The following is a 136,710-nucleotide window of genomic DNA, read 5'->3' on the forward strand; positions in this document are numbered from 1 at the left end:
AAGAAAAAAAATGATCTTGGGAAAAGTAGTCTCGCGGAGTGTAGGTGGTAGGAGAAGAACAATGAATGGAATGATAGAGAGTAAAGGGTGAAGTGGTAAAAAGGCTGGAGTTCTTCGTGCGTTAAGTGTGAATGAAGTTTGGTACGGATAAAACGACTCAAACGCAAAAATGACAAAACAAGTCAACGGCCCATTCTTAACTTCTCACAATGTACTCTTCAGTTCATTGAACCATAATTTAAATCCCAAATTGTAATTTCTCTCACTTAAGCCCGATATCAACCAAACCCACTCGTTAAATACTTTGGTAGAAAATCAGGCCATCACAGTTACATTCTCAACTTCCACAACATTACACATGTCCTTGGAAATCTTGGCCTGAAACAAATACAAGGAAGATTGCTTCATGCCTCTAGCCGGAACTAATGAGCCTCCGGTGAGTTTCCACTATCCATTATCAAAAGTACTACAAAATCCTGCATCATCGAGCTTGCCGGTTGAAATCAGATTCAAACGAATATCCAGAACATACCTAACATCTTTTAAAATTAATTTTGCTTCGTTATTAGTCTCCAAGCACATATCTCCTATACCCACAACTGTGGCCAAATCGTCATTCCCCGTCCTTAAGGTGCTAAAATTTCTTGACCTGTAGGATGTAAAGAACTCATTCTTGGAGGTGATATAAAGAGGAGCTCCACTATCAATAACCCAGTTTGAATCATCGCATGCAAAATTAACATTATTATCATAGCAAACCATAACAAGTTCATCAAGAGCATTTGCCATCCGATCATTACTACCGTTATCTTTTTGCTCGTTGTTCTCATTGCCATTTTTCTTCTCATTCGTCTTCTCTTTTTCAATTGAAAATAATTTTTCTTAATATGACCCACTCACCACAATGATGACACTCAACAGTCTTTTTCCATGATATTGACTTGCTTCGGCTCTTGTATCTACCTTTCGGACCTCTACTCTGACTTATGCCCCTGTTTTCAACAACTAAAGCTTCCGAATGAGATTAAGAACCATGCGTTTTTCTTCCGATCTCCTCATTTATAACACCACTTTTCACAAAATCCATGGTAACAATACCATCGGGTGTAGCATTAATCAAAGATATATGAAATATCTTCCATGATTCCAGTAAGGTACACATCAGCCAAAGTCCTTGTACTTCATCATCAAACTTAATATTCATGGCAGAAAGTTGATTTATCACTCCCTGAAACTGATTCAAAAGGTTTGATATAGATTGGCCATCTTTATAATGCAACTCCATAAATTGTTTAATTAAACATATTTTGTTGTTGCCGATCTTCCGTGGATATAATGACACCAATTTACTCAACAAAGTCATAGCATGTGATTCTTTGCTGATGTGATTCAAAACATTATCATGGACAAATTGCCGAATAAACCCACACACAATTTTGTGCTCAAGATTCCAATCAGCATTGGTCATATTATCAAATTTAGCATCGGTCATATTATCAAATTTAGCATCAGCAAAAATCGGTAAATGCTAGTGCTTCACACATAGAAGATCATCCATTTTTCATCTTCATATATGATAATTCTTTCCATTCAAACTAACCATCCTACTCATATTTGCTTCCATCGTTCGGTCAAAAAACCCGGGAAAAATAGCGGATAGATTTCCCTCTTTGACTAAACCTTTGAGAAAATGCATCGAGCACAACCAATGAAAATATACAAACCAAAAAAAAAATGACACCATAAATTTTTACGTGGAAAAATCCTTCAATACGAAGGATAAAAACCACGAGACCGTTCACGGAGTCCACCCGAATCTCCACTATTAATAGTTTAGGTACAAAACCTAACTGAATTCAACAATAATGAAATCCCAAAAACTATAAGTGAAGATCAAGCATCAACATCTCCGTTAACGAGAGAAACAGATGAAAAACACCCCAAAAAACGTAGTCCGAAGTCACCCATGAAAAGCTATAGTAGACACCTTCAAATCACGATCCAACCGTCTAGAATTAAGACCAATATATCCTGAATCCACTAACAAAATTTCAGCCCGATCAGACCACAGATGAACCTCCGATCATCAAGTTGATCGCTGCTGGACAGATTCATTTTCAGAAAATTATTGTTGTCTCACGTCTATTTTATGCTCTTTTTTACGTTCTTGTTGCTGCGTTTTCTCACCTTTTTTGCTGCTACCGTACCCTAGATGTAGCAGACCCATTCCAACAAAACAAATGAGCTGGACCAATTAATAGGAAAAAAAGAAAAAAGGCCCAACACTTCCAAGCCTTCCAGTGGAGCTTATGGGTCGTCATCGTCTGATCGCCATTATGCTTGTCCTTATGAGACGTGTGACAAGGATTAAATTCATAAGTACAAGCTCAAGCTTCACTTGAGAAGAGAGCATCCCGAGCACGTGGCTGATAAGAATGCTGAGATTGCCATACGCAATGCGAATCATGAAATGAACGAAGCTAGTGATCAAGATAATTATAGCGGAAAGTGCACCAACGGGAAAAGCCAGAAACAAATCAGATAGAAACAAAACTCGAAGGCGCCTCCAGCAACGTCCGCTAAGAGGAAACGTGCCACCAGCCTACTCGTCACTTTGAATGTGGTGAAGAAACCGTGGCTAGTTAAAGAAGACGTATACAAGGAAGACAGATAGTGTTGCGGAAAACGCCAAGAGATGCACAAATTCAAGAGCAAAATAGCTAAGGATGAAAGTAAAATAAGAACGCACGAGACACGATTTACGTGGAAAACCCAAAACGAGAAAAACCACGAGGAGAGAGAGGGGTTTCACTATCTTCAATAACATGTACAAGCGTACAATCAAAGATCCAAAGATCTGACAAGAAGAAGTGAAAAACAAAGGGTTTCGGGGTAGAAGTAAAAGCAAACGTTACAATATGCTATTCAAGATATCTTTTTTATAGCCCCTTCTAAGAAACCCTAAAACAAAGTGAATGGTCCAAAATAACTTTATCACTAATTTGAAAGTCAAAAATATAACAAATCTCCACCTTGACTTCAAATCTTCGGAAGTGCATTTTACCAAACGCCACAAGACTTCTCTCCCTCACCATCAAGAGTGACCACACAAGGCCACCCTCCAAACGATGGAATCGACAATGTACACCCCTAAGCCTACGTGAGCGTACTCGATGTAGGAAACAAGGGATGAAACGCCACCAACTCCGCCTAAGTAACTCAAACAGTAAGAACACCAACCAAGTCCAAACAATGCTTGAACTTAGTCAAAGGAATTGGGTTGGTCAACATATCTGTTGGATTATTTGCTGTAGGCACTTTCTTCATTGTAACTGTACCCTTAGCAACCTCATCGCGCACAAAGTGATAACGAATGTTGATGTGTTTCGTTCTCTCATGATACATCGTGTTCTTGGTCAACTGGATTGCACTTTAGTTGTCGCAAAAGATAATGGAGGCTCCCTCCTGCTTTACTCCAAGTTTTGTAACTAAACGCTTCAACTAAAGAGCTTCCTTTGCTGTTTCCGTTGCTGCCATGTACTCTGCTTCGGTAGTAGATAAAGCAATCGTGTCCCGCAAAGTTGCTCTCCAACTAACAGCAGAGCCACCAAGCGTAAAAACATAACCTGTCAAAGATCTCCTTTTATCGAGATCACCTGCATAGTCGGAATCAACGAAGCCAACAAGTGAATGCCCCGTATCACAATCTCTATCAAAGACCAAACCAACATCTGAGGTGCCCAAATATACCGAAGAATCCACTTCACTACTTGCCAGTGAACTTTACCCGGATGTGCCATAGACCTGCTCACAACACTAAGCGCTTAGGAAATATCCGGACGAGTGCAAACCATAGCGTACATAAGACTACCCATAGCACTAGAATATGGAACTCGAAATATCTCATCTTCCTCTTCTTTCGTTTTAGGTGACAAAGAAGCAGAAAGTCTAAAGTGAGACGCCAAAGGAGTACTTATCGGTTTAGCGTTCTTCATGCCAAAACGTTCAAGCACTTTCTCAATATACCCCTTCTGCGAAAGGTATAACTTCCCAACCTGTCTATCTCTGCAAATCTCCACACCTAGAATTTTCTTGGTTGCTCCAAGATCCTTCATCTCAAATTCCCCGCTAAGTTGCTTCTTTAACAATCGTATCTCCGACGTGTCCTTCGCTGCAATGAGCATGTCATCCACATACAATAGCAAATAAACAAAAGAACCATCATGCAATCTCTTATAGTACACACAATTGTCATGTGCACTTCACGAGTAGTTATGACTTAACATAAAGCTATCAAACCTCTTGTACCATTGTTGTGGAGATTGCTTGAGACCATACAAAGAGCGTTTCAATTTGCAAACCCGATCTTCTTTACCCTCAACAACGAATCCCTTGGGTTGAGACATATAGATTGTCTCCTCAAGCTCGCCATGCAGAAAAGCGGTCTTGACATCAAGTTGCTCAAGTTCTAGATCATAAAGGGCCACTAACGCGAGCAACACACGAATGGAACTATGTTTCACAACCGAAGAGAACACTTCATTGAAGTCTATCCCTTCCTTCTGACTAAAGCCCTTTGCTACCAAACGTGCTTTGAATCTTTCATCTTCAATCCCTGAAATTCCCTCCTTTTGTTTAAAGATCCACTTGCATCCAACAGCTCTTTTGCCCTTAGGTAATTTCACAAGATCCCAAGTATGGTTCTTATGAAGAGACTCTATCTCTTCATTCATTGCAACAAGTCACTTCTCGGATTTGGAACAAATAGTAGCTTCACGAAATGTAGAAGGTTCTTCAATACCAAGCTCTTCAAGAATCGTAAAAGCATATGCTACTAAATCAGCGAAACCATACCTTTGGGGAGGCTTAATTTGCCTTTTAGCTCTCCATACGGTGAAAGTCCGAGGTTGTTCAACTTCTTCTACTTCTTCTTTAGTCGAATCTGAGTTTTGTTGCTCATCGTCATTTTCTAACCGAATAGGAACATCTTCAAAAGTTCTCCTTGGATGCTCTACACTAAACTCCATCTCCTTTGCTATATTCTCTTCTTGAATATCTACAGACTCAACAACTTTTCTTTGATCAAGCATAGAGTTTTCATCAAAAGTAACATCCCTACCGACTATAAACTTTGGTGATCGAGGGTCAAAACACCACAACCTATATCCCTTAACTCCATCTGCATAACCAACGAAAATGCCTTTCTTGGCTCTAGGTTCAAGCTTACCATCTTTTACATGATAATAAGCGGGACATCTAAATATTTTCAAAATAGAATAATCGGAAGGTTTACCAGAGCATACCACGTTTGGAGTCTTATATTCAATTGCGGTAGAAGGGGATCGATTTACCAAATAACATGATGTGTTAACGACTTTAGCCCAGAAATCTTTATCAAGTTCAGCATTAGAAAGCATACATCTAGCTCTCTCTAAAAGTGTTCGGTTCATGCGCTTCGCCACCCCATTTTGTTGAGGTGTATACCTGATTGTTCGATGTTGAACAATCCCCGAATCTTCACAGTACTTGTTAAATTCACCTCCGCAAAACTCAAGACCATTGTCCGTTCTGAAACGCTTTATCTTCTTGCCAATTTGATTTTCAATCAACATCTTCCACTTCTTGAACGTATCAAAAACGTCACTTTTACACTTCAAGAAATAAATCTAGACTCTCCTAGAAAAGTCATCAATAAATGTCGGAAGATAAACCGCACCACCTTTAGATGTAACCGGTGCAGGTTCCCACAAATCGGAGTGAATGTAGTCAACTGTACCTCTCATCGAGTGCACCCGTGCATCGAAACTAACTCTGCATTTTTTCCCGTAAACACAATGCTCACAAAAGTCAAGTGGGACTATATGCTTCCCACAGAGTAAACCACGATTACTCAAGATTGTCATTCCTCTTTCACTCATGTGGCCCAACCGCATATGCTACAACCTTGATTTATCGGAATCTAAAGAGGATGATATATTTAAAGAACCAACAACGATACTTCCTTGCAGAACGTAAAGACCATTCTTCTTGTTACCTCTCATCACAATCAAAGAGCCCTTTGAAATTTTCAAAACTCCACCTCCACCAGTATACATGCAACCAGCGGAATCCAAACCGCTCAAAGAAATAAGGTTCTCCTTCAAATATGGGATGTGCCTAACATCCGTCAAAGTTTTTACTACATTGTCATGACATTTGATCCGCACTGTACCAATACCCACAATCCCGCAAACCGCATTGTTACCCATCAAAACCGAACCACCAGTTACTTTCTCATATGTGTGGAACCAATCACTATTTGGTCACATATGGTATGAACAAGCCGAATCCAAAATCCATTCATCGTCTACATGACAATCCGAAGACAAAACAGTAAGAATATTATCTACATTAGCAGACTCATTATCCTTAACCAAACTAGCCGAATCGGAACTCTTCATTGACCTTTTTCCCTTGGCTTTGAGCAAAGGACACTCGTTTTTATGTGTAGTTTTTAATGTGCCAAGAAAAATAACTAAGAATTACATTGACAATTTTGATTTATCAGTAATTTTTTTCATATTTATTTCGCTCTAAAAATAGGGCTAAAGCATTAGAGAATGGAATTGCTTGGGTCACATGATTAAAAGTCCGAGTTACACATATCATTTCACACTCGAAAGAGTTGGATATACTTAAGCCATCAAAATTTTCATTTACAATACATTATTTCCTTATTATTAATTCTTGAAGATTGGATAGTTAGATAGCAAATATCGCGCATATGTTTGACTATAGTAGATGTTTTCATTGATTATAAGCATCACTAAGTCGTTTTTAGTTTTGAAAAAAAAAAGCACAATAATTCCTGTTTCAATGTTGTATTTTTGTAGTTTTTTTTTTTTTTCTAGTGATTGGCTAGTAAACGACGGAATATCTACGAGCGCAAAGCTGTTGGCGAAGCTTGCGTAGTTTTGCAATTTCTCCATCTGGGAAATTATGTGAGATCACTTTCAACTGTTCTAAAAGAAGCATCTCATATGGTATAAGACAGGAGATCTTGTGTTCAAATCTTTATAGGCTCCTATTTGCCTCTCTAATGAAAAACATTTCACGATTAGTTCTAAGCATGGATGGAATTTTTTCGTTTTTTGGTCGGATGAGTGGAATGTTTGAATAATTAAATATTTCATCTTAATCTTTTAGAAAAGTTCGAGTTTTTAAGCACGATACCGAATAATTAGCTGGAGCCAAGTGGACTGTAGATTGCCGGACCAATTATTTAAGATGGGCTTAATTAATCGTAATCGGATTAAATAATTTTAGTCGGCCTAATTAACCGTGATCGGGATAATTAATTAATTATTGTTGGGTGATTGTTGAGTGATTGTCTAATGGTTGCTGGTGCCTTGATCAATAGGAATTTTATAATTAAGACGAATAATCACCTTGTTTAAGATGCAAAGTCTGGTGGATAAAACATATTCATGTGATCACATGTGAAAGTTCAATTGCATATTTGGGCATGAAATGGCCTTAGATCGAGTTTTTAAGCACGACCGTATAAGCATTGGATTAAATGCAAAGATAAGAACTAGCTTGATTGTCAGGCGTGCTTGTGTGACCACATGATGAATGTATGATATGATTGTGCTGGTGGGAGTTTGAAATCACACAACTTGATGAGTGCCCGATATAATCGTACTAACGGGAGTTCGGAATCACACGACTTATTGGATGTCCGATATGATTGTGCCGGCGGGAGTTCGGGATCACACGACTTACCAGTAGCACGACAGTCCATGCCGGCGGGAGTTCGAAGTGACATGGTAGGTCAAATGCTGGTCGCGGCAATTTGCGGACCGCCGCTCCCTATAGGAATGCTTGATATGTCCATGCAGATAGGTGTTCGGAGCTACATGGTTTATTGATCGTTGTCGCCATAGGAATGGAACGAAGTCAGGTCATGTTAGAAGAGCATCAACTACCTAGTATATTGCGGCCGAATGACCGTTAATAATCGGAACTCATTTGATGCATTTTGCTTGCGAGACTGTGATGGGTGTGTCGGTTATGTGCCTTGGTTTGATTGATTATTTAAATGTCATGTGGGATGCCATGTAGTGTGTGGACTAAGGTGGGGCAATTGTGTCTGTGGTTGATGACACACTGTCGAGATGTGTGCCTAGTCATGTGTAGTTAGAGCGTGACGCTAGTCGCACGCTATTGATCTGTCGTCGATAGTTGTTTGATTGTATAGGCCACATTGAGTCAACCATCGGCCTAGTTAGACTTAGGTATTGACTTACGGAAATTTATATCTCATCTTGTCTTGTTAACTATTTTTCAAATCCTTAGTCGTGGAGAACTGGAAGTGGATGTAGGTCTTATTGGAGTAATTTTGGGAGTAGTGTTAACCCCGACCTGGTTTTTTTGAGAGCCATAGGAAGTAGCCCTAAAGTGGGGCTTGTGTGTATAAACGTACTTTCTAGAGTTAATGAATATCTATTAATGAAATTGGTAGTCTTTTGCTAGCTGGCTAATGTTGATTGATGTAATGTCTTGCTTATCCATCGTTGTTGATTGAACTGTTGTCTAGAAGTTACACGTTCCACATGTGTTTAATAAAAAGATTAAAAAAATGGGTCGATGACGTGCCTAGAACGTTGTCTTTTATGACCTAAGGCGAATTGGTAGGGTTGTTGCGCACCCGGGGATCGGGGTATGACAACCACTTCCAATTTTTCGCAATTTAGGTGCGACAAAATTCACGGACATGAAATTCCTTTGAAGAATTCTTGTTCAATAGTCGAATGCAGAGTGAAATTGCTGACTCTTAAAATGGACCCCCCACCCAAAAAACAACAAAAATTACATTAGCAAGAATTTATTCTCTTCTATGGATCCAGGATCAATTTATATAGAATTTGTCTGCTCATATTCTTAAACTGGATAATTCCTACTCGGCGAGCAAACTTTTGTGGTCAAACCTCCGGAATTCGAAAATCATAAACGAGCAAGCAATTTGATAGTTGTGGACTTTGGCAAATTGGAGAGTAAAATTCAATGCCAATATGCTTATGCGATGAATAGATGATCAACTAAACTGTGCAGACTTTCAACGAGTCATACGGAAACTAAGATGGAGGTGCACAATTGCATGAAACTGACATACAAACAAGACAATGGAAAGTGTGCGAGTGTGATAGCCAAGAAAAAGAAAGAAGGATGTAGATTGGAAAATTCAGAATAGAATGCCCCTCATAGGCCTTATTGCAGGCAGATCAGTTGACATGCTTGATCAGTTGCAACTTTGAATCAAAGAGATATGAGCGCTTCCTTCCTGTTTAGCCAAACTTCATCCACCGGTGGCTCTCTTGCTTCTGTCTGCCGCCTTGTTAAGGTCTCTGACTCATCGTTGGCACGCCGACGTGATGTCTGTCAGCTGGGAACTGTGTCCTCATCTCAAATCTGTTGAGCTGATGCTGTATTCTTTTAGTAGTTCCAGTTATCGAGATGCGAACATTGTCATCTAGTTTGAGGTTTTGGGGATTACGGTATTGACGATCTGTCACAATCAGCTGAGAAATATCAGTATATACTAGAAATAATACCCTCAAAGAGAATAATCCCGTAATGTCGCATTCCCCAGTCAAACATCTGCAGCCCGAGAAATCTATCTCTTCTAAACTCTCTACATTCATAATGCCCCCAGGAAATTCTCTTATAAAAGTGCGCGGCATCTTTAGTACTCTCAAGTTTCTCAAGTACTTGACAGATGAAGGTAGTTCATCAACTATCGCATCAGAAAGATCCATGACTTGCAGCTCCTCGAGGCTTCCAATGGAATCTGGCAGTTTCCACAAGCGCCTGCAGTTTCTCAGCGATAGAGTCCGTAGATTTTTCAGCAATCCGATAGAACACGGGAGCTCACTCAGTTTAGTGTCATCCAATGCTAGGTACGAGAGAGATTTCAAGTTACCAATTGAATTGGATAGAGACAAGGATTTACAGTTGCAAGCACTCAGAATTTCAAGCTTCACATATGAACCCTCGGGGAAATCGATGGTTCTAATGGAAGTTCCATCTATGTAAAGCTCTTTCAAAGCTGCTAAGGCAGCCATATCTTCTGGCAACTCTTGCACGAAGCTGCAGAACTTGATATTCAAAGAAACTAAGTTCGTTAGCTTGCTAATGGATCTGCCAACACCCGGTAATGTAGAACAATGTTCCAGGTTTAGTCTCTCTAAGTTCACAGGTGCATAGGAAACTGGACAGTCAACTAGCCAAGCACAATCTTTTAGGATCAAAACTTTCAAGTTCTTGGCCTTCTGCAAAACAAGAGAATGCTTAAGTATTGTCAAACATGAAGCAAAAAAAAGTGCACGACTGCCATGATACCTTCATTATTCGCCTCCGGCACCGCCAAATTCTAGAGGTACTCCTAGACAGATCAAGAACGACCAAGTCAGATAGATCTAAAGCAAGTAGACTGGAGATATTGTGGCACCATTGCCATTCAAGCCACTTTAATCGTGGAAGAAAAAGATTCTTCTTGGGGTTCTTTGCAATCTGCTTATTTCCTTTAGTAATAGCGTGGTTCATTCTAAGAAACCTGAGATTTGAGAAACTGCGAAAAAATCTTCGTTCAGAAAATGAATGGGAGTTGTCCAATGTGGCACTAAGGGCTTCAACTGCATCGACCTGCCAATCGTGGAAAAATGGTAAAAGCGAGAAAGGGAAATAGAAGTGCATTCATAATCTATCTCTAAAAACACAATTCCTACAAAATCAAAAGAAGTACTCTAATTCAAACTTAAAAAGAGACTTTCTTGTCTTAAAAATTTACCTTCCTTTTGTTCAAGGCTGGTTCAATATCCTCCTGATTCCATAGCCTGCTTCGCTTGAAAGGTTTACGTGGATTTTCCTCCTTCACAATCTCCCTCCCAAGGACTTTTAGTTGATTGTGCATCCACAATTCATTATTTTCTCTGGTTTTTGCCAAAGACATATTATGAAGCTGGTCGAGTCCTCTGTAAGGATCATATTTGCAAGCTTTCCACATATAAGAGGGTATTGTCTTGTCCTCTCCCTCAAAAAAACATGCTATATCGAGAAATATCTCTTGGGCATATTTATCTAAATCTTCATATCTTCTCTTCAGAATTCGTTTTACTTCCTCAGCATATGGCTCTCGGTTCAATCTATCCAATGCCTCCTCCCAAAATTCTGTGGGCTTTCCAAATAGAGATGAGCCAACAACCTGAATAACATGGGGAAGCCCTCCAATAGCCGAAGTAATGTCCTGTGCCAAACGGGAGAGTTCCCCTTGAAGAGGGTTTCCTCCAAGAGCATATTTACAGAATAGCTGTAAAGCATGGTCATGATTCATTTGATTCAGCTCATATTTTTCAACGATGATGCCGTCGCAAATGTTAACAGTGCTGCTGTTTGTAGAGGTCACAGGCACCTGACTATACTTGTCAACAAGATCGCTTGTTGTAGAGATCACGATGATCCTGCTTCCTGGGCCGAACCAAATTGGATCTCCAGCTAGTGAATTGATCAGTTTAAAATCACTGACGTCATCGAGAACAATGAGAACTCTCAGATCTCTAAATTTGTATTTGATAAATTCGGTGCCTTGAGCAGAAGATCTGAGGGTACATCTCCTTTTTTGGAGGCTACTAATTAAATCTTCTTGGAGAGACAGGAGCCTCCCTTGCTCAACCTCTCCGTGGATATCTTTAAGGAAGCTCTTACCTTCAAACAGATGATGGATTTTGTTGTAGACAACCGTGGCAAGAGTCGACTTACCAATTCCTGGAAGGCCCGATATCACAACCACACGTTTTTCTGTCAGCATTTGCCCTTCAAAAACTTCTCCGTTTTCATAGCGGACATCAAGTGTTTTCATCACCTCTTGCACAGGGTGATCCATCCCCACTAAATGTGCTGTCACATCTAAGTCATCCTTGCTCAACAGCCGGCGGACCGTGGAAACAACATCTGTGATTAGTTCATGCTCCCTGCCGATAGGAAAAGAAGGAAAGAATGAGATGTGAGAAGCAACAACTGGTCAGATAATACACCAGGCAAAAGAAAAGATCACTGGAGTTGGACAAGTCGAAAGAAGCATAATTGCGTTTTACCCGTGCTGGAATTTCTCCAATTCCCATCCTCGTTTTTCTGAAACACTCCGCAGAGCCTCCTTCCACTTGTTTATAGTTGCTGGCTCCACCCCCTCGTCCGCATGGTTGAAGAAGGACTGCTGGTAACTCTCCTGCTGGTGGCCAACCACGGAAGGGCTGGCATCATAGAAAATGGGCATGATCGTCTTGTGACAGTCCACCATTTTCTCCAACTCTTTCAGACAGCTCTTGCTGGAAGCGAAATCTTTGGAGAAGACGGGAATGCATATATCGGAGTGCCCTATCACTTGGAAGATCTTATCCATGATCTCTTCTCCGATCCCAATCCCATCATAATCAATGAACGTAGTAGAGATCCCCGAATCGATGAGGCCGTGGTAGAGAAATTCAATGAAGCTCTTCCGAACATCTTCTCCTCTGAAACTGAGAAAAACTTCATGGCGGCAAACATTCGGCCATCTAGTAGATGGAAGTCTTGGGTGATCATTGCAGACGTCCATGAGTGAGAATCGCAAGAAAAACCAGAAAGACAACGAACTTTACATACTTGCTTCGATCTAGAAAGCTTATCGAGCCAAAGCTGTGGAACTTTGACCGCTAGTTGGTATTCCAATGATCTATGGACGAGTGGCAACAGTTTCGTTCTTTTTTTTTTTTTAATCCTTAGTTATTTTTCGCTTTTTTATGGTCAACCAGTTCTCATTGTCAATTCATAAAACGATACTGCTTTTGGTCATTTTAAATATTTTTTCTTTGTTAATGATGATTTTTCTTTAATTCTCATGCTCGCACGTCATAGATTTTTTGCAAATCTGAATTTTTTGTCCAAATAGTTTTTTTTTTTTTTGTCGGAGTCCAAATAGTTAAGAGTACTAAGAACTAGAAAAAGCCAAATATATAATGCATATGATTCGGCAATAAAAGCACCAACTACCAAGTGTTGATAGGTTGTTTGTAAAATAAATGAAGAAACCTTATCCCATACTAGAAAAACATTTGAGTTAAAGTGAAGTAGACCTGCCGTGTCCGAGTGCAAATTCAACGGATCAAGAGCCCGTGGAGCCCCGAGGAGGACGAGGCGTTGCGGGGCCTGGTCCAGACCCACGGCCGTGGGAAGTGGTCCCAGATCAGCAAGTCGATCCCGGGCAGGTCCGGCGAGTCGTGCCGCCTTCAGTGGTGCAACCAGCTCTCGCTGCAGGTGGACCACCGCCCCTTCACCCCGGAGGAGGACGAGATCATCGTGAGCGCCCACGCCGGGTTCGGCAACCATTGGTCCGCTATTGCCCGCCTCCTCAACGGCCGTACCGACAACATCGTTAAGAGCCCCTGGAACTCCACGCTCAAGATTTAGTGCCTCTCCTTGTCTTCCTCCATCGCCGCCCGCAACGCCTCTGATAATGCACTTATCATTGAATGGATAACGTTGCTGTATTGAGAAATTTGTCTACGCAATAAAACCAAAACAAGACGACACGCCAGATTAGAAACTCTCTCTGCAGGACAGGAAACTTGCAAACAAGCATTTTTGAGTTGTAACTTCCGATCAACTGTGGTGATTGATAGCTTGCACTTTGAAAAGGAAGTCTGCCATATCCACGTCTATTTTCACAGAAACGTTAACGATCCCTCTTAACTTCTGAAAACTGCCTTTTAAGTGGTTTTTGCATTTTACTGCTTTTACTATTAGGATAGGCCTGTCATCGATGGTAAAAAGATGTTGACTTTATGGATGGCTGATGATTCTCTGTGCTGGTGTGGACAAACTTTTGTTTATTATAGTCTTTCATCTTTTTAACCAAGATTTAAAGGGAAACTCTTGATTTATTGTTGCAGGCAACCAGGAGATGGTCCCAGATAAGGTCGGTAGATACCTTTCTGGGCCCCCTTTCCAGAAATCGAAGGATAAACAGGGTATGCTAGTACGCATTTCTGTGGCACAATCTTTTGTTTATTATAGTGAGAAACAGGGTATGCTAGTCCGTTTATGCTTTTTGATGATTACTAAGCCAAATTAGTTGAAAGTAGAGGCAAGCAGAGTCAAAGGCCAAGCCTCAACCAGCAAAGGGGTGGAGACAGGGGACCGGAGGAAGTTCACCAGAGGTTATCTTCATCTACCTATCCACTCTATCAGCTAATGATTAGTTGCAACATCTCCCCTGACAAGGCGTATAATTGATTGGCAGGCACATTCAGAGCTCACGTTTGACAGAATGAGGGTTATCTTCATCTACCAATCTACTCTATCGGCTAGACATTCATTGCAACATCTCCACTAACAAGGCGTATAATTGATTGGCAGGCACCACCAGACCACATGTTTGACAGAACGTAGTTATCGTTATCATCTGGAAGCTACAGTGCATCTGTACGTTTCTTCACTACTCTTCCCCTCTCCACCAAAAATACAAAGTTAGGAGCTGGAAGAGAATCAATTATTCCAAATAATTAGCTTATTGGACGGGGAAGTAAGCGACTTGATAATGCACCGTGAGCATTTGTTTCTCTCCTTCTCCTTCATTGCCTAGAGGGTTTGAGACTTTGGAATACTACTTTATGGCTCTTGCACATTGGTGGGTTGCAGCAGGGTTTGTTGGAGAGGAACTCTTAGCTCGGTCTAGGCTAAAATGCTGTGTCGATAGGAAAAGCGTTTTGCTCCGTTACCATTTTCTGGGTTATTCTGAAAAGAAAGATTGGTGGGTTTTAAGAACGAGGAAAGTTCTACAGGTGCTCGGTCTAGGCTAAAGTTTTGCTCCGTTACCATTTTTGGCGTTGAGGTGGCAGTTTTAAGATGCCGAGTCTTTCTTGAAGTGCTTAGATATTTCCTAATGCCTAGAGTGTAAATGCGAGGCCCACTTGGTCCTCTTGAATATAAATACTCACATTAATTTGAATGTTTACGTCAATATGATTTAAGATAGGTCTTGAATACTAAATAATAATCACATTTTAGTTACCAAAGGTGTTACGCGGAACAAGCGATCGAACAATAAAATAGATAGAATAAGAAAACAAATCGGACACCGGAATTCTACTATAGAACGAGCGATACACGGAGATTACAAATCATACTCGAGTCACTCAAACACTCTCGGTGTTTCTCAAGCTCCAATTACTTCTAATAACGTACACGGTGTTTAGCCTCAAATTCCTAGCGAAATAATCTTTCAATCTCGTAAAAGAATTTCACAAATCTAACCTCAAGATTCAATTAGCTTCGACACTTGAATTCGTCTTCGATTTCACACACGAAGAAGAACACTGGATGTAACCACGCATGAATTTCCTCTGCCCACGTTTTTCAACCAACCCACCAAGAAAACCAAAGGCAGGATAAATATATGTCCCCATGAGTTGACTTAATTTGGATGAAACTAAGTCCACATTGGACTCTCCTATTTTGTCGTTTTCCTGCCAACTTCACACGGAACCGATTTCCATATATTTCAAATAAAGAGATCACGTCTTCAAGATATGCTGCATATATCCTTTTTCTTCGGTTGACTAAGTCCAACTGGGTTTTTCTATTTCTTGAGCAAAGATGCAACGCACAATCAACTTTAACATAAGTCGATTTCGTATATATTTCCCTTTACTCGATTTTTTTTACTTTTCTTTAATAAATCTCATATCATTCACAGGCTAAAATTCGAGACATATTTCAACAATTTCCGCCTTTGCACAACATTTGAGCCTAGTCACAATCCGTCATTTGGAACTTCGAACTTCACTACTACTCTCCCACAGTCCTAATGGGCTCAACCGCCACAAATATCATCCAAGTCCAAGCTACGCTTGAACTTCGCTATAACCGTGGACCTCATCAGAATATCAACTCTACATGCACTTTTAACTACTATACCAAAACTTTTTGATACGAGCTTCTTAATCACGGATAAAGCAAAACCACCGTTGCATCCATATCCGTCGGGAAATCGAACACGTACCTTGTCAATATCGGCAATAACAGCAACTATTAGATCTACGGGCTCCACCTCGCTACAAGCACCATTTATATAGATTACCGCGCTAATATCCACTACCTCGGGAGTTTCCGGTTGCAACTCCACCTCAAGCCGAACACCGTCCGGATCCGTATTTATACGACCACAAACACTCCTACCCTAAAGTATTGGAGACTCATCAAAGGTAACTTTTCTGCTGCGAACAGGTGAATTTATATTCGGGCACCTCAACCGATAACCCCACTTACCTCGTGCATAGCCATGGAATATGCATCTTGCTCTCATATCGAGCTTACCATCACTTACTTGGTAATAACACGTGCAACCAAGCATTTCAAAAATAGAATAATCGGCGACGTTATCCGACTACACTTCTTCGGGAGTCCGAAATCCCATCGCAATCGATGGAGATATATTCATCGGTTAGCTCGCCATACCAAGCACATCCATTAGAATTCTTCTAGCTATACCTGCACTAAAGATCATTTTATAAGCCGTCTCTAGTAATGTTCTGCTTATCAATTCTGCAAATTGTTGTGGTCTTTTGGCACTAGTGCGGTGTTTTACTATGCCATTTGTTATGTATAATTTATTTACCAACTTCGAGCGTAACACCATGCTACTGTCGGTTCACACATGCTTGATCGACTTACCGGTCTCCGTCTCGATCAAAGCTCTTGATTGCGTATTCCTAACAACAACATCAAACTTATGCTTCGGCACAAACACACAGGTCTTCCTCGAGCATTCGTTACACTCTCGAATAGATGTCGACGTCTTCGGAGTGAAACTTGCCAATGTCTCACATTGAAGTTCATATAGGCCACCATGCTTAATTCCTTTCATTATCACCGGAGCACCTCGAACAACATTCAGAACTCCACCTTGTGAAGAATACCTACATCCAGCTGAATTTAGGGCACTCAAGGAAATTAAGTTCTTTTTCAATTCTGGAACGTGTCTTACTCCGGTCAATGTCCTCACAATACCATCATGCCTCCCGATTTTAACATCACCAACACCTACAACATCGCATTCAACGTTGTTCCCCAACCGCACTTTACTACTATCCGTGCACCGATAAGTAGCAAACCAGTTCCTATTTGGTGTAGCATGAAAAGAACGACCAGAATCCATAATCCATCCGTCAAATGACGAATTCTCAATGAGAGACAAGACACTATCATCACCATCAGAATTTTTCGCTACAACTGCAATATCATTAGCATATTCAACTCTAATTTCCATACCTTTCTCATTTTTCAACTTTAAGCAATCCCTTCTAAGATGCCCTCTCTTGCCACGGTTCCAATAGACAAGACCGCCGGTCTTATCTTGACAACGTCTATTCGAGTTCATTCTATTTTCGCTAACACGAATACCAGTTCTTCCTCTATTTTCACCTGCTAAAGCGGTATATATAGATTCACCAGATTCTCTTCTACGGATGTCCTCGCTCATAATTAAATCTTGAATCCCATTAAAAGTTAAACTTGTTGATCCAAAGGAATTACTAACAGTAGTAATAGTAATATTCCAACTATCAAGCAATAAGGATAATAGAATCAAAGCACGTATCTCATCTTCAAAGTCAATATCAACTAAACTCAATTGATTAACGATCACATTGAATTCATTGATATGATTAGTAACTGATGCACCTTCGCTCATCTTCAAATTAAACAAATGTCGCATTAGATAGACCATGTTGATTGCAGAGGGCTTCTCGTACATGTCCGACTGGGCTTTCATCAAACCCGCAGTAGTCTTCTCTTTGACGATATTAAACGCGACGTTACGGGCCAACGTCGCCCGAATAACACCTATTGCTCGTCTATCCAGCAATTCCCAATCATCTTGCTTCATTGTTTCTGGTTTCTCCCTAAACGGGGGCAAGTGTAGCTTCATCCGATATAGATAGTCTTTAATCTGCATCTTCCGAAAACCAAAGTCCTTCCCCTCAAATCTATCGATTTTCACTTTTACTTCTTCCGTCGTCATCAATTCGCTTCAACTCGACAAGTCTAGCTTTGATACCAATTGTAATGCGGAACAAGCGATCGAACAATAAAATAGACAGAACAAGAAAATAAATCGGACACCGGATGTACATGGTTCGGTCATAGAGATCTACGTCTACCGGGAGAGCAGCAACGAATTCTACTATAGAACGAGCTATACATGGAGATTACAGACCATACTCGAGTCACTCAAACACTCTTAGTGTTTCCCAAGCCCCAATTACATTCAATAACGTACACGGTGTTTAGCCCCAAATTTCTAACGAGATAATCTCTCAATCTCGCAAAAAAATTTCACAAATCTAACCTCAATATTCAATTAGCTTCAACACTTGAATTCGTCTTCGATTTCACGCACGAACAAGAACACTGGATGTAACCACGTACGAATTTCCTCTGCCCACGTTTTTCAACCAACCCATCAAGAAAACCAAATGCAGGATAAATATATGTCCCCATGAGTTGACATAATTTGGACGAAACCAAGTCCACATTGGACTGTCCTATTTTGTCGTTTTCCTGCCGACTTCACACGAAACCGATTTCCATATATTTCAAATAAAGAGATCACGTCTTCAAGATATGCTGCATATATCCTTTTTCTTCGGTTGATTGAGTCCAGCTGGGCTTTTCTATTTCTTGAGCAAAGACACCACGCACAATCAACTTTAACATAAGTCGATTTCGTATATATTTCCCTTTGCTCGATTTTTTTTTTTACTTTTCTTTAATAAATCTCAGATCGTTCACGGGCTGAAATTCAAGACATATTTCAACAAAAGGAAAATAAAATTGTTAATGCTGAAAGTAAAAAGTAGAAGTCCAATTAAGTAAAAATCACCCCATATAGACATTAAGATTGTCTTTTTGATTGCTAGGACGTGTCATTAAAATCTTTCTAAGGATTTAGTTTGATCACAGGAAACAAATTTGAAGAGTTGTTGGCTAATATTCTAGAAGGAATGCTGGGTGCCAAAAGTCAGATCAGAGGACGAAGTTAAAAAGTTGTGCTATACCCTAGCTTAGAAGTGGTAAAGTATTTTCATGAAATATCAGAGATTATGGTCCAAATTTAATTGGTTTCTGTTATATGAGGCTTTCTTGAAATATCAGAGATTATGGTACAAATTTAATTGGTTTCTGTTATATGAAGCTTACTTTTGGCAGTTAATATGATAGTTGTGAATTGCATTTTACTTATTTCACACTAGGGAGTTTGATAATGCATGTAGCATTAAATAGATAAGGTTTCTTGTAATCGTTGAAAACAACGATTACTATTGTTCATAATTCTTTGGATTTTCAAACTAGAAGGACTATGTGAAAATGAAAGGGTGACTAGATTTATAAATTAAAGAGAAAAAAACTAAAATTTAATTGGGATTTACATTTGTTTGGTGATTGTTATCAACATTGCGAAAGCACCGTATTCTTATCAGTCTTTTCTATAATGCAAAGACTGTATAATTGCTTTCTAGTAAAATTCTATATGTGCGAACACATGATAAAGTCTACATAATTGTGAAATGAACAATTTGCAACTATATATGACTACTAAATGGAAAAACCAAAGAAAAATTCAATGGGCAGATTTAGCTTGTGTGTACTATTATTTACTATTTGAAATTATTACCCTAGATGAATAAGTGTATAAATATTGTCCAGGGCAACGCAAGTGGGAGTATTGATCGTCTTCTTTTTCTACAGTAGTAGCTCGAGCGATAGGAGTTTTTGTATGAAACGACGGGAAAGCTCCATTCTATTTACTTCCTACGTGTATCTCATCGAATATCGTATCCAGCATAGCTCATTGGAGTATAAATAGCTTGCTGTTGGTGATTGTGGATTTAAACCACCACAATGCAGATCTAATAGTGATCTGTTCTTTTGATTATGCAAGCTAATGTCAGGTAATTATAAGTCTCCTGATGTTAGCGATCGCGAGTGTCTATAGCTTTATGTCGAGTGGAGCACCAATGCATCAAACTTGTCTTTTTGATACAGCACCTACCTCTAGATATATTTGCTCATTATCACTGCCTACTCTGTATTGACCTGCCAAATGACCATCTTGGTCAATCGCAAAAGCATCCCTTGAAATGCAACTACACTTGAATAGCCTGAAGCCCATCATTTTATCCGGAAACAACTAAGTCATTGTTTTGCATCCCCATCACCATAGCCTTATGCAGGTGTCACCTTCAACTTGTGCCTTATCAGCTTCTTTGCCACTTCTGATAGTTCAGTAGATTAGAGGACTTGAAAACTTCTTATGGTTCGTCACTCCCTCTTTTTTTTTTGTGGGGGTGGGTGGGCAGTTGGACTCTGATGTTGAGCTGATTATACAGAATTGTGGATCTAGTGGTGAATTCTTATAATGGTCTTAATTCATTGCTTGCAAGACACTTTAATAGTTGTGGTGCATGAATCATATTATCCAGTGAAGAATGCAACGGGTCTTAATGCTGTGCACCGTTTGAGGAAGGATTGTTGGTATTAAAACTAAACTAATCAGAGTGAAAACCTCCAACGAATTATTATAGACGAATATAGAATAGCGGGGGGTTGGAGAATCGATGGAGAAATGTTGTTTAAGCAATAAAACCACAAAGAGATGACATACCATATTAGAAACTCTTTCTGCAGGAAAGGAAACTTGCAAAAGAGCATTTATAAGTTGTAACTTATGGAGAGTATTGTAGCTCTCATGGTTCCTGGAAAATGAAAATCTCCTAATCAACTTTCGTGATCGATAGTTTGCATTTTTAGAAGTTTGACATATTACTTCTATTTTCACATGAAACCTAAAGCGTCCCTCTTAACGTCTAGATACTATATTAAGTGGTTTTTGCATTTGCTGCTTTTACCATTTATGACAGGCCTATTATCGATGTGTTCAAAATATTTTCTTGATGGCTGATGATTTTCTGTGCTGGTGGCAACCGTGCGACCTGGGACTATTCGAATTATGTTTGTGTTTTCTTGATAACGAATTTAGATGGGTAGATTTCAGAGATTAATCCTGAAATCACTCATCCTTAAGTGGCCATCAATACTAATTTCGACATGAACGACATTTGTGTGTGTGTGTGTGTGCGTGGGTGGGTGGGGTTGTTGGGGTGTTGGGGGGGTGGTTCCGTTTTCCCTGTTTCGGTTTCGAAACTCTCTGGCACCTCCTCCTCTTTACCTAAGATTAACTCTCATTAAAACAGCCAAAATAACAAAGGAAAAAAAAAAGTAAGAAAAACATTTAATTCGTGCTAAATCTTTAGTGCTTTTTAGTTTTTAGCCCTTCCCTATTAATATTTCGAGCTTGATTTTATCATACGTTTACGGACCGCGGTTAGAAAATTTTCACTTCGGACATCGTAGTTGTCGATAATTTTCTTTTTGGCCGAAACTCCGTTGAGATAACTTTTTTTTTTTTGGTCCAACCGTTGAGATAACTTGAGACCCCCATAATTTCGAGGTGTCTCTAATTTTACGGTATGGTTAAAAAAAAAAAACCCGTAATCTTGAAAGTCGCGTTTAAATATCATAAGCAGGCGATATTTCCACGGAGGTGAGGCGCACGCGCCGCGCCTCGCCGACTCCGAGGACGCTGCTCCTTGCTTTCCTACATCTACCCACGATGATGTCCCAGTTTCCCAAAACCCACGGCTCCCCAATCTCACTCGCCCCTAAACAAAAAATAAAATAAAAGAAAAACAAAAATAAAACTGTGCCCCCCACCTAGACATGATCAAAATGAACCAGGACCAGGACCGGCCCATTAACCGGGCCCACGGTTCCAACTCGGAACCGGAACCGGGCCTTAAGAGTCGGTTCCGATTTCATAATTGTCGGAACCGGACCGATTTAAAAAAAAAAAAAAAGGGAGGAGGCCTGCTCAAAAAGAACTGTTAGGCTTAGGAATCGGCGGTTCCGAAACCGGAACTGGAACCGGCCCGCAACCGGCGATTCCAAACCCGGAACCGGAACTGGCCCTTCAAGGGCCGATTCCGATTCCACCTTTTTTAGGAATCGGAACCGGAATCGGCAGTTCCGTGAAACCGGCCACGTCTACCCCCACCCCCTTCCCCAAAACCAAACCAAACCAAACCAAACCCCAGCCCACCCCAGCCCACCCCACGCCACCCCCTGGTTCACGTCGCTCCCCTCGCTTTTCCAACCGGGATTCCTTTGTCGTTTTCCTCGCTCTTCCCCCTAGGCCCCCTCGTTCAACTTGTCGTCGGGGCCCACTCGCAATCAAACCCATCGACGCTCTCGGGCCCACCCGGACGCGCCCCCCCCCCAAAACCAAACCAAACCAAACCAAACCAAACCCCACCCCACCCCACGCCCGGGTTCACGTCACTAGACCATCATTCAGTGTGCGACACATGGTGCATAGGGCCCACCACTCAGAAAAAAGGAAAATTTTCTCTCTCCTCTCTCTGTCTTGCCCCTCTCTCGTTCGCCTGACCTCTCCGACCTCCTAGCCACTCTCTCCTCCGGCCAATTTCTTTTCCCTTCTCCGACCTCGAGCCGAGCCACCGCCATTACGGACCGCGTCGAAGAGCACCCTCGGTCCTCGGAGTCTTCGGCGTCTGGCTCGCCTCTGATGGATTCTATCCCTTCATTCGCCGACGTCTTACCGCAGAGCTTGAGCCCAAGGCTTGAGCTCTGCTGCCGTGGCTGACGTCTTCTCTGTACCTGGTCGCAAAGCTCGAGGTTCGTGGCCATGGCGGCCGCGACTGTGAGCTCGAGCTCCGTGGTGGTGGCCATGGCTGTGCAGCTCGAGAGCTCGAGCGCCTTGGCCATGGCGGCCACGAGCTGTGGGCTCGAGCTCCGCGCTTGTAGTGGCATGAGCTCGTCAAGTCTCGGCCGCCAAGGTTGCAGCTGCCATGGCTGTGGAGCTCGAGTCTCGTCTTCTTGATTTCCCGGTCGAGATGCAACGCCAGAGAGAGACAGTGGAGAGAGAGAGGAGAGAAATTGTTCCTTTTTTTTTTTCCTGAGCGATGGGACCCTAATGCGCCACGTGTCACATGCTGAATGGTGGTCTGGATCACGTCAGATTTCCCACGTCTGTACCTAATATTTTCTTGAAGAAAGGGAGGCGACAATCACTTCGTCTGCTTCCTTTGTGGGGCACTGTGGATTGCGTGAGAGAAAAGATGACGGTCAAATCCTGTCGGCTTGTCATTCACGTTATGCATCCATCGGCTGGTTAGACTTGGGACATAATTTTGACCAAAAGAAAAAAAAAGAAATTTGGACATTACGGAACTTTGCTAGCACTTTTTTTTTAATAACTATAAGATTAACAACATATTATTAATCACAAATTTTTAATTATTTATTATTTATATTTTTTATGACTCATAATATGTTATCAATTTCATAGTGAATTAAAAATTGTCATACAAACATATTCCGACATTATGTACATCTAGGGTTTACCTACCTTCTCCGATTAGACTTGGTCATTTCTTATTAATTCTCATGCGTCATAACTCATAAACGTTATTAAATTGTCGGCCCTTTGCAGTTTGCTTTTAAGATAACCTGTCGTGGCTTATTTTTAGGAAGTTTTCAAATAATAACTTAAAATAGCGCCATTTTCTCAAAATCATAGCACTCTTACAATCAATCAATAGAATAATATAATATCTTAAACAACGCTACCTATAATTGGTAATTTTCCTCAATATTTGTGATCTTTTCGTAAGTTATTGTACATGATAAGTTGGTAATCGTTTTCGAAATATAGTGATTTACTTACTATATCTCTTAATTTTCTTCGAATAGCGTTATAAAGGAATTGATTATATAATAGTTTTCGAGTGAGTATTGTGCTAACAATCCGTTTTGGACTACAAACACCAATAAAAATTAATTAAAATTATTATGCAGTCCATTCTTTCAAGATTTTATGACTCTCCATATATTATTATTAAGTGATCCGAAAATTTTTATCCTAGTAAATCCACCTTATAAGATGGCTGTTTTTCTCGAATGGTCCTAAATAATTGTTGTCTTTTTTTTTCTTCTTGTAATATATTTTGTCTTAAATTAACGGCTAAGATTGAACGATCGGCAAGGCAAACCCGGTTCGGTTGACTTGACCATTCTGTACAAACCAGGTGCAGTGGAAACTGGACGACGAGAGATGGAGGGGAAGACGGAGCCGAGCATGGCTGAATCCGCAGGCATAAAACGGAAAGTACGCGAAGATGAACCGGCAAGGCTGAAACAAGATACGATAGAGTTAGAGGTTGAACCGAGTATGGCTGAATACTCTGGCGAAGGTAGGAGAAGAGTCGAAGTTGAACCAGCGAGGCTGAACCAAGATCCGATGAAGTTAGAGGCCGAATTAAGTATGAATAAAGATACGAAGTCAGAGGCTGAATCAAGTGTCGCTGAATCAGAATATGAAGTGTTCCTGAGTTTCACAGGATCCGACAATCTCTTTGGGTTCGTTGATTCCCTCCATTGCAGCTTGTTAGCTGACGGCATTCGCGTTTTCAGAGGTCTCGAAACCGTTTGTACTGCCAAAGAGCTTCGGCTATCGGTGTACAGCTCCAAGATCTACATACCTATCTTTTCCAGAAACTACGCTCGTAGCCCTCGGTGCCTTGACGCGCTCGCACTCATGGTGGAACACACAGCTAGATCAGGTGGGACGAAAGAGATCCTGCCTGTTTTCTACGATGTGGAACGGTTTGATGTGAAGCTGGAATCGTCACTCTACGGAGACGCCCTGGACGCGCACGGGCCGATGTGGGGCGCTGAGAAAGTCGAGCAGTGGAAGGAGGCTCTTGTGGAGGCTAATAAAGTTGAGGGATGGAATAGCAGCTCATATAAAGGGTACATTTCATCTGTCTTGTTCTCATGTGGTTTCTTCTTATTTGTTTACTGGATCGACCGAGGTTTGTCGAGTATGTGAGAAGATCACATCCTTTTTCCAGCAGAAAATGCAAGTGTTGGTCGACTCTGCTATAATTGTTTTGTTCTGTTGAAATATCCACCCCACTTGACAATGTGGTTCCCATGCTCTTTTTATCCTTTTTGTTAGTCAAATTTCAAGTGCCACTCCTAATACGGCTTGCACAAGTATTGTAACATCCACGTCGCTTGACAATAGGGTTTATATGCTCCTTGTACATGCTCTTTATATGAGAAACTGTGACAATATAATCCATGAGTTGGACTAAGTACTTGCTGCAATGGCATTGTCGCATCTTCACACGATTACTGAACATTAGTGTAGTATGTTTAGCATTCCTTTGCATCAGGTAAATCGCATGCTGAAGTTCAGGACCAGTGATCTTTTACCACATCCAAATTGTCTTTTCATTGTGTTGTTGGTTGGGTGGTAGGTCCTGAGATTGCATCTGTTAATGGTTTTGGAATCGAGATTTTTTCCTGCAGTGGCAGTCAACGGGATCTTGTCACATTGATCACTAGAGAAATTTCACTTAAGCTGAAGATAGGGCATAATTATGAGCATGAAGATCTGTTCGATGGTGCTGATCACATGTTATTCTACAGGAGATCGGTATAATTCTTTGTTCCTATTCTTGTCTCTTCTTGAGTACTATCTCCTAAAGATTGTACCTGTTGATGTAGTCAGTTTCAGCTTAAAGCGTGTTTACATCATATAGCTAAAACTCTAATCGCTAAGAGCATGACATACGGTTGTTGTAAAGTTGGAATATATTAGAAAAAGAAGGTAAAAACATGAAATGAAACTACAAGAGGATGCAAGTCTCGTCTGAACTGTGAAGTAGCTTGCATATACTTCAACTTTTCAGAAGCTAGTTACCCTCGCAAGAATAGAATCCCCAAAGAATTGAGGGGCAATTCTACACTTCGGAAGTATCATTGGTGTATTTAATCGAAGACCAAATCGTAGATTGTCGGTTTGATGGTCGACTTGACTACAATAGCTGGATGTATAGTTGTTATCGCTTTAGACCACCAAACAAAAATGTTACAACATTATTCTTTTAACTACGGATTAATCTCATGAAAAACTCCAAACCGGTACATATGTGATAAATTTATTCCGAATGATTTTTTTTACCACAAAAAACTCCTAAAGCGATACACATATGACAAATTTACCCCAAACAAATACACAGATGATAAATTTACCCTTCGTTAGTTTTTCGTAAATTTAAGATCTTTCGTAAATTTAAGTATGCAATTGCTGAGTTGGATGACACGTAACAATTCAAGGTGTACCATTTTGAAATTTTTACTCTTTGTTATCACAAGTGTCTGAATTTTGGATTTTTCGTGATATTAATCCAATATAACGGAGGGTAACTTTGTCATGGGTGTATCGGTTTGTGATTTTTCGTGGTAAAAAAATTTAGTTTAGGTTAAATTTATCACGTATTTGCCAGTTTAGGATTTTTGGAGGCCAAAAAAACAGTTTGAAGTAAATTTGTCTGAGATGTACTGGTTTGGGGTTTTTCGTGGTATTAACCCTTTAACTAAACAAAATTGATGGCAAAGTTGGTGTTAAGCTCACAATAGTAGTGACTCAACAATACCTCTTGCCTCTTAATTGTTAAGGAGCGTTGGTGCATCAAAACTGACATTACTAAAGCATTACTGTTAGAAATATTTAATTTCGAGGCTTTTGTAGTTTCTGGCAAACAATAACCACATTGTTTACTCATGGAGGCATTGTTTGTCATGCAACTTCACTGTAGTAACCAAAATCCCGTAATTGCTTTCTGATACAACGAAGTCACCTTTTTTTCCTGTCAACATAGCCTTATGCAACCGACAGGGTGAGCCAATTGCCCGAGACGTGCATGTTACTTGGATAAGTATGGTCGGCTTAACCTTAATCGCACTCATATCATAAATTGGTCAAGCAATCTATACACAATTAATAAGCATGTTGTGAATCAGTTGATATCGTTTGACTTGTTCATATGACACTTTAACTAGACATGCTTAATTAAATGGGTTAACACGTGTCTAGGTGAATGAGGACATGTTAACAGACCTCTAAACACATTTTTACACTTTTATAAGTAAGAGCTGATATCTTAAAAATGTTAAATATATCTTGTTGTGTGACATGCTTAATTATCATACTGTCTTTGGATTTCAAAGTTGGGTCTGAATACTGACCTGTCGTGTTCAACTTGGACGTGGATTTGACATGATACAATTATGATACTTAGCAGATTTATGATTAGAAAACACAAGATATTAGACCTAGCAGCCACCACCTTGAGCTTATGTCCTATAAGCTTGTTTACCACTTCTGATTGCTCAGGGTATCTTCGATTCATATTTCGTCGACATATCCTTCCTAATTCACATCTTTCTTTGTTGAAAGAATTTCCTTTGTAATTTCTTACATAGGGATTCAAAAAATACCGGATCTCCGCCTGTCCGTTTAGGCTTTTTGATGCTTAGCGAGCCAGATTTATTTATGGATTTCCCCATATTGGAGACAGGAGTTATACGGTCCTTTCTTCAACTTAGAAAGGATGCAAGCTGAAAATGATTGCATTGGAGGAACTTCACTAGAGGTTATCTTCAATTACCTATCTAGTCTCTTAGCTAAACATTAGTTACGACATCTCAACTAACAGGTCATATAATTGATTGGCAGGCACATTCAGCCCTCATGTTTGTTGTAAAGAATCTCCCATCCTTCCTTAGAATTAGTAGCATTTGAAACCTTCTCGAACATGGAATCATCTAGAGCTTGATAAATGATTGACAGGGCATATTTATCTTTTATTTGAACCTTCTCCAAGGCAGTCTTCTGATTTTGACTTAAGGTGGCTTTGTCCTTTGGCTCATCTTAGCCTTTGTTGACAAGTTCCATATACCATAGGCACGGGGTAAGGCTTTCATTCTGACAGCCCAATTACCAAAGCTTTCTTTGGTAAGATGAGGGTATTGAAGCGGAAGTTGATTGTTTGCTGAGGCCATGACCACAAATGTAGGCTCTAATACTCGTTCACAGAATAATTTGAATGTGGAACACTTACAGTTTACTTAACTCGACTCTAATCAAGAAAAAGAAGGAAACAAATAGGAGAAACTCTCAAATGAAATTGAACTTCTATATCCACCCACACTTTTTTCTTTTTCTTTTTCTTATGAAATGATCACAAGACTTGTCTTTGTATACGCTTGTTACACGACTCTTTCTCTTAAATAACTCATATATGTATGTAGCATTACAAGGAGATAAATTTCTTCGATTGACAAAACATTTAACAAGACAGAAACGTGAACATTCAAGACGCATGCATATAGAACATTCATGATTTTGGTTTGATTACTAGTAGGAGCAAACTAGCTCCTACAATACTCTGAGTACACTTCTATTCTCAAAAGTGCATTTATAAGTTGTAAGTCATAAAGAATATCTTATCTCTTATGGTTCTTTGAAAGTGTGAATTTTGGATCAACTGTGATGATCGATAGTTTGAACTTTGAGAGAAGTCGGACATACCCACTTCTATTTTTCAGAAAAAACCAAAACAATCCCCTCTTAACATCCAAATTCTATCTTTAAATGGTTTTTGCATTTTACTGCTTTTACCACATACGATGGATCGGTCATCGATGGTAAAAGAATGTTAAATTTCTAGATGGCTGATGATTTTCTGTGCTGGTGCTTTGGGGAAGCGGTGTGCGATGGGATCGTGCAAATTATGCTCGTGTTTCCTTCCTCATCCCATGGGAGTGATTGTAATAATAATGATAATAATAATTATTATTACTTTTTATTGTCGATCTTGCACCTTTAAGCAATATCTGAAGGGAAACTCTTGCTTGATTTACTATTGCAGGCATCCACGAGATGGGTCCAGATAAAATCGGTAGTTGCCTTTCTGTGCCTCCTTTTCACTTTGATGAGACGTCAACGGATATGGGTGGTATGTTACTCAGTTAGGCATTTTGGCACTATCTTCTGTTTATTGTATTGAAAGAAAGAGGGTATTCCGTTTCGGCTTTTTGATGCTTACTAAGCCAGATTTACTTATAGATTTTTCCATAATGGACAGGAGTATCCTTTTCTAGCCTTGCGGCAACACCCTTTCTCATGTGCAAGCCGGACTACGAGCAGCACGGGGAATTTTGACTACGCACATTCACCCGGAATTTTGACCACGCACATTCGCGAAAGGGTAAGCATTGGCTCTAATACCATGTTAGAAAGTTCGATCCAAAAGCTTAAGCTAATTGGTGGAGAGAGATTATATGAATATAAAAAGCATTTAGGATCCATTGTCAAGCAATGTGGGATAATACTTCAACATGTCTTAAGGTTAATTTAGTTTCCTGAACTTGATGAATACTTTGGAGGGACTATTTTTGAGGTTATCTTCAACTACCTATCTAGTCTGTCAGCTAAACATCAGTTACAACATCTCAGTCAACATGCATGCGATTGATTGGCAGGAACCTTCAGAGGACATGTTTCACAGAAAGGAGTTATCATTGCGAAGTTACAATCCCTTTGTGTATTTCTTCACTTCTCTTCCCCTCCCCTATCAACTTACGTTCTCCTAAACTTCAGTACCTTCATAGGAGCTTAAAGACAGTCAAATATTGCAAATAATTAGCTTATTGGACAAGGAAGTAAACGACTTGATATGCACTGCAAGCATTTGTTTCTCTGCTTCTCCTTCATTGCCTAGAGGTTTGAAGACTTTGGAATACTAATTTATTGCTCTTGCAAGTTAGGTCGCGGTATGGTCTGTTAGAGAGGAACTCTTAGCTGGGTCTAGGCTAAAATGCTCTAAAGATAGGAAAAGCATTTTGCTCTGGTACCATGGTCTGGGTTATTTGGAAAGAAAGATAGATGGGCTTTTAAGATTGAGGAAATTTCTATTGGTGCTCCAAAAGAATAGTTGGCTTTCCACCTTACTTTTTTGGAAAGAGGAGGCAGCTCTTAAGATGGCGAGTCTGTTTTGAATTTCTTTGATATTTTTTAACTCCTAGAATGTAAATGGGAGGTTCACTTGGTGCTCTTGAACATACTCGTTGAAAGAGAATTTAGAAATTGTGAAAAGATTCACATCACTTTGAATGTTGACATCGGCGCTTAAGATATGAGGTCTTTCATACTAAATAAGAATTAAAATATGGCTACCAGATCAAAACTAAATTTGAAATGCTAAAAGTGATATATAGAACTGTACTGAATTACAAAATTACCCATATAGGCATTATAATGGTCGCTTGGAATGCTAGGATGTCAAATGATATTGCTAAGAGGCCGCCATGAAAATTTTTCTAAGGGACTGGCGATGGTATTTAGTTTGATCACAGGAAAGAAAACTTGAAGAGTTAAGAGTTAATATTTTGGAAGTAACGGTGGTGGCAAAAACTAAGAGAGGAGGTAAAAAGTTTTGGTGAACCCTAGATTAGATGGGTTACGATATTTTCATGAACTTCCATAGACTACACTACAAATGTAACTGGTCTTTGTTATCTGAAGCTTACTTTCGGTGATTGATATGATTATTTTGGCATCATTGGATAGGTAATGCTTTGCATAATTTTGTTTTCAACAAGTACTGATTTTGATAATTGTTTTGATTTTCAAACTTGAAGGACTGTGCAAAAATGAAATGTGTGACTAGATTTATATATAAAAAAAGATAAATTACAAGCTTAATTGTGATTGGCGTTACTTTGGTGATTGTAATCAACATGGCTAAACCACCATAATCGGTTTTTCCGATGATGTAAAGAATGTATAGTTGCTTTCTAGTTAAACCCTAAATTAGATACAACTACACAATTTGTGCCATGAAAATTTTGCAATACATTATATTGAGGTTAACACCCATGATAAAAAGTGTAGGAATATTGTCCAAAGTACATTTGTGGTAGAGTAAGAGGGACTATTAATCCTATTCTTTCTCTCATTAGTATCAAGAGTAGCAAGAGGGAGAGGAGCTTTGTAATGATATGGATCAACGACAAAGCTCCATTTCATCCACTTTCTAGGTGCATAATAGATTCGTTTTTTATTTAATCTCATGAAAGATGAAATCCAGCACAGACTATCCATAATCTCTCCTCTTTTTTCAGATTCTCCATTTTTTTTTCCATATTTATCAGAAATTGTCTTTTCAAATCATGAATTCCCACCTTTGTAGCAATTTACAGAAAGAACCTTTCCATCTAATACAACATATTAATAGCTTGCTGCTTGGTGATTGTGGTTTTAGATCACCGCAGTACTGATCTGATGCTCGATCTGTTTGATTATACAAAATAATGGCAGGTATATTGTTAATCTCATGATATCAGCGATTGAGTGTGTCTGTAGCTTTATGTTAAGTGGAGCAGCGCATCAAATTTGTTTCTTCAATACAGCATTACCTATTTATATATTTGTCTTATTTTTATTGTCTATTCTGTATTTACGAGCGTAATGTCTATCTTGGTGGATTGCAAATTCACTTGAATTGTAACTGTACTCGAACAGCCTGAATCCTTTCTTTCCTGTTTTTTTTTTGCATTTTCTTTTTGTGTGAAAAACAACTAAGTCACATTTGCGCATCCACCATTCACCACAGCCTTATGCATCTGCCAACTTCCGCTTATGTCCTGTCAGCTTCCTTTCCACTTCTTGTAGTTCAGCATATTAGAGGACTGAGAAACTTCTTATGGTGCTTCACTTTCTTTTATTTTTTGGTGGACCCTAGTTCTGAGGTGATTATACACAATTGTTGATAAAGTGGAGAATTTTTATACTGGTCTCAATTCATTGCTGCCGAGACACTTAATAGCTGTGGTACCATGAATCATATTATCCAGTAAAGAATATAAGGGTACAACGATCTAGCTCTTAATGCTGTGCACCTTGTTTTAGGAAGGATAGTATTAGGGGAAGAACTAAACAGAAAGTGAAAATCTCCAACGAATTGCTACAAATGAAGATAGAAAGAGCAGGATTGGAGAACCGATAGAGAAATGTTGTCTATGCAATGAACCCATAACGAGATGACGTGCCAGATCAGAAACACTCTCTGCAGGACAGGAAAATTGCAAAAGATCATTTAAAAGCTGGAACTTGCAAGGAATATTGTGGCTCATGGTTCCTGGAAAGTGAAAATCTCCTCCAACAAATGAAGATAGAAATAGTGGGATTGGAGAATCGATAGAAATGTTGTCTATGCAATGGAACCACAACGGGATGACATGCCAGATTAGAAAGACTTTATGCAGGACTGGAAAATTGCAAAAGATCATTTACAAGTTGTAACTCGCAAGGAATATTGTGGTTTCTCATTGTTCTCGGAAAATGAAAACTTCCGATCGACTGTGGTGATCGATACTTTGGACTTTGAGAAGGAAGATTCACATATCAAGTTCTGTTTTCACAGAAAACCTAAAGCATCCTTCTTTAGATACTGTCTTTAAGTGGTTTTTGCATTTTACTGCTTTTACAGCTTACGATAGGTCTGTCATCGATGCGTCAAAAGTGTTAACTTTCTCGATGGCTGATGATTTTCTGTGCTGGTTTTTTACGGAAGCAGTAGAAGATGGGATCGTTGAAATTATGTTTGTGTTTTCGTCCTCATGCTGTGGGACTAGCTTTTGCTCATTATGAATCTTGCACTTTTAAGCAAGATCTCTAGGGAAACTCAGACTCGATTAATTATTGCAGGGAGCCAGGAAGTGGTCCCTGATAAGAACGGTATTTCTTTTCCTTTTCAGACTTCGAAGGATAAGAAACAGGGTATGTTAGTCATTTAAACCTATCTATTGCACTATCTTTTATTTACTGTAGATTATGCACATTTAAATGAGGTAAGGGCTAGAAAGCACAGGCACTCTCCTGTGGCCTCCATATCATGTTGGACATGTCTATGTCGTCCAACATCCCGATAAGCCATTCCAACATGCATGAAGTCAATTTTAAAATGTAAGTCTATCATAAATATAAATACTTAAATCAAATAGCTAGCCACCTCAAAATTAATATACCCAGGCAATCCCAAAAAAATTAATCATGAATCCTCAACAGAAGAAGAAGAAACTCACCACCGATATAAATATACATTTATATATAACGTGTCCCAACGTATTGGAATTCTTTATTTTTTTAAGAAGTAGCATGTCGGCGTGTTGTGTTGCGTGTTGATGTCGATGTCGATGTAACTTAGGATAAGGTAAACTCCAACCAGCAGGTGACTCAGAGGTGGTCCCCGATAAGGGCGGTGGTTATCTTTCTGTGCTTCCTTTTCAGACTACTCGGAGAAATAGGCTTTTTGATGCTTCGTTAGCCAGATTTACATATAGATTTTCCCATAATGGATTCATGAAAGTGAATGATTGCATTGGCGGGACTTCAGTAGAGGTTATCTTCAATTACCTGGACATTAGTTTCAACATATCAACTAACAAGGCATAATGATTGATTGGCAGGCACATTCAAAGCACATGTTTCAGAGAATGGCGTCATCATCCGGAACTTACGGTACCTCTGTATGTTTCTTCACTTCTCTTCCCCTCCTTAGTAAGGTTATGTTTTCCTAAACTTGTACCTTTATAGGAGCTTGAAGATAGTCAAGTATTGCAAATAATTAGCTTATTGGACACAGAAGTAAAAGATGTGCGGATTGTTGGAATCCATGGGAGAGATGGTGTTGGAAAGACTGCACTTGCCAAGACTGTTTATAAAAGAATCTCCCTTCACTATGACGCTTGCAGTTTTCTTGCGGGGATTGAAGATACGATGCGGCATCCTGGTGGTGTTCAGTATCTTCAAACCAAGTTGATCTTTGATATTTTGAAAAGAGAGTATGAGGTTGCTTCTGCTTTCAGAGGAGTAGGAATTTTGAAAGAAATATTTAGAAATATGAAAGTTCTCCTTGTTCTCGATGATTTAGAAAATGGTTCCCTTCTCAAGGAGTTTGTAGGGGCTAAGCTTGATTGGTTTGGTTCTGGAAGTAGAATAATTGTCACATCAAAACAAAGAAGCATTCTTCAAAGCTTTGTTGATCGAGGGATGGCTCATAGTTACGATGTTAGTCCAATGGATGATAATCGAGCTTTCGACCTTTTCTGGCAGTATGCAATGGGAATGAGTTCCAAACTACATCCATATGCTGAAATTGGAAACAAAATAGTCAAGGCTGCAGAGGGACTTCCACTACTTGTCAAAGTTTTTGGTTCTTTTTTGCATGGTAAGGGACGAGAAGAATGGATGAAATTCAAAGATCTCGTACAACAATTTCAGCAAGATTACCAGAAGATTCTAAGCATAGTTTATGAAGCATTAGATCAAAAGCAAAAGCAGATATATCTTGATATTGCATGTTTTCTCCCCGACGTGGATTGTAGGACTGCCTCATATATGTGGCATGATTATGATCGTCCTCATGATGAAGTTGAGGTCCTTCGTCGAATGTCCCTATTAGAAATGGAAGAAAATAAAATAGGCATGCACAGTGTGCTAAGGTGCTTCGCCAGGAAGATTATTTACCAAAGTTTCCATGATCCAGGAACTCGTGTTAGGTTTTACATTCCTGCCATAGCCCACGACACAAAGAGGAGGAAAAGGGTATGTCCGGGAAAAAAGTAGCGTGCAGGCTCTAATTCGTTTTTCAATTTTCCTTGAAAAGGTTTCCCAAATGGAGCATTTTCTTTACCTCATGATCCATAGTGAAAATTTCATTGTCTTAGGACTTCCACATGTTTCTCTACTTGACTTTTATGGTCTATCGTGCAGGGATCAGACCACCTTAACACTATTATGGCAGGCTTCGAGATCCTACCGAGCATGACATTTCTCAGCTTGGGTCACACCAATGTTGGTGGAAGATTTGCAGATGCCTTATTGAACATTCGGTGGCTTCACTGGCAAGGGTGCCCTCAAGATTTTGAAGCAATCAGCATTCATTTAGGCAACCTAGTTATTCTTGATCTTTCCTGGAGTAAGGTTGCAGAATCCTGGGGAGGTTGGAAAGGAATTAAGGTGTTTTATAGCTCATTTCTTGTTTAAGTAAAATTGAGAGTTCTGCGCCATCTGAAAATTTTCACTTGTTATGCAGATGGAGCGTTTGAAAGTCTTGAATCTTACAGGTTGTGCGGACTTATTAGTTACCCCCAGCTTCTCTTGTTACCCAAACTTGGAGATACTGATTCTTGAGCGATGCTCTCAATTGGTTCACTTAGATTCTTCAATTAATGATCTGAAGCTCTTGGTTACCCTGAATTTGAGGTTCTGCTCCGAGCTCACTATGTTACCTGCGGAAATGGATGGGATGAATGCTTTAGAAGAGCTCCTGATTGATGGCACTTCCATACGAGAACTTCCTGCATCGATAGGAAAATTGGTTCAACTGCAAACTCTTAGTGCCACTAATTGCTTCTCATTGGTTCGGCTTCCTGGTTCAGTTTGTGAACTTCAAGCTCTTTCATTGCTAGCCTTGGATAACGCGAAAATTCTTGAACTCCCGGAGTCAATTGGAGACTTGGGGGAACTCAGGCTCTTGTCTTTGAGGGATTGTCATGGGCTAGGAAAGCTTCCGGAATCCATTGGCAAACTGGCCGGCTCGTTAGTAGAGCTGGATATCTCGGGTACGGGTATTTCGAAATTGCCCGAGTCGACTAGAAACCTGCGGAGTTTGAAATTGCTGAAGATGGATTCTTGTTTCTTAAGAGAATTTCCTCCTTACATTGGAGAGTTGACAGACCTGGAAGAGGTACATGCGTCCTGGTGCAGGAGTTTGGAGGGAGTGATTCCGAGTCAGATTTCGAAACTGCATCGTCTCAGAGAACTGAGGCTTCGAGGTACTCGTATATCCAGCCTTCCATCAGAAATCCAACTCATGTCAAGTCTTCAGACTCTTGATTTGCTACACTGCGACTTTCTTAAAGAGTTGCCTCCCCTTTTTTCTAGCTCAGTTGATCTGTATGTCAATCCCGGCCTGATGCAAAATATGATAGACTCTTCAATTCTGCCGTAGGTGGCATTTATCGCCATAAATAATTGTGTTAGTTTGGATTGGATGGTTGAGTGTTGTCATTTGCCCTGACAAGTAGCGTGGATTACGTTAGGCCACCGGCAATTTTAGAGTTATGTCGACCTACTCTTTGTAATGAGTGTCAATCAGATCAAATGCTCATGTCATTGAGAATTAACTGTAGAGAAAATGCTTTATGTCGTCCCAAATTTGCCGTGTTGTACATAGTAGTTTTTGAAGGAAAGCAGTCAACTTCACGAGTGACCAAAGTTCTCATCCTAGGATCGCGTTAATTTATAAACCTTTGCTTGGAAATTTATTTGAATGAATTAGGATACCGATTTTCTTTTTTTCAGGGGATGAACACAAGCAGCGTCAAAATCTGTTTGGGAAAAGGAAAGTAGTTTGGGGGAATATGATGATTTTAATCTAAATTAGCTATACTTTTCATAAAAGTAAATGCAGGTGGATTTACATTCATTGAGTAAATGAAGTCCTCCTGTGATGTTACATGGCCACCAGATATTGTAACGTGCACTCTAGCCACAAAAAACAAAAATGTCCTAGTTTGCGTTGTGATTGCAATGACTTAATACGGTCACTCTTCACGCAAAAGATGAAGTTCGCCTCGCCGGTCCGGTTAAAAACAGACCAGCCACATCGGGTCCACGACATCGTCATGAAGTCGCAACAGGTTTTCATTTTTTCTCGTCAGGTGATAGCAAGGATTGCTTTGTGTGGAAGGTCCGGCTTCAGTCGTAACAAAATCGATATCAAGGTAAAACAGAAGGTACATACCAAATCGAAGTCTTGTCTTATTTATCGACAAAAAGTTTTGTTTTGGGCTGACCCTAAGAAATTATATTTACCTTAGTAGGAAGATGGAGCAAAAGGAAAAATCTAGGTGTCGATCAGATCAGGTCGTTAGATCATCGACACCTAAATTTTGATAACCCGTTTTGCTATTCACACTGCATACGAAAGTTACCCCTAAAAGTGATGACGAGGATTGACGCACCGACAAGCGCACGTAGGATCATCTTAACAGCGGATTTTGGTAATGCCGAAGAGATCAACGAGGCAAATTAGAGATTGAGCCACTGGATTTTTCCAAATGAACAAGATAAAAAAATTCAGGGGGGACGTGATCTCTTTCCCCACGATTACATTGGGGCTGTTAGAAGATTTTCCAATGTAAATGCGATATCATCTCCTGTTTGTTAAGAGGTTTTAACGGAAACATGTGATCTTTTCGGACGTCCAGTGCCTCATAAGCACCTCAACCACACTATCTATCTTCATCCCGCTGTTGCTCTCCTCCGTGCGCCACCGCCCATCACCCGCCCATAAGCCGAGCCGATGGCCTCATCAACCGTCGGTCTTGAAGAAGAGAAGACATACTCACCATTACATTCAAGAGCCGATAGCTGCATGGGAAGCCCCTTTGATTGAAAAATCCCGGCATCCCTGTGGTCTCCCGTCCTTGTCTGACGGTGAACAACCATTTTCGACATTCCATGCTGCCATGGCTTTGCTGGCCGAACTTCGGAAAATGATGACCCAAAAGCTCGTACGCAAAGAAAGGAGCAAGGAGGAGATGGCACCACTCTTCCGTCTAATCGATGAGATAGCAAAGAGACTGCAACACCTGAAAGATTGCTGGGATAAGCTCGCTGAAGCTGATCAGGAAGTCAGCAAGTTTGGGCAACCAAGCATTGATATAAAGGACATCATGCCCACAGGATGAGATGATGATCTATCACATGATAGAACTGTCCAAGCAACCCGTCTTGCTATCGACGAGGAACCGGATGATAGGACGAATTCGGATCGCCTGGAGTAGGGGCATTGTATAATTTTCCCCATGCTCCTCTGTGTGCAAGAGTCTCTCCTGCTTTTTTGGATTTGGATTTCCTATTTCGTTCCTTTCGATAAAGTTTCATGTTCATGAAAATTTTCAGATTTTGAGGGCATGTAGAAGGAAACCCAATAGCATGGCTGCGACCAAAATTGCCTCCAACCGGGTCCTTGAGGAAAATGTCATATCGATCGAGCATTGATCTTGTGCCTCGTTATGGTATAAACAAATTATTGTATGGATTTACAGTACGGATCTATGCATTTTCTTGTGCCTTGCTTTAATTTCCTCCCAGTAACTACATCGTGGACGAGAAAAATCGAACGGCTATCTAGCGAATCCTTCATTCGATATGAAATTTCACGGAACGTGCGGCGGAGACAATCACTTCAATAAGGAAAAGGAGCAATCTGACTATCTTGGGTCTGCTGCATTACAAAATCAGGAAAAGGAACAATCCAACGGGCTTGAGTCTGCTGCATTATAAAATCGAACTGCCTCGAAGCTTATTGAACGTATTTGATGGCTCGACCCGCCAATCGGCCCGCGGTTTAAGTTACAAACAGAAGGTCCTTGGATCTTATGAAACTGTTTATCATTGAAAGCTCAACTCAACACATCACAAACGAAAATGGAGAGGACGGAGCAAAGGCATTGCACGGAAATGAATGAGCAAGAGAGAGAGGATGTATTTTAATTTAAAATTTGATGTCATAATTTAAGTTAGGCTCTTTGCACATTCATCGACTGTATGGATACTATCAAATCAAACCACTTAAGAACAATTTTGAGAAAAATATAGCGAAAAAGAAGAGTCGTTTTACTTTTGTGATATGATCCTCCATTCAATGAGCCAATAGGGTACTAGTTAAGTTTGGCTCCGAGGTCGTTGACCATCTGTCGCTTGGACTATGAGAATAATGGAATTAAGCACAGGATTGCCATGATAAATAATTTAACCCACTTTTTCTTTCTGTCTGGCTGCTATGAACGTACGACCCAAGTCATGGAATTCCCTTTTTAATTTGTTTTTCTTTTTCGGTCAATTTAACGTAGAATTTCCAAATTTAAAAACCCACACTTGGGGCACATTGTTGTTATTTTTGAGCTAATAATCTTGTCTAACACATCTAACCAACAAAATAGTTGGAAGCCTTCTTTGACCTAATACTTTAACAGACAGTAAGTACAATGAACCAACAACTGAATTCGATTGAATTTTCTTATTATGGTAACGATGCTTGATTGACAACGAGTTTGATTTCAATTGACGAAGGAGTTAATAGTTTGATTCATTGACTTTCTTTGCTTCAGTCCTTTTGGAGTTTACGTTAATGCTTACTTTGTGAGGGCATCAAGAGATTATCTACTTGAAAAAGAGAATGTTCATCATATTAGAAACCACAGGAGAATCGTGGAGCTGGCCACTGAAGTTCAGAAATTCTCAGTTCTGCAGCAAAAAGAGAATGTTCATCATATTTTGAGAATTTGATGCATCTCGATTGGGCAGTAATGTACATCGGCCTCACAATAGCCGGAGTTGAGAACTGTGAAGGAAATAAAGGTTTATGAATGTGGTTAGGGCTTGAGAAGGGAAAAGTGTTCAAAAAGTCCTAAACTTATTGTATTAGTGTCAATTCAATCCTAAACCTATTGCATTAGTGTCAATTCAGTCCTAAATCTTTTACATTTTTGTTAGTTTAGTCCCAAGACTTTTCGCATTTGTACAAATTTAGTCAATCCAGTCAATTTTGGTTAGAAATCGCTAACGTGGATGTCGATTATCCTACTTGGAACGGCTGGCGTTGAAAAATTATGAAAAAATTATCAAATATATTTGAAATAATATTAAAAAAAATATGCACGTCAGCGTCTAGGCGTTCCACGTAGGACAATCGACGTCCGCATTAGCAATTTCCTACTAAAATTGACCAGATTGACTCAATTTGTACCAATGCAAAAAGTCTTAAGACTAAATTGGCACAAATATAAAAGATTTAAGGTTGAATTAGCACTAATTCAAACGTTTTAGGATTGAATTGACAAAAAAAAAAAAATTAAGATTGAATTGGCATAAGTGCAAAAAGTCTAGAATTTTTTGACACTTTTTCCATTTGAGAATGATCTCTTATCAGTCTTTGTTGTTCGCTAAGATCAAGACCATATTGGCTGAGGAAAAACGAGAATCTAGTTATTCTAGTTCTTGCTTGGAGCAAGGTTACCGAATCTTGGGAGGTTGGCAAAGAAGTAAGGTGGCTTTATAGCCCATTTGCTGTCATGTTCTTTTTGGCCCTTAAGCACATTGAGGAGTTCTATGCCATCTGAATTTTTTCCCCTTGTTTTGCAGATGGAGCGTTTGAAACTCTTGAATCTGACGGGTTGTGCAGACTTGTTAGTTAGCCCCAGCTTCTCTTGTTGCCTGCATAAGGAGATATTGAATCTTGAGCGATGTTCTCATTTAGATCCTTCAATTAATATTTAATGATCCGAAGCTCTTGATTGCCCTGAATTTGAAGTTCTGCTCCGAACTTAGCATTTTGCCAGCGGAAATGGTTGGGATGAGTGCTTTTAGAGAGCTCCTGATTGATGTCACTCCCATTCGAGAAGTTCCCGAGTCGATAGGCAAATTGGTTCAACTGAAATTCTTAGTGCCACTAATTGCTTCTCATTGGCTCGTGTTCCTGGTTCTTTTCGTGAACTTAAACCTCTTTCAGCGCTAGCCTTAGATAACGCGAAAATTCTTGAACTACCCGAGTCAATTGGAGACTTGTGGTTAATTAAACGCTTGTCTTTGAGGGATCGTTGTTGTGGGCTAGGAAAGCTTCCGGTATCCATTGGCAAATTGAGATTCTCATTAGTAGAGTTGGATATTCCGGGTAGAGGTACTTTGAAATTGCCCGACTTGACTTAAAACCCATGGTATCTGCAAGTGCTGAAAATGAGGAAAATTGTCAAAAAAATCCTAAACCTATCTCACTTTTGTCAATTTAATCTTAAACCTTAGTCCTAAACCTTTTGCATCAATTCCAATTCAATCCTAGACCTTTTTGTTGTGCTAATTCAGTCCTAGACCGTTTGTGTTTATGCTAATTCACTTCATCCGATTAACTTTGGCCGTCGAGTAGTGACATGGACACGTGATGCTGACATGGACAATTTTTATTAATATTTTAATATTATTTCAAATTATTTTTTTAATTTTCTTTTCTTTTCTTCTTTTGCCTTTTATTTTTATCCATTTTCCTTCCTTCACCGTGATAGTTCATTCTTGACTAGACCACCGGCGATCGACGGGAGGCTAGGCTGGCCATAGAGAGGAGCGACCTCGCCCGGATCTAGCTTGGACAAGGTCGGCCAACCATGAGGCGGTGAGAAGCAAGCTTGCCTAGATTTGACCTAGGCGAGGTCGGCCAGCCATGGCGCGCCTCGCCAAAGGCTCACCCTTGTCAAGGCGAACCTCACCGTCGCTAGGTGAGGCAGACCTTACCCAACCATGGCAAGGCTAGATTTGGGTGGGCACGAACCAGAAGACAAAAATTGGGCAAAAGATCACAAACACCAGAAGACCGATAGCATTTGCTACTATTCCATGATAGAAATGCTACTAGAAGCTAAGCAACCATAGCAGCTCAAGATTTTCCCGAAAATTTCAATCAAGAGAAACTGGAGAAGTCATGGTCACATGGGTATTGTGAAGAATAAAATGTTGTGGGAGACCCATGAATGAGGTCACTTGCGGACTCGCCTCACCCAATCTTGAGGACGAAGCCATGACCTCAAATCTTTGCGGGCCCAATACTTGCTCTTCCCCTTGGCACGGACGAGCTACGCTGTCCATGGCGAGGCTACCATGGCTAGCTAGCCTTGCCCATGCGAGATCTGGGGGAGGTAGCATCTCGCCATGGCTAGTTGACCTCAACCAATCCGGCCATGGTGGCCTCATCGACCTAGCCTCCTGCCGGTCGCCGGTGGTCCAATCCATGGAAGGCATTGTCATGGTGGAGGAAGGGGAAAGGAGAAAATTAAAAGGAAAAAGAAGAAAAGGAAAAAAAGAAAAATATAATTTGAAAAAAATATTAAAAATAATAAAACTTATCCACATCAATACCAGCATCCATGTCAATGTCGGCCGGCATTCAAGTCACTATCAGCTAGCCAAAGTTGGCCGGATAGACTGAATTAGCACAAAGGAAAAAGGTTTAGGACCGAATTGGTATAAATGCAAAAGGTTTAGGACCGAATTGGTAAATTCAAAGGTTTAGAATTAAATTGGCAAAAATATGATAGGTTTAGGAAAATTTTGACAATTTTCCCACTGAAAATGGATTCTTGTTTCTTAAGGGAATTTCCTTGTAACATTGGAGAGTTGATAAACCTAGAAGAAGTTTATGCCTCGTGGTGTAGGAGTTTGGAGGGAGTCTTTCGGAGTGGTATTTTTAAACTCCCTTTGTCGAATATCTAAATTCGATCCTATCAACTATGCAAGAAAGTAATGGAAATTCGCACAACACAAGAATTTACGTGGTCCAGCAGGGGAGATATTCCGCCTACCTACGTCCACGAGGAGATGAGATCCATTTCACTAATAATGTAGAAAAGTGTACAAGAACTCTTTCTCACTCCCTCCCTCTCACTTAAGACTTGTTTTGCCCTAAATATATATAGAGAAATTCTACATGGCACAAAATACAAAATTGCCCACATAGCCTAAAATATTTAATTTTCCCATAAAAATCCTTCTATGATTGAATATAAAATGCCTCTAGCGGCTCGGGGGAGCTGCCCCGCGACCCCCGCCGGACCCCCGGCCGTTCACCGGGGAGCGGGGACCCCGTGTTGTCCAATCGTTAGGGCGCCTTTGAGAACCGTCTCATAATCTCTTGGATAACAGAATACAAGACATCAACCTCAACACCTTTATCTCATAGAACTGAGTCTTCGATGCACTCGTATATTCAGTCTTCCATCAAATATCCAGTTTGTGCCAAGTCTTCATACTCTTGATTGGCTACCCTGCGACCTTCTCAAAGAGTTGCCTCCCCTCCCCTCTAACCTAGTTAACCTCTATGTCAATCCCGACCTGAAGCAAAAAAATGTTAGAATCTTCGAACTTTAGCCGTTGGTGGCATTTATTGCAATAAATAATGGAGTGTTAGTTGGGATTAGATGGTTGAGCGTTGTCTTTGTCGTGGTTAGTAGGGTTGATTACGTTACGACCCCGGCAATGTTAGTTGTGTCGACCTACTCTTCTCAATCGAATATGTTCTCCTCTTTCTTAAAAATTTCTATTTCTCATCTCAATGTGGTGTGTATTTATCTATTTGGCATTGTTTCAATGACAGTCGGTAATATTTTCATAGCAACTATAATCTAACAGTAGACATGCCCTAAATGAGAGAAAATGCTCGTGTTATTGAAAATTGACCGCAGAGGAATGCTTTATGTCGTGGACGGCAATTAGCCATGCTGTACATATTAGTTGTAAATTAATTTCCCTAGTGTTTTGTCGAGAATAATCCACGGCGAAAGACCTTTCACCAACAAGCGTTGAGTTTTCGGATTTGTTGTTCAAATGGGCTCTTGTGACAATTCTGTACGGGAAGTAAAGTAAATGGCAAAAAAAATAAATAGGGCGTGGAATGTAAAATGTGATAAAGGTAAATGCTTAACAAGATAAATTATAGAGCAAGATAACTCTTTGCTTGTTGATTCATTGGTCCCTAGCAAAGAGCCGTCTCCGACTATATATAGCCTATATATATATAAATGAGTTTCAGGGAGTGCTAGATCAACTTTCTGCCATGAATATTAAGTTTGATGATGAAGTGCAAGAACCTTGGCTGCTATATACCTTACTAGAATCATGGGAGACATTTCTCTGCCGGTATTCGATGCCGCCTCCCAACACACTACGTTGGCTCCGCCTCCCACCTCCAATCGGCGTTCAACGCCACCTCGTCGTTCCGCAGCCCCGTCACCTCGCTCGTTTGCTTGCTTTCCTTAGAGTCGAGGTGTGTCATCGTATCATGGTGCACGACTCGAGTTATTTGCCACCGCCGATGAACGCCGGCTGGAGGTGGGAGGCGGAGCCGATGTAGTGAGTTGGGAGGTAGAGCAGCATCGACGGCATTCATCTTGTGCCGATCTCTACTTTTTTGTTGTTTGAGTTTTTAGAACATCATCTGCAGGTAAATTCTCGATATAGAAGTGTTTTACCCATTGATAATTTGCGTGAATATTACAGAACAGGGTATTATATATGAATTTCATTAATATTTTGTCCATTCCAGAAAACAAATTGAATAATAAAAAAATGATTACAAGAAAACAAGAAAAAGAAATTAAAAAAATGATTAAATGAAAATAATAAAAAAATTGAAAAAAAATACAATGCTCGGCACTTTTGAGTGCCGAGCGACACCTAAAACGTTAAATATGTTTAATTTTTGTTAACCTATTTTGGTAAAATTTTTTTACTACTAAATTGGAAAAAAGCCCATCAATACTAATTCCGACAGGGACCTCCACTTAAGATGCATGCAAGTAGTTTGAGGACTTCTAGCTCGAGTTATCTTTCTGATTGGCTAGATGAGATGAGTTTTCATAGACAACCCAATCCAAGTAACATGATTCAATGTGTGCAAAAGGAATTGAATTGGGGAGATGCAACTAGATCCAAATGTTCTTGGCTTGTTTCGTCTTCTAAGCAGTGTAGGGAAATCTTGTGAGGTGTATTGCCTAAGATAATGCCTCAAAATGGTGGCTTTCAAAATAAAAGGTAATTTGCCCAATCTCTTACGCAGACTTAGTATGATCAGTTTAAAACGTATTTCTTCGGCAGTGGTCATTTTTTTTCAATTATTTTTCTTTTCGATGACCAATATTTAAATAAATTCATAAAATAATTCTTCCATTCATTGACATAGATTTTTTTTTGTCATTTTAAATTTATTTATCCTCAGTCATAGTAATAGTTTGTTTTAATTCGCGTGTCTCACTCCTCATAGAATGTGCGATCTTCTTTTCTTTTCTTTTTTTTTTTCTGAAGATTCGCGAGAACATGTTGGATGCAGGAAAAAAGGAAACGAGAATCACTTCATCTCCTTCCTTTTGTGGGGGAAATTACCAAAAAAGTCTTAAACTTATTGTAGTTGTGCCAGTTTAGTCTTAAACCTTTCAATTGTGCTAATTCAGTCCCAAACCTTTTAATAACTCGCCAATTCAGTCATAAATCATTCAATTATGTCAAATTTAGTCCTAAACCTTTTAAAATTTTGCCAATTTAGTTCTAAATCTTTTGAAGTTTTGCCATTTTTGTCCTAAACCTATTATTTCAGCAATTTGCTGGAAGGACTAAATTGGTAATTCATGAAAAAATTTAGGACTAGTTTGTCATATCATCAAAAGGTTTAGGACCAAATTCGTATAATTAAAAGGTTTAGGATTGAATTGACAAGTTGTCAAAAAGTTTAGGACTGAATTGGCACAATTGAAAGGTTTAAGACTGAATTGGTACAAGTACAATATGTTTAGGACTTTTTGGACAATTTTCCCTCCTTTGTGCACTGTGAAGTGTGTGAGTGAATGATGACGGTCCAAGCTTGTTGGCTTGGCATTTGAATTATGCATCCATCGATTGGTTAGACTTGGACAATCATTGTGTCCATCTTGGGATTTATTTGTAAGAACATGATATTATGAATAAGTGTTTAGTAATTATCTGCATGTTATCAAGTTAAATATTTTGGCTATGAAAAGATACAATTAAAGGGTTCAATTCTGATGTGCTTTGATGAAATGCAACTCTTGAAAAGGCACCTATTGGTAGATATAAGAGTCTGGTTCTCTTTCCACACAATAACGACCTAATATCCTCCATCAAATAGATTGCGTTAAACAATAACAGTGGCTAATGAAGAGATATCAGGCTCGTCATTGTCTCCCACTTTCTGCGACAATTGTCTCGAAGTTATCGCTATGGATCAATGTATGTTCATCCTTCTCATAGTGAAAAATCATGAATATTATCACTTGTTGTCAAATTTCCGCATTTAGGTTTTGTTTTCTACAACAATCGTTCTTGAAGTTATCGTTGAAGGGTTTAATCGAAACCGAATCGGACGATTACACATAGAATCGAGAAAAATTGGAAAGACGCACGAGATTACTCGGGTTCACCCCAAGATTAGGGCTACGTCCCGCAAAGAGATTTCCTATATTTTTTGGTTTGCCAATTCAACTCAATACAAAGATAAACCGAACAAAATATATATGCCCAAAACGGGCTAAAAACCTAAAACCTCTTAATTTCACCATACGGGCCGCTAAATAAGCTCAAACCCGTAGAGGTTTGGGCGCACCCCGAACCCTCGTCGGAGGCCCCGCCTGTCGGGCGCGAGACACCTGGGGCGTTGCCCCGAACCCCCGCATCCACGCGTAAGGTCTATGTCGTTAGGTACACTGGTTTCCTAAGCTCACGTGGGCGTACCCGGTGTGAGAAACAGGGTTGTATTCGCCAACTCCAACAATCGCCATAGATCAAGGTACGTCTTTATCCTTCTCATTGTGAAAAATCATGAAGATCAAAGATCACTTATTGTTGAACTTCCACATTAAGGTTTCACTTTAAATTTCTAACATTATTTTCCTTCTCCCATCGCTGGTTAGACTAGGTCGCTTTTCGCAGCTCATAAATATGATGAAATTGTTAACCCTTGGGAAAATTGTCAAAAAAGTCATAAACATTTCACATTGATTGTGGACGTAGATCACCTTGATCGAACTACGTAAATCTTTGTAGTCCTGTGTTTGCTTTTTCGCATTAGTTACAATAGGCTTTTTTTATGCTTAGTAAGCCAGATTTACTAAATAGATTTTTCCATAATTGAGACAGCATGTATACTATCGTTTCTTTAGCTTAAATGGGATGCATGGAGTGAATGATTGTGTTGGAGGAACTTCAGTGGAGGTTATCTTCAACAATCTATCTGCTCTATCAGCTAAACACTAGCTACAACATCTCAACGAGCAGGGCATATGATTGATTTGCAGGAACATTCAGGGCATATGTTTCCGACAACGGCGTTATCACCTGAAACTTACAGTACCTCGGTATGTTTTCTTCACTTCTCTTCCCCTCTCTACTAAGTGACATTCTCCTAAACTCAAGTACCTTTATAGGAGCTTGAAGACAGTCAAGAATCGAAAGTAAAGGAATTATTGGAACTGGAAGTAAACGATGTATGAATTGTTGGAATCCATGGAAGAGATGGCATTGGAAAAACTGCTCTTGCCAAGATCGTATATGACCAAATATCCCTTCACTTTGACGCTTGCATTTTTCTTGCAGAGATTGAAGAAACGACGCAGCAACCTGGTGGTGTTCAGTATCTTCAAACGAAGTTGATCTTTGATATTTTGAAACGAGAGTATGAGGCTGCTTCTGCTTTTGGAGGAGTTCGACTTTTGAAAGAAATATTTAGAAATATGAAGATTCTCATTATTCTCAATGACGTGGAAAGGGGGCCCCTCCTCGAGGAGTTCATAGGAGCTAAGCTTGATTGGTTTGCTTCTGGAAGCAGAATAATTGTCACCTCAAAAGACAAAGCGTTCTCCAAGGGTTTGTTGATCGAGGTTTGGCTCCATCATATTACGATGTTAGTCCAATGCATCCTAATCGAGCTTTCCACTTTTTCTGGCGCGGTGCAATCGGAAAGAGTGATGAACTAAACAGTCATGATTTACCTTCACATGTTCCTATTGCAAACAACATAGTCAAGGCTGCGAAGGGACTTCCACTACTTCTCAAAGTTTTTGGTTCTTTCTTGCGCGATAAAGGACTAAAAGAATGGATTGAATTCGACGATCTCATACAACAATCTCAGGAAGATCCCCAAAAGATTCTGAGCAGAATTTATGATATATTAGATGAACAGCAAAAGCAGATGTATCTAGATATTGCGTGTTTTCCCCCGGACGTGGATTGTAGGATTGCCTCATATATGTGGCATGATTATGATCATCCTAATGAGGTAATGGAGGTCCTTCGTCGTATGTCCCTACTAAAAACGGAAGAAAATAAAATAGGCATGCTAAGGTGCCTTGCCAGGGAGATTATTCGCAAAGGTTTCCGAGGTACAGGAGCAGGTGTTGGATTGTACGATACTGCCAAAGCCCAAGAAAAGAGCAAGGGGAAAAGGGTATGTGGGGGGGGAAAGTAGCATTTAGGCCTCAATTTGTTTTTCGATTTGCTTCGAAAAGGTTCATGGATGAAACATTTTTCTTTAGCTCAATGGAGTTTGAGCTTCCATAGTAATTATTTCATTGTCTGAATACTTTCACGTTTCTTTTGTTGACTTTTGTGCTCCATCGTACAGAAAGCAGACCACCTTAACACTGAAGGGGCAGGCCCTGAGATACTGCCGAACACGACATTTCTCAGCTTGGGTCGCGCCGGTGATGGTGGAAAATTTGCAGATGCCTTGTCAAAGCTTCGGTGGCTTCATTGGCAAGGGTGCCCTCCAGATGCAAGCAGCATTCATTTAGAGGAAAATGAGAACCCAACTATTCTTTAACTTCCGTGGAGTAAGGTTACAGAATCCTGGGATTGTTGGCATGGAAGAACGGTATTTTATATTTCATTTGCTGATGTGCTTGTGTTTGCTCTTAAGTACGTTCGGAGTTCTACGGCATCTGAACTTTTTCCCTTTTTTTGTAGATGGAGCAATTGAAAGTCTTGAATCTTACTGGTTGTGCTGACTTATTAGTTACTCCCAGCTTCTCCAGTTGCCCCAATTTGGAGATGCTGATTCTCGAGCGATGTTCTCGATTGGTTCATTTGGATCCTTCAATTAATGATCTGAAGCTCTTGGTCACCCTGAATTTGAAGTTCTGCCCCGAACTCACCATGTTGCCAGTCGAAATGGGTGGGATGAATGCTTTGAGAGAGCTCCTGATCGATGGCACTTCCGTACGAGAACTTTCTGCGTCGATCGGCGACTTGGTTCATCTGCAAATTCTTAGTGCCATCAATTGCTTCTCATTGGTTCACGTTCCTGATTCAGTTTGGAAACTTGAAGCTCTTGTAGTGCTAGCCTTCGAGGGCGCAAATATACTTGAGCTACCCAAGTTAATCGGAGACTTGAAAAAACTTAGACGTTTTGTCTTTGAGGGATTGTCGTGGCCTAGAAAAGCTTCCGGACTCGATTGACAAATTGGCCGACTCATTAGAAGAGTTGGATATTTCTGGTACGGGTATTTCACAATTGCCCCATTCGACTAAACGTTTACGAAATCTAAAAACGCTGAAGATGGATTCTTGTTTCATAAGGGAACTTCCTCGTGACATTGAATGGTTGACAAACCTGGAAGAAATCCATGCCTCCTTGTGTAGGAGTTTGGAAGGAGACATTCCTAGTAGTATTTGGCTCCTACGTCATCTCAGAGAACTGAGGCTTCGAGCTACTCGTATATCCAGACTTCCGCCAGAAATCCAGTTCATGTCAAGTCTTCAGACTCTGGATTTGTTCCACTGCAACTTTCTCGAAGATTTGCCTACCATTCCTCCCCCTGACCTAAGTAACCTTGATGTCAATCCCGGGTTGAAGAAAAAAATGTTAGAATCTTCAGAATTCAGCCGTTGGTCCCATTTACTGCAATAAAAATTAGAGTGTTGGTTTGAGTCAGATGGTGGAGTATTGTCATTTCGTTCGGATCATATGGTTAAGTGCTGTCAATTGTTGTGGTTGCAAAAAATGTAAGAATCTTCAAAATTTAGTGTTGGGTTGACCTACTTTTCTCAAAAGAATATTGTTTCCCTTTTCTTATATTTCTAGTTTTCCATCTCAATGCCCAAATTGAGATTGTGTCCATCAACCAAATTCGTTGTTGTAGGCAATCCAAGGGATTATTCTGAATCAAATGAAAGCAAGGGAGAAACTCGTATTGAGAGTATAAGGGTTAGTTGTGCTCTCATTTTGAAAGAATAGCTATTTGCCGTGCTCTAAAATTTGTTTTGACATTGGTTCTTAACTCTGAACCTCGATACTGCCCTCTGAGTTTTGAATCAAATGAAAGCTAGCGTTATATTACTTTTCATAGGAAGCATTTCATAGACAATCATCTTTATGGGATTTATTGCCAAATTCATGCCAATTAACTAATTTTCTTAGGGCGGGCATGGTGACACTTCTACTTCAGAAATCAATTTCTGGTTAGAAGTTTATTTTTCTACTTTTACTCAAAAACAAAAGTTAATTTTTCTACTTGTGCTTCAAAAGTTGATTTTCGATAAGAGAAATTCATTTTGTAACGATTGAAAATTTCTACTTCTGAAACATTATTACCACAAAATCTTCTAAGAAAAATTATTGTTGGCGGCCGAAAAATTTCTATTTCATTTTTAAACATTTTAAATTTGTTTAAAAAATAATTTTTGTCATTAAAAAAATTATTAAATTTTTAAAAATAAAAAAATATGATTTATTTTTTACTCCAGTGGTCGAAGATGGCAACTCGACAACGGCGGTTGGCGGCGGCCGACGATGGACGAGGGTCGGCGGTTGTCGGGGTTGGTGGTGGCCCGCGGCGAGCGACAACCATCGGAGGTCGACAATGGTTGGTGGTTGGCGACGGGTGGCGGTGGTCGTGAGTGGCGATGGGTGGAGGTCGGTAGTGGGCGCTAGTTGGTGGCGGGGGACAACGATCACTAGTGAAGGTGGGCAAAGGCTTGTGGAGGTTTGCAATGGGGGACGACGAGAGATGGTTGGAGGTTTAAGGTGGTCGCGGGCAGCGATGGGCTGCAGCAAGTTGAGGTTAGCAATTGGCAACGACTAGTGGTGATTGGCCGCAAGGGGGTGGGTGGCCGTAGTCGCAAGTGACGATGGGCGGTGGTTAGTGGTAAGTGACAGTGGAGGTCGACGAAGGCAAGCATGCTCGAAAAGAGAGTGGGGGTGTAATGAAAAGAAAGCAAGGCGATAAGTAATTATTCACTTAAGAAGCAATTTTTTTAAACTTCTTAAATTAAGGAAAAAATAATTTCAGAAGTGAAAATTCACTTGAGAAGTAGAAATTTCTTTTGATATAAAAATTTTTACAAACGGATTTTTACTTCAGAAGTTACATTACCAAACGAATTTCTGCTCGAGAAGGACTCTGGAACAGAAATTCACTTATAGAAATGTTACCATGCGCACCCTTAATCTTCTTATAGTAAATAAGGAAAAGTGGCATTATAATGTATTTACGATCAAGATGTCCATTGTGCATGCAACGCAGAGGAAGAGATGATATCATGATTATTCATTACGCTGCTCAAAAGAAAAAACAAATCTACTTTAACCAGAAGAATTTTACTTAATTTAGCTAAAACATTTCCTTTCAAGAATCTAATTACCTAAGAGTCCAGGCAGCACATGTCGGTATGTAAGTAGTCAAAAAAAGTTTCATGAGATCTGGCTTACATTATCTTTTTGATTTGCCGGATGAGACGAATCCCTCGCTCAGCCCATGCCATCCCGGCCCGGCCCATGCAATCCCGGCCCAAGTAACATGATTTAAAACATCCGAGACGACTTGAAATGTGGAGGTACCAGTAGACCAACACGTTCTTCGCTTGTTTCGATAATGCTGCCAAAGGGTGGCTTTCCAAAGTGCAACAATTAAAAAATAATAATTTTCCCAATCTCCGACGCAGACATCGTTGGGTCATTTCACAACATTTTCCTTTGGTAGCGGTGAAGTTTTGTAATAATTTTTCTTCTTCTACGGCCAATGGTAACTTTCTTATTTGTTTATTAAACAGTAGATCCATTCTCTGACATAGACTTGTATTAGTCATTTGAAATATTCCTTCTTTGATAATGGTCAATTTTTATTGGTTTTCGCGTCGCACAGCTCATAAATATTGTGCAATTGTCAATTATAGTCAAAACCTTGGTAGTTTGCTTTTAATATAGCCTGTGGCTTATTTTTTAAGCAATCATGAGAAGATGGGTCCATTTAATAACCCGATCGGATGATTTTCAAGCAGTATTTTGGAAGATATTCCGGGATATGGTTGGACATGACATAGTTAGCATGGTACGTCTGGATTTTCAAATTGAGCAAATTCCATCAGCTTAGGCGTAGGCACATGCAGTTCTTATTCCTAAAAATCTACAGGCCATTACAGATCAATTACTTTGTTTAAGGAGCCACAACTCATTCTGACAACCTTGAAGTTGTCTTGGAGATTGTCAACACCAAACTTGATCAACCGTAGAGTCGGTCGGTGAGAAGGTTTGGTTGACGAGGTTATTAACAAACCCCAAGTTGTGGCCAAAGAATTGGAACATAAGAATTGATGATCGAATTATGCCAACTCAATCGACTAAACCCAAAATGAGAAGTCAATGTAGGATGAAACTAAAAAAAGTACGGCAAATGATTTTGGAATTGTAACTTTTTATAGATTAGTATTTGTCCATAGTAAGAATTACATATGGCACATGTATACTCACTCCAAATGTATTCTTTGTAAAGATTTGACCAATAAATCAAAGAATGTATATCGCTCTTCATCTTCATTTTCAACTTTATCTTTTGGTGGAATTTGCATTGTTAGTAACAATTCAGTGCATGAAATTGGCAAAAATGTGAAAGGTTTAAAACTATTTTTGATAATTTTCCCAACTTTCTATGAAATTTCTTAATTTCGAAAACCATCTAACTGCCAAACTAAGATTGGGATCATGTCGTACCGAGAGAATAGGAATTATCATTTGAAAAAAGATTATGGTACTCTTCCAAGAACTATACGTTGAAAAATGATACAAGGGCATACCATTTTCTATTGGAAGCATGTACTCATTACCAAATTCATGCTAATTGACTATTCTTTTAAACTGACCAAAAAACCTATTTTTTCAATCTCCTTGTTATAATGGACTCAGAATCAAGACCTCCATGGGGAAAATTATGAAAAAAAAAAAAAAGTTTTGCATCTATTGTACAACGGCCAATTCACTCTTAATCCTTTCAATTTAACCAATTTAGTCCTAAATTTTTTTACGATTTGTTAATGTATTCCTTCCAGCCAATTTTGGCTAAAAATTGATGACATGAATGGTAGCAGTCATACATGGCCAACCAATGCTAACGTCGATAATTTTTTTTTAAAGTTTTCTTTTTATGTTTTTTCAAATTTGGGCTAGGGACTCTTTCCAGGCATTGGGCAAGCACTGCGACCCTTGCCCTTGGCCAACAAGAGTCAGCCAGTGACTCTTGTCGGCCTCCAGTTGGAAAAGAAAAATAAAAAAAAAGAAATGAAAAAGATAACAAAAAATTAAAAACAACTGTAAAATTGTCTACGTCGGTATAAAATGGTCGGTGTCCTCACGATGTATTTTGGCTAGAATTGGCACAACGCACCGACTCCTTCAACCCCGAATTGGCTGATTAAACCCCCTCGGAATCTTTGGACTTTGTTATGTTTGGATTGTAGTGACTCAAATACTATTCTTTATGATTATGAATGAAAGTAGTATGTTTTTTGTCCAAAAAAAAAAAGAATTTACCAAATTAAAAGATTTAAGATTGAATTAATAGTTATACAATAGATTTATGACTTTTTTTGATAATTTTTTCAATGTCCATATCGTTACAACACATGGGAAGCTTAGTTCTGTCTTTTTGTTATATACCGGGATATCCATTGACAATCCTAATTTTCCTAATCCAAGTAATATGTTACAAAATCTCCAACATTTTCTAAGCCTAAAATTGTTCTGCAAAGTGGTGGCAAAGCGCCATTATTGCTTACTGACTCTCTGACGCAGACTGCTTTTGGTCATTTTAAAACATTTTTCTTCGGTAGAGGTCATTTTTCATTAATAATTTGTCGATCAAGGTCGTTTTTCGTTAGTTCATAAAGCAATAGACCCCTTAAAAAAAAAACAAATAGACTTCTTTTGGTCATTGGAAAATGGGTAATGGTCTTTTATTATTAATTCTCACGTCGCAATACTCACAAATAGTATAAAATTGTTCGATCCCCTTGGTACCTACAACTCATAAACATTATAAAATTGTCGACCCTCTAGGCAGCTTGCGTAATAGCTTAAATAGATCGTGGCTTACTTTATAAGCAAGCATTGAGCAGATGGGGTCTTTTAAATCATCGGCTGGAGGGTCTTCAATTAATATTTCACAAGAAATCCTGGGACGTGGTTTTGGTTCGAGAATAAGGCGTGAGCATAATTTTTAGGGTAGAAATCGAAATTTGAAACTAGTCCCGTTTCAAATTTCAAGGTATGCGAGGTAGATTTCAAGCTCTAAAAATTGATAAACATATTCTGATAGGTAGGTTCCAGATAAGTGGAACTTAGAACTTGTAATAAGTTTTTATGTTTTTCTTGGTATATATTTTCGCGTCATCCCGTGGTATTCCATGGTATCCGATGACAAGCGTATAGTCTGTAACCACTAATCCGAGCTTCCATTTTCGACGATATTTATTATTTGAGACTTTTACTTTGTTAATATTTCATATTTATTCGTGTGTCTAAATATAAATTGTGGTTAATAAATTGTAGCAACAAATGATGATCATTAAAAGGTGATAATTTACTACAATCATTCAATTAATAATACAAGTGGAATCTAAACAGACCTTGAAACCTGTGACGGGGTAGTTTTTAGGTTTCAAGATACGCATGGTATGTTTCAAGTTTCCAAAAATGAGGAATTTGTTTCGTTTGATAAGTTTCAAGTTTCAGGTGAAACCTATATGAAATCTAAAACCGCTCACTCCTATTGAAGATGACACGGTAGGCGTGGCCTTATAAATAGGACAAATTTGACCGAATATCGCAAAGACGTATACAGTTCTTACTACTAAACAATCTATGGGCCATTCCAGACCAATTTAGTTTATACAAAGTGTCTCAGAAGATCATCTCTAAGGTGCTGGTAAATCTCGTTGAACTGAGGGCATGTGGTTTAGTTCGGATGAGGATGGAAGGGGGATTTACTGTGGTGAACAGAGAAGCCAGAAATACTATAATATCCCGTGCAATACCCGAGATATTAATGCTATAAATAAAATTTCTATAATTTCACATCTTGAAAATATACATGAGACATATGAAGGATAGATAATTAAGACATACAAGACATTTCCGATTAAAGTTCAAATCAGTTGCTTTTGTCCAATTCTATTTCGTTTTAAAGCAGTAAAAAGAAAATTGGGCTAAAGGAGCTGAAAATGGAATTGCTTAGAGGACAAGAGTAAATCTAACTTACTTAAGTTGTTTCATACATGAAAAAGTTAGATATACCCGTTCAAATTTTTCTTCAAAAAAATCTGATAGTTAAATACCAACAACATATCATAAATGCATGTGATTCGAATTATCGAAGGACATGCAATCCTGAAAATCTAGTTAGAGAAGATTAAAAATATCGGAAAAAGTTGGCATATTAGTTTTGTAGCAGATATTTCTTTGATTATAAGCATCATCAAGGGCATTGCTTTTTAGATTTTGAAAGTAAAGCACCCCAAACTATTGTTAATTTGATCGACAATAATACTTTTGTTAAAAAGTTAGTTTCTTTTCTGTTGTGCGTTTAAACTCAATTTTTCATGTGAGATATCTTTTGACTGACACACACATATTGATTTTTAATTAGATTATTACATATATATGTCGAACTTAGTTATATCAAATTAATAATAGATAGAACCAAGTAACATCACTTTCACGTTTATTTAGAAAAAGCAAATCACCCTTTAATGAATTTTCGGTTTTATGATTTTTGGTCCGACAATTAACACAAATTGATTAATCAAACTCCAATTTATATTAAGAGTCATCTTAAGATATAATTTCTGAAAAAATTCATTTAAGGTCAAGATATGATGATTTTTTTAATGATTTTTATGATTTTTTTAATGAAAAAATGAATCAAATAAGAATATAATAAACCTTGAGCATAATACACCTTATAATCCGAATTTTTCTGATGAATTCGCTCGTTACCCGAGAGGTGGGGTCAGAAGGTAATTTATTCACGTCGTACCTCGGTGGCGGGGTCAAATAGTGAATTTATATATTATGAAATTTGTCACTCCGGTCCCAAAGTTATAGGATAGGTTAGACAAATTCATGTGCGGATGACGTCATACTTCGAGGGTGAAGTCAAATAGTCATCCATAATGCACATATTTCGAGGGATAAGGCGCAAGGGAGCGTGTATTATACTCAAGGTAGATTATAAAAATATTTGAATTAGACTAAAGTGTAAAAGAAAATGAATTTCTCGGGCCAACTAGAGGTAGGTGCCAAAATTTTAAAGGGGATAGGCCCCTATCCACAAAGGATTCACATATTTTAAAATAGGAAAGAGTATCTCTTGAGATTTGAAATGAATTTTTAAATAACTATCCAAACTTAAAAGATATTATTCAAATGAGATATAGACTTATCTGATATGCTAAAAAATATCAAAAGATGTGCCACAAGTTCAAAGATATGCTCAAGATATATGCAATTATCCACAAAGTCATAAGACAAAATCTATCATAGAGTTATCTCAAAAATTTTGAAAATCATGAGACTATATTTGAGGATTCCAAAGAGATTATCTTGCCTAATGCATCAAAATTCAATTTCCTCTTTGGATGAGGAGCTTTATCTCATGGAGATTTCAAAAGACTAGGATAAATCCCAATCCAATCATGAACATATCAAATCTGGCAATTTACTCACAAATTTCGGAAGAACATATGCATCTTTCTAATTGAGTGTTATTTTGTCCAAGCTCAAAATTATCCAATTAACTTTTGAATCATGCAAACCAATTCAGAAATTAATTGGGACAAGCAATTTCATGATAACGCGAACATCAATTCAGGACAAACGACTCAATCAATCAAAATTCGCAAACAAATAATCATAATATCTAAGTTAGGTGATTTACCTTGGTTGCGAGCTTTGCACTCTCCTCTCTTTCTCGAACTTGAGTGAAAATTACGTGCCAAATATGAACCTTTAAGACAGACTGGTGAGGATTATGCCAAGAAGGAAACAAAAGAAGACAAAACCAGAATTCAAGCTTGATCGGAAGGAACTCCAGTTGCTTTCTTCACCATGGACTTCAAGGAGACAAGGACACCTCTTCATACACGTGGAATAATTGTGATAGTGGACGTCTACAGTAAAACGCCAACAGCTCGTTGTGGAACGTGAGCAAAAATCTCTAGGAAGCGACAAGATCCTGACGTTTATCTGCTGGGCACTGAAGGACTGCTTCGTCGAGAAAGAACAGCTCGTGGGTCGGAGAGTCGGCGACAATGTTGCGATGCAGAACCAGTATAGATTTGCAGCACAATCTTGGGTCGCGGGAGAGCTTCTCGGCCAAAGTTTTCACTCCTCTTCTCACGTGTATCGCTCTCTAATTTTCTGATTTTTCTCTCTGAAAAAAAAAAGTCCCCCCAACCTAGACAATGCTATGTATTTATAAATTGGAGCTTTGCAAGTCGGGGCTTAAAGTTTTAAATTATTGCAAAATAGAGCCCCATAATAAAATATGACTTAAGATAACAGGCCCGAGGGTCCAATTTTGCACAAACTTAGTTAAAAAAAAAATGATCAGAAATTCGACTAGCCTTATTCCAAAGGCATTGTGGAATTCTGCCAGGCCCAGCTGGGCTTGTCTTTTTTTTTTTTTTTAAATCTTAAACCCACTACCCTTTTAATTAGCTGATTTAGTAAAAAGCTTCATGGTTAACACGAGTGGGCTGATTTGAACTTAAAACAAGCCCCAATGGCCTTGCAATTTCGGAACCCTCCTCCTAGCCGAATTCTCACCTGTCATCATTTTTCTTTTCTTTTTTTTTCCCATCGACGCAAACGAGTACTAATGTGATGCATAAAAAATCGATTTTTTTTTTGTTTACAACTAAAATTAGCTCTAATTTTTATGCAAAAATAACTAAAAAGGAAAGTCAAAATTTAGGTGTCAACAATGGGCTTCTCATATAAAGATGAACCAACAACCTGAATAACAAAAGGAAGCCCTCCAGTAGTCAAACTAATGTCACGTGCCAAAGAGGACAATTCCTCTTGAAGAGGTTTTCCTCTAAGAGCATATTTACATAACAATTGAAACGCGTGTCCATCATTCATTGGCTTAAGCTCATATTTTTCAACTAGGATGTCATTACAAATGTCAACAACGCTGCTTCTTCTATCGAGCATCTGGCTTCCGGGTCCAAGAACACTTGGACGACCAGGTTCTGGAGACTCGTAGTTTTCAACCGGCAACTGACTATACTTGTCAACAAGATTGCTTCTCATGGAGATAACCATGATTCTACTTCCTAGGCCAAACCAACTTAGATTTTTGGGCTAATGAATTGATTTGTTCAAAATCAGTAACATCGTCAAGGACAATAAGAACCCTTAGATTTCTAAATTTGTACTTTATAAATGCAGTACTTTCGGCGGAAGATTTGAGTGTACATCTTTTATTTTGGAGGTCACTAATTAAATCTTCCTGAAGAGACTAGAGCCTCCTTTCCTCAACTTTTCCATGGATATCGGTAAGGAAGCTGCAGCATCCTTCAAAGAGAGGATGGATTTTGTAGTAGACGATCTTGGCAAGAGTCGATTTACCGATCCCTGAGAGGCCCAATATCTCAACCACACGTTTTCTCATCAGCACTTGCCCTTCAACCACTCGTCCATTTTCATATTGAACACCAAGTTTTCTCATCACCTCTTGCACATGGTGATCCATCCCCACTAAATGCTCTGTCACATCTAACTCATCCTTCCTCAGCAGCTGGCGGACAGTCGAAACGACCTCCTTTATAAGTTCATGATCCCTGCCAATTGGGAAAAGAAGGAAAGAGGAAGACGTGAAAAGGAACAAATGGTCAGATAATCCACTCATTTGATTTCAATTACATCACTAGTGCTGGAGATGTGGAAAAGCATCGAAATCTCGATTTAAATTTACCCGTGTTGGAATTTCTCCAATTCCCATCCTCGTCTTCAGCAACTAACCTCACGAATGACCATCATTTTGTTGATTGAAACATTTCATTTGCAATATCCTTTGTGTTTGAAACCGAACTGGGACTACACATCCGAGTTGCACCAGCTGCGTTCTTTCATTCGCAGCTCACGTGTTGGTTTTTACATTATACGTGTTTGCTGTCGATCAATGTTTCAATTTGAGCTAGGAGTGGTCGGTCCCCCAGTTAGTGATACCAGACTTTCCAGAGTGAATCTCGGCATAGAAGATAAACTTGCCTAAGCTTAAAAACCGCATTGGGTATCAGCATGAAAGTGTTGGTCTTGCTTCCTTTTGTAGAATTCACTTTGCGCACCACTTTCACAGAAAAGATAATATTTTGACTCTGTCGATACCTAAATTTTGGCAATATCAGTCATTGCACAAAAAATTGAGATCGATCCCGATCCTTCAAAAAAAATATATTGTTAGTTTGTATGTTAGGAGCACAATCATTTAGTAGTAATAAGCCCACATAAACTGCATTACCATTGGACCAACTTAGGCAGGAAGGTTCTGGGTTTAATTAAAATTAATTGAACAAACCCCACTGGAGCAAGAGAATTTCGGCCAGGCCCATTGAGTCCTCACCATAACCGAAAATTGCATATGCATTACACGTGCAGGGTATGAGATCTCAAGATAAACTCCTACTGAATTTGTCACTGCGGCAACTCGGAGATGGTCTCCGCTGGTAATCACTTTTCTGTGCTTCCTTTTCAAGCTACAAAGGACAAGAAACAGGGTATGTTAGTCAGATTAGGCTTTTTGATGCTTAGTAAGCCAGATTTGCTTATTAGATTTTCCCACAATAGAGACAGAAGGTTTACTATCCTATCTTTAGCTTAAATGATTTTGTTGGAGAGGAACTTCAGTGGAGGTTATCTTCAACAGCCTAACTACTCTGTCATCTAAACATTAGTTACATCATCTGAACTAGCAAGGCATATGATTGATTGGCAGACACATTCAAAGCACATGTTTCAGAGAATGGTGTTATCATCTGGAACTTACAGTACCTCTGTATATGAACCTGAATACCTTTACAGGAGTTTCAAGATGGTCAAGAATCGAAAGTAATGGAATTATTGGAACTGGAAGTAAACGACGTACGAATTGTCGGAATCCATGGGAGAGATGGCATTCAAAAGAGTGCTTTTGCCAAGATAGAATATGACCGAATATCCCTTTGCTTCGACGATTGCAGTTTTCTTGTGGAGATTGAAGAAATGATGCAGCAACCTGGTGGCGTTCAATACGTTCAGACAAAGTTGATCTTTGATATTTCTAAAAGAGAGTATGAGGTTGCTTCTTCTTTCAAAGGAGTATGATTTTTGCTAGAAATATTTAGAATATAAAAGTTCTCATTGTCCTCGATGATGTGGAAAGTTGGTCCCTCCTTGAGGAGTTTGTAGGAGCTATAAGCTTGATTGGTTTGGTTCTGGAAGCAGAATAATTGTCACTCCAAAAGAAAGAAGCGTTCTTCAAGGGTTGGATCGAGGTTTGGCTCCATCGTATTACAATGTTATCCCAATGCATCATAATCGAGCTTTCTACTTTTTCTGGCGCTGTGCAATCGGAAAGAGTGATGAACTACCTTTGTATGCTTATATTGCAAACAACATAGTCAAGGCTGCGAAGGGACTTCCACTACTTATTGAAATTTTTTGTTCTTTTTTGTACGATAAAGGACTAGAAGAATGGATTGAGTTTGAAGATTTCATACAGCAATCTCAGGAAGATTACCAGAAGATTCTGAACAGAATTTATGACACATCATTAGTTTCGGTTACAATTCTATGAAATTAGATATTTGTGAATCATGCATGGTATAAGTATCGAAAAGTGGGCACAGGAAATCTTACTTTTTATAAGCAAATATTTAAGGAGAGGAAGAAATTGCTATCCACACGATCGGCAGATCGTAGGAATTGTACCTCGTACTTATGGTACTAGCGTCCCCACCCCTAATTTGTTTTTTCTATTTTCTTCGATAAGGTTCATGGATGAAGCAATTTTCTTTAGCTCAAGGGCGCTTGAGCCTCCATAGTAATTATTTCATTGTCCGGAAACTTTCACGTTTCTTTTGTTGACTTTTGTGGTCCAGCATACAGAAAGCAGACCACCTTCACACTGAAGTTGCAGGCCATGAGATACCGCCGAACACTGTTATATTTATGTCTCGATTTTGAGCCTAAAAATAATTAAGTAAAGGATATGTTTTGATTTTGTTGAACAAGATATTCACGTGTTGAACGATTTGACTTCGGAGATCTTTTTACATGGCGTGCGGTGGACTACTTCTGCTGTAGATTAGTATCGGCGCTACAGGACCAAAAAAAAAAAGGACTCACATATTCTTTCTTCCAATATGTTATGGGGGCAAAAGAGTCTTTATGATGGAGGAAGAGAAGGAAAGTAAAAAGTAGGGTTTTACTTTTTTGTGGCTTCCACTAGCGTTGCCTGCAGAAGCCGTACAAAAGGAAAGGAACTTTTGTGGGCTTGTTTTTAAGACGAGACAGGACAAGGAGCTGCACCGCAGGTTCGCGCCGCAAGGATAAGAAGACGACGCTCTTTCTTTGGGTTCTCTTTTTTTATTGCGAGGAGTTCTAAACGCAATTCAATTTTATGCTTCGTGAATTTATTTTATCCAATTAAGTTATTTTATTTGTAAATACTTTGATTTGGGTATAATTTAGGTGCGGGAAATACGAGCATATTGAGCGATTGTAATTTCGATTCTCCGATTATAGTGGATTGTTGTTCTTGGCTCTCCCGTGGATATAAGTACCGATATTCGGACCGAATCACATAATCTCTGGTGTCCTTTATTATTCATCGTTTTTTCTTTGAGCTTTTCGCATTGATTTAGTTGCAAGATCTGGATTAGTTTCCGCGCGTTATATTTCAACAAACACAACATTTCTCAGCTTGGGTCGCGCCAATGATGGTGGAGAATTTGCAGATGCCTTATCGAAGGTTCGGTGGCTTCATTCATATGCAATCAGCATTCATTTAGAGGAAAATGAGAACCTAACTATTCTTGATCTTTCGTGGGGTAAGGTTACAGAATCCTGGGGAGGTTGGAAAGGAATTAAGGTGGTGGTTTATAGCTCATTTCTTGTCATTGAGTAAAATTGACAGTTCTACTGCACCTGAATTTTTTTCGCTTGTTTTGCAGATGGAGCAATTGAAAGTCTTGAATCTTACAGGTTGTGCGGTCTTATTAATTACCCGCAGCTTCTCTTGTTGCCCAAATTGGGAGATATTGATTCTCGAGCGATGTTCTCGATTCGTTCATTTGGATCCCTTGGTTACCCTGAATTTAAAGTTCTGCTCCAAACTTACCATGTCGCCAACGGAAATGGGTGCGATGAATGCTTTGAGAGAGCTCCTGATCGATGTCACTTCTGTGGGAGAACTTCCTGTGTCGATAGGCAAATTGGTTCAGCTGCAAATCCTTAGCGCCACTAATCGCTTCTCATTTGATCGCGTTACTGATTCAGTTTGGAAGCTTGAAGCTCTTTCAGTACTAACCTTTGATGTCGAAAATTCATGAACTCCCCGACTCAATTGGGTCTTGGAGAAACTTAGACGCTTGGACTCGATTGGTGTGGCCGACTCATTAGAAGAGTTGGATATTTCAGTATGGGTATCTCACAACTGCCCCATTCGACTAAACGTTTACTGAATTTGAGAGTGCTGCAGATGGATTCTTGTTTCATAAGGGAATTTCCTCATCACATTGAATGGTTGATAAACCTGGAGGAAGTCCATGCCTCCTTGTGTAGGAGTTTGGGGAGAGACATTCCTGGTGGTATTTGGCTACTACGTCATCTCAGAGAACTGAGGCTTTGAGGTACTCTTGTATCCAGCCTTCCTTTAGAAATCCAGTTCATGTCAAGTCTTGACTCTGGATTTGCTCCACTACAACATTCTCGAAAAGTTTCCTACCCTTGCTTCCCTTGACCAAAGTGACCTCGATGTCAATCCCTGCTTGAAGCAAAAAATGTTAGGATCTTCACAATTTAGTCACTGGATGCATTTACTGCAATAAATAATACAGCGTTGGTTTGGGTTAGATGGTCGAGTGTTGTCATTTAGTTTGGATGCGATAGTTGAGTGTTGTCAATTGTCGTGGTTACTAAAAATGTAAGATATCTTCAAACTTTAGAGTTGTGTCAACCTACTTTTCTCAATCAAATATTGTTTCCCTCTTTCTTATATTACTAGGTTTCCATCTCAATGGCCAAATTGAGATTGTGTCCATCAGCAAAATTTGTTCTCGTGTGCGGTCCATGTGATTATTCTGGATTAAATGAAAGCAAGGAAGGAATTCATATTGAGAGTATAAGGGTTAGTTGTGATCTCATTTTGAAAGAATGGCTATTTGCTGTGCTCTGAAATTTGTTACCTCTACTCTGCCCTCTAAGTTCTGAATCAAATTTGTGTACAGCTCTCTTTAGTACTAATATATATATATTAGATCACTTAAATGCCAAATCGAAGAAAAAATGATCACTTACGTGCCAATTCCGATTAAAAACGATCATTTAGGTGTCGATTCCAATCAAACAAGACACGTGACATTTTTTAATATTACGTGGCAATTATTTTAAAAAAAATCAGCCCACGTGGACTGTTCAACTTAAAAATGGTAAAAAATTTTAAAATTAAAATCAAATAGAGAAATAACTTTAAAAAAAAAAGTAGAAGTTGCAGCGACGAGGGCTTACAGCCCTTGCATTCGCTATCGCCCTACCATCGCCGGCCATTGCCAGCAAGGGTGGGGATTGATTGAGGGGGATCGCCAAGCCCCGGCCGTGGCTGGCCTTGCAAACCCATGGCGAGGCTCGACCTCACCCTCGTTGGGGCTCGATGACCCCCCACGGCCGTCCCCCACCACTCGCCTTGCCGGCAATGGTGGGGGGGGGGCGGCGATGGCGACGGATGTGAGCCCTTGCCCCTGCGTTTGCTTGCCACTTTTTTTTTAAGTTTATTTTTTGGTTTTTTAACATTATGTGAATTTTTTATTGAATTTTAATTTTTTTTTTTTTACTTGGAAGCTCCGACGAGCGACGTTGATGCCACATCAGATTTCCAGCGAAACTCATTGGAGTTGGTATTGAAATAACCGTTTTTCAAAAAATTGGCACTTAAGTGATAAAAAAAAATATTAATACTATAGTGAGCGCCGTACACAAATATTGGCATTCCTAATGTCCTTTTGCCTATTGCAAAGTGGTTGGCTTTCAAAAGCGCCATTTACCTAATCCCCGACGCATACTTTTTTCGGTCTTTTTAAAACATTTTTCTTAGGTAGTGGTCTTTTTCTATTTTTAATATTTGTCTTTTTGGATGACCAATGGTCATTGTGGGTTAATTTATAAGGTTAATATCACAAAAAATTTCAAACTGGTACATTTGTGAAAAATCCTAAATTGGTACACTTGTAACAAATTTATTCCAAGCTACGTTTTTTACCACCAAAAATGCTAAATTGATACATATGTGACAAATTTACCATAAACTAATTTTTTTACCACAAAAAATCTTAAATTAATACAATTTTAACAAACAGATGGTAAAAGCTCCAAATTGGTATCCCTATTAACTGTTACGTGTCATCCAACTCAAGAAATTGATGGTTAGATTAAATGAAAATTAATGGAGAGTAAATTTATCATAGGTGTACCAGTTTGGAGTAAATTTATCACAAGTGTACCAATTTAAGATTTTTTTTGGTCAAAAAAATAGTTTATGATAAATTTATTGTAGGTGTACCCGTTTGGGGTTTTTCGTGGTATTAAACCTAATATATACAACAATAGACCCATTTCTATGACATAGACATCTTTTGGTCATTTTAAATAGTTTTTTTCTTCGGTAATGGTCATTTGTTGTTAATTACGATGTTGCACAACTGATAAATATTATAAAACTATCGATACTCTTGGTAGTTTGCCTTTTATACTATATAACGTGGCTTATTTTATGAGCAATCATTAAGCAAATGGGATCTCACCACTTGAACTGGGAGAGGTTTAATTGGGAATGAGGATGGAATGGGGTTTGCTGGCTTCTCGATGCGGTGAATAGAGAAGCCAGTGATCTCATAATACTCCGTGCGGTCCAGAGATATTATTATACAAATGAAGTTACAAATATTCGTACCTACGAAGGAAATTACAAATATTCGTACCTTTAATGCATAGGTTTAATACATGAAGGATGAATAATTAAGAATACATTGTCAATTCCGATTTATTAGTTATTTTTATTCAAATTTATATCACTCTAAAGCAATCAAAAGATGGGGCTAAAGCATTGGGGAATGGAATTGCTTCGGTCACATGATTAAAAATCTGACTCATTCATATCGTTTCAAACTTGAAAGAGTTGGATAAACATAATCCATCAAAATTACCATTTAAAATATAGTAAGTTTTTAATAAATAGTTGAGGATCGGATGATACCAATATCATACATATACGTGAGTCGAATTATTAAAAGATATATAGTCCTAAGAATCTCATTAGAGAAGACTAAACATGTACAAAATAGTCAGCCTATTGATTCTATAGTACATGGTTTTATTAATTATAAGCACAGTGATATCTTGCTGTCTAGATTGACTATAATACTACTGTGAAAAAGTTAGTATCTTTCTTATTGAGTAAGACATGGCAGATCTTAAACCCATCAAGGTTTAGGAATTGACCGGCAAACGTGAGTCGTCGACAAGGTGATTAATATTTTAGTTTTAAGATTGGCAAAAAAAAAAAAAGGAGAGAGAGAGAGAGGACAACATTCCATCTCAACATTATCGACTTTTTTTTAATCTTCTTCTAGTACATTAAGGAGCAGTCTTTGTTACAATGGACTTAGAATCAAGACCTCCATGGGAAAATAATATATATATATATATATAAAGTCTTGCATCTATTGTACGACGGCTAATTCAATCATAAACAAATTAATTTAGCTAATTCAATCCTAAACATTTTCACGATTTGCCAATGTTTTCTTTTCGGCTAATTTTGACAAAATTCGCGGACATGGATGACGCTTGTATACGTAGCACGACCGGTGTTAACGTTTACAATTTTTTTAAATTTTTCTTTTATTTTTTTTCCAACTCCGAGTTGGTGACTCTTGATAGCCACTAGGGAAGGGTCACAACCCTTGCCCTTGGCCAATGAGAGTCACACGAGGGTCGGCCGACTTGGTAGAGTTTGAGAGAACTCGAGCTAGTTAGTTAATTTAATTAACCTAACAATCCATTAACATGGAATTTTCAATTTTTAGGTCGTGACACCGGAGTTTGGAAAAGAAAAAGAAAGAAAAGAAATGAAAATAAAAAAAAATCAAAATTACCATGTAAGCGCCAGCCATACCACATTAGATGACCAATGTCCTCATCGGTGATTTTTTGTCAAACTTAGCGGGATTAGATTGTCAAATCATCAAGAGCTTTGAAACTAAATTAGTAAAATTAAAAGATTTATGACTAAATTGCTGCCATATAATAGGTTTATGAATTTTTTGGTAATATTTCCAATCTCCATGTCCATGGAACACATGGGAAGATTAGTTCTGTCTTCATATTATATATTGATATATATCCATTGATTATGTTTCGCCAAGTTTTAGTCAGATAAAAGAAATTGAACATCAAATTGTTTTTTACGCACAGTACATCAATTAAAATGGATCCCCTTACTTAACTCGGGAGATACCATTACACCAATTGGCCTGTTTCGTCCGTAAGTACTAGGACAATGTATGAAAGTTCCTTCAGAGAAAAAGAGAGAAAAAGTAAAAATAAGAGAGAGAGGAGGGCACTTTCATTCAGGGAAAATTCAGAGAAACACGTGAGAACACTAAGAGGGGAGAGCCCTTTTGGTTAAACTTTTGGTAGAGACACCATTGACGTTGAAGCTTCGCTCGCCCAAAAGCTATTGCCGCCTGCTACAACTGTTTGCTTTTCTCTTATCACAGCTTTTGTTGCCTTTGTGAATAAGTCCAGCCTTGAAGCAGACTAGCGTGGCCCCCACTGACGTTCAACCTATGCGACAAAGTTCCAGCAAGCCGGAGAATCTCTTGGCCTTTTCTGCTGCATTTTTTGTCGGTTCAAACCACTGATCTCACGCCTAATCCTTGCTAATCCGAATTTGCCATTGCTGTGCCGATCGGGAAACAGGACCACCGATCCCTCTGCTGTGCTGAGAACTTTGCTCATTTGTCTTGTTGTCATTTGGTAACAGGATTTAGCCGCTGATCAGTGCTGACTTCACTGTCTGTTCGGTGCTAATTTGGTCGCTGTTGGAAGTAGTTTTCTCATCGCTGTTTGCCAGTGGTCATCTAGTCCAATTTCTCTGCTGTCAAAGGAAAGTCCTCGGAGTTGCTGTTAGTGCACGTGAGGAGTCCTAGCTGCCGGTCCAGGATCTTCGAAGCACCGTCCGCAAGTTTGGTTCAAGTTTGAAAAGGAAAGGAAATCTTGCAATCTAGGAAGCCTTTGGAGGAATTCCACATCACATCTTTTCATCTATCCTTCACCAAAGCTTCGCGACACGACAACAATCCGTGATCGCAAGCCATCCTATATTTGTTCAAACTTAGAAATTTCTAACTTATATTATTTCGAACTCTTGAAAGAGTTAAAGTACTTCATTGTTCAAATTTTCTTTTAGAATTCCGATAGGTATATAGCAACAAGTTATCATAAATACTGTGAGCCTAATTGTCAACAAGAAAACAATATACAGTCCAAAAAATCTCATTAAAAAATATTAAAAATGTCGGAAAAAGTCGGCATATTAATTCTGTTGTGGATATTCCATTGGTTATAAGAATCATTAAGGCCATTGTGTTTTGGATTTTGGAAATAAATTACACTAAACTCTTGTTAATTAAATCGGCCAAATACTACCGTTGAGAAAGTTAGTTTCTTTTCTATTGTGCTTGTGAACTCAATTTTTTATGGGAGATATCTTTTGACTGACACACGTATATCGACTTATAATTAGATTATTACATGTATATTTTCAGATGTTGTCACATTGAATTAATGATAAAGAGAACCAAGAAATAACCACTTCCATTTGGTAGTTTAGGTGCGAGAAAAATAATAAACATACTGTATTTGAAGAATATATGTTGGATGGTCGAATGTATAACCAAAATATTTAAAAATTGACCAAAAAATAAAGGAACAATAGCTAGATTCCATTCACTTACATTGATCTAGGATTATTTTGAGACAAAACTAGTCGTAAATATCACCTTAACTCGAATACCAAACAGAAAACAAAAGATGAAAATAACAAAAAGAACTTACCCGCCAACTCGCCACTCAACTTCCCAAAATAACTTGATTCTCATAAGATCATCATTGAGATCGACTCTAAATCCATCACTAATCTTATTTGTTCAGAGTTTACAAGTGATAATGCTGACCTACTTTGCTTGAAAATATCATAAGACTGCTATGCTCTCACTTTGAATTCAAAGTGCAATATATTTTTTGGAAAGGAAATTGCTTTGACTAGCTTGTTAATAGTGGAAACTAGCTTCTTTTTATTACCACCTGGAGAGTTACTTTATATTTTATTAGGTGATAAAATAAGGATAACAAATTTATGAAGTTAAATTTTTATGTTCTGGTTTAGCCCTTTCTCGTGCAAAAATTATGAATTAAGTCACGTCACCCTTTTGCTATTCTCACTCCGTTCACTTTATTATCTATGATTCATCGTGGACTATTCCTACTCGGAGAGCAAACTTTCCGTGGTCAAATTTCCGATATTCGAATCGTCATAAACAAGCGTCAATTTGATGGTAGTCGACTTCGTCAAATTGGAGAATAGAATCCAATGGCAGTGCTCTTGCCATGAGTAGACTATAGAGGATCAAGAAAGGAACCAAAACTGATTCCGACAAAACACACCTGAGTGTGCTGATTGTGATGGCCAAGGAAAAGACAGAAAGAACGAAAATATAAAATTCAGAATAATGCGAAAATCGAAATTCTAACAGCCCTTATTGCAGGAAAATCAGTTGAACATGTTCGATCAGTTTACAAATTTGAATTAAAGAGACATGAGAGCTAACTTCCTCATGGGTAACTTTCTCTCTTCTGTCTAACCACCGCCTAGCTTCGGTCACTGACTCATCGTCTGCATGCTGATGGGACGTCCGTCAGCCTGGAGCAATGTCGTAGTTGCTAACGTCGTCTTTCCGAGATGCGAAATTTGCCATCTCGTACCAGGTTTGGGAAATCATAGGATTGACCTTTCGTCCCAATCACCTCAGAAAATTTAGTCTTTTCAAGAAGTAACACCCGCAAAGAGGACAATCCCGTAATGTCACATTCCCCCATCAAACATCTGCAGAAGGTGAAATCTATCTCTTTCAACCTCTCTAGGTTCCTAATGCCTTCAGGAAATGTTTTTATAAAAGTGCGAGGCATCTTTAGCACTTTCAATTTTCGCAAATCCTTAACAGATGGAGGTATTTCGTCAACTACCGTGTCCGAAAGATCCATGACTTGCAGCCTCTCGAGTCTTCCAATGGCCTCTGGCAGTTTCTCCAATTTCCTGCAGTTTCTCAGATATAGCTTCTCAAGATTCTTCAGCAATACTATTTCATTAGGGAGCTCACTCAGTTCAGTGCCATCCAATGCTAGGTCTGAAAGAGATTCCAAGTTACCAATTGAACCGGATAGGGACAAGGATTTACAGTTGCAAGCACTCAGAATTTTAAGCTTCCCACATGAACCCTCAGGGAATTCAATTGCTTTAATGGAAGTTCCATCAATGTAAAGCTCTTCCAAAGCTACCAAGGATCCTATATCTTCTGGCAACTTTTCCACGAAGCTGCAGGACTTGACATTCAAAGAAACTAATTTCCCTAGATTTCTGAAGGATATGCCAACACCCGGTAATAAAGAACAACCTTCCAGGTTTAGTCTTTCTAAGTCCATGGGTGCATCGGAAACCGGAGATTCAGTTAGCCCCCTACAATGTTTTAGGATCAAAACTTTCAACTGTTGCGCCTTCTGCAAAACAAGAGAATATAAAAGACTTATTTACTACAAGGTATTGTCAAACATGAAGCTAAAGCATGCACGTGTGCCATCATACCTCCATAATTTTTTTCCAGTGCCACCAAGTGCTCGAGGTACTCCAAGACAGATCAAGAACGAGCAAGTCTGACAGTCCGAAAGCAACTAGACCAGAGATATCGTGGCACCATTGCCACTCAAGCCACTTTAATTCTGGAAGGGAAAACGTCCTCTGTGGAGTTCCTTGCACTCTGCTCATTTTGTTTGAAAATATTTTGGCTCATTCTAAGATAACTAAGATTCTGGAAAATTATGAAAAAATCTATCTTCATCAAATGAAGGGGGCTCGTCGAAACTGGCACTGAGGGCTTCAACCGTTTTAGCGACCTGCCAATCATGAAAAAATGGTAAAAGAAGAAAGTGAAATAAAAGTTTATCCACCATCAACTCTGAAAAACTATCAATAGAAGTACTCTGATTCAAACTAGGACAGACTTTCTTGTCTTCAGAATTTACCTTTCGTTCTTTCAATGCTCCTTGGATATCCTTCTTAATCCATAGCCTGCTACGCTTGGAAGGTTTACATGGATTTTCCGCCATGACAGTCTCTGTCCCGAGGAATTTCACTTGATTAGGCATCCACAATTCATGATTTTCTATGGTTTTCACCAAAGACACTGCTATGAATCTCGTCAAGACGTGTCTCAGGATTGTATCCACGAGCTTCCCACATGTAAAAGGGTATTCTCTTGTCTTTTCCCGTGAAAAAACATGCTACATCAAGAAATATCTTTTTGGCATCATCCTCTAACGCGTCATATCTTGTCTTCATAATTTCTCTGATATCTTTGTTGAAAGTCTTTTGCTTCATTATTTGGAATTGATCCTCCCATGATTTTTTGGACTTTCCGAATAAAGATGAACCAATAGCATCAATAAGAAGAGGAAGCCCTTGAGCAGCCAAAGTAATGTCCCAAGCCAAATCGGAGAATTCCTCTTTAAGAGATTGTCCTCTAAGAGCACACTTACAGAACAGTTGAAAAGCATGGTTGTCATTCATTCGGTCTAGCTCGTATTTTTCAATAAGGATGTCATCACGACAGTCACCACTTTTTTGGGAGGTCTTAAGATCCATAATAAACTCGTCAACAACGTCGCTGTTAGAGATCAGGATAATCCTGCTTCCTGGACCAAACTCACTTAGATGTATGCCTAACGATAGGATTTGTTTAAAATCGCTCACATCATCAAGGACAAGGAGGACCCTCTGATCTTTTAATTTGTACCTGATAAATTTGGCATCTGGAGGCGGAGGAATGGATGCATATCTATTCTTTTGGAGGTCATTAATTAAATCTTCTTTGAGAGACGAGAGACTCTTTCCTTCAACTTTAAGGAAGCTATATTCTGCAAAGAGATGACGGATTTTGTTGTAGACAATCTTGGCAAGAGTTGACTTACCGATTCCCAGAAGGCCCGATATCCCAATCACACGTTTTCCCGTCAGCCTTTGCCGTTCAACCGCTTGGTCATTTTCATAGCGAACATCAAGTTTTCTCATCATCTCTCGCACATGGTGACCCATCCCCACTAAATTTTCTGTCACGTCTAAGTCATCCTTCTTCAACAGCCGGCGGATCGTGGAAACAACATCCCTTATAAGACCATGTTCCCTGCCAAACGGGAAATGAAGGAAAGAGGAAGATATGAAAAGGAACAACTGGTCGGATAATACACCAGGCAAAAGAGAAGATGCATTGACTTTCTTCTTTCTTTAATTTCGTACTCGATCATCACTTGCTAGGAAAAGTCGAAAAAGCAACGACATCTTGATCTCACTTACACGTTATTAAAGTCCTTGAGTTTCCATCCTTTAATTTTTGAAACATCCCGTGCAGAGCCTCCTTCCATGTGGGCTATAGTTGCTGACTCCACCCCCAGGGCCGCATGGCTGCAGAAAGACTTCTGATAACTCTCCTCCTGTTTGCCGACCACATCGGAGCTCACGTCATAGAAAATGGGCATGATTCTCCTGTTACACCTCACCATTTCCGCCACCTCTTTTAGACAGCTCCTACTGGAAGCGAAGTCTCTGGAGAAGACGGGAATGCATATCTTCGTTTGGCTGATCACTTGTAAAATCCTAGGCATGATCTCTTCTCCGACCTCGATCCCATCACGATCTAAAAATGTGTGGATCCCTGAATCAGCGAGGGTTTGGTATAGAAATTCAATGAAGCCCTTCCGAACATCTCCTCCTCTGAAACTGAGAAAGATTTCGAAGCGGCCATCATCGGGCCATCTAGGAGATGGAGACGACGAGTGGTTATTGCAGATAGCCATGAGTGAGAAGCTCAAGAAAAAGGTGCAAAGACCAATTCTTTCGTCGGGAGGGGGACAACTGAGCGATAGCTCGAGGAAGAGAACAAACTCACAGGATCTGGTCTGGTTACAGATCAAAGCTATGGAATCTTGACTTTGCACAAAAGGTCCTCTAATGAGCTTAACCCCAAGTGACATCTCTCGACAAATATAGTACAATCAAGCTTTACCATCCATTTTTAAAATATTGACCAAATTACCATTATTCCTGGTAAAGTTACTGAAACACATACTAAACATAAGCAGTTTCTCATTTGTAGTAGACTGGTTTGTGTGTAATAAAAACAATCACTGGTGTTAAAAAATGTTATTTCTAGTAGTACCTCCTTCTCAGGAGTGTAATATTGACGAAAATTAATCGGCCCAGCCAAATGAAGGGTTAAATAGCCCCCTAAGAATTGAAAAAAACAAGAGGAAAAAAATTAAAAAAGAAATCAGAAAGTTTACTTTTTAAAAATGAAAAATCAGAGGAAAGGAAAAAAGAAGAGGCTGGGTAGTGGCAATCACCGCCAACTCTTGGGGGGAGCTTGATCTCCACTTAAGCTCCATTCATTTCGTGAAAAAAAATTTTCAAAAAAAGAATTTTTTAGTTTTCTCACATTCGATCCATGGAAAATAAATTATTTAAGGCAAATGTTTTCCATCAATGGAAAAAATGCCTTCAAAAGTAGAGAAAATATTTTTTTTAAAAGTAAAAATCATTTTCCCTCTCTTTCCTCCATGGACTCTTTTATATTTTTTTTTTTATTTTGTTTTTGTTTCTTTTCCTTTCTCCTTCTTCCTCCACCGGCCATGAGCCTCGACTAGGGCGGGCAGCCCGGCGACTAGCCAGGATGCGTGCCGACGAGCTCGAGCCTTACCCGAGGCTGGCAAGGCTCTAGCTTGTCTACGGCCAACAACCGGCCGAAGAAGAAAGGAAAATAAAATAAATAAATAAATAATAAAAGAGAAGATAAAAGAATAAAAAATAAAAATAAAATTATTAAAAGGACTACAAGGTGAAAACCGATTTCCATATTGAATGGTAGATCATTTTCAGGTATCAGCAGGACACCGAAAAATATTAAAAATTTTTTTGAAAAATGACTTTTTGGAAATCATTTTTCAGAAACACCTTATTTTTCTCGAAATAAACATAGTCTAAGATGCGTGTAAGTAGTTTAAATAAGTTTGAAGACTTCTAGCTCGAGTTATCTTTTTGATTGGCTAGATGAGATGAGTTTTCATATCCAACCCAAACCAAGTTACATGATTCAGAACGTACCTTTTCGTTCTTGAGGGTGGTTGTATTAGCTGGCTAGTATGGACCGAGTTTGGCCTGACCCATAATGATAGGGCCCGCGCTCGGGAACTCTATGTGATGGCTTAGGTCTTTCATCTAGTCCTCTAACGTACAAATTCAGAACGTACCTTTTCGTTCTTAAGAGTGGTTGTCTCATTCGGCCAATGTAACAGAGAGGGAATAGAGGGGAAACACTCGAGTTCCGAATCGTCGCCGTTCCGCATCAAGTTCAATCGACTCCAAACCAGGTACGCCAATCCCTTCTCGGCAATCATGTAGTGGTTCTGATTCTGGCTATGGCGACCATTGAGGGTGCCACATTCGTGGCCTACAGATGTGACTTTTGGTCAGTGAATTGTAGTAGCAAACGGTTGTCATTAAAGGTGATAATTTATTGTAACAGTTCAACTAAGAATACAGGTAGTATACACTAAAATTGGCCCTAAAATCTGCGACATAATAGATTTCAAGTATCATGATATGTAGGGTAGGTTCCTGGTTCTAAAAATTGAAGAATGCGTTTTGACGAGTAGGTTCCAGATGGAATTTGGACCAACCTTGAAGTCACTCACCCCTAAGTGACAATCAATGCTAATTCTTATAGGGAACATGACCTCCGCTTAAGATGCATGTAAGTAGTTTGAATAAGTTTTAGGACTTTTACCTCGAGCTATCTTTCTGGTTGGCTAGATGAGATGAGTTCTCATACCCAACCCAGCCCAAGAAACATGATTGAATACGTCCGAGAGGAATTTAATTGGGGAGATGCACCTAGATCCCCATGTTCTTGGCTTGTTTCGTCTTCTAAGCAGTGTAGGGCAATCTTGTAAGGTGTCTTTGCCCAAGATAATGCCGCAAAATGGTGGCTTTCAAATAAAAAAGTAATTTGCCCAATCTCTTAAGCAGACTTAGTATGGTCAGTTTAAAACGTATTACTTCGGTAGTGGTCATTTGTTTTTTTCAATTATTTTTCTTTTTGGATGACCAATATTTAAATAAATTCATAAAACAGTTCTTCCCATTCATTGACCAAGACTTCTTTTGGTCATTCTAAATGATTTATCCTCGGTCATAGTAATATTTTGTCTTAATTCGCGTGTCGCGATATCCGATCTTTTTTTTCCCAAGATTCGCCAGAACATGTCGGATAAGGGAAGAAAGGAGGCGACAGTCACTTCGTCTGCTTCCTTTTGTGCACTGTGGAGTGCGTGAGCGACTGATGAAGGTCGAAGCCTGTTCCTTTGGCATTGCCATTATGCATCCATTGACTGGCTAGACTTGGACAATTATGTTGTCCCATCTTAGGGTTTTATTTTCCTTTGAAATTTTTGCTTTACCATTCTCATGCTCTCTTTATTTCACGAAAACATAACTTTCGAAAAAATATTTTTTAAAACTTTTGGTACTTAATTCATAAAAAATAAACTAACCTCGAAAAATATTTTCTATTCATAAAAAAATCTTCTTCAAAAGTAAAAAAAATATTTTCCCCATTTTCAAGGAATAATATTTTTCTCATCTTTTTTTCTTGCTATCTCTCACACTTCCTTTTACTTTTATCGTTTTCAAAGTTCAGTACGTGCTGTGGATCAGGTTCGTACTTCCTCGATATAAATACATGAAAGACGTCATAGATATCCGACAAATTTGACAGCGAGGCCCGCGGTCACGCGGGCCTCGGTGTTATTGTCGTATACGAAACACACTCTTTCATCGCCATTTTCTTAACGCATCCCAGAAAAGGCCAGATTTCACGTACCCAGCAATCCTTATCAATAAATTGGACAATCATCGTGTCCCATCGTGGGGTTTTATTTTCCTTTGAAAATTTTGCTTTACTATTTTCCTAATTTTTTCTTTAAAGTTATGTTTATTTCGCGTAAATATATATTTTAAAAAAATATTTTTTAGATTTTTCGACACTTGATTCGCGAAAGATAAATTAGTCTCGAAAAATATTTTCCACACATAAAAAAAAAACCTTCTAAAGTGAAAAAAATATCTTCCTCATTTTTAGGAGAAAAACATTTTTCTCCTCTTTTTTTTATGCTATCTCTCACACTTCTTTTTACTCATCGTTTTCAAAGTCTAATATGTGCTTTGGGTCAGGTTCTTACTTCCTTAATATAGATACATGAAAGACGTCCTGGATATTCGACAAAATTTGGTAGCAAGGCTAATCGGTACGCCCAATTTCCTATCCTTTTAAGGATCTCAAATGATTCTTTTTACTTTTTATTTATTTTTTAAAAATTCAATTTTTTATCTCATTTGTTCTCTTTTTCTTTTTATTTATTTATTTTTTCTTTTCTCCTTTCTCTTTCCTCATCCTTCTCCCTCCTTCCTCGGCTCACCGCTCCTTCCTCCGCCGACTGCAAACCTCGGTGATCGGCCATGACGTGGGCTGGCGAGATGGAGGCTCGGCCGCTCCCGGTGATCTCCATTTCGCCCAAGGCCGGCGAGGCTAAGGGCCAATTCGAGTTCTACAGTTCACTCATTGCATCATCTTGGTGGCCTTTTTAGGAAGTTGCAAGATGGCAGTGTAAAGATTCTTCGCTAGAATGTACACTTCGCTCCCTGGGTTTCGATTGAATATATGCGGTCTCCGATCCGGCTCCCTTGGTTTCGATTGAATATTGTTGACACCAAAAATTATACAAGGAGACACGTGGCAAGCACGTGAGGGAGTCATGGTCAGCTATGGAGAGGTGTACTACAACTAGATATAGATCAGTCGGAAAGACGCCACGTGTCATGGTAAATTATGGCGCCATTCCTTTCAGAGCAAGAAAAAAAACGCGTGAAAAAGAGATAAACCTCAGAAGATGGCACGCAAAGTAGGAAACCGTCAATGATGACATCAGCATAAACCGTCCAAAGACAGGAGGACGTGCCGAAAGTGGAGCGGAAAGTGCAGAGCCAAAAGAAATAACTAATCTGAACTTTTCTTGTGTTGTTTGCTTCCCCTATATATTACTGGGATATATGGTAAGTTTCGTATTCTATTCGGCACTCTATAGCCCAAAGAACGGCCACCCATCAAACATGAAATTAGGAACTAATGCCCACAAAGTATTTTCACTTTCTCGACAATGCACATATTTTGATAACATATTTTAGAGAAAGAAGATCAAGGATGTATTGGAGGAGTGCATCAGGTAGATCACACAATTGGTTGCAGCTACCAACATCGAACTTATTTGTATAGTCATGGCGGAGATAATAAGATGAACTATCTAAAATCTCATCATCCTTGAAATCCATTATTTCTAAATTTCGAAGATTCATTAGTAAGTTCGGCAAGATAATTCGAGTAACGTAGGATTAACTAAAGGTGATTATGAATGGAAGGCTGACGGTGTTAGAATTGAGACTAAAGTAAAAGTTGATGATTTTTTATGAGATAAAAAAAAAGTTTTGGATATAATTGTCACAAATGCTAAAGTTGGAGATTTTTTTGGGTATTATACCTATAATTGGTAGGCCAATAACCATATAATTGGAAAATTCTGTCTACTATCAATTGTTTGAATAAATTAAATAACCTCTTTTTCGTATCAGATAAGTAAATTTCTAATTCAATGGAATCTTTTAAGTCAATACTAATTAAGTGCAGTCAAAACAGATTGACCAGTAAAAAGCTGAGCCTGAGCATGATACAGCTAATGGCCATTGGTTGGCCCAGTATGGTTAAAAATGGCCCTTAGAGCAAAGAAAGAATAGCATGCAATGAGTGCTTTAGGTTAGTCATTTAGGGTCTGTATGGTAACACTCACTGGAAAGTGTTTTTATTCCGAAAGTATTCCCGGAACACTTTCGGAACAGAAATGCGTATGATAAAAAAATGTTCCAAAAGTGTTCCGAAGAACATTTTTGAAAAAAAGAACACTTTTGAAGCAAAATCAAGGAACAAAAAAAACTTGTTTCTTGTTCTTCGGAACACTTTTTGGAAACAACTCGAGAGCGAGCTTGTGCAAGCCACCACAGCCCACCATCGTCCGCGAGGAGTTGATGCAGCCTCCCGCCGCCGGTCGCTCGCCGCCGGCCGCCGCCCGCCACCACCGCCGCTGATCGCCGGCCTCCGCCCTTGCCGGCCGCCGGTTACCGGTTGCAAATCCTTCCTTTTGGTAAAAAAAGTATTTTTTTTTTATTTGCCAAACGCGTTTCTGTTCTTGAAAATCGTAGCCGGGAACAGAAACACAAAAAAATGTTTCTGTTCCAAATATGTTCCCAGGAACGTTACCGAACAGAAACACAAAAAAATGTTTCTGTTCTAAATATGTTCCCAGGAACGTTACCATACAGACCCTTAGAAGTCTTGATATGAGGCCGAGAAAGTCATGGATACTTAGAAGATATAGGAAAGTCTTATTTAATGTACAGTGACTCCTATGTTATTTTTATTAGCTTAGCTGCTAAATAATTTATGAGCATTTAAAAATATATTATTGCATTAAGTTATGTTACATTAGATAAATCTTAATTTTTCTAGATATAATTGAACAGTACAAATAGACTTAATCGCCAAAATTCATCCATGAAATGTATGCTAACTCAACATAAATTTGGATACACTACACTTAAAAAAAGTCTGATAACGGGGATGCACTAAATTATACTTAACGTTATTTGGGAGCCAATGAGATTTGTCATATAGTTACCCAGGAAAAGTACATTAGAAGTGTCATAACTTTTGTACGGCGTTCACTTAAGTGCTATAACTTTCAAAAATCGTTCACTTGAGTGCCACGTTGACGTGGCAGCGGGAAAAATTGACGTGGCACTTAGAAAGCTGACGTGGTACACACGAAAAAGTTACTATAGGACGCCAGAAAGCTGACATGGCACGCGGGAAAGTTGACATGGCACCCCGGAAAAGTTATTGAAGCACTCAAGTAAACAATTTTCTTCCGACGTAACACTTAAGTGAACTATTTTTTAAAGTTATGGAACTTAAATGAACGTTTTGAAAGTTGTGGCACTAAAATGAACGCCGTACATAAGTTATGACACTTCTAGTGTACTTTTCCCTAATTACCCATATTAGTTACACCAGATGTTTCTCAAGATCCATACTATTTCATGATTTAATACTACATACTTTTTAATTTCTTTAGCTCATCCAATGAGAAACGACAAAGTAAATTGGACTAAATATCTCCCGGGTGGTCCGTGTTCCTGGAACCACTTGTTGCTCTTTTTTTTCAGACTGTAATGATACACGGATATTGCATAGGATTCCCAATCAATAGGGATCTGTCATTGCAAAAAAAATTGTGCACGTGGCTCAGGTCCACAAGATGCAATAACTTAACTAAGACACGAGATAAATGGGATGTCCCCACTCCCTCTCGCATCCACATTCAATCAAGATATGGCAGGATCTACTACCACCTCGTTCATTGGTAATTTGTGAGGCTTCAGCGGCTCGACCAAGCAAGGACGCAGTTTATCTAAGAACAAACACTTTTCTTTTATGTAATTTCAATTCCCGTCGCACCATTGCCCTCACACTTAAGTCAATTATCCATGATTAGGTTGACACGTCAAATAAATCACGTGAAGCTTGATCGAGAGGACGTAATTGCACTTTTCCTCAAAAAGTTAGAATTAAATTAGTCCAATTAAAAAGTTCGGAACTCGAATACGTTAGGTTCAATACCGATTATGCAATTTCCCAGCAATACTAAAGCACCGGTACCTCAAAGTTGGATGAAAATAGAAGATTATTGTGGATGTCTCCATCTTGATCATGATCGAATTTTAACTTCGTATATTTTGTTATTTCTCGAGTAAATTAATCATTTGCGCCTAGACAGTTTTGATCCCCTCCCTTCATCGTGAATCTCTATTTTCACATATTACAAACTCCACGCTATTAAAGGAATTAGATAAAGTGATATTTGGGAGATATTTGGATTTCGTTGTTTAACATTTGGGACTCAAATGAAAATAACGTGATGCAAAAAGGTGAGATCATTTGGGCACATGAGGACTGAATTCATGCAATTTAAAAATACAATTTTGTTTCTTCAAATTTTGGCTCACAAGAAACATCCTTCACTCACGCGTGATGGATTTTTCTAATCCATGCTTATAATCAAGGTCAAGCTAGTATTTTCTATGTTTGTTATCTTTAAAATTGTTTAGGTCGAAATCTGTCATCTTTTCTATCTTGTCTCACACAAGCAACGGGCATGAGTTGTTCAACATAAATAAAGAATAAGAAAGATTTCGAATGCAATCTCGGGAACAACACAAAAGATATTTCTAGGCCTTCACATGAACATGTTTTCGCACCAAGCCTAGCTCCTCGCCTCTCTTTCATTGGCATAACCTCTCTGGTATTTTCTTTTCATGAATTTTTTGTTCCTCCCATCATGTAGACTAACTAGAGATTAAGGTTTTGCAAGCAGAAAGTTAAATGATGTATAATAGCAAAAGGTAACGCCCGTACATGTTTTGAGCCAAACAAACAACTTCTTCTCCAGCACTTAGAGAATCGCTTACTGATTAACTAATGTTTAAGTTGAAAGATGTAAGAATTAATCGTTCGCAACAGGTGAAAATGCCAAGAGAGAAAATGGGAAAGAGAACACTTCAGTTTTGGATGTTTTATGCCATACGTATAGTTTAAATTTATGAAAACACGAGTTTAGAATTGTCATAGCAATTAAATGTATTCGCTAGGGTTTCAGTTCGCTGACTTTTCGGTTTAATTCCCTATTTTCACATTATCTCGATCGCTCGCGACAGTGATTAGGCTTTTCCGCCACAACTTACCGAGTTCCAATCGAAGTAGGTGGCCAAGGTTTTATCTGAAGAATTGGTGCTGTGAAGTGAAGAGGAGATTATGTCATCTGTTCAAGGACATTAGCAGCGCATCTCGAAGAGCTTGGATGGCCCAAGAGTTACACTCACATGTCTTGTAAACTACAGCCACTCGTGGGCCAATGCCGCACATGTCCCTGCGAGCCCCGTTGATGTATCATCAAGTTCCCATCAGTCTCTGCCGAAGCAGATGTCCTGAAAAGGTACGCCCATCCGAGTCAGAATTATAGACTTCACTATGCATTATTGGAGTGAGACTTAGCCCTTTCTTTCTCAGAAGAAAAAGCAAATAAAACTGTGAATAAATGTTGTCCTTTGACAAGAACAGGAAAATTTTTCATTAAACTCATATCAATATGTAATTTTTAAAAGAGCAAGAACAGATAGACAATAACAAAATTTAAACCATATCATCAAACGGCAATTTTATGGTTGTTATTTCACAGTCTAATCTAGTAATAATAGTTGGTATAAAGATTACACAACTTCAATTTTATTCTGTGAACTGATTTTTTTTTCCACTTAAAGGGACTCCTTGAGGGGCTTTCTTCAACAAATCTAGGAAAGATGCTACGTGAAAAGTCGAGATTTATTTCCAATTAATGGTTAATATTAGTGAGATATGAGGGTCTAAGTTAGCCCATGTCTAATGTGCCAATAAGGAGAACTTTATCAAAAATTGCTATTCAATGTGTAATCTTTACATTGGCAAATCATCGAGATCCCCATCTACTTCTCTCAATGGGACATCCCCATGCCCTCACGCGGCTAAGGCTTAATTGAAGTTTGGTAAGCTTCCTTCCAATCGGTTGTCATACATTTATGAGGATGCTGGAAGATGAAGTTGTGGCATGAAACGCCATCTCATTTAGGTGGTGCGTATGGCAATATTTTATTTTTTAGAATAATTTATTTTTAGAAATAATTTTTTTGTTTTTATTTTATGAACTAGTTTCTAAGCAAAAGAACACATTTGGTAATTGTATAAAATTTTTATTTCTGAAAAAGAAAAAAAATTAAATGCCTTTGGCACGTCCCTAAAATAATTATATCGACGAGGGTGACAGACGGCGGTGAGCGACGACTGACGGACCCCCATTGGTTTTATGGCAAGCGGTGATCGGCGACGGTGACAATTAGCGGCGGCGGGTAACCGATGGTGGATTCGTGATTGCAAAGACAAGTATTAAATTACATTGAACTTGTTTTTTTTAAATGACATTGTTTTTATTTTAAATCTATTTCATGGTCACTGATTTATTTTCGGAAACAAAAAATCAATCGACGTACATAAATGCATTTCTTTTTTTTCGTTTCAAAAAATAAAAGAACAGAAAAATAGAAAATTAAAAAGGTTATCAAATATAACGCGCTTTTAAATATCTCTCTTTCTCACAACTACGCCAAGTACGGCAGTCTTACGTGTATTAGATGTTTGTCCAGTAGCGATGGACGAAAGGAGGTGGAGATAGACATTGACGATGGGAACCGGTCAAGTAAAGGAACAGTAAAATACAGAAAGAGGGAGCTGTCGCATTAAAGGCCATGTCTCAGCTGCCCCAGCTACTCTCATTTACTCTCTCTTTCCCTCCGTCTCGCACGACTCTGCCCTTTTCACATGGTTGTCCTTGAGCACTGGAAGAAAGGACGTGGGGACTTGAACATTAGCGATGGGGACCGATCAAGGAACGGTAAAATGCACCCAAAAAAAAAGCCATCCATTTCTATCATGTCCAGCTCCGTCCATACCCATCTTCTATTTTTTCCTAGCCGTTTATTTTTAACTTTCCAGCAAAATGTCGCTGTTTTTCACCCTCTCTATCCTTTGAAAAAATTAAAATTGAAAGAAAAGATTTGTGATAACTGCAATATTTGAAAAGTAAATGTTAACAGTAAAAGACTCCAAATGGACCCAAGCATTTGAAAGAACAGGGAGAAACTCCAATCGGAATGAGAGACCACAAAACAATGTTTAGTGGTGACTCGGAAGCTTTTCCCATATTAATTTTGTGCTGTGAAGAGTACCGGTATTCAAAAAAGAAAACTAGTTAAAAATGTTAATAAAGATTGGCAAAAGTTTAATTTACTTAGAAGTATTGATATAACAATTCAGATTGAAGTTACGTTAGATGTAACAAGTACAATTGACACTCTAATCCAATAATTTATTTAATTATGATGTTACTTCTATATTTTAAATATGATTTCATTGGTCCGTGCAAAGAGCAGGTTTAGAGCTAGTACCTAATTAGTGCTTGTCCATTAATGATGAAGGAAAGGATGAAAAGGATGGACTAGGACTAGTACATTAGTGGTGAAAAATTATGAAAGGACCATTTGCGTTGGCAAATGGTGAAAGGACAGAGAAAGGCAAATGGTGAAAGGACAGAGAAATCATCAATGTCTGTCCATTAGTAACGTAAGAAATAATATAAACATGGACATTGATGATGGCGACTAGTTAGAAAATCATCCATGTCTATGCCCAAGGAATTCATTGATGTTTAGTTAAGGCCTAAGTAAGGTTAGGTTAACGAGCTCCGTAGTCCGTATCCCATCTGCTCTTTCTTCCTTGTAGTTTGGGTCTTTGCTAAAAAAATCATCCATTTCTATGTCTATTGATTGGTGATAGTGTTATAACTTTCAAAACAATCGATCATTCAAGTATTATACAATTTTTAAGACGTTCATGCCATACGACGAATATCCAATGAGGCATGACACTTAAGATGAATGCTTTTAAAATCTTATAATACTCAAGCAATCGAAAAAAAAGTTATGATACGTAAGTGAGCGCTGTATAAAAATTATCACACTTGTTTTTTGAGCGGATGTCATACTGGGATTTTCTTGGATTGCTACGGAATTTAACAATGAGTAAGGTTGGCCTCTGACACATAATCAATGACTATATTGTATATGTATCTCTAATCTCCCGCTCATAATTGCTTCATTGGAAAGATAGGTAAACCTTACCAAACTATTAAAAAAAAAAAAATTCCCTATAGTTGGCCTTCGGTTCCACCAGAACCTTTGAAAATTAGTTAGGAAGTCCTAAACCAGTTTTTTGAATCAATGTAGTCCTAAATTTCCAAGGGAAAATGCAACCTAATCGTTCGATCAAGTCACAAGTAATTTATCCGACATTAATGTTGTCAAATAATTGTCAAATATTCCTTAAATCTCTTATCTTTTCTTAGAAAATGTGAAAAAATTGTAATGACCCTTATTCTCCAATACATGTAAATTATACTTACATAACATTCTATCTTGCAATTATAGAACATGAATAATATGATAATTTTATTTTGATATTGTTATTTTCTTAAGAAAGAATACGTAATGCAAAATTAACTTATTTTTTGCGATAAAAAAATTATGCATGCTTAACTTGTTTGGTTTGTAGGATTATATGCACTTATTCCTCATAAACTAGATAGTTATCCCACAAAAGATCCTTATCAACTTAATTACAAAGAAAACGCCCTTCCTGATATTTAATAAGTCATGAAATTTTGTATTATAAATTGTTCATAATAAATATGCAAGTTTAGGAATAACTTTACATTTTCATGTTGTGAGTTTCTTTTCACTTAAAGGGATAATTTGAGGGGCTTTTTGTCAGCAAACCTGTGAGAATTTGAAAGATAAAACATGACAGGTAAGACTTATTTTGGCTAATGGTTAACATTAATTAGATATAAGGGTCTAAGTTAGCACGAGTGTTACTATGTCAATAAGTGGATTATTAAAAATTGCTATTCAGTATGTAAATAAGAAATAGGGCCATTTTTTGTTTTAGAGTTGATTTGTATACCATTTCGAAAATGAACTTCAAATTTTTTTTCCTCTTCAATTAGCTTATTGTCGTGTTACTTCATTAACCCGCACAAGGAGCGAGTTTAGGACTAGTATATAATCAATGTTTGTTTATTAGAGGTGGAGGCAAGGATGTGGGAACTTACATATCGGTGATGTTGACTGGTCAAGTAAACAGACAAGAAAACAATTTCTATAGCCATATTCAACTTTTGATGAAAGAGTATTTGGAGACATCAAAAGGAAGGAGATCTCCCCATTATCGTAGCAATAACTCATCTGCTCATTATGCTAGACTCATGATGGGTTGAAAAGGAGTCTGGTGCAAACCACGTAGACTCACATGGAATTGACTATTCTTTTTAATTTCATTTCGACTGGTTTAAAAATTTTAAGTGTCTTCTATACACCCCGTCACACTGAAGTTGAGCTATGGGTTTCTAAAACATATTGCCACCTCCGAATAGTACTACATGTCACGCGCGTATGGTCTGTCATTGTCGTCTTGCTCCCTTTATTAAATACATTTGTCATATCAAAGAATCGCAAACTGCATAAACTACTTATTAGGTGAGTGATGATTTAAGTGAAATCATTTTAATAATTGCATTTTATTGAAGGTGTTATATGCGTTTCAGATTCTAATGGTCACTCTATGTTGATTCACACAAGTGCCCCCATACAAATATAAATGAAAATACTAATATTATAAACAAGATTTAAAGAAGCTACTTATCACGTGCATGGGTGGGTGTGGCTAGGGGTGAGCAGTCCTAGAATCGATCTAGGCACCACCTAGAATTTGGAACCTACTGGTTGGAACCTAATGGCTGTACCATTTCACATGTTTCATGATCTACCAAGGTTTCACATGCATTCTTAATCGAACTATTACAATGTTTCATCACTTATAATGATCACCATTTGCTACTACAATTCACCGATCGCAACTCGTATTTAGACACATGAAAAATGTGAAATATTAATAAAGTAAAAGTCCCAATCATGGATATTTAGGTTTCAATGTTTATCGTTTGAGACTCCAGTGAAAATCACGTAATACAAAGAGTGAGATCAATTTGGCTCATGAGGACTGGGTTGATGCATTTAAAGAAACAAATGGGTTTCTTCAAATTTTGGCTCCAATGGCAACAAGGAACATCCTTGACTCATGCGCGTGATGGATTTTGCTAAGCTATGGTTATAGTCAAGGTCAAGCTGATATTTTCTATTTTTCTTATTTTTACAATTGTTTGAGTCGAAATAGCTCATCTTTTTCTATCCTTTCTTATTTTTCTCATTCTGTGTGCTTATATTATGATCATTAATATTCATACATTGCTTGTTCAAATATGCACGCGAGCAAACAATTCTCTTTGCATTCTTCAAGGGATATATTGAGGGAAATCAAAAATTGATATTCAGTACGTATATAAAAAATACCGCCATTTTTTGCTTCAGAGTTGTTTCGATTTGTATAACATTTCGAAAATTAAACTTTTCAAAAAAATTTCCTTTTCAATTAGCTTAATTATGATGTTACTTCTATATTTTCAATATGACTTCATTGATCAGTACAAGGAGCGAGTTTAGGACTAGTACCTAATCAATGCTTGTTCATTAGAGATGGAGGTAAGAACGTGGATTACATATCGGTGATATTGACCTGTCAAGTAAAAAACAAGAAAACCATTACTATTGCCATGTTCAACTTTTGATGAAAGAGTACTTGGAGACACTAAAAAGGAGATCTCCCCCATTATAGCAACAATAATTTATTTGCTCATTATGCTAGACTCATTATGGGTTGAAAATAAGTTTGGTGCCAACCGACGTAGACCCACATGCAATTGGCTGTTCTTTTTTAATCTCATTTCGATTGGTTTAAAAATTTTAACTGTCCTATATACACCTCGTCACACTGAAATTGAGTTATGGGTTTCTGAAACATATTGCCACCTCTGAATAGAACTACAAGTCACGCAGGTATAATCTGTCCTTATCTTTTTGTTCTCTTTATTAAATACACTTGTTATATCAAAGAATGACAAACTATATAAAGTACTTATTAGATGAGTGATGATTTAAGTCGAATCGTTTTAATAATTGTGCTTTGGCTACAGGTGTTATATGCGTTTCAGATTCTAATCATCACTCTGTGTTGAATCACACAAGTGCCCACATACAAATATGGACGAAAATATAGGCAAAAGGACATCTGGAGTGCCAATGTTTGTGTACTGCATTTATATTGGTGCCAATATTTTTTTGATCACTTCAGTGCCAATCTTTTTTAAAAACGGTTATTTCAGTGTCAATTCCGATAACCTTCGCTGGAAATCACATGTGGTATCCGCAAGGCACGCCGGAAGATCCTAGTCAGCAACAAAATAAATTAAAAATCAATAAAAAAATCCACGTAATATTAAAAAAATTAAAAATAAAATTTTTTTAAAAAAGAAGGGAGCAGTTGCAGGGCGAGGGCTCACAGCCCTCGCTGCCACCACCTCACCATCGTCGGTAATGGCTAGTGAGGGGTCGGGAACGGCTGAGGGGGGTCATCGGGAGCCGTTCTTGGGCAAGGTCGACCTTGCCGTGGGTTTGCAAGCACTCGGCGGGGGTCGCCCCCTCGGCCGTTGTTCCGGACCCTTGGCGGCAATGGCCGGTGAGGGTATGGGACGACGGCGACTTGGGCTCCCCCTCACCGCAGCAACTTCTGCTTCCTTTTTTTTTTTTAAATTATTTTTCTATGTAATTTTATTTTTTAAAAAAATTAACCATTTTTAAGTTGAACAGTCCACATGGACTCAAGTGGACGCCACGTGAGTAGATTTTTTTTTTAAAATTACCACGTAATCTTAAAAAATGATAAAAAAAAAATACAACATGTATTATTTAGTTGGAATTGGCACTTAAGAGATCTTTTTTGCTAGAATTGGCACTTAATAATCATTCTTGGCCGAAATTAGCATTTAGATGATCGTTTTTCTTCTATTTGGTATTTAAGTGATCTAAAAAAAATATTGGCACTAAAGCGAGTGCAATACACAAATATTGGCACTCTAAGTATTCTTTTGTCTAATATTATGTAAAAGACTTAAATATGCTACTTATCACGTGCATGGGTGGGTGTGGCTAGGGGTGAGCGGTTTCTGGGTCGATCTAAGTTCCACCTATAATCTGGAACCTACTTGTCAAAATCGGTTCTCTAATTTTTGGAAACTGAAACCTATCTTGCATGCTATGGAATCTGAAATCTGCTATCTCATAGGTTTTAAGGTCTACCAAGGTTTCACATGTACTCTTAATTGAACGATTGCAATACATCACCTCTAATGATCACTATTTGTTATTACAATCCATCGATCGTAACTAATATTTCGACACACGAAGAATATAAAATATTAATGAAGTAAAAGTCTTAATCCTAGATATTTGGATTTCAATTTTTATCATTTGAGTCTTCGGTGAATATCACGTAATAAAAAGAGTGAGATCAATTTGGCTCATAAGGGTTGGGTTCATGCATTTAAAGAAACAAATTTGTTTCTTCAAATTTTGGCTTCGATTGCAACAAGGAACATCCTTTACTCATGCGTGATGGATTTTCCTAAGCTATGGTTATAGTCAAGGTCAAGCTGATATTTTCTATTTTTCTTATTTTTACAATTGTTTAAGTCGAAATATCTCATCTTTTCTATCCTTTCTTATTTTTCTCATTATGTGTGCTTATATTATGGTCTTTGGCATTCATACATTGCTTGTTCAAACATGCATGCAGGCAGACAATTCTCTTTGCAGTCTTCAAGATATATATCGATGGAAATAATCAAATTACAACTCTTGGGCATTAAGACAAATCGTGTACGGTGAAGCCGAAGATCCATCACATCTTGTCAAAAAGCGGATGACTAAATTACATTTATCTTATTCTATGCCAAGTCCGAACTACAATTAAAGAGTTTGGTTGTGTCGGTTGTTGTTTTATAAGCCATATTTTTTCTTGTATCGCTATCTTTTAACTGGTGCAGAATTAAAGCGCATCTTTTACAAATGGCAGGTACTTGAAAATATGAGTTCCTATTAACGAGCATTACACGGTGAATGATTTGACGATAGCACTAAGTCTCTTAGTCTATGCTTTCATTTTCCACGAAATCATTACTAAAGTTATTATTCCATGACTGAACCATGCATGCAATAGGTGGGGGTCCATATGTACCCTTTTGTCTGATAGAGCTCTGTCGTTGGAAAATAGCTTTGCACGTTGCTTAGGCTCAAAAGATGCAACAATTAAACTAGACATTAAAAAGTGGGATATCCGATCTCTCTCACTAGTCCATATTTAATAAAGATGCTTTTTAAAAAGAAAAGTTAAATAGAAGAAAGTGAAGCACAAAACGCAAGAGATTTTGGCTACAATATTGAAATGAATCAATAGATTAATGATAAGCCAAGATGGCTATCACGAGATCTTTGGCAGTAAAATATGCAGAGGAATCATCAAAGTTTCGGGTGCTAGGTCCAAGCCCGTCTCATGCAGCAAGCAATCCTTCAATTCCTTTTTTTTTTTTTTGCATTCAAATCTCTTTGCCTTCTTCGTCCCTCTTCGTTCTTGCTTTGTTTCACTCTTTCTTCTCCTCTATTTCCTTCTCTTTCTTTGTTCTCCCTCTGTCTCTCAAATTTTTTTTGTTGCCTGTTGGTTTGTGCATGATGTGCACAGTTAGCAAGCACATGTTGCTGTGAGCACCGTTGATCTTGATGTACCGTCAAGTTCCCGTCAATCCTCAAAAGGTGTGCCTATCTGAGTCTGAATTAGTGAGGCCAATTTGCATTATTAGTGTGAGACTTAACTTTTTCTTTGTCCCGAAGAAAAATCAAAGAAAATTGCTGACGTTTGAGAACAACATGGAAAATTTACATTAAACTCATATCAATAGGTAATTTTCAAAAGAGCAAGAACAAGAGACAATAACCAAATTCAAACCACGCCATCATATGACAGTTTTATGATGGTTATTTCACATTCTAATCTAATAATTATGGTTGGTGTAAAGATTACACAACTACAAGTTTATTTGTGAACTGAGTTTTTTTTTTTTCACTTAAAGGGATTCTTCAACTTGAGGGGCTTTCTATCAATAAATCTAGAAAAGATAATACTTGAAAAATCAATATTTATTTTCAATTAATGGTTAATTTTAGTGAGACGCAAGGGTCTAAGTTAGCCCAAATCTAATGTGCGAATAAGGAGAAAATTCTCAAAAATTGATGTTCATTATATAACCTTTACATTGGCAAATCACCGAGATTTCCCGGCTCTTTAATGAAGTTGTCCACTTGTCGCATCGAGTGCTGCAACTATTCTCATTTAATCTCTCAGTCACAATTACCCTAATTGCAGCAACCTTACGAATGCTCATGCTTGTCCAGTAGCGGGGGACGATAAGACGTGGACATGGACACTAGTGATGTTGTCTGGTCAAGTCAAGCAACAGTAAAATGCAGAAAAGCCACGCATAGCCACGCATTTCTAGAAGGGGGACTTCTTGTGTTCCCCAGTGTCTACGTTGGGGCTGTCTGCTGACCATTCAACTTCCCAACTGTAGCTCCATCCATTCCCATCTTCTCAGCCGTTTATTATAAACCAAAGCTTTCCAGGAAAAGGTTGCTGATTTTTCCATGCTCCCTGTCCTTCGAAAAAAATTAAAACTGAAAATAAAATTGGGTTCGTAAATGATGAAAACGCGAATATCATTTCTTGTCAATAATTGCATGTTTTTGGAAAATTTTAAAACCAGTTTGGGATGACTGCAAATTTTGAAAAGTAAATATTAAAAGTAGAAGACTCCAAATAGGCCCAAGCATTTTTCGACCAAAAAAAAAAAAAAAATAGACCCAAGCATTTGAAAGAAAAGGGGGAAACTTCAATAGGAATGAGAGACCACGACACAAAAAGGGTTTTGGACGAAAATGCTCGTGACCTAAGTATAATAATTTTTTTTAAACGTTCACTCCAAATGTTGAAAATTTAAACTTGGTATGACATTTTAGATAAAGCACTTTTAAAAAGTTATGGCAATTAAACGATCACTTAAGTATATCGTGTTATAATTTTTGTTTTGTTGAATCGTGCTAAACATGTTGCCCTAAAGATTCGTGCATGATGTGCATGGTTTGCAAACTACTTCAACTTTGTGGGTCAATACCGACATAGTCTCCGTTTCATGTACTATAACGTTCCTATCTGTCTCCGCCAAAGAAGATGAGTTCGTTCGACACCCATCTGAGTTTGGATCATTGAGTCAACTATATGCATTATTGGCACCAAACTTGCTCTTTCTTTCTAAGAGGAAAAATACGAAATTGTCTATTGATGTTACTGTTTAAGCTATTCGACTTTCTTTAACACGATCTTCTATTGAACTTCAATCGCCGAAAATTCGAGTTTAACCACACCTACCTTCATTGATTTGACTATTATGACCACCCCAAGTGTGCTTCTATTCTAAATCAATGTCTTAAACATCCGATTTTTTGGCTTTTATTTTGATTAATCATTATTCTATTCAGTTGATTGACTTTTGTTGCTACGACAATGACGAAAAAAGCACACATCATTTTTTTTTGTGGAAAAAAAAAGTACACATTATTGAAAATAACATCTTTTCTTATTTTTTTTTTGAGCGGTCTTCTAGCAAGCAGCAACCTAAGTAATTAACTGATGTTTAATTGAGACCTTAACTAAGGTTAGATTAGAGGCCTTTCTTTTTTCGCTTAAATAGATTTGTCTTTGTCCCCTTCCTTCGTCCTCATCTGCGCTCAAAATCTCTCGGCCTCCTTCGTCTCCCATCCTTCTCGCTCTGTTTCACTCTTCTCTTCATTTGCACTCAATTCGCTGTTTCGTTCTTGCTCCCTTTCCTTCATCCTCATTTGAACTGAAATCTCTTCTCGCTCTGTTTCACTCTTCTCCTCATTTGCACTCAATTCGCTGTTTCGTTCTTGCTCCCTTTTCTTCATCCTCATTTGAACTGAAATCTCCTGGCCTTGTTCGTCTCCCATCGTTCTTGCTCTGTTTCGCTCTTCTCCTCATTTGCACTCAAATCTCTGTTTCGTTCCTGCTCCCTTTCCTTCATCCTCTTTTTTTCTTTTTAACTGAAATCCCTTGGCCTTCTGTTTAGCTCTTCTTAGTCTGTTTCGCTCAGTTCTCTTTTTCGTTCTTGCTCATCTTCCTTCATCCTCATCTGCACTCAAATCTCTTGGCCTTCTCCCGTCGCTTTTGCTCTGTTTCGCTCTTCTCCTCCGCAGAACCATTCTTCTTCCTCCACGGCTGGTTCTTCTTTTTCTTCTTCAGTATCTGCCGCTCCTTTTCATCACTCTCTCTGTTTTCGCGCTCTTTGCTTATCGGACAAAAAAATCAAAGAAAAATGCCGATCGGTGGTGCCATTGGTATTGTATGGGATGTCTTGAAGATGGGGTTTGATCCCATCAAGCGTGGATTAGGATACGTCATGTCCTCCAAGAGCGAGGCGGACAATCTTCGGCAGGAGGTCGGGAAGCTCGATGAACAGGTGGAGAGGGTCGGCCGTCTTGCCGAAAGGGCTAGAAACAATTGTCGGGCCTTGTACCCTGGCTTCACGAGGTGGGAGGATGATGCCAAGAGGAACTCCAGGGACGCGCAAGGCCTGTTGGACGCCTTCGATGGGGCGACCAAGAGTTGCTGCTACGGGAGACTTCCCGACCCCAAATGTCGCTATCAGTTCAGCACGAAGGCCGAGGCCAAGATCAAGGTCGTTCAGCAACTCGCTAGAGAAGGCGGTGAATTCAAGGAATTGAGCGACATCTCCCAAACCGGTCCTGCTCCGGGGAGACTCCAGTGGCCCACCGCGACGACCTCTGTTTTTTCTGCCTCGACGTCGATTAAGCCTATGGAGGATGGCGTCTTCGAATCCAGAGCTATGATGATGCAGGAAGTCATGGATGCTCTTGCCCATACCACCAAGAGTGTGGTTGGGATTTATGGGATGGCCGGGGTCGGCAAGTCCACCCTTTTGGAGAATGCGGAGAAGAGAATAAGGGAAAAAAAATCGTTCGATTGGGTCGCCAAGGCCGACGTGTCGGAAAATCCAGACATCAAGAGGATTCAAGGAGAGATTGCGCACTGGTTGGGCCTTACTGACTTAGAGAAGCGAGACAATGTCAGCGTGCGAGCGAACCTTCTGCGCGAGAGGTTGGAAAAGGAGGAGAGGGAGAAAAAGAAGGTGCTCATAATACTGGACAACCTCTGGGAACAGCTCGACCTGAAATCAGTCGGCATTCCTTGCGGACCTGACAACAAAGCTAGAGGGTGCAAGTTGTTGTTGACGGCGAGAGAGCAACGTGTTTTGCTAAGGGAAATGCGCTGTGACAGCGCCTTCCTCCTTGGTGAGCTGGAAAACGTAGAGGCAGAAAGATTGTTTGAGAAGATGGTGGGAGGCAAAGTTAAAGTTGAGTTGGAACCCTTGGTGAAGGAAGCACTCGGCTTCTGTGCAGGCTTGCCTTTCCTAATTGTTGCAATATCAAAGCTTTTTATAGACACTACTTACTCTGCATGTAAGCGTGCTTTGACGCAAATCTGGAGCGAAGATACCGGTGAGAAGATAAACATGACTCTCCGATTAAGTTATGATCGTATAAAATCAGAGGGGGCGAAGTCATTGTTACAACTCATTGCTGTTTATGGTGTCTCTAATCCCTCTCTTGAAAATCTGGTGAGGTACGGCTTTGGTTTGGGGTTATTTGGAAAAGTAAGTAGCCTGGAAGATGCTAGAAAAATGTTGAAGTCACTGATCGAAACTCTTCAGGACTCCTCTCTGTTGTTACCCAGTGAAGAAGGTGATGGTTTCAAGATACTTGACTTGGTCCGTGAGTTTGTTGCTTCGATCATTTCAAAAGACAGCCCTCTTCTTGTGCTGAAAGACGAGTCTGTTGCGAAGTTGTCCCAGGACAAGCTCCAAAGTTGCAGGGCGATATGCTTTCCCTATGTTGACATGAAAAAGCTTCCCGAAGAATTAGTTTGTCCGGAATTGCGCATCTTTTTGCTGTTCGCAAACTATAGATCTCTTGAAATCCCAGATTCATATTTCAACTTTATGAGAAAACTCGAGGTCTTAAATCTCACTGGGATACGTCTCAATCGTCCGCCTTCGCCGTTTCAATTCCCGGAGAAGTTACATGCTCTCTGTCTTGACGATTGTTCGATAGATAATGTGGCAATTCTTGGCGAGCTAAAAGGCCTCCAAATTCTCAGCCTTCAAAACTCCAATATTCAACAATTGCCGAAAGAAATTGGGCAACTGGTAGAGCTCAGGTTGTTAGACCTGAGCGATTGTTCACAACTCGAGGTAATTGAACCGGGTGTGCTTGGAAGCTTGATCAAATTGGAGGAGTTGTACATGGAGAATAGCTTTGACCAATGGAATGCCGTGGGGCAAACTCCACCAACTAATGCGAGTCTAAGTGAGTTGAATGACATGAAGAATCTCCACACTCTCCATGTGTCCATTCCCAATCCGAGTGTGCTGCTAGGGGAACTAAAAGTTAAGAAATTGACCAAGTACAAAATTAAAATAGGTGACGGGAGGCGTTTCAGGTCAAGTTACAAAGGATCAAGCATGTTGGAGCTCAAATTTGGTCCAACAAGCGATGTTCTTCAGAAAGGATACATACAAAGTATCTTGGGCAAAGCTGACAGTCTGCTATTAGAAGGAATGTACGGAAATGACCGAAGTATTTGCGCGTTATCCCAAGTAGGTTTTCCAGAATTAAAGTATCTATGGGTCAAGAACAGTCCCTCCGTCCATTACATCCTCCAATCGCCATCCCATACAGCTTTTAAGACGTTGGAGTCATTGCTTCTCGGGAATCTCATCAATTTGGAGAAGATATGCTGCAGCCATGCCTCGTACTCCAAGTCCTTCGGCACATTAAAAGTAGTACGAGTTGAAGATTGCAACAAGATGGAAGTTCTATTTCCTCGTTCAGTGATGAGAGAACTTCCACAGCTAGAAGAGCTCCAAGTCGTCCGTTGTGAGTTAATGCGGGGGATTGTAGAGGCTGATGATGATCGTGGCAAATTTGAGTTGCCTAAGTTGCGTGTATTGGAATTGCATGACTTGCCAAATGTCAAGAATTTTATCACCGCCGGGTCGTCTCCCTCGAGTAGTACATCGGACGACCAAGTAGGCACTCAAATTGCATTTTTCAATGGACAGCAGGTAACTTTCTATTAAAAGAGTATTAATTATTAATTAATTTTTCCTCCCTTTGCTAATTAGATGTATGTAACGCATATTATGATGCTTATTCAATTTGTTATTTTCAGTTCATTTTCTTTCTAATCGCCCTGTCCATTCACGCCTTCCATCTAATTAGATAAAGCAAAATCTTCCGTTTCTCCTATTTGAGTAGAAATCCAACTAATTGAATGAAATCCATGTAAATTTAGTTTGTGATAGGTTGCGAGATATTTTAAATTTACATTTTGCAAGCATATAGATGTTAATAGTGTTTCACGAAGCAAAATTGATGGGGATTTTTTGGCATTAAAGTAATTGCATAAGTAAAGTTATTTTTTAATATTTCGAAATGTATTCCGTTGAATTTAAGTATGAAACTTTGTTATTATACCCAAAATGCATAATATGCTAACCTAATTGATGCTTATTTTTTTGTGTATCGTTGTTAAATAAGCACTTAGTCATTGCATAGGCCTCAAAATTGTAAGAGCACATAATTTCGTGCATGTTCATAAACAGGTACAGCATGGATAGAGATATATTTGTACGGACTTTTGCATTTGATATCTTTTTAAATTGGTGGGGCCCAATGCTCTTGCAACATGATAGTTTCCTCCTCGGTAAAGAGTCGGTGGAAATATAAATTGTGGGCCCCACATGCTGTTATGTGTGAGTACCACTTAAATCTTCTTTTCATGCTTTGAGTTTCCAAGAAGAGAGCTTGCTTATGATGGAACTACTAATAGTACTTCTCATTAGACACATTGGCCAAGCATTGTATATTCGTTGGGTTTCCTTCCTTTATTCTACGGATGGAATGCAACTGGCTCACTAGTCAAATTAAGCTCTGCATTGCAACTTCTTTACCTAAGGAAAGACTAGAAACTAGAAACGACATTAGTATGGTGATGCTGATTTTCTTAGTCCGTTTGTTCATTTTATTCTATTTTTTTCTTTTTGTGCAACTCAATAATTCCCCTCACCCTTGGTACTCATCTATATTTACATCTTGGAAGTTCATGAATTTGAGATTTAACTAAATCACCAATGTCACGAATGAATTCCGCAGGTTGCCTTTCCAAGTTTGGAGACATTAGAAGTTAGTGGCTTGGGCAATCTCGGGTTTTTGTTTTCCCCATCCATGGTTAAATCCCTTGCAAAACTGAGAAATCTAACGGTAAGCGATTGCAAGAAGATGGAGGCAGTCATTACGGAGGAAGAAGGATTGGGAATGGAAATATCAGAAACTCTATCATTCACAATGTTGGCCGATTTAGGCTTACATCAGTTGGAAAGTCTAACATGCTTCTCTCACGAAAAATGTAAGATTTATCTTTTGTTTTCCTCATCAAAGATCTTCGCGTAGATGGATTCATCTCCGGAATACAAATTTTAACAATTCTTTTCATCCAATGAAAAATCGATGACAGGTTTACAAGAAGGTCGGAGTTTGGACCATGTCCAATCATGCTCCAATGTGCTTTTCAACCGAGAGGTACGTGATTAACTAGAAGCTAAAGCATAGCCAAAATTAAAACTAACTAAATTTACTTACAATCTTTACTTTGGTTGAAATATCTCATAAGAAAATCAGTAGCACACAAGCATAAGTATTCAGAGTTGCCGCGGACATGTACGGGTTGCAATTTCTTACCGTTAATTTCCTGGTCGAAGGAAAGCTTTACTTTCCCCTGGCCCTAGGTGCACCAGCAGAACGAATTTGAGCCCACTCCCCGTCAAGACAGAGCCGTGGAAATTTTAGTCGTGGGTCCCACATGCTAGTGTGCCTGAGTACTCGACTTGTCCTCTTTGCGGCGTAATCATTCATTTTTCTAGAGTTATAGCAATGATCCTTTGGAAAAACAGAAAATAAAGCTTTCCATTGTAGAGCAGGGACAATTGGGTCTTTTCACCTAAAAATGTTACGGTATCAGACATGTAGGCTGCGAATTTAGACTCACCCTTAAAACTTATCGTATGGATGAGAGCGATGGGTGAGGGCCCAAGGAGAGTAAAGCTTCCTGTTTAGATTGCGAGCAAACTTTGCAGATGAAAGATTTTCTGGAGTTATAGCAATAAACCTTTGGAAAAGGCTAGTTACGCTTTACATAAAAATAAAAATAAAAATAAAATAAAGCTTTCCATTGTGAACAGGGACAATTGGTTTTTTTGTAACCCTAAATGTCTTGGTCTCAGACACGCAAGCTGCAGATTTATACTTACTCTTAAAGAAAATTTAAAGGTAATTAGACATATTTAGTTCTTTCAGAGTGTGGAATGATGCAAATAAGATTTGTATGTTTGACCCTATCAATCCCTTTTCCAATTGCTTTCTCTTAGCCTGACTTTTAGGCATTCGGTAGTAGATAAAATCAAACATTTTCTTTCTAATTGCTAATATTCTTCCTCAGGCTATCCTCGGCTGCATTTTTCTTTTACCACGTCAATTTAGTGACTTCTAAGTTTGAACGTTAATTAATGATTACCCTTTTGAGGTGGTACTTTGATTAAAATAATTTAAAAGAGTGAGTAGCATATAAGAATAAGTGTTGAGAGTTTCCAACAAGTATGAGTTTCAAATTTCTTACTTTTAATTTCTCTAGAAATTGTTTCCATAAAGACGGTTGAGCATCTCTAATGGTACCTGCACAGACATATATGCTCTGGGAAATTAGAAACAGTATTGATACAAAGATTTTTTTCTCCTTTTATTTACAACTTAATAACTCCCCTCGCCCTTGGCACTTATATATATTTACATCTTGGCAATACGTGAATCCGAGATTCAACTAAATCACTAATTGCACGAACAAATTTTGCAGGTTGCCTTTCCAAGTTTGAAGACATTAGAAATCAATTGCTTGGGCAATCTCGGGTTTATGTTTTCCCGTTCCATGGTTAAATCTCTTGCACAACCGAGAGAGCTAAGGGTTAGCCATTGCGAGAAGATGGAGGCGATTATTATGGGGGAAGAAGGATTGGGAGTGGAAATATCAGAAATTTTGGCATTCCCGATGTTAATTGATTTACGCTTGGAATGCCTGAAAAGTCTGACGTGCTTCTCTCGCAAAAAATGTAAGATTTATTTTTTGTTTTCATCATCGAAGATCATCGCGTAGATGGATTCGTCTCCGGAATACAAATGTTGACAATTCTTTTCATCCAATGGAAAATCAATGATAGGTTCACAAGAAGGTCGGAGTCGGGACCGTGTCCAATTATGCTCCAGTGTCCTCTTCAATCGAGAGGTACGTGATCATCGTTACATCAATTAAATATACCGAAGCTAAAACATAGCCAAACTTAGAACTAACAAAATTTACATACAATCTTTACTTTGGTTAAATATCTGATTAAATACGCATCGCAATTATTTGCAATGACCAACCTACTTGTCGGGTAGTGCACGCCATAGGTACACTATACATCAGAATGGATCTATGCATTCAAGAGTTTTGAGATCGCACAAATACAGCGATACCTTGACAATATACGGAAGCCAAAAAAAGCGAACTCTGTTAGGTAGGCGGAAATTGCTCGATCAAAAATTCATCTCGTGTCAAGTGATAAAAAAAAAATACCACTCGAACTATGTAGTGTTAATTAAAGTAGGATTACATATATTTTGATAAGTGGAAAAGCACCAGCCCTTTCATGTGTAAGTTCAACCATTAGGAGCTTCCTCACTAGCCTTCACAAAGCGGCCTTTCACTCGCTTCTTGGTATCAGCTCTGGTCTTCCTCCACTCATATCGAATGTACTCATAGATGTAGTTGGACGTACTTTTAGCACCATTACAAACACAAATGATATCATGTTAAATTGGTTATTGATAGTGATTTATTAACATTAAAGAGAAGTTAGTAAATTAAGGACAAACAATTACGTAGTTAAGGAAAGCACGCGGCCATTTTGTCTAGCAAAAATTGATGGTGGGGCCCAAGACTCCTGCAATGTAAGTTGAGGGCCCCACAAGGTAGTGTGTCTGACCACGACTGTTCTCCTTTCCAGTTGTGGCTCGCCTTCAAAGATAATTTGCATGCGTACAACATGGATAGAGATATATTTGTACGGACTTTTGGCATTTGATATCCTGTTTAAATTGGTGGGGCCCAATACTCCCGCAACATGATCGTTTCCTCGTCCGTAAAGAGTCGTGGAAATATAAATTGTGGGCCCCACATGCTATTATGCCTGAGTACTATATCTTCTTTTCATGCTTTGAGCTTCCATGAAAAGAGAGCTTGCTTTCAATGATAATGGAACTAGTCCTTCTCATAGTTATTACACACTGGAAACTGGAAACAGCAGTAGTATGGTGATTTTCTTAGTACGTTTTTTAATTTATTTTATTCTTTTTTTTTTTTTTTTGTGCAATTCAATAATTCCCCTCACCCTTGGTACTCATCTATATTTACATCTTGAAAGTTCATGAATTTGAGATTTAACTAAATCACCAATGTCACGAATGAATTCGTGAGGTTGCCTTTCCAAGTTTGGAGACATTAGAAGTTAGTGGCTTGGGCAATCCCGGGTTTTTGTTTTCCCCATCCATGGTTAAATCCCTTGCAAAACTGAGAAATCTAACGGTAAGCGATTGCAAGAAGATGGAGGCAGTCATTACGGAGGAAGAAGGATTGGGAGTGGAAATATCAGAAACTCTATCATTCACAATGTTGGCCGATTTAGGCTTACATCAGTTGGAAAGTCTAACATGCTTCTCTCTCAAAAAATGTAAGATTTATCTTTTGTTTTCCTCATCAAAGATCTTCGCGTAGATGGATTCATCTCCGGAATACAAATTTTAACAATTCTTTTCATCCAATGAAAAATCGATGACGGGTTTACAAGGAGGTCGGAGTCTGGACCGCGTCCAATCACGCTCTAGTGTGCTTTTCAACCGAGAGGTACGTGATTAACTAGAAGCTAAAGCATAGCCAAAATTAAAACTAACTAAATTTACTTACAATCTTTACTTTGGTTGAAATATCTCACAAGAAAATCAGTAGCACCCAAGCATAAGTATTCAGAGTTGCTGCGGACATGTACGGGTTGCAATTTCTTACCGTTAATTTCCTGGTCGAAGGAAAGCTTTACTCTCCCCTGGCCCTAGGTGCACCAGCAGAAGAACGAATCTGAGCCCACTCCCCGTCAGGACAGAGCCGTGGAAATTTTAGTCGTGGGTCCCACATGCTAGTGTGCCTGAGTACTTGACTTGTCCTCTTTGCGGCGTAATCATTCATTTTTCTAGAGTTATAGCAATGATCCTTTGGAAAAACAGAAAATAAAGCTTTCCATTGTAGAGCAGGGACAATTGGGTCTTTTCACCTAAAAATGTTATGGTATCAGACATGTAGGCTGCGAATTTAGATTCACCCTTAAAACTTATCGTATGGATGGGAGCGATGGGTGAAGGCCCAAGGAGATTAAAGCTTCTTGTTTAGATTGCGAGCAAACTTTGCGGATGAAAGATTTTCTGGAGTTATAGCAATGAACCTTTGGAAAAGGCTAGTTACGCTTTACACAAAAATAAAAATAAAAATAAAAATAAAATAAAATAAAGCTTTCCATTTTAAACAGGGACAATTGGTTTTTTCTTAACCCTAAATGTTTTGGTCTCAGACACGCAAGTTGCAGATTTATCCTTACTCTTAAAGAAAATTTAAAGGGAATTAGGCATATTTATTTCTTTTAGAGTGTGGAATGATGCAAATAAGATTTGTATGTTCGACCCTATCAATCCCTTTTCCAATTGCTTTCTCTTAGCATCACTTTTAGGCATTCGGTAGTAGATAAAATCACTCATTTTCTTTCTAATTGCTAATATTTTTCCTCAGGCTATCCTCGGCTGCATTTTTCTTTTACCACGTCAATTCAATGATTTGAACGTTAATTGATGATTACCCTTTTGAGGTGGTACTTTGATTAAAATAATTTAAAAGAGAATGAGTAGCATATAAGAATAAGTGTGGAGAGTTTCCAACAAGTACGAGTTTCAAATTTCCTACTTTTAATTTCTCTAGAAATTGTTTCCATAAAGACGGTTGAACATTTCTACTGGTACTTGCACAAAGATATATGCATTGAAAGCAATTGAGAAAACAATCGAGAGGAAAGCGAGCAATAAGGTTCAAGAGCTTGAAGGAAGCTTTTCTTTTTCTTAATTTACTTCATTTGCACTTACAAGATGCGCCCTTGACTTCATTTGCACTAATGAGATCTCACTTTTTTTGTTTATCGAAGGAAGCTTTACTCTCTTTTAATTGCACCAGCAAAAGGAAATCACTCATTTTAGTATGGTGATTTTCTTAGTACGTTTTTTAATTTATTTTGTTCTTTTTTTTTTTTTTTTGTGCAACTCAATAATTCCCCTCACTCCTTGGTACTCATCTATATTTACATCTTGGAAGTTCATGAATTTGAGATTTAACTAAACCATCAATTTCATGAACGAATTTCTGCAGTTGCCTTTCCAAGTTTGGAGACATTAGAAGTCGGTGACTTGGACAACGTCGGGTTTATGTTTTCCCCATCCATGGTTAAATCTCTCGCACAACCGAGAAAACTAAGGGTAAGCTTTTGCAAGAAGATGGAGGCAATCATTATGGAGGAAGAAGGATTGGGAGTGGAAATATCAGAAACTTTGTCATTCCCAATGTTAATCGATTTATCCTTAGCATATTTGGGAAGTTTAACGTGTTTCTCTAACATGAAGTGTAAGATTGATTTATTCTTTTATCATTGTAGATCTTCTTGTAGATATATTCATCTTTGCAATAAAAATGATGACATTCTTTTCGTCCAATGGAAAATCAATGACAGGTTCACGAGAAACTCAAAGTCCAGACCGCGTCAAATCACGCTGCTCTGCACTCTTGAGTCAAGAGGTAGGTGATCAATTATACTTGAGACAAAGCATAACCAAAATAAAAACTAACTAAATTGCTTACAAAGTATTGATAAGAGAATGAGTAGCATGTACTTTGATTAAAATAATTGAAAAAAGAATTAAGTGTTGAGAATTTCCAACGAGTATGAGTTGCAAATTTCTTACTTTTAATTTCTCTAGAAATGGTACCTACCCATATATATATATACACACACACACAAACACACCGAAAGCAATTGAAAAAACAATTGAGAGAAAAGAGAGCAGTAAGGTTCAAGAGTTCGGATTAACCAGAAGTTAAAGTATAGCCAAAATTAAAACTAATTAAATTTACTTATAATCTTTACTATGATTTAAATATCTCACGAGAAAATCAGTAGCCCACAAGCATAAGTATTCAGAGTATACGAGTTGGAATTTATTACCTTTGATTTCTTGGTCGAAGGAAGCTTTGCTCTCCCTTGGCCCTAGGTGCACCAGCAGAAGGAATCTGAGCCCGTTCCCCGTCAGCAAAGAGCCGTGGAAATTTTAGTCGTGGGTCCCACATGCTTGTTGGGGATGACAATAGTCCAATGAACGAAACACAAAAAAAAAAAAAGTCAAAAACTTGTTGTATGGATGGGAGTGATGGATGGGTGAAGGATTTTCTAGAGTTTTAGCAATGAACCTTTGGAAAAACAGAAAATAAAGCTTTCCATTGTAGAGCAGGGACAATTGGGTCTTTTCACCTAAAATCTTATGGTCTCGTACGTGTAGGCTGTGTATGTAGACTCATCCTTAAAGAAATTACGACAACGAGGAAGATTAATTAAGATGGGTTATATGAGCTTACCTTAGAGGAAGTAATTTACCTTGAAAGCTTTATTTTCCTTTCGCTTTATGGGTGACTAGTTTTCGTTGTCACTGGAAAATTGATGGTCAAGTTTATTAGTTATCTTTTGGGTTCATATAATTGCATTTTGTATTGTAAATTAGCTTTTGTTTATCACGCGAGTATTATGGATAGATGTACTTGTATGGACTTTTGGCATTTGATATCCCGTTTAAATTGATGGGGCCCAAGGCTCCTGCAATATGATTGTTTCCTCGTGTGGGCCCTACACACTTATATGCCTGAGTACTACTAATCTTCTTTCCACGCTTTGAGCTTCCACGGGGAGAGCTTGGTTTCAATGATAATGGAACTACTAACTAGTACTTCTCATTACACACATTGGCCAAGCATTGCATATTTCGTTGGGTTTCCTTCCTTGATTCTACGGATGGAATACAACTGGCTCACTAATCGAATTAAGCTCTGCATTGCAAGTTCTTTACCAAAGGAAAGACTGGAACTTGAAACCACATTAGTATGGTGATTTTCTTAGTCCGTTTGTTCATTTTTTTTCATTTCTTTTTGTGCAACTCAATAATTCTCCTCATCCCTTGGTACTCATCTATATTTACATCTTGGAAGTTCATGAATTCGAGATTTAACTAAATCACCAATTTCATGAACGAATTCCACAGGTTGCCTTTCCAAGTTTGGAGACATTAAAAGTCGGTGACTTGGGCAATCCCGAGTTTATGTTTTCCCCATCCATGGTTAAATCTCTCACACAACCGAGAAAGCTAAGTGTAAGGAATTGCAAGAAGATGGAGGCGATCATTACGGAGGAAGAAGGATTCAGAGTGGAAATATCAGAAACTCTAGCATTCCCTATGTTAATCGATTTATCCTTGAGTAATTTGGGAAGTTTAATGTGTTTCTCTAACAGTAAGTGTAAGATTGATTTATTCTTTCATCATTGCAAATGTTCTTGTAGATATATTCATCTTTCCAATACAAATGATGACATTCTTTTCGTCCAATGGAAAATCAATGACAGGTTCACGAGAAACTCAAAGTCAGGACCGCGTCAAATCACGCTCCTCTGCACTCTTCAGTCAAGAGGTAGGTGATCAAATATACCCGAGACAAAGCATAGCCAAAATAAAAACTAACTAAATTGCTTACAAAGTGTACTTCGATTAAAATAATTTAAAAAAGAGAATGAGTAGCATATAAGAATTAGTGTTGAGAGTTTCCAACAAGTATGAGTTGCAAATTTCTTACTTTTAATTTCTCTAGAAATTGTTTCCATAAAGACGGTTGAACATCTCTAATGGTACCTACACAAATACATATGCATTGAAAGCAATTGCGAAAATAATTGAGAGGAAAGCGAGCGGTAAGGTTCAAGAGTTCGAAGGAGGCTTTACTCTCTATTAATTTACTTCATTTGCGCTTACAAGACGCGCACTTGACTTCATTTGCACTTACAAGATCTCACTTTTTTTTCCCAATCGAAGGAAGCTTTACTCTCTCTTAATTGCAAATGCAAAAGGAAATCACTCATTTTAGTTTTTACATGAACTGCAAGATTATTCTTATGAAATTGTTGTTAAATAAATAAGATACATTTTGCGGATCAGCCATTCGATTGAGTCATCTGACTCGTCAAAGATCGGTAAAAGGTCAATGAATTGTAAAGGGAAAATTCAATCGATTTAAGTATACTTAGTTATTTCAAATGTGGAATGATGCAAGTAAGATTTGTTCTTTTGACCCAAATAATTTTTTTTTTAATTGCTTTCTCTTAGACTAATGCAATTATATGATTGTTATATGAGCATATCCGGATTACAATTTTGACCACTTGTCAACAAAATCTAATCGAATAGAATTCCTACTTTTGTATTTGTCTTGAGTAATTCAAATAGCCTTCCCTTCTCGTCCTAGAGTCATCCACATCGGTATGGAGATGTTTTGCTAATTTTTCATTTTATTCTTTTTTTCCTTTTGTGCAACTTAAGATAGAACACCAATTCTATGAATCCATAATTTACATCTTTTGACACATCTATATTTACATCTTGGAAGTTCATGAATTCGTAATTTAATTGAATCACCAATTTCGTGAGGGAATACCCACAGGTTGCTTTGCCTAGCTTGGAGAAATTATGTATCAACGGCTTGGATAACATCCAGATGATATGGGAAAATCAAGTTGTTGATGAATCTTTCCCCAAGCTAAAATCGCTTTCTGTGGATGAATGCAATAAGTTTGTGACCGTTGTTCCTTCTTTCGTTCTGGGACAGCTCAAGAGCTTGGAAAGTTTGAAGGCAAAAGCATGTGTTTCACTTGAAGTTGTTTTTGAACTTGGGACACTAATTCCTCTAGATGGACAACTTGTTGCTCTTCCATTAAAAGAGGCGACGGTATCGGGATTACCAAAGCTAAAGTGTGTATGGGATAAGGAACTCCATCGTCAAGTTAAATTCCAGCATCTACTTTCTGTTAGCGTTTCCTACTGTAAGAGCCTCACCTCTCTGTTTCCAGCGTTGATATTTAGAGATCTAACCCAACTTGAAGAGTTGGAGATCCGTGAATGTGGCATTGCAGAACTCTTCGAGAAGGAAGGAGTACCAATTCCCGGGTTTGATTTCCCAAAGTTAACCTCCCTCCAGCTTGAGCATTTGACAGAGTTGACGTGCCTCTACGACGGAGCACATACTTCCCATTGGCCGGCATTAAAGACCTTGAGGGTAGATGGTTGTAACAAAGTAGAGATACTTGCTTCCCAATTTGAGAATGAGATACCACATCATAAATGACCTCTCTTCTTGATAGAAAAGGTACGGCCCAAGATTATTTGTTTAGCTTCCATGGTGAATATTTGAAGTGATTGTTAACATCCAAGCCAAGAATCTCATAAAAGTAGCTCTAAAATCGAGGATGTAAACTGGACGACTCTCTTTGAATCCATAGACATATTACAACATTGAAACATCATATGTTCTTCAAGTGTTGACCAAACATTCTTGTCCATGTCCGACGTACCAAATGCATACTCATCGAACCCTTAAAAAACAAAGGCCAATTCTCGATGATTTAGCTCTCTCTTAAGTACCGCGAAGATTGCAAACATGTGGCATGTGGTGTAATCTTACCATGGCACGAAGTGTGTTGTCTAATTTGAACCCTATATAGATATTGATATTATGGTAAAAACGGAAAGATGAGACATTACCATTAATATTAACAACTGAAATTCGTGCAATTGTGGCTGTTATTGATGCAAATGTTATTTTCACAATGGATATATCTATAGAAAGATGAATGTAAGGAGTTACTTAAGTTTAAATATGGATACAAGTCAAATATAAAATATTAGTGACGGTGTTGGTTTCATTAGGGCACATATCTTTCCGTTGAGTCACAAGAGATTTGATATTCTTTTTTTTTTAGATTCAATATTCTAAAATGCACGATATGCGGGACTTATACCATAATACATGAATACATTTTTAACTAAGGTGACTTTAGGTTCTGATTTGACTATTTTTTTCGGGGTGCATATCCTAATCTCCAAGAGTTGATTATTCACGACTAAAGTCATAATACCCGAGTAGTCTTTTAAATTAGCTGGCTTTAACTTCTGATTTGATTATTCTCTCAGGGCGTATTCCCCAATCTCCAAGAGGTCAAATTGGATTTATGCCAACGGATGGAGATATGGCATGGGGATTTTGATGATGAGGAATTCTTCTGCAAGCTTAGAGTTCTTGAGCTTCGTCATCTCTCCAAGGAATCTGCAACATCCACAAGTCGTTTTATTGAGAGTTTAACCAACTTGGAAGAGCTAGTCGTACGTGAATCTTATCTAGAAGAGCCAAGCAGCAATGTAGAAATCATGGAAGGCCCTAGTCAAGAACAAAAAGTAATATTACCCTTTTCAAGACAAATTAAACATTTGAAGGCTCTAAATGTGTCGGATTGTGATGGGTTATCAAGTATGTTTACACCGACAATAGCTGAAAATTTGGTGGCTCTCACAAAATTGAGGATAAGTAATTGCGGGATATTGACAGAAGTTATTAGTAACAAGGGAAGTAAGGAGGGGCTTGAAGTGGCTTTCCATCATTTGAAATGTATGGAGCTTGATGGGTTGATAGAGTTGAAATGTTTCAGCTCAGGTGGCTGCGCTTTAATATTCCCTCTCTTGGAAGATGTCATTGTGAATGGATGTCCCAACATGAAGTTCTTCTCCGAGGGGCCAATAGAGGCCCCAAAGCTGGAGAGAGTAAAAGTAGATTTGCGAGAACGGTATGGACCAACAAAGTGCCAATATTTTTGGAAGGAAGACCTCAACATCACCATCCAAAATTTGTATCAAGAAATGGTATGCATCATCAGTTACTAAATTCTGTGCAATTGGATTTTTTTTATCAACAACAAAGTAATTGCTTTTTTGCTAACTAGAATATTACATTTATTGGTGCATTTCCGGACAGGCTACGGTTGCTTTTTTTGCTAACTTTAGGTTGAATTGGCACAACCTTTTCGTTAATTTTCTCCATTTAAATTGTCTCTTGGAATGTTAGGACCTTAAATGATATTGCTCGGAGGCATTCACTCAAAAATCTTTCTGAGGGAATGGAGAAGGGATTTAGTTTTATCACGGGAAATTTTTTTTTGAAGAGTAAGTATTTTAGAAGGAATAAAAAGTTTTGCAAAACCCTAGCTTAGAAGGGATATAATATTTTCATGAAATGTGAGACATTATAGTGCAAACTTAATTGGTTTATTTATTTTTTATTTTTTGGTTATATAAAGCTTACTTTTGTATTTATAGTTGTGAAGCGATTACATTGTTTGTATTCATTTCATAGCCTGAATCCCACTATTTTCTTCTTAAACAACTAAGTCACCTTTTTGCATCTCCCATCACCACAGCCTTATGCAGCCGTCACCTTCGGGGTATGTCGTATTAGCTTATTTGCTACTTCTGATAGTTCAATATATCGGAGGACTGGGAAACTTCTTATGGTTCTTCATTTTCTTTTTGTGGTTTGGAGTTTGAAGTTGTGGGGGAAAAGCATACTAGAAGTGCCATAATTTGTGTACGGCGTTCACTTGAGTGCTATAACTTTCAAAACGTTCACTTAAGTGCCATAACTTTCAAAAATCGTTCACTTGAGTGCAACGTCGGAGCAAAATCGTTCACTTGAGTGCTACAGTAACTTTTCCGGCGTGCCACGTCGGTTTTCCGGCATGCCACGTCATCTTTCCGGCGTTTACAGTAACTTTTCCTGCGTGCTACAGTAACTTTTCTGACGTTTACGATAACTTTTCCGGTTGCCACGTCAACATGGCACTCAAGTGAACGATTTTTAAAAGTTATGGCACTTAAGTGAACGTTTTGAAAGTTATGGCACTCAAGTGAACACCGTACAAAAGTTATGGCACTTCTAGTGTACTTTTCTCGAAGTTGTGGTCCCCGATAAACCTGGTAGTTTTCAGACTACAAAGGATAAGAAACGGGGTATGTTAGTCGGATTAGCCTTTTTTAATGCTTAGTAAGCCAGATTTACTAAATAGATTTTTCCATAATTGAGACAGCATATATACTATCGTTTCTTTAGCTTAAATGGGATGCATGGAGTGAATGATTGTGTTGGAGGAACTTCAGTGGAGGTTATCTTCAACAATCTATCTACTTTGTCAGCTAAACATTAGTTACAACATCTCAACGAGCAGGTCATGCGATTGATTTGCAGGAACATTCAGGGCACATGTTTCCAACAACGGCGTTATCACCTGAAACTTATAGTACCTCGGTATATTTTCTTCACTTCTCTTCCCCTCTCTACTAAGTGACATTCTCCTAAACTCAAGTACCTTTTTATAGGAGCTTGAAGACAGTCAAGAATCGAAAGTAAAGGAATTATTGGAATTGGAAGTAAACGATGTACGAATTGTTGGAATCCATGGTAGAGATGGCATTGGAAAGACTGCTCTTGCCAAGATCGTATATGACCAAATATCCCTTCACTTTGATGCTTGCAGTTTTCTTGCGGAGATTGCAGAAACGACGCAGCAACCTGGCGGTGTTCAGTATCTTCAAACGAAGTTGATCTTTGATATTTTGAAACGAGAGTATGAGGCTGCTTCTGCTTTCGAAGGAGTACAACTTTTGAAAGAAATATTTAGAAATATGAAAGTTCTCATTGTTCTCGATGATGTGGAAAGGGGGTCCCTCCTTAAGAAGTTCATAGGAGCTAAGCTTGATTGGTTTGGTTCTGGAAGCAGAATAATTGTCACCTCAAAAGAAAGAAGCGTTCTCCAAGGGTTTGTTGATCGAGGTTTGGCTCCATCGTCTCACCATGTTATTCCAATGCATCCTAATCGAGCTTTCCACTTTTTCTGGCACTGCGCAATCGAAAAGATTGATGAACTAAACAGTCGTGATTTACCTTCGTATGTTTCTATTGCAAACAACATAGTAAAGGCTGTGAAGGGACTTCCACTGCTTCTCGAAGTTTTTGGCTCTTTTTTGCGCGATAAAGGACTAGAAGAATGGATTGAATTTGAAGATCTCATACAACGATCTCAGGAAGATCCCCAAAAGATTCTGAGCAGAATTTATGATGCATTAGATGAACAGCAAAAGCAGATGTATCTTGATATTGCGTGTTTTCCCCCGGATGTGGATTGTAGGATTGCCTCGTATATGTGGCATGATTATGATCATCCTAATGAGGTAATGGAGGTGCTTCGTCGTATGTCCCTAATAAAAACGGAAGAAAATAAAGTAGGCATGCACAGCATGCTAAGATGCCTTGCCAGGGAGATTATTCGTAAAGGTTTCCATGATCCAGGAACAGGCGTTGGATTGTACGATCCTGCCATGGCCCAGGGCACGAACAAGGGGAAAAGGGTACGTCGGGAAAAAAAGTATTTTTGTTGGAAAAGGTTCATGGATGAAGCATTTTTCTTTAGCTCAAGGGAATTCGAGCCTCCATAGTAATTATTTCATTGTCTGAAGGCTTTCACGTTTCTTTTGTTGACTGTTGTGCTCTATCGTACAGAAAGTAGACCACCTTAACACCGAAGTGGCAGGCCACGAGATACTGCTGAACACGACATTTCTCAGCTTGGGTCGCGCCAATGATGGTGGAAAATTTGCAGATGCCTTAAAGAAGGTCCGGTGGCTTCATTGGCAAGGGTGCCCTCCAGATGCAAGCAACATTCAGTTGGAGGAAAATGAGAACCTAGCTATTCTTGAACTTCCGTGGAGTAAGGTTACAGAATCCTGGGATTGTTGGAATGGAAGAACGGTATTTTATAGTTCATTTGTTGATCCGCTTGTGTTTGCTCTTAAGTACGTTCGGTGTTCTACGAGATCTGAACTCTTTCCCATGTTTTGCAGATGCAGCAATTGAAAGTCTTGAATCTTACTGGTTGTGCCGGCTTAATAGTTACTCCCAGCTTCTCCTGTTGCCCCAATTTGGAGATGCTGATTCTCGAGCGATGTTCTCGATTGGTTCATTTAGATCCTTCAATTAATGATCTGAAGCTCTTGGTCACCCTGAATTTGAAGTTCTGCTCCGAACTCACAATGTTGCCAACCGAAATGGGTGGGATGAATGCTTTGAGAGAGCTTCTGATCGATGGCACTTCCGTACGAGAACTTCCTGCGTCGATTGGCAACTTGGTTCATCTGCAAATTCTTAGTGCCATTAATTGCTTCTCATTGGGTCACGTTCCTGATTCAGTTTGGAAACTTGAAGCTCTTGTAGTGCTAGCCTTCGATGGCGCAAATATACTTGAGCTACCCAAGTCAATTGGAGACTTGAAGAATCTTAGACGCTTATCTTTGAGGGATTGTCGTGGCCTAGAAAAGCTTCCAGAGTCGATTGACAAATTGGCCGACTCATTAGAAGAGTTGGATATTTCTGGTACGGGTATTTCACAATTGCCCGATTCGACTAAACGTTTACGGAATCTGAAAGTGCTGAAGATGGATTCTTGTTTCATAAGGGAACTTCCTCGTGACATTGAATGGTTGACAAACCTGGAAGAAGTCCATGCCTCCTTGTGTAGGAGTTTGGAGGGAGACATTCCTAGTGGTATTTGGCTCCTACGTCATCTCAGAGAATTGAGGCTTCGAGCTACTCGTATATCTAGACTTCCGTCAGAAATCCAGTTCATGTCGAGTCTTCAGACTCTGGATTTGCTCAATTGCAACTTTCTGGAAGATTTGCCTATCGATCCTCCCCGTAACCTAATTAAACTCGATATCAATCCCAAGTTGAAGAAAAAAATGTTAGAATCTTCAGAATTCAGCCGTTGGAGCCATTTACTGTGTTAATTTGAGTCACATGGTCGAGTGTTGTTGTTTGGTTTGGATCAAATGGTTGAGTGTCGTCAGTTGTCATTGTTATAAACCATGTAAGAATCTTCCAAATTTAGATTAGAGTTGTATCGACATACTTTTCTAAATCGAATATTTTTTCACTCTTTCTTATATTTATAGTTTTCATCTCAAATGTGGTGTATATGTATCCATTTAGCATAGTCGCGAATTTCAATGGTTGTCAGTAATATTTGCATAGCAACTACGATGATCAAACAATACACATGAACTGAGTAAGGGAAAATGCTCATGTCATTCAAAATTAAACGCTAGAGGAATGCTTTGCGTTGACGAAGATTAGCCTTATCGTAAGTATTAGTCATAAATTACTTTCCCAAACTTTGACAACGTCGCACGATAGCACTAAGAATTTCGAAAAGTTACATGTTATCCTTTTGAGGTATTGGTTTTTGTTCGTCACTTTTTTTCCCCCTCTGCATAGCAAATTAAACGTTCCCTAACAAGGGGACTTGCTCATTTTTCTTGACTAGAATAATCTCTACTACATGGTGAGTGAAGTTAAGAACGTAGAAATGATGTATGATGAATGAAATTAACAATAATTCAGCTAAGTTTGTCAAGAAATGTGACGCCCTGGAATTTCGTAGTTTGTTAAGAGACCGAGTTCAATAAAAAGGATTATTGTTGAATTCTAGTTGGTATAAAATTTCGGATCAAAAGGACGTAAGTGACGATTTTTGGACGTTTCCCGATTTGTCGTTCGGTTTCGATTGAATCTCGAAATCGTAAACGCGACTTAGGATTTTAATCCTCACGCCTAAACTTTTCCGGACCGAACCTAGCCCGTGAAAACCCAAATTTTATTCCCGATCGGTTGAGCCAAAAATTCGTTCAGTCCTAAAATGTCAAATTACCATCTTGCCCTTCAATTACTCACTTGTGGACAAAAGCTTTAATTGGTGAGTGGATTGTGGGACCCACTTGTCTTTCCCCAACCACTAGTCCACTCACCCTTCTGCCCACACTCTCTCTCTCCTCTTTCCCCCACCCCCACGTGATCCTCTCTCTCTCTCTCTTCCCTATCTTCTCTCACCTCACCCTCCACGTGAAGCCCCCTCCCCATCACTTCATCCCCATCTTATCTTTTTCTCTTTCTTCCATTACTTCCCTCTCTCTCCTCCTGTTGACCGCGCGAGCACTTCCCCCCTCTACTGTGTTTCTTCTTCCTCCTGTCTTCTTCGTCTTCATCGTCCATCGCCATCTTCTTTTCTTTTTGGGTAGCTTCCACCCGATCTCCATCACCACCACCACAGCCTCGCCTCGCTCCACCTCGCGCCGCCGCCGCTGCAAGCTCGCTGCTCGTCCACCAGCTCCGTTCAACCCCTCCAGTCGCGCCTTGCGGCCCCAACCCCACGCCTCCAGTCAAGCCACCTCCGTCGTCCGTCACTCCCCGAGCCAGCCGCCACCGCACCGCCTCGCCACCGCCGCGCCACCGCACCTCGGCCACTCGTCATCGCGTCACCGCCTCAAGCCGCAAGATCCGAGGACCCGAGACCTCACCCGACGCCGACCCGAGCCCCTCACCTCGGCCTCCGTTGTTCCTCGCGCAAGACCCACTAGATCTGGGTGTCCCGACCGCCGGAATCGCAGCCCCGCCGTCGTCCCGAGAGCGTGTCGTCCCGAGAGCGTGGAGCTAAGATTTTTCCGTTCGGGTGAACAGTGTTCGGGTGAACAGTATTTCGTGAACAGTGACAGTGAACAGTACCGGGGGTGAACAGTGATCGGTGAACAGTGCTCGTGAATAGTATCGCGTGAATAGTGCCGCCGGCCGGCCGTGAACGGTAACTCCGCGCGGTGAACAGTAATTTTCTACACCGGTTTCAAAGTTCGTGCCGAGGAATTTTCAAGGATCGCCAATAATCGTCGCGGGCGGGGCCGAGTTCGTGTCATCGCCGCTCGAGTTGAGACCGCCCGAGCTAGTTAAAACTGTAAGTTGACCATAATCCTTGGTTAGGGCGCTAATTGCGCCTAGAATTAGTTAGTTAGTCGGTATGACATTTAGGTAGATTTGATTATGGTCGGATTAGTTAGAAACCCGGTTTAGGGTAAATGGCCATAATCGATTAAATTAGAATTGTCTGTGGCTAATTGATGTTAGGCAAACTTGATCGTATGTTGTGATTTGATCGCGAGCGAGCGATAGGTTAAGGACGAGCGATCGATTGACAATTTTAAATCAAAGCGGCTAATTAATGACTCTGGCACGAAATTGAGCCTTTATGTGGCCTAATCGAATTGGTTTATTCGTGTTGAATTGATGACTTTGTTTGGGCGGATCGCCGCGTTGAAATGTTAATTTGAGTATCCTGGATGCTCGTTGAGTGAATTGGCGTCCGCTTGGGAATTGATTGTTCTGTGTGTCTTTGCGGTGTCTATTTGGTAGTTCGCATATGCATATGACCGTGTGCAAGATCAAAGACATACTTTAGCATGAAAATGGCCTTGGGCCGAGTCTTTGAGCACGTTTGTGTGAGCATCCGGCCTAAATCAAAGAGAATAAATTGATTGATGTGTCGGGTGTACTGTATGGTCATATGAAGGAACGATGATGGGTTTTCCTGGCAAGTTCGTCTTGTACACGTAGTACACACCGTACCATTTTTATGGAACCACACGACTTGCCGGAAGCACGATAATTCATGCCCCGTATGGTACGTACGGTTTTAAGGGATTATCGGATGCCGGCCGCATGACTTGTGATGGACCGAAGCCCCGTATAGGGATGCCTACTTGCCGTGCCGTGCGGGGTGCACTGGATACACCGCTTGTAGTAGTCGTTGCCGAGAGGGAAAAGGAACGTAGCCCGGTCCTCCCGGAAGAATGCGGGATCGCATTAATTGTGAGAGTCGATCACGCCGGTCGCGTGGATCCTCATCACTGTGGCGCCAAGGGCGCGATCATCGTTAATAAATGGACTTGTGTGGTGTCCAGTGCATACTTGTGAGTGTGATGCGTGTTCGGTTGGTTGTCCGATGTGGCTGTTGAGTGGAGTCAAGCATTGCATTATGTGTGGCTCAAGGCCGGTAAGTATGCATGTGGGTGATTATTGCCATGTGATATGATGGCTGGATATATGTCTATATCGTGATTTTTATAATCCTCGTGTTTAGGAGGTTACGGTGAATCGGTGTCCTAACCGAGCTTAGGCTTGATTCACCGAGATTTATATCTCACCCGATTGTGGGAACCACTTTCGGGTCCCAAGTGATGAGCTTTGCGGATACCAAGGCCAGGTTGATGGTAGTCTTTTGGAGTAGATGAGAAGTTAACTTTATCCGACCTAGTAACCTTTTGAGGTCTTAGTGAGCCACCCCGAAGTATGGGGTTGTATATATTTCTGTAGCACATTAGGGTTAAGACTCATCTGCCGTCTTGTAACTGTACATGTTACCTTTTGATTATTTGCCTTGGTATGTATATCCTGCTATGCTATCCCACTGTTTTATTTGTCTGGGAGAATTGCACGTTCCGCATGCGCCGTAATTTCGTAGGTCGATGGCTTACCCGGGACGCTATCATTCATGACCCGAGGCGAGTAAGGTAGGGATGTTGCGAGCTCGAGAGTCGGGGCGTGACATCCCCGCCCAAGGTGGTATCAGAGCAAGGTCAGACTGATCTATCCGGTCATTGGCTTGGAGTGATAAGGAGCGTTGGGATTTGGGATAGTTAGTAAGATTGAAAATTACGTGCATGTGTTTGCAACTTAAGTTTTAAGGCTGTAGGCCCGAGTTCTCGTTAATGTTTTGGGGTGAACAGGACCTCGTAATGTACCTGTGGGTTGAGTAGTTTGCTAAACCGGTTGAGTTAAGTTTGGAACTACCGAGATCGGTCTTCAGGACTTCGACGTCACTAAAGGATACGGTAGTATCCGTGGTATGATGTTATGAGTGTAAGTTGATTATACGTGGTCGGGTGGAGAAGATAGATTCGATTGTGCAGGGGAAATTTGGTTTACTATAACAACTAGTATGGATTGTCCGAGAGCTACGGTGGATGTTGTCAAAAGGCGAGGTGGTTTAACCCGTTGAGTGGGATTAGTTTTGAGTTTGATGGTAATCGAGGAGGAACCTCGACTTTGTTGGCTTCGTCGCTTGAGGCGATTCGTCTGCCGATTAGTGGTCGTCGAGGTTACTTAGCGTCCGTAGTTAATGTGGATTTTTTGGACGTCTTTTCTCAAGAGTCGCCAAGGTACTGCAAAAACAAGGAAAACAGAGTTTATGGTAGAGTTGGCCCCTGGGGTGGAGCCGATCTTTAAGGCACTTTATAGGATGGTGTTGTCGGAGCTTGAGGGCTTAAATGCGGATGTATGAAGTGTAGATAAAGGACTTATCCACTCCAATGCCCAGTAGTAGGGAGCACCTGTGTGTTCGCAAAAAAAAAAAAATGGATCATTGGGATTATGCGTCGACTACAAATCCCTTAACAAAGTGATGAACAAGAACGTGTATTCGTTGTTGGAAATAGATGATGTCTTGGACCAACTATAAGGAGCTTCGATGTTTCTCAAGATTGAGCTACGAATGCAATATCATTAGTGAGGATTAAGAAATGGGATATACTAAAAGCTCCATCTAGAACGCGTTATGGACGTTAGGAGCTCCCCGTGACGCTATTGGATCCGACAAGTGCTCTTGCTGCATTGTGGATTTGACGAAAGGAGTGATTAAGGAATACTTGGATTAGTCGGTGATGGTGTTCGTAGACGATACCTTGGTGTACTTGAGGAATTAAGGGAATCGGGAGTGACATTCGAGGACGGTCTTGAGTATCCATAGAGAATACCAATTGTATGCTAAGTTCAATAAGTACGATTTACGGTCGGCTCGTGTGGCATTCCTAGACTACATGGTTTCTGATGAAGGGATAACTATGGATCCGTCTAAGATGAGAGCGGTCACGGATTTGCCGAGGTCATCGAGGGTGATAGGAGTTCGAAGTTTCTTGGGTCTAGCAAATTAATACAGACATTTTGTGGAAAAGTTATACGTAGTAGCCATGCCCTTGATGCAATACCGAAGAAGGACGATAAGTTGAAATGGAAGGGACTTATTAACAAGCTTAACTTGTGATGATGAAGTTTGGAGTGAGGCGACTAGTGTTGGTGGATTATATAAGTTTGGATTGGTATGATATGCTAATGGTTTTAGTTATCGACTTTTATCGATGGCCATCAATAGCGACAAGGTGGAGATTAGCAGAGAAGCAAACGAGAACTGGAAATGTTATGCATAGGGTGGAACCGATGAATATGCTTGAGGTTTAATGAGTTAGTTATGAATGATAAGTCGAGATAGGAATGACCTATCAATGGCGCTGGATGTGAAGTTCGAGGAGTGATTTTGGAGGGTCATAGGTTTGAAATTGTGTTGGTTTCTGATTATTTTAGATACTGATTGTTGTGTAAAGGCCCTAATTAATTGACAATGTGAGGTTCAGGAAGCGAACAAGGAATGCTTGGACAAATAGTTAGTTAGATTGTATGATCGTAATCTTGAATTGCCAATGACTAAACTTGAGGATGTAATATTGTGGTCGACGATAAATTGGACAATAATTTCAGAAAGCGAAGATTTGGCTTTAAATCATTAGAGTTCGATGATTAGCCTTTGGGAGTGATTGCCGATATGGAATTGTGGTGACTGATATCGTAGATTATAGGTTTGAAATTGTGTGGCAACTTGGTGGTTTAAGTCATTGATTTTGTCGATGTTCCCGATCAACCAAAAAAAAAAAAAAAAATTTATGGTGATTGATAATTGGGGATTACAAGTCCGAATTGGTGTAACACTTTGATGGTTTAAGTTGTCGAATTTATTGATCGCCCTGATTGATGAGAAAAGATTCACAAAAAAAGTGAACGACCAACGTTTGGACCAACGGCCGGCGTGATTGAATACATATGAGAGTTGTTTAGACCGCGATCGGACATGAAGTTATAGGTTGAAATTAGGCAATGGAGCTTGAGATGGGATGATCGCCCGTGGAGTTAAGAAGTTTAGATTGACAAAGATCGAAGTGAAGTCAAGCGATATTTGATGAGTAGTGAGGACGATCATGCACCGCACTTGTTTAAAGTTGGTTCTCAAAGTGAAAATATGTTTGAAGGTGCATAGTAGTATATTTTGAATAATGGACGAAAGATTATGAGTAGATCGATATATCTCAAATAAGTAATACTTTTATGCTTGGGGGTATTGGTAAAGGTCTATTATGCCTCCGCATGTGAATCGGAGAGAGAACCCCGTGCTATGTATTTGGAGTAGCCTAAGAATGATTTGAGATCCATATGAGCTAGTTAACCAGCAACCCAATAATGTCGCGACGGAGTGGATCTTGTTTAAGGACTATAACCAATGGGACTTTAGGCAAATACGTGGAATGGAGGCTGTGGGAACGAGCAATGAAAATTTCGTGATGGCAAGCTAAGAGTGGAGGATACAACGGGGTGTTCTAGATAAATGTATGAGTTATTAAGAATGGTGATGGCCTAGAGTAAGATTAAAATTGCGATATGTGGCAATTAAGAAAGGCACGTGACCGGGGTGCACAATGGAAGTGTAGTAAGGCCATGTAAATTCTTGAGTTAATGACCATGAGGGTCTTGTTTTGGTTAAGGCAGAAATCTTGTCAGAAATCAATCGTAGTAGCTATAGTATTAGTCTTGTTAGTACGAATATATATAAAAATCTGTGGCAATGCTTTTAGTGGATTGATTTGATGGGCGACGTAGCAAAAAAAAAAAAAACGTAATGAAGCGTTAGACATACTGGTAAGTCAAAGTGCGATATTGTAAGTCTGGCAGACTGCTGCAACCATTGGGAATCTTAGAGTGAAGTTGGGAGCGTATTATGATGGAATTGTCATGGGCTTGCCAAGAAGTCAAAGGGAAATTATTTGATTTGGGTTGTAATGGATAAATTGACGAAGTCTGCTCATTTTGTAGTAGCGTGAAAAGGTTTTACTTCGGACGGATATGTTGAGCTATATGCACTACAGATAGTACGTCCTTATGGAGTGCTAGTGTTGATCACTTCAAATCGCGATCCTAGGTTCACTACCACTTTTTGGGAAGAGTCCGTAGGCTACATTGGAAACGAAGCTGCGGTTTGATACGATCTACCATCCGCAGGTGGATGGCCGATCTGGAAGGATTAATCGGACGCGAGGTGATACGTTGTAGAATGTAATTGAGTCTGGTAGGAAAAAAAAAATAATAGTAACAACTTACGTATGTTTGCCGGTTGAGGAATGTCGATCGATAGGTAAGAATAGCCGATTTCTATAGGGCAATCAAGAGTTGGGGTGAACAACAAGTTCGGAGGGTGGCAACTTAGGTTGAATTCCTGGAATTGGATAGTTTAACTTATCTAGACAAATGGTTGTTATGGAATTGTGGCAGGTGGGTAATTGAGAATCGTGGGCTTGAATCTGGCACGTGTATTGATGGTCGCATCGCGGCAATTGCGTGCTAAGTTGAGATATGGATTAGAATGAAGTGAGTGTTAGATGGCAAGAGGCGGAGATGCTTCGAGACGGCAGTATCCTTATCTTTTCGAGGTTGTGCAGAGGCTTAATTTCGAGGACGAAATTTCCTAAGGTGGGGAGAGTTGTGACGCCCTGGAATTTCGTAGTTTGTTAAGAGACCGAGTTCAATAAAAAGGATTATTGTTGAATTCTAGTTGGTATAAAATTTCGGATCAAAAGGACGTAAGTGACGATTTTTGGACGTTTCCCGATTTGTCGTTCGGTTTCGATTGAATCTCGAAATCGTAGACGCGACTTAGGATTTTAATCCTCACGCCTAAACTTTTCCGGACCGAACCTAGCCCGTGAAAACCCAAATTTTATTCCCGATCGGTTGAGCCAAAAATTCGTTCAGTCCTAAAATGTCAAATTACCATCTTGCCCTTCAATTACTCACTTGTGGACAAAAGCTTTAATTGGTGAGTGGATTGTGGGACCCACTTGTCTTTCCCCAACCACTAGTCCACTCACCCTTCTGCCCACACTCTCTCTCTCCTCTTTCCCCCACCCCCCACGTGATCCTCTCTCTCTCTCTCTTCCCTATCTTCTCTCACCTCACCCTCCACGTGAAGCCCCCTCCCCATCACTTCATCCCCATCTTATCTTTTTCTCTTTCTTCCATTACTTCCCTCTCTCTCCTCCTGTTGACCGCGCGAGCACTTCCCCCCTCTACTGTGTTTCTTCTTCCTCCTGTCTTCTTCGTCTTCATCGTCCATCGCCATCTTCTTTTCTTTTTGGGTAGCTTCCACCCGATCTCCATCACCACCACCACAGCCTCGCCTCGCTCCACCTCGCGCCGCCGCCGCAAGCTCTCGCTGCTCGTCCACCGGCTCCGTTCAACCCCTCCAGTCGCGCCTTGCGGCCCCAACCCCACGCCTCCGGTCAAGCCACCTCCGTCGTCCGTCACTCCCCGAGCCAGCCGCCACCGCACCGCCTCGCCACCGCCGCGCCACCGCACCTCGGCCACTCGTCATCGCGTCACCGCCTCAAGCCGCGAGATCCGAGGACCCGAGACCTCACCCGACGCCGACCCGAGCCCCTCACCTCGGCCTCCGTTGTTCCTCGCGCAAGACCCACTAGATCTGGGTGTCCCGACCGCCGGAATCGCAGCCCCGCCGTCGTCCCGAGAGCGTGGAGCTAAGATTTTTCCGTTCGGGTGAACAGTATTTCGTGAACAGTGACAGTGAACAGTACCGGGGGTGAACAGTGATCGGTGAACAGTGCTCGTGAATAGTATCGCGTGAATAGTGCCGCCGGCCGGCCGTGAACAGTAACTCCGCGCGGTGAACAGTAATTTTCTACACCAGTTTCAAAGTTCGTGCTGAGGAATTTTCAAGGATCGCCAATAATCGTCGCGGGCAGGGTCGAGTTCGTGTCACCGCCACTCGAGTTGAGACCGCCCGAGCTAGTTAAAGCTGTGAGTTGACCCTAATCCTTGGTTAGGGCGCTAATTGCGCCTAGAATTAGTTAGTTAGTCGGTATGACATTTAGGTAGATTTGATTATGGTCGGATTAGTTAGAAACACGGTTTAGGGTAAATGGCCATAATCGATTAAATTAGAATTGTCTCTGGCTAATTGATGTTAGGCAAACTTGACTGTATGTTGTGATTTGATCGCGAGCGAGCGATAGGTTAAGGACGAGCGATCGATTGGCAATTTTAAATCAAACTGGCTAATTAATGACTCTGGCACGAAATTGAGCCTTTATGTGGCCTAATCGAATTGGTTTATTCGTGTTGAATTGATGACTTTGTTTGGGCGGATCGCCGCGTTGAAATGTTAATTTGAGTATCCTGGATGCTCGTTGAGTGAATTGGCGTCCGCTTGGGAATTGATTGTTCTGTGTGTCTTTGCGGTGTCTATTTGGTAGTCTGCATATGCATATGACCGTGTGCAAGATCAAAGACATACTTTAGCATGAAAATGGCCTTGGGCCGAGTCTTTGAACACGTTTGTGTGAGCATCCGGCCTAAATCAAAGAGAATAAATTGATTGATGTGTCGGGTGTGCTGTATGGTCATATGAAGGAACGATGATGGGTTTTCCTGGCAAGTTCGTCTTGTACACGTAGTACACACCGTACCATTTTTATGGAACCACACGACTTGCCGGAAGCACGATAATTCATGCCCCGTATGGTACGTACGGTTTTAAGGGATTATCGGATGCCGGTCGCAGGTTGTGATGGACCGAAGCCCCGTATAGGAATGCCTACTTGCCGTGTCGTGCGGGGTGCATTGGATACACCGCTTGTAGTAGCCGTTGCCGAGAGGGAAAAGGAACGTAGCCCGGTCCTGCCGGAAGAATGCGGGATCGCATTAATTGTGAGAGTCGATCACGCCGGTCGCGTGGATCCTCATCACTGTGGCGCCAAGGGCGCGATCATCGTTAATAAATGGACTTGTGTGGTGTCCAGTGCATACTTGTGAGTGTGATGCGTGTTCGGTTGGTTGTCCGATGTGGCTGTTGAGTGGAGTCAAGCATTGCATTATGTGTGGGTCAAGGCTGGTAAGTATGCATGTGGGTGATTATTGCCATGTGATATGATGGCTGGATATATGTCTATATCGTGATTTTTATAATCCTCGTGTTTAGGAGGTTACGGTGAATCGGTGTCCTAACCGAGCTTAGGCTTGATTCACCGAGATTTATATCTCACCCGGTTGTGGGAACCACTTTCGGGTCCCAAGTGATGAGCTTTGCGGATACCAAGGCCAGGTTGATGGTAGTCTTTTGGAGTAGATGAGAAGTTAACCTTATCCGACCTAGTAACCTTTTGAGGTCTTAGTGAGCCACCCCGAAGTATGGGGTTGTATATATTTCTGTAGCACATTAGGGTTAAGACTCATCTGCCGTCTTGTAACTGTACATGTTACCTTTTGATTATTTGCCTTGGTATGTATCTCCTGCTATGCTATCCCTTTGTTTTATTTGTCCGGGAGAATTGCACGTTCCGCATGCGCCGTAATTTCGTAGGTCGATGGCTTACCCGGGACGCTATCATTCATGACCTGAGGCGAGTAAGGTAGGGATGTCGCGAGCTCGAGAGTCGGGGCGTGACAAGAAAAATAATTTAATCCATTCTCCAATAACGCTTAACGGTTATGTGGACTAGAAAAGTTAGTCATTGCGACAAAAATCAAAGTTCAAGAGTGCAGCCTTTCAGAGTTCGGAATCTTTTGTGCAACGACATCAGAGTTCAGGATAGTGATTTGTAACATTTTCAATTTGGGAGCTATTATGAAATAATGCTCAATTATCCACGATATTATTATTGTTGGGAATGTCCAACCACACAAATGTCGGATTGTACCTAATGCTCCCGGGTCATCATCAAGATGAAAAGGACTAAAATCCAAATGGGTTGGATCTCTAAAGCTTCTCAGACAATAAAGTCAGTACTAATCATCTATCAGAACACTTAACATTAAAGCGCAAACAACATCGAACAGTTCAAATTTTAAATGAGTTGGCAATGATCTCCGAACTATAAATTCTCTAGCTATAGAGTCAATTAACTACATTGAGTTCGATCGTATTTTGTTTCAGCTTTGTATATTTGCTAGAGCTGCTCATGAACAATTGTTGCAATCATCCGAATTGCCATTTCGCTGCTTTGGAAAACCCGAATAGAGGCTACACATCCAAGTAACACTATCTGCTTGTTCTTTTATCCGCAGCTCGTGTGTTGCCATGTAGATCATCAGCGGTGTTTATTTTCTGTCAATGTAGCAATTTGATCTAGGGGTGGTTGGCTCCCGGTCTAGTGATACCGGACTTTCTAGAGTGAATCTCAGTCTGAAAATAAAAACCTGCCCAAGCTTAAAAAGCACATTGCATCTCAGCATGAAAGGGTTAGTCTTGCTTCCTTTTTTCAGAATGTACTTTGCGCACTGCTTCCATTGATACACGCAAAGATACGTAGAAGCAAAAAAAGCAATGAAAAGATAGAAGAGTGATTCATTGGTTGGAAATGTAGGAACCGAGGAATTCTTACAAGACACTGCGGGTTAAAGCACCTAACGCCAATGTTGTCTCCTCGTAGGACCGCATCAGGTTATAAGCCACTGCTTGGTGGTTTAGTGTAGGAATCAGGATACGAATTTTTATGAAATGAACATAATCAGCGTCAAACTTTGTTTGGGATTAAGGTAATTACTTTGGGGGAAGAAAAGATCTTAAGGTGAATTAGTTGTGCTTTCCATTAAAGCAAATGCCAGTGGATTTACCTTGATTGAGGAAATGTTCTTCCAATATTATCATGCGGCAACCAAATCTTGTAATTTGCACTCTGCCCACAAAAAAAATTAAAAATTAAAAAAATTCACAGTTTGCATTGTGATTCATGATTAGACTATGGCTAACAAAAGCACACAAAATATATATTTGTCCTGAACTTATGATTGAATCGGCTGCCCTCAGAATCATACAAGCAAGGCATGAGTACTAATTTGTGTGATGGCATCAGTCCATTCATTTGTTCAGTGCAGAATTATTCATTTCATTTCCTCCAATTGGGTTGCCCCAAATTTGATGTTGGAGAAAACATCGTCTCGGGTCATCCGACATATATCTTGATAATTCGCCGAAAAATTACAAGAATCTCGTTCAGTATAAAGTACCAATTGAGAGATGATAAGGCGATGAAGGAAAAAATTCAATGGTTTCCCGCTATCTAACGATTTTCCTTTTACTTTTTGGGTGTGATGGTCGGGTGATATCTTGGGTCATTTTCAACGCATCAAATAAAGTTGGCTTTCCTGATCCAGTGAAAAGCAGATCATCCACATCTGAACCAGGGGACATTAGTTTTCGGCTAACCCAAGGAAGTTATATTTATCAAGTAAGGAGATTGAGAGAAAGGGAAAATCTAGGTGTCGATCAGCTCGTAGATTATCGACACCTAAATTTGGCAATTCATTTAGCCATTCATACTGCACAAGAAAATTAGGAGTCGACCCGACACCTGAAAATAACAAAAGATGTCACATGCATTATTGGCATTTGCTTTTTTTTTACTCAAGTCATCGCATGACTTCCCTACGATGCTACCGTGGACGGTGATCGATTCAAGAGAAGACACAACGAGATCGAGCCATTTGAATTTTTCCAAAGAAAGAAGATAAAAAAATCAGTGGATGCGATCTCTTTCCCACGACTTCATTGGAGCTGTTAGGAGATTTTCCAATTTGAATGCGATATCACCTCCTGTTTGTTAACAGGTTTGAACGGAAACTTGTGATCTTTTCGGACCTCCAGTGCCTTATAAGCACCTCAACCGCACGATCTCATCTTCATCCCGCTGTTGCTCTCCTCCGCACCCCGACACCCATCACCCGTCCGTAAGCCAAGCCACCAGCATATCCATCGACTCGCGCCGGCGGCCTCATCAACCATCGGTCTTGAAGAAAGAGAAGACATACTCACTCACCATTACGTTCAAGAGCAGATAGTTGCATGGGAAGCCCTTTTGAAAAATCCCGGCATCCCGACGGTCTCCCGTCCTTGTCCGACGGCGAACAACCATTTTTGACGTTCCATGCTGCCATGGCTTCCCTGGCTGAACTTCGGGATATGATGACCAAGCATCTGGAACGCAAGGAAAGGACCGAGGAGCAGATGGCACCGCTCTTCCGTCTAATCGACGAGATGGAAAATAGACTGCAACACCTGAAAGATCACGTGGATCAGCTCGCTGAAGGTGATCCGGATGTCAGCAAGTTAGGGCAACCACGCATTGATCTCAAGGACATCATGCCTACAGGACAGGAGGATGATCTATCACATAATAGAGCTGTCCAAGCAACCCATGATACTGTCTTTGCTATCGACGAGGATCCGAATGATAGGACGAGTTCGAAGTGCCCAGAGTAGGGGCATTGTTTAATTTTCCCCGTACTCCTTAAGGCACAAGAGTCTCTCCTGCTTGCTTAGGTTTGGATTTGTTTTCAATAATGTAATTCGTTCCTCTCAATAAAGTTGCAAGTTCATGAAAATTTTCAGATTTTGAGGGCATGTAGAAGGAAACCCAATAGCATGGGCTTGAGTCTGCCGCATTACGGAATCGAACTGCCCATGGGCTAATTGAACGTATTCAATGGCTCGACCTACCAACCGGCCCACGGTTCTAGTTACGAACGGAAGGTCCTCAGGTCTTATCAAGCAGTTCACCATTGAAAACTCATCTCTACACATCACCGACGGAAACGGAGAGGACGAAAGTAAAGGCATTGCGCTCATATGGATGAGCAAGAGAGTGAGAATGTATCATTCTTTAAAATTTGAGGTCACAATTTAAGTTAGGCGTTTTGCACATTCATCGACCATATGGATGCTATCAAATCAAACCAGCTAAGAGCAATTTTGAGAAAACTATAGCGAAAGAGAAGGGTCGTTTTACTTTTGTGATATGGTTCTCCATTCAACGAGTCAACAGGGTACTGCTTAAAGCTTGGCTCTGAGGTCGTTGACCATCTTTCGCTTGGTCTATGCCAATAATGGAATTAAGCACGTGATTTCCATGATTAATAATTTGACCGACTTCTTCTTTCTGTCTAGCTGCTATGAACAGCTCAACTCTTGGAATTCCATTTTTAATTTGTTTTTGTTATTTAAAAACCAACACGTGGGGCACATTGTTGTTATTTTTTAGCTAATAATCTTGTCTGGAAAAGTACGATGAACCAACAACTGAGTTGGATTGAATTTTCTTATTATGGTAACAATGCTTGATTAACAACGAGTTCGATTCAATTGACAAAGGAATTAATAGTTTGATTCATTGACTTTCTTTGCTTCAGTCCTTTCGGCGATTACGTTAATGCTTACTTTGTGAGCGCATCAAGAGATTATCTACTTGAAAAAGAGAATGTTTATCATATTAGAAACCACAGGAGAATCGTGGAGCTGGTCACTGAAGTTCAGAAGTTCTCAGTTCTGCAGGAAAATGCTTCTGAGAATTTGATGCATCTCGATTGGGCAGTAATGTGCGTTGACCACACAATAGCCAGAGTTGAGAACTGCGAAGGAAATAAAGGTTTATGAATGTGGCTAGGGCTGGAGAAGGGAAAAGTGTCCGAAAAGTCCTAAATCTATTACATTAATGCCAATTCAATCATCAATTTTTTTATGCCAATTCAGTCCTAAATCTTTTGTATTTGTGCCAATTTAGTCCTAAGACATTTTGCATTTGTACAAATTGAGTCAATCTGGTTAATTTCGATTGGAAATCACTAACGTGGACGTCGGTTGTCCTATGTGGAACGGCTGAACGCTGACGTAGATATTTTTTAATATTATTTCAATTATATTTGATATTTTTCAAATGCTGAATTACCATTTTTTTAATCCCGAGAGACATAGATTTTTATATTTTTTTTATCATCCGTTCTGAACTAAAAAGCCAAAGCATGGGGCAATTCCCGTTTTACTTATTGGGCAAGGACAACAAAATGTCGGTGCATGATTTTGTGTTTAAATTAAAATTTTTTAGATTTCATATGGGTGCGAGTACAGATCCAATCACATACGCATGTGTAAAAAGAAAAGGACTTCGCTAGACCGTCCCCCAAAAAATGATAGTTGGACTGTCAGTTTGTGGCCACAAACTTGATTTGTGAAAATCGGTCACTGCTGATATGATTTATGCATTTTAACTCCACATCTCTCTCTCTCTCTCTCTCTCTCTCTCTCTCTCTTACTTTATGTGTTTTTATTGAAAACTAAAATTGGAAAACAAAATTATAAGAGGGCCCACACAATCAAGGTTCAAATGAAACATATCAAATTGATAATATTCAAACAATAAGTTGCAATAAAAAATAATAAGTTGCAATTTTTAAAATAGTAGATGTTATTCTCTAGCCAAATAAAAAGATTATGTAGATATTATTCCCAAAATTACGAAATTTTTTAAACGATTTTGCTTGGGTGTCGGTTCTGTTACTCGGTGGTATAACTTGATCGGTACATGTTAGATGTGGGCTTTTGGCTGATAAGCATATCACACGGATATATGGTGCCCGTGGGTCCATTACTCTCATGAGTTGTCATATTAGCTTTTCTCAATTCTTAATTCGACAAAAAAATATGAACATAATTATCTTGTGTACTTTGTCTTCACTATTTGTACAAAAAAGGACCGGCAACTTTATTCGAGTTAATAATCGTGACCTGATATCTTTTTTAGAAGAACTTTATCTTAGTTTCTTTCATGGGAAAAATTGGACGTCAACATATAATTATTCTCCATATAATCCCTTGAAACTAAGGGAGAGCAAGATGGATTGCCCAAATCGGATCGGATTGGACCGAAGCAATTGGTCATGTTCTTGAGATCACCGATCGGGTCTCCGGTTCCTCAAGGTGGAATCCGTTTCCGGGCAATTCAGTTCTTAGTTCTAGGGAGGAAACCGGACCGATGGACCGTCCACTCGTACTAACAAATTTTTATTTTTATTTTCTTAAATACATAACTTAATCTAGTTCCCGGTTCTAGTAATGCTAATTTAAAACTAATGTTCGATGACCATCTATATTGTAGGTTGGCCGCTCTTTTGCTTCTTCCATCAACCATCAAGAAAGGACTTGAAGCCTTGAAGTCTTCCCATCTCATATTTCATCACTTTTCAGTTAATGATCGATAAAGGTGGGATTTTTTTTTCCCCTTTGGGTGTGCTTTCAATTTGCTTTTGATGATCGTTTAAGGAATTGAGGATGCATTTGGAATTGTTGTTGTGTCTTGGAGCATTAGCAATAACTTTTTATTTTGGGAGCCATTTTTATATGATGAAGATGATGATTTTTCAGTAGGGGTGTTTGTCGGAGCCAATTTTAGTGCTTTATGGGGACAATTGGTATACTTAGATGACTTTTCATTTTGGTGTACGTGGTGTTCCTAAAGGCCCGAACTGCCTTGTCAAACTTGGGTTTCTTATTTTTGGTTTCATTTACTTTTTATTTTCATTTTAACGGTTCTATTGGACTGCTCGGGAACTGGATGGGGACCAATGATTAGATTGGTCCACAGTTTGCGGAACATTCGGTCCGATCCACGATTCCTGAAATTGAGAACCGATACCAACAATCTGGATCATGAATACTCTTACTTGAAATCACTTGAAAAATTCAAAAGAAAACATTTTCACAATCGACATTAAATTATGCAAGTTTGGCATCAAGATCCTAGGTTCGACTTTGGGTGCCTAAGTCCCATGATCAGGTCCTAGCCTTCGGACCTCGAATCTAGGTCTTAGGCCCGACCTTTGGTGTCCCAACTCTAGGCACCGGTCCTGCGTCTAAGGGTCTTGTCGTTGTGCACTTTGATCGGATATATTGTCCCAAAAGCATGTTGAAGGATCTTTTAGTGTCAAAATGATCCAAAAAAGGAGTTCAACCTCATTTGAAAAGTCCAGCCGAAATTGCCTAATTGTTCCTTAAATGCTTCCTCAAGAAAATTATATCTAATTTCTGCAAGAAAAATTGATCCAATTACATTCTGAAATTCTAAAAAATGTTGTTTCCTTGGTAACTATGAACGACTCAAACTTGACAATGTAACATTGTTTTCTTCTTATCATTATGTCTTCATAATTAGCATGACATATGAACACATGGTTTTTACCTTTTTCATGTAAGTCGGAGCACTCCTACTTATGAAATGTTAAGGGTTTGATCCGATTTTTCATTAAAACAAATTATTTATTCTTGATTAGTCCTCAAGGTTTGTTTGAATCGACCGAAGCAAATAAGTTTTGTGCTACGGCAATTATAATAGCAAGAGGTTCTTTTCAGGAAAAAGTTGTAAGGTTCTCATGGAACACGAGGTGATTGCCCATTCGAGCCAATGACCGCATGCCATCATGATTTGCGTGGCTAGGTACAAAGTCCTATGAAAATACCTAACAAACTCTCTAAAATCAATGCTTATTAGGAAATATGTTTTACCTTTTTTTATGTTGCTCAACTCCAAAGGAAATGAAATCAAGACACTAAATTGATACTTTCTACAACGTAAATTGCCTGATTGACTTCTCAATGATCAAAAGATTCAAAACAATGTCTTTGAAGTTTGCATGATCAAAGTGAAAATTGTTCATCCCCACACCAGAAACCCATATCCATTACGGGAAAGGGTATTGGAGTTCCAAAATCCATTTCCACATCAACATTGACCTCTCTCTTTCTCCTCTTCGTCCTCGTCACCGAGCCGTCATCGCTGGATGCGGATGGCGAGCAAGGCTCAGTAGACAAACACTTGCAGCTGACGCTGACAGGCTCGTACTCGGCCGAGCCGATGAGATGAGGGAAGTTGACCTTGGCCTTGCACCCCCTCATCTTAAAAGCTGCCTGGTCATAGGCCAATGCCGCGTCCTCAGGTCTCTCATAAGTGCCGAGCCAAATCCTCGCCCCGTTCTTCTTGGGGTCCCTTATCTCCGCCGCGTACTGTCCCCACGGCCGCCTCCTCACTCCTTTGTAATGTGTCTTCTCGATCGGCACCTGTACTGCCTGCTCCACCTTCTTCAGTTTCTTCTCCGTCGCCAAACCAATGTGTCATAATCATTGTTCGTCACTTCAAAATCAAGTTCTTGATTCAAAGCGAGACCAATGCTGTCATAATCAATGGTCGTCACTTCGAAATCAAGCTCATGATTTGAAGCCAAAGGCATCGTTCACCCGGAATTGAGCGCGTCGCACATAGCGCCACACACCAACATGTCGTCCGAGTTGTTGACTTTGAGAGGCAGTTCGCTCCAACTCTCCGTCAGTAAGAGATTGCTGAAGCCTGAACTCCTTGAGTACGTGTTTACTGGAGCTGGTGCATGAAATGTGGCGTTGACATAATCATCATCATCTTCAAAAAGATGGTCACAAATGGATTTGAAAACATCGAATTGATCGGTCTCAGAGGGACTGATGATTTCCTGAAGCATTTTCCGCTTTTGGCTAGAAATTTTGTGGCTTTGAGATCACTGAATGTGGAAGATTGAAGGGATGATTTGGTTTCTGAAGTAAGAGTTGAAGAGACCATGAAAGTGGGAGATGCATATATAGGTTGAGCTTGACTCCTCGAGTGGGGGAAGATTGAAGGAGGGATTTTGGATGGAGCTTCTCAGAAAGTGCATTGGGTGATGACAATGAGATTCTCAAAAACATGTTTCAAATGCCAATGAGACTTTTTTAATCACGAAAGACATGAATTGGTGTTGTTTTTGTCATCCGTACTGAATTAAAAAGCCAAAGCATAGGGCACCTTCCGTTTTATTTAACTGGGGGATGGACAATGATATTGGTGCATACTTCTGTATCTAGAATATGGTTTTTTCACATTCACATATTGCGCATGTGATTCAAAAGAAAACTGCAGAGCTATATTGTTCTCTATTCAAATAGACGATTTTTTTTTTTTTTTGTGCTAGTGAGTTTCAATAATGTTGGTAAGTGTCAAAAGAAACTCATTGAGTCTCAAGTCGCGATAATGCAATTGAATCATAAAATTTTCAAAAAGTACAATCAAGTTCTAAAACTTGCCAAATTGTTGCAGTGAAATTCCTCTCTTAGCTCCGCTCGATTTCTAAGACTTGGTAAGGTCAGTAGTAACCTTTCTGTGCTTCCTTCTCAGGCTCCAAGGTACAAGAAACTAGCACTACAAAAAAAACACGGATTTAGCCACGAAAAATTTGTGACGGAAAAAATTCGTCGCTAATTTCCAACGAAAATAGCGACAAAATGAATATTCGTTGCTATTTGTGATGAAATTAGCGACGAAAAAATTGGTCGCTCATTAGCGATGAATATAGTGACAAAAAATAATTTGTCGCTAATTTGCGATGAAAATTCCCACGAAAAATATTTCGTCGCAAATTAGCGACGAAAAATATTTCGTCGCTAATTTGCGACGAAAATAGCTAGGAAAAAAATTTCGTGGCTAATTAGCGACGAAAATAGCCATGAAAAATATTTCGTCGCTAATTAGCAACGAAAATGGCCACGGAAAAGATTATTCGTCGCTATCTCCTTTGCGACGAAAATAGGATTCGTAGCCAATTAGCCACAAACGTCTTTTTTCGTCGCAAATTCTTTTCTTAAAAGTTAGCGACGAAAATAAACATTTGTCGCTAATTAGCGATGAAAATAAACATTCGTCGCTAATTAGCGACGAACTTTTAATTTCATCGCAAAATTAGTACGATGAATAAAAATAACAAAGAAATTATTAAAATTAGCGACGATATGTATTAATGGACATAAAAATAAAACAGAGAATGTTCAATTTAGCGACGAATTAGCTTTTCGTCGCTATGGTAGCGACGAAATTTGTTTTTCGTCGCTAATACAATATAAATAAAAATAAAAATAAAAGTAAAAATAAAAATAAAAAAATAATTAGCAATGAGGAATGTTTTTCGTCGAAAATTTGTTGCTATCGTTTAGCGGCGAAAACCTATTTCGTCACTAATTAGTGGCGAACCACGTTTTTCGTCGCAAATTCTCTTCTTAAAACTTAGCGACGAAAATTGCCGGTCATCGCTAATTAGCGATGAACGTTGATTTCGTCGCAAAATTAGCACTATGAATAAAAATTAGAAAGAAAATATTAAAATTAGTGACAAATCACATTTTTTGTTGCTAATTTTATAGAAATATAAATAAAAAATAAAATATTCAATTTAGCGACGAATTAGCTTTGTCGTTGCTAATTTAGCGATGAAATTCGTTTTTCGTCGCTAACATGCTATAAATAAAAATAAAAGTAAAAAATAAAATAAAATTAGCGACGAATTATATTTTTCATCGCTAATTTTGCGAAACAGTCTGACTCTGGTTGAACAAGCACTTAAACCGATTCTTTGTCACTGGTTGTCACTTTCTCCACCCTAACTTCTTTGATTTCCTTCGAAACAGTCGGACTCTGGCTGAAGGACAGTTTGTCTCGCCTTCTTCTGGATTTTTTCTTTGGCATTAAACACAGCTATAATACTGAGAGAATGACTACGATGAACAAGCGCACGCCCTTCCTATGACTTCCCAAACCTTAAGGCTGAAAAACAGCAGTATCCTTGGATAATTCAGTATTGAGATCTTTTGCCATAGTTTCGGTGCCTACAAAATGTGTAAAAGAACTTAGCAACTTCTTCAAAGGGCGTAACCTTGTATTAGGATCATCAACTCTCATTTCCATATTACGTGTATTTTCTGATTTGTGTGGGAACTTTTTTAGGGATTTGTGCTGCTCATTGGGTAATTTGCTTCATAGGTGTTTCACTTGGGATCTCAGGATTGTTAAGTGTGTTCTCATAGCTAAACTTTGATTTGACATATCTTATAAGTCGTCCACATATACATTTGCATAAATGTTATTGTCAGAAATCTGCTCTCTCATTCACATATCCATGTAACAGATAGATTAACTTACAGTCCTAGATGTGAAGACATTCACCTATTTATAGAGATGTCTCTCTATTGTTCCTTCTTTCGATTTACTTGGCAAATAGAAGAGAAGGGAAGAGATCAATGGATTTGTTGGTGATTCATGTTTATACATCTGTCTTTGCCTATATGCCAAAATGCAAATTGTAATGTGAGAAAACTGAAGGGATTTATCGAAGCCGAATCAGATGATCACACGGAGAATCGAGAAAATTGAAAGACGCACGAGATTACCCAGGTTCACCCCAAGATTAGGGCTACGTCCTGCAAAGAGATTTTCACTATATTTTCCGGTTTACAGCCAATTCGCATGTTACAATGATAAAACCTAGCAAAATATATATACCCAAAAAACGGGCTAAAAAACCTAAATCTCTTAATTCCACCATACGGGCCAGCGGAACCCCCGTCGGGAGGCGCCGCCCCCGAACCCCCGCCCGCCGACCGGGCAGCGGGACACCCGTGTCGGGGGCGCTGCCTCCGAACCCCCGCATCCCGCGCGTAGGGGTCATATGTCGTTGGGTAACACTTCGATTTCCCTAAGCTCACGTGGGCGTACCCGGTGTGAGAAACAAGGGTCCCCAAAGTATTCGCCAACTCCAACATTCTCCCACTTGGTGGATACTTCGCGCAAATGAGAGCCCTTCCAATATCATTCTTCTTCAATCCAATCGCAGCAGAGCACCATTCAAACCTTCGCTTTGTGACGGCTTTAGTAAGGAAGTCTGAACTATTTTCTACCGTGTCGACCTTTACAAGTCGAACCTCATTATTCTCCACTTTTTCTACGATGAAATGATATTGAATATCAATGTGCTTTGTGCGTGAGTGAAACGCCGGATTCTTGACTAAATAAATAGCCCCTTGATTATCACATCTCACATCTACAGCACCTTGCTCAAAACCGAGCTCCGAGCACAACCGCCGTAACCATACGGCCTCTTTTCCAGCATGAGTAAGAGCCATATACTCAGCCTACGTAGAAGAAAGCGTTACCACGCTTTGCCTCCTACTCATCCAACTCAACGCAGCACCAAACAATGTGAAAACATATCCGCTAGTGGACCGTCTACTATCAATATCTCCACCCCAATCAGCATCTACATGGCCTACGATATCAAGCATATTTCCATTCCCTGTACCTTCATAACACAAAGAAAAATTCGAAGTTCCACGAAGATACCGAAAACTCTTTTGATCGCATTCCAAGTGTTCTCTACCGGGTTAGACATGTATCGGCTCAAGACTCCCCTTTGCTTGGGCTATATCCGGACGCGTGCACACCATAGCATACATCAAGCTACCCACCGCACTCGCGTATGGAACTCGGGCCATCTCTTCCGACTTCTTCATCCGTTTTAGGACATTGCTCATGAGATAGCTTGGTCCCTAAAGGTATAGGGGTACCAACAGGCTTACGATCTATCATATTAAATTTCTTCAAAATTTCTTTGATGTATTTCTCCTGCCCTAGCCACGACTTTCGTTTCTCACGGTCCCTCCTAATCTGCATGCCCAAAATAAAATTTGCAGGCCCCAAGTCTTTCATTTCGAACTTTTTAGCCTGCAAACTCTTCACGGACTTCACCATCTTCACGCTATTCCCGATCAACAACATATCATCCACATATAGCGTGAGAATGACAAACCGATTGCCCGTCCTCTTCACATAAACACAATGGTCAGAATTTGAACGCACAAAATCAAGTTGGAGCATGTACGTATCAAACTTACGGTACCACATCCTCGGTGATTGCTTCAGCCCATATAAGGACTTTTTCAGTTTGCACACCAGATTCTCCTTTCCTTTTACTTCAAAGCCTTTTGGTTGCTTCATATATATCTCCTCCTCCAAGTCTCCATGAAGGAAAGCTGTTTTTACATCCATCTGTTCCACCTCAAGATCGTATGCAGCTGCTACAAACAGAACAAACCGTATCGAGATCAACTTCGCCACGGGAGAGAAAATCTCGTCATAGTCAACACCCTCGATCCGAGAATACCCCTTGGCTACAAGCCTAGCCTTGTACTTCTCTACGGTCCCATCCGGTTTCAGCTTTCGCTTGAACACCCATTTACACCCAATTGCCTTTCTATCCTTAGGCAATTTACACGTGCTCCATGTCTCGTTATGATCAAGCGATCGCATCTCATCTATCATCGCGAGCTCCCACCGATTCGCATCATCCATGGATCTCGCCTCTTTTACGTAACTAGGATCATCTCCGGTAATGCTCAAAGCATGAAACGTACTCAAAGCACTAAGGGAGTATCGAAGTGGTACCTTTCTTTCCCGCGTCGATCTCCCGAGAGCCGGCATGCTATCTGTATCCGAGTCTTCATCCGAATCTACATCCTCGACTTCATTAACCGAGTCCCCTTGCTCCGATTCAGAATCAGATTCTCTTGGCGTGTCTTGTGGAACCATCTCCATAGTTTCAGTTTTAGGACTTTCTTCAAGCACTACCACTTTCTTGGGCTCCTCCCCTTTCTGTGTGCCAACCTGGGATTGTGATTCACGAAAGACGACATCTCTGCTGTATACAATGGTCTTTGATTCTGGATTCCACGCCTTATAGCCCTTGACCCCTTCCTTGTATCCGACAAATATGTTCTTCTCGGACTTATTGTCAAGCTTACCCCGTTTCTCCTTGGGTACGTGAACATATGCATCACACCCGAACGCTGCCTCATATGGTGTACGATCCTTCACCGATGAGGTCGGTGACCGGTTCTTCAAATAACAGGCCGTGGCTACGCCTTCTGCCCAAAATTCTGGCTCCAAACCCGCCCAACTCAGCATGCATCTCGCCTTTTCTATGAGTAACCGATTTAACCTTTCGGCCACCCCATTACGTTGGGGCGTATATGGTGTCGTCTTCTGCCTTGCAATACCATTATCCACACAAAATTGCTCGAACTTATCCGAACGGAATTCACCTCCGTTATCCGTACGAAGGACCTTGATCTTCCTGCCTAATTGATTTTCAACCAAGGCCTTAAATTCACGAAATTTCTCGAATACATCTGATTTACTCTTAATAAAATAAATCCAGCTATATCTCGAAAAATCATCTATGAATGATACATAGTACCTGGATCCTCCAATAGATGGAGTCGGAGTAGGTCCAAAAACGTCGCCGTGAATCGGCTCAAGAACCTCTCTTTGCTCTCGTACCGGTGTGTTGGAAGCTAACTCGGTTCTTTTCCATGGAGACAGTGTTCACGTAACCCGAAACCCATAGAGCATTTTGGAACTCCTTCTACTATCGACTCGAAGCTAAGGTAGACTGACCCCTTTTCACCAATGTGCCCTAACCTCGATGCCACAACATGGACATATCATGTCCATCTTCCTTGGCCTTTTCGAAACAAACCCACTACCAACATCCTTGTTTTCCCCGAGCAGCTTGTATAATGTCCCGTAACGGACTCCTCGTGCAATCACAATAGAACCACGAGTCATCTTGCACAAATCCTTATCACGCCTAAAAGTAACCCCCGAATCAGCCATCGTACCGACCGATAACAGATTTCTACTCATCAAGGGTATGTGCATCACGTCCGGAATAGTCTTCACGGTGCCATTACTCATCCTCGGCTTCACCCCCGCCACGCCCGACAATCGAGCTGCGGTATCATCTCCGAGCATGACATCCCCACCATTATATTGCTCATATTCACAAAACCAGTGCCTATGAGGCGTCATGTGGTATTAAGCACCGGTATCGATCAACCGGATATCCTTATCTGATTGCGCCATACATGCAGCAGCCAAATACATATCTCCCGCATCGACCTCCTTTTTACCCGAGGATGATTCAGCTTCCTTCTTAAAAAGCGGCTTGTTTTTACGGTCTCGCTTCACATGGCCCCATTCTTCACATCTCCAGACTTGTACCCTCCTCTCCCTACTCTTCGATCGCCCACGAGATTTGGACCTGGACCCTTTCCGATTCGGATTCTTCTCTGTTGGCCTTCCCCTAGCCGCCAATGCCTTTTTACCGGAATTTCCCGATCCCTTTCTTCGTGTCTCCTCGGATAACAAAGCGGAACACACACTTTTATATGATAATTCTTTATCCCCACCACCGATCACAACAATCAAGTTATCCCATGAATCCGGCGGTGAACAAAGCGGTGTTATCGCCTTATCATCATCCTCAAACTTAACACCGATTGATACGAGTTGACTAATCAATGTGTTAAAGCTATACAGATGTGCAGAAAACGAGTCGCCCTCATGCATCCGAAGATTATACAGCTTTTTTCTCAAAAATAGCTTATTAACCAACGACTTACTTTGATATAGCGACTCCAGTTTCTGCCACAAATCCTTGGCTGTAGGTTCGCTCATCACGTTCGTCGGAATCGAATACGTGAGACAAAGCCGAATCAAGCCCTTTGCTTTCCGATCAATCCGATCCCGGTCTTCAATCTCCTTTGGATCCGCCCTTTTGGAAGACGTCTCGTCATCCTTCCCCGCTTCCTTGCCTGATTCCCTTATCACGACACCAGGCTTCGCAGCAACAGGCCTTTCCGTTTCGATTGCCGACCAAAGATCTCGATCGCAAAGTAGATCCTCCATCTTCATCTTCCACAGATCGAACCGCGTCCCATCGAATTTTTCGATCTCAATCCGTGACCCTCCTGACATCTCCGATAAACCCTAATCTCTCGAACACAAGGCTCTGATACCAATTGAAGGGATTTATCGAAGTCGAATCGGATGATCACACAGAGAATTGAGAAAATTGAAAGACGCACGAGATTACCCAGGTTCACCCCAAGATTAGGGCTACGTCCCGCAAAGAGATTTTCACTATATTTTCCGGTTTACGACCAATTCGCATGTTACAATGATAAAACCTAGCAAAATATATATGCCCAAAAAACGGGCTAAAAAACCTAAATCTCTTAATTCCACCATACGGGCCAGCGGAACCCCCGTCGGGAGGCGCCGCCCCCGAACCCC

General features: G+C 39.6%; 3 protein-coding genes, 2 long non-coding RNA genes and 1 pseudogene across 5 annotated transcripts; 3 read left to right on the forward strand and 3 right to left on the reverse strand.

The window, feature by feature from the left end:
• Positions 1–9,036: 9,036 nt before the first annotated feature.
• On the reverse strand, positions 9,037–12,655 carry LOC115730608 (disease resistance protein RUN1-like). Its single transcript, XM_048278819.1, has 4 exons — positions 12,132–12,655; positions 10,829–12,008; positions 10,381–10,683; positions 9,037–10,310 (listed from the first exon to the last, which is right to left on the reverse strand). The coding sequence occupies exons 1-4, from the start codon at positions 12,629–12,631 to the stop codon at positions 9,378–9,380; spliced, it is 2,916 nt and encodes a 971-aa protein (XP_048134776.1). The 5' UTR covers positions 12,632–12,655; the 3' UTR covers positions 9,037–9,377.
• Positions 12,656–14,897: 2,242 nt separating this feature from the next.
• LOC125315020 lies at positions 14,898–19,465 on the forward strand. Its single transcript, XR_007198368.1, has 3 exons — positions 14,898–15,090; positions 18,897–19,178; positions 19,228–19,465. It is a non-coding gene; the product is annotated as an uncharacterized LOC125315020 (long non-coding RNA).
• A 4,786-nt stretch (positions 19,466–24,251) lies between these two features.
• Positions 24,252–110,763, forward strand: LOC115732964 (disease resistance protein RUN1-like). The gene is made up of 8 exons (XM_048278817.1): positions 24,252–24,963; positions 25,528–25,654; positions 28,935–28,988; positions 32,825–32,845; positions 59,956–60,015; positions 108,253–109,281; positions 109,433–109,681; positions 109,774–110,763. The coding sequence occupies exons 1-8, from the start codon at positions 24,266–24,268 to the stop codon at positions 110,713–110,715; spliced, it is 3,180 nt and encodes a 1,059-aa protein (XP_048134774.1). The 5' UTR covers positions 24,252–24,265; the 3' UTR covers positions 110,716–110,763.
• Positions 69,006–71,639, reverse strand: LOC115728046 (disease resistance protein RUN1-like). Its single transcript, XM_048278821.1, has 3 exons — positions 71,520–71,639; positions 70,138–70,445; positions 69,006–70,052 (listed from the first exon to the last, which is right to left on the reverse strand). Exons 2-3 carry the CDS (start codon positions 70,315–70,317, stop codon positions 69,219–69,221), a joined length of 1,014 nt encoding a protein of 337 aa, XP_048134778.1. The 5' UTR covers positions 70,318–70,445; positions 71,520–71,639; the 3' UTR covers positions 69,006–69,218.
• On the forward strand, positions 97,470–99,159 carry LOC125315021. Its single transcript, XR_007198369.1, has 3 exons — positions 97,470–97,724; positions 97,833–97,897; positions 99,131–99,159. It is a non-coding gene; the product is annotated as an uncharacterized LOC125315021 (long non-coding RNA).
• Positions 110,764–128,316: 17,553 nt separating the features above from the next.
• LOC115727841 lies at positions 128,317–129,353 on the reverse strand (annotated as a pseudogene).
• Between the last annotated feature and the right edge of the window lie 7,357 nt (positions 129,354–136,710).

Source organism: Rhodamnia argentea, chromosome 5, assembly GCF_020921035.1.
Source record: "Rhodamnia argentea isolate NSW1041297 chromosome 5, ASM2092103v1, whole genome shotgun sequence".
Taxonomy (NCBI): Eukaryota; Viridiplantae; Streptophyta; class Magnoliopsida; order Myrtales; family Myrtaceae; genus Rhodamnia; species Rhodamnia argentea.

What these genes read in the sequence shown, in the direction of transcription:
- LOC115730608 (XM_048278819.1), bottom strand. Translation starts at nt 12,631, where the DNA reads ATGGACGTCTGCAATGATCACCCAAGACTTCCATCTACTAGATGGCCG. An exon ending in TTGGAGAAATTCCAGCACGG is followed by an intron (nt 12,009 to 12,131) that starts GTAAAACGCAAT and finishes TCCTATCGGCAG; the next exon opens with GGAGCATGAACTAATCACAG. An exon ending in CAGCCTTGAACAAAAGGAAG is followed by an intron (nt 10,684 to 10,828) that starts GTAAATTTTTAA and finishes CACGATTGGCAG; the next exon opens with GTCGATGCAGTTGAAGCCCT.
- LOC115732964 (XM_048278817.1), top strand. Translation starts at nt 24,266, where the DNA reads ATGGAGGGGAAGACGGAGCCGAGCATGGCTGAATCCGCAGGCATAAAA. An exon ending in TTCGAAGGATAAGAAACAGG is followed by an intron (nt 32,846 to 59,955) that starts GTATGTTAGTCA and finishes ATTGATTGGCAG; the next exon opens with ACACATTCAAAGCACATGTT. An exon ending in ATTGTTGGAATGGAAGAACG is followed by an intron (nt 109,682 to 109,773) that starts GTATTTTATAGT and finishes CATGTTTTGCAG; the next exon opens with ATGCAGCAATTGAAAGTCTT.
- LOC115728046 (XM_048278821.1), bottom strand. Translation starts at nt 70,317, where the DNA reads ATGAGCAGAGTGCAAGGAACTCCACAGAGGACGTTTTCCCTTCCAGAA. An exon ending in ACTGGAAAAAAATTATGGAG is followed by an intron (nt 70,053 to 70,137) that starts GTATGATGGCAC and finishes CTTGTTTTGCAG; the next exon opens with AAGGCGCAACAGTTGAAAGT.